The sequence below is a fragment of the Ictalurus furcatus genome, chromosome 21 (genome assembly GCF_023375685.1).
Source record: "Ictalurus furcatus strain D&B chromosome 21, Billie_1.0, whole genome shotgun sequence".
NCBI lineage: Eukaryota > Metazoa > Chordata > Actinopteri > Siluriformes > Ictaluridae > Ictalurus > Ictalurus furcatus.
This window is the reverse complement of record NC_071275.1, coordinates 17,043,349-17,179,014: the sequence shown is the minus strand read 5'-3', so window position 1 is coordinate 17,179,014 and position 135,666 is coordinate 17,043,349. Positions and strand designations below refer to the sequence as shown.

Genomic DNA, 135,666 nt, shown 5'->3' with positions numbered 1-135,666 from the left:
CATCTTTGTTCCCCGCGCCGATAATAAATGGCCTAATCGTTATCGGCTCGGCGCTGGAGGTGTCGGAGCGCACAGAGCTGCATGCGGGACTCCGCAGAGGCGCTGGATAAATTGGTGTTTCTTATCTCACCCGCGCAGATTATCGGTGCCTTTTGAAACCCGGCACAACAAATACATTCAGCGCATCTAATGCATCATTCGAAAAAGGGGGAGGGTGCAGAGGGGTCTCGAGATCGCGCAGGCTGATAGAGACACATGGGCAGAAATATTTACACATTTAAACGGGCCAATATGAGCTTGTTTTGAGCGGATTTATTGGCCATTGCGCGCGCGCACGCACCCGCACCGCTTACCATATGAATGCGCTCCAGCATCGTTCATATCGCAGAGATGATAGCTATCTGAGAGCTGATTCCCGCCTCTCATTAGATTTTGTAGCGTGTTGCATTAGGGGTGAAATTAGCCCGTTTGGTCCGAGCGCTTGTTTTCCCTCGTTTATCCGCTCCATCCATATCAGCCAAATCATCGCCGCGTTTGCTGTTTTGTTCCTTTTGTGCCTCTTCTTGTTCCTTGCATGGCTTCATGTGACTGCTTTATTGCTCACAATGTTTTATTAGGCTGGCTCAAGAATGAAAAGAAAAAAATCTGAATACTTATTATGAATTGGGGGGGGAGCACTCATTTAACTCTCATTTGACAATCATAAAGAAAGCTGACTACTGGCTTCCCATTAAAAGTTTCCTCATGTGTACAAGGATTAATCAGTATGGGTTTTTTTTTCTTCCTATGGGGTCTTTGCATTGCCTTTTTTATGATACTGATAGAAAGTGTTGCAAAATTATATAAGAGCATCATGAGCATCAGTATGTAATAGGCATGCAGCTGGTTGAAATGAAAAAAACATTTACTTCAAGGTTAATAATTATTAGAATTATTATGACCACATGAAGCCATTGGCACAAAGATGTACACTTCAGATTTCAGTACACACTCTAAAGCAGCAGTAGCAGTCTGTTCTATAAAGCTCTGGGTTGTTTTATTTTGGCCACGGATAAGCACACAGTGGGCCAAAAGCAGTTAGACGTTCAGCCTTCACTGCTCATTAGTCACACAGGCCTGAGTGAATTCCTCTACTTTACAGAGCAGGTAAATTGTGGAGAAACATTACACGATAGATCAGCTATAGCCCAGGATAGTTGGATCCAATAATGAGAACGTTTTTTGTTGTTGTTGTTGTTGTTGTTGTTGTTGTTGTTGTTGTTTTTTGAGAAATTCCAATTATTTATATAGGCTAAGTTCTACCGGAGCAGACGATGTACACACTGTGTAGGAAACAAATGATTCCCTCTGGTCCACCTGATTCCTTTGGTTGGTTAACGGCCGCTAAACGATTCTGTTTTTTGAGGGTTCTGGGCTACATGGAACCTTTTCAGTAAGGAAAGAACTAATAGGTCCTCTAATGGAGGGTGCTAGATGGAACATTGAACAGACTAATTAACAGCAACAAAAACAACAACAAATGATCATCAATAGGCCTATTTAATAAACACACACTAGGCTATATATTAAATAATAATAATAATAATAATAATAATTATTATTATTATTATTATTATTATTATTACTATTATTATTATTTCTACTACAACTATTGCTGTTGTTGTTGTTGTTGTTGTTGTTGTCTTTGTAGCCTGTATGATTATTAACTCTTAACAAATTTCTACACAGTGTAACATGTCTGAATCCCTGGTTCTGGCCTGTTTGCTACATCCTATTTGGTGGATCTAATTAAAGTCTGTCGAGTTAATTGATGTCTTAAATAATTAGCTTCATCTTGCCCACGATGTTTTAGTAGCTTGTTTGTGTCAACAGATCTCTGACTGTTCATTTTGTTCAGACAAAATTCGTTCTTTCAGTCTGTTTTTAAAAAAAAAAAAAAGAAAGAAAAAAAAAAGAAAAGAAAAAAAAAAGAACACTTCTTTGCCTAACTGTGCTCTCCAACCCTTTTTTTCATGCTGGAAAGAAAACAGGTTCCCATTCATAATGGAGCAGGTACCAGAGCGCAGCCCTGAGTGACACTTATGACAAAAAAGCACACGGTCCAATATACACAAACTCCCCCGTTTAATAACGCGCCATCTTCCCGGCGTGCGAGCTCCGATCGTCTCCATGGCAACCGCGATAACGGCGCCGCACTTTTCCATATCGGCGCCCGAGTCCATTATACAGGGGGATTAGCTCGTTTTTCCCCGAAAAGGTCAACCACAAAGTCATGAAGCGCGCTGTTTTCACCCTTCTGCGCGCGTTCCCGCGCTGGCGCGCACCGCCTGCGTCTCTGCACCGTTTAATTTCAGCTGATTTCATCAGAATAATTGCTTTCAGTACTGCGAGTTTCGGGCCCGAGTTACGAAGCCTGTGCGTGATCAGAGAGTTGAAAAAAAACATCAGTAATGATGTTAAAGAGCCGAGGAATTGATGGAAACCGTTCAACCTCTCGTGCTTTGTAGTGTAGCGACCTCTAGTGGTCGAGGAGAAATTTATATATCAACCCTAGAAGTCCTTCAACACTTCGAGATGCAGTCTACTAGCAGTGCATGTTCATACGAGATGTATTGCTGAATCATACAGGCCTGAAGTAAGTGTGTGTGACACACTGAGAGAAAGATAGAGACTACATTTCATGGTTGGAATGTCCCAGCTGGGATTCCCAATGGCTGAAAAGGAAGTGTGTGGAGTTCTGGCAGGAAGTGGACGCTGGGTGGGGGAGAGGGAGAAAACGGCTCGTGGATCGTTTCCTGCTGCCTGCTGACATTCCTCTCAACCAGCTTCAGCTCTGCGGTTCTGTTTTCCAAAAAGGCTCTTCCGATTAGGCAGGTGACACATTGCTCTCCCTCCTTTGCTCTCTCTCTCTCTCTCTCTCTCTCTCTCTCTCTCTCTCTTTTTAAAATCCAAAATCCCACCTCCAGCATCAACCTCCAAAAAACCACCATCTCCTTGCCAAAAAGCTCTGCCAAAAACATCTCACAGTGGTGTACTCCAAAAACACAAGGTTCCCCAAAATCATTCTCCAAAGAATCCATCTCAATCACTTCAATACTTGAACTGGCTGCATCACTATATGTACAGAGCCAAATGGTCACACAGGTTTTCAGTCCAGTGCCTCTTGGAGATCTCTCAAAATGTGTTAAGTATAAGTATTTGACAAATTCTCGAACTACTGCTATGTATTCTTACCAGTATGAACAATTTCTGGCAATACTGGAATAACACATTAGGATAATACTCATATTTGAAAATACAGGTGCTTTAAGAAGTGTGAAATGGAAAAAAATAATAAAACCCTGCAACATATTTCACACAACTGTGGCTGATAAAAGAGCCAAACTATTTTGTCTGTTTCAGGTGGCAAATATATAACAATATACAGTATACTAAACATCTGAGACTATTAAAACCTACTTTAGAAACAATGCCAGAGTTTAGCAATGATCTCATTTAATATTTGAAACCAATTTATCTGTTAATCTTTTGAGAATGTTTAATGACAGAACATTTATGGATATGCAAGATAAGGAACCAGACTGGCCCTAATGCTTACTCACATTTATCACCCATAAAATATTTTCACAGATAAGTCTGGATCTTTAGCAAGAAGGCACAATCGGCACTTGACTGCAGGCCAAGAGACCATTACACTTCCCTTGGACCAGCGCATATGGCTCTTAAAGTCGGCTCAGGCATTTGGCTGGCTGCACAGAGGTCAGATATTAAAGGATCATGGCAGGCCAACCAGCAGGCAGGTCAGTAGAGGGGTAAACAGGAGAGGGCACGAGACAGGAAGCAGCAATAACAGGAGGCTACTTCCTACCCATCAGCCAAGTTCAGGCGTCAACGCTGCCTTGGTCATTGGCGTCATCAGTTCTCTTGCCAGCACACCTGGCATCAAATGTCTCTCACGCAGGTGGTGGCCAGTGAGTTAACGGCTTGAGGAAGGATGGACAGCTGGAGCAAAAGGAAGGGAAAGAAGGAGTGAAAGTACATAAAGTGATAGAGAAGTGTGTTAAATAGTGGAGGAAGAAGGAAGAATCTCTTTGCGTTAAGCTCACTGGACTATCTTTCATATCAGTTGTGAAGTAAACGGAAATAGTCTGTTCTGGAAAGTAGAAGGTTAGATTTGTGGCCAATGGGAAGTGCCCTCATTCCTCTAATCAGTACTAGGAAGTGTGTGTCTCTGTGTGTGTGTGTCTCTGTGTGTGTGTGAGAGAGAGAGAGGGAGAGAGAGAGAGCGAGAGGGACAGAGAGAGAGAGAGACAGAGAGAGAGAGAGAGAGAGAGAGAGAGAGAGAGACCACTGTGTCCTGGTGCAATTGAACAGAAATTCTGAAAGGGGTGTGGGAACAGAGGCAAAACTAGAAAGCATGCAAACCATGCAAGTTCTTGAGGCCCCTAGTAATTGAAGTCAATGTCACTATAGGCAACGGACATCGAGAAGGATGTCTGTTAAGGAAAGTTAAGCCATATTGGCATTTTAGTAAAGTTGTAATGCAATGCACCTACTTAATTAACCCCTTAGTGGAAACATCAAGCATGTTGAAGCATTATCAGGGAACAGGCCACCAAAGGACTCCTTCAAGCCCAACAGCCCTCTCTGACAAGTAAAATGGTAGCAAAGGTAGTCCTAAAAATGTAAGGAAGATCCAAGGATGTCACAGTCTATACTATGGAGTTACTGTATATCTTACAATCTGAGGTAAGGATGCTGTAAAATTATGTACTATAATGAACATGTACTCTTAGGAATGGTCTAAATTAGGTAGGAATATTGCGGTAATGGAATGGTTTGTGTCCTCAGATGGCTAAGTCACAGGATACTCTGACAGGAAGCTGGATATTTGAACTTGATTCCCGCTGAGTCAAAGAATAACTTACACACATTAAAAAACATTAGAACGGGATCTGACACAAACACTTTCAGTCGAGCTGGACCAGCGGAGGCAGGAGCCTCCCTGTGGAGGCCCCAGCGCAGAGAACCTTTGATGGGATGCCATGTGGTGAAAACCACAGGTTGTTAGCTGGAGATTTGGACCGTACCACGAAGATGTAAAAATGCACAATGTGCACAAGAACACACAAACAAATAAATGTTCCAATATGAAGGCCTCAGTAGCCACATCCTTCAAAAGTTTCATTGGACAGCATTTTAGCTGGAAAGGAAATTAGGATGTCTTCGTTTGTTCACTATCATTTATCAATGAACCTGAGAAGGATCTCAGACTAACACTTGGTAGTGAACATAACAAGACCGGTTTACTAAATAGAACCTGATCTAATGAAAATTTGTGCTAATTCAAAGGCAGTTGGATTCTGTTCTATTGGATACAAATGAACATCAAACTGTACGAACACTAGCCTCGCCCCTAACCCTGACCTTCTCCTTTATCACATTTCACATTATGCAAATCTGCCAATGTAATACCAAGTTCACTGAATAACATTTAGCTAGCTAGTTAATTAGGCCACAACTAGCATCATAACATTAGAGGCTACGTTTGCAGCTAGCAAGTTAGCTGCATAACCTAGCAACATAAGATGTAAAGGTTTGTTATATTAACTACTTCATTTAAACCAAGGAACAACATGTGGGAATCTGTGAATAAAAATGCAAAGAACAATTGACAGTGGGCTAGCAACCTTCATAGCTGCCTACACTGTTTTGTTTGTCCATCTGAGAGAATCTTTGGGTTCCATTTAGAACAGGAACCCTTGAGGAGCCCCTTTTCTGAATGTAACACCCTTAAGGGGTTAGGGTTAGTGTTAGGATTTACGGTTAGGGTGAAAATTTCAAGTAGACCTCATTTGGTTAAAGGCTCTAGGAAGCTAGGAGTGTAGGTGTGTAGGTCCACTTAAAAAAGTGTTATTTATAACCCTTAAGGAGTTTGTTTGCCACTTAAAGTTCAACTTAGAACCATTATAATAGCAGATTTCCCTTTCTGTGAGAAATCAAGTACTTCTATGCCTAGTAGAGTCCCTTCTTCTGAGTGTAGGTACACTTTTGGGTTTAAAAAAATGTGATGCTGTTCAGCACCTTTTAGTGGTGTTCTGGTGTGTACGTTTTAAATTCTATGTCGAACCCGTACATAAGAAGGTTTCCATTTTGCTGAGAGCTCCAAGTAGAACACCTTTATTCTGTATTCTGTAGATATACATCGAGGGTTAAAGAATGTTTAAGACCTTTAAGGAGTCTTATTATTTACCCCTTAAAGGTTCTGTGTAGAAACCTTTCAACAGGTTTCCCATTCAATGAGGATTCCACGTTCCCAGAACACTTAAGCAAAGAACCCTTTCTCTGATTGTATCTACTCTCTTGTTTAAAAAAAATGCTGCTGTCTTTAGCACTCTAAAGGAGTCCCCGGTATGCTTCTGTGGAACCCTTACAATAGAAGGTTTCACTGAAGTTTCCAAGAAAAACCTCTTTACGAAGCTAGAACTCTTAACCAGTCAAAGAACCATTGAGGATCCTTATTTAAAAGAGTAGGTGTCTTGGTGGAACCCAGTGATGATCACATATGTAATGGAAGCAAGCTCATTCACACTTCACATCATGCATACACACAGATAGTGCTGCTGAGCATCAATGGAAACACACACACACACACACACACACACACACACACACACACACACACACTTAAACACAAAATTTCATTGACGTTCCACCTCTCTCTCTATATCAGTATGTCTCCTTTTGCCTGCCTTCCCCCTCCCTCGTCCTCTCTCGGAAAGAATGCATCTCTCGGCACCCAGGACCCAATCCTGCGTTTGAAGTCTCTCCACCGGAGTCTTCCTTCCATCTTTCTGCCTCCCTCCACCCTGTCTTCTGCGGCGGCTGTCTGTCTGTCAGCCGTGCTCATCTCCGCCCCCTGCAGCTGTGAGGGTGGAACAGACCATGCCTTTGTGTCCCTCGGACGCTGCCGTCCGCTTGTCACTTACCGCCCTGATCACACCTGCCCACCTGCACAGCACACACACACACCTGACCTTTCATCCCTTTCTCTGTCTCTCTCTCTCCCTCTCTCTCTCCCTCTCTCTCACAGGTTGGAAGGAGAGAGTGGCCAGCTTTCATCTTTCTCTTTCTCTGATTCATTCTCTGTTTCTGTCTCTCACTTCTTCTGTCCCTCTCTCTTCCAGGACTGAAAGTGCCTCCCGCTCCCTCTGTCACTCCCGCTCTCATTTTTTTCATGTCCTACCATCCCAACCAACCCCCCCCCCCCCCCCCCCGAGTGCTTGTCAGGGTGGAATGGCTGAGACCGGCTTCGCTCACAGAGCCCATTGTCGTGCCTTCGGCCTCCACTTCCAAACCATCGTGCTCGCTTTTCATAAGCGCAAGGCCAAATTACACATTCTCAAAAAAAGTGCCAGAATGCACTGAAAGCTGTGTGGCTTAGTGTGTGTGTGTGTGTGTGTGTGTGTGTGTGTGTGTGTGTGTGGAGGGGGAAAGATGAGAGCAGAGGAGAAAAGAGAGGAAGGGAAGCCAGGATAAGACAGACGAGAGCTCAGAGTGTGGACATTTAGGGGTCACACAGTATGTCCACCTGCACATAGATGAGTGATGTGTGTAGGATTGTACCTGCTTGATCCAGCTGGAAGTCTGGATTCTTAGGTTCCCAAACTTTTTGCAGCCCAGACCCCCCTTTCAATGTAAAATAAATCCTACAGATGCCCTCAGCACAGATTTATGGGCTGTTTACACGACAACATTTTCAACTAAAAACGGAAAACTTTTTATGCGGTTTGGCTGTTTGTTTACACGACAACGGCGTTTCAGGGCCTGAAAACGCAAACTTTTGAAAATGGGGTTCAAAGTGCAAGTTTTTGAAAACGATGCCGTTATCGTCTCGGTGTAAACATACAAAAACGAGAATCTGTGAAAACGATGAGGTCATGCGCAGGCGTATTACGTGACCGGTCGATAGGCATGCACGCGAGTACTTCAAAACAACACGTGAGACATTTAAAACTGCAGGACTGTGTTTGTGCTGCTGAAGATTTTGAGTTTAGTGACGCTTCTCCAACAAAATGTACATTTACTGCATCACTGCTACGACCAGCAGAGACGCATTAGTAACATACGTCAAATTATTAGCCCACATCCACGCTGATGAAGGGTATTCAAAATCTTACAATTATCTTTGTAACTGTTGTGGAGTAAATCTGTATCCTGTATCCTGTAATTGAAATACTCACTGCCAGTGTCTCACTATTTGATTTGTATTTGACAATTTTGTTCTATTTTGATTCAATGATGGTCAATTATTAGTACTTAAAGATGCACTATTTCAACTTTGTTAACAGAACTCAGACCTGGAGCACAAGAAAAGCTAAAAGATGGGGTTGAAGACAGAAAAATCCATTTCAACAATGAAAAAAACCTTTATGCGCATTTCATGTACATTACATGATATTACATTAGGGACGTCTCAGCATTTATTAACCAAGACAAATAAGCCGAATCTATGCTTGACAAGCGGGACTTTTCACAATTCCTTAAGACAATGAATAATTTCCCAAGTCTAACTATCGAGATTCTAAGTAACTGGAGACAGAACATTTTTTTGCACTCCACATAGATCATAAACCATTTAAATCGCTTGAGAAATGTAAACGTGCTTGTGATTTTTATCCAGAAAAAACACAGCTCCTCTGTTTACCTGTATTTGTTTATAGGGCAGTCTTGTCCGGATCAATATGGCGGACACGTTGACATGAATGCTTATGTGCGCATGCGCGTAGAGTTTCTTTACAAAGTGACATCGCCAACTACTGGCCTGGCATGCACAGTACATCGTTTTGTAGTTGTTTTCGCGGATCCGTGTGAACGGGGATAGTTTTGACGTTGTGGTCTGTACACGAAACTCTTCAAAAACGCAAAGGAAAAACTTTTCAGCTTTTGGTGCATCGTTGTCATGTAAACATACCCTTATTTAATGAATTTAAGCCTTGTCCACCTACTCAATTAATAAGTTAAACTGTGTATAATATCATTGGAATTGACATATTGGAATAAAGTGGAATTTGTGCCTGTTTTGGGGGTGCCCATGTACAGCATTTAATTTATTTGTAATGCCACACTCCAAAGTAGTGGTTAATATGAATGTAGACACTCAGGGCTTTAAGAATGTGCTGTTTGTGTAGCTACTTTTTTTTTTTTTTTTTTTACCTAGCCTACTGGGTTTAAATGTTATAATTGTATTGTGTCAGTTTTACTATAAAAAAACAAAAAACACTTTAGTCTGTTTTATATCTGTACTAATATTATTGTGGAGAGGTGTGAATTGTTTGCCCAACAGGGGGCTCACACCCCACCCCTTTCCCATCACCCTAAGCAGCTAAAAACGATACTCCACACACCGAAACCCAACAGTGTCCTGACTAATCTTATAGCAGACATCAATTTATCCATCCATTTTCTGTACTGCTTGTCCTTCACAGTGTCCCTGGAGCCTATCCCAGGGGACTTGGGACACACTGCAGGGGACACCTGGACGGGTTGCCAGTCCATCGGAGGGCACAATCACACACTACCGACCATTTAGAGATGCCAAGCAACCTATACAATGCATGTCTTGGAGTACCCGGAGGAAACCCCCAAAGCGGGAGGTGGGAATCGAACCCCCAACCCCAGAGGTAACGCTAAGCCCCCGTACCCCCTTTACGACAGACTTTAAAATAATGCCTTTGTTTAAAATGATTGAAAATGTCTGATAAGTCAATTTCTGTTCCGCCAGCAGGTTGGAACGCCAGTGTACAGTGAGAAAGACATTTTATTCACAGATTCCCTGGCTACGCTTCACAGACCCCTGAGGGCCTTAACCCCACTTTGAGAACCACTGGAGTGTTTCTGCCCAAATATTGTGTTGTTATTAGGTATAAGGTACTGCCAGTGTTTTAAAAGTGTTTTAAATTAGTTTAAATCAGTGTTTTAAATTACATTTGGATAGCTGCCTGTAATCAACAGGTGTCAAACCCAAGGCCAGACAAACTTGCAAAAAATGTATACTGAAACAGCCCATAGTACCATAGGTCCATTACTCAACATTTTAGCACTATCTAGAATTCACACCTGACCCATAACATCTGCGTTAGACCTAATACTGTATACAGTTAAATAGTTTTTGCAAGCTTTTCCTTTTGCTAGAAACACTCTGTCCTACTTTCAATTACTGGTGTTAATAAATTGAATAGATAATATAATATGTGAAACATTTAATATCCTTAGATGATGGCTCTTTCAACAGCTCACAAAAATGCTGATGTAGCCTGGGCAGAATATGACTTTGACCCCCCCTTGCTGTAATAAAAACAACTGAAATCCATTTCGACCCAACATATTCGAGAAACCTTTATTTAAACATTTAAAACTGGACACTGGGAGTCTTTTTTTCTACTGTGGTAGCTTGAAACAGGAGATTTCAACAACAGCAAAAAAAGTCACCAAAATAAAAGATGGTTTCAAGACAGTCATTAATCAAAGCAGAATTTTGTTTTAGGGATGCAGGAGCATCAGGCTGAGGTCTTAAACATGTTGGGAAACTTTATTTGAATTTGTAAATTGCTGTTAATATTGGTATTAACATAATATGGCTATGGGAGCTCCAGAAATGTCTATGATGGAAAATTCCTTTCATTCACAGTTCATCGAAGCAATAAATGTGTATTACAGTATTGCGCACTGTATTGTGGTGATTGACATTCACTAAGTTCTGTACACAACCTGCTCCTTGTCCACCACCTGGCTGGTGTTTACTTACGACGCCAGTTTTCTCCTGACTCGCTGTTGCACCAGCGCTGACGCACAGGATTATGAGATGCTTTGAAAATTGACCAGCTGGAAGCATCAGAACAAGCAGGATTAAATGAAACGTTCAATTAGGACATTGCTGGATGCCTTCCTGACACATTGACGGTCTGGTCTGTTTAGCAGGAGTGTATAAAAATACTACAAGAAGTGGATATAGTCATATGGGGGGAAAAAAAATTAACTTAAGAAGCTGAAGATTTTCTCAAAGACATTTCCTTCATCTAGAATTACTGTTTGAGGTTCTTCGACAGCCTGCATAGGGGTACACGTTCATCCACATATGTGTGTGTGTGTGTGTGAGATGGAGTGCGGACAGTAAGGGCGGTAGCTCTGTCACTGTGGTGATTTATGAGCGCGCTCAGTTGCGAGGTGCACAGTGCAGGATATTGTTCCCTGACACTGACTGTTCTCTACAGGCTGTCAGGGAGCGTGCCCATGTGTGCGTGTGGTGTGTGGTGTGTGTGTGTGTGTATGTAGAAGGCCTGCAGGTGAGCCTTGGCCAGCCCAATCAATCAGCAGCGTGTTCAGCTCAGCCCTGCTCTGCGCTTTCTGCTATTGTAACTTCTCTATCACTAATTAACACCAGCCAGCCCGAACCTCTGCTTTGTATTTTAGTTGTCTTTTAACCTGCTGGAGCTTTGAGCTCATGTTTTCAGAGGCTGTCAATCAAACCTATGCACAAGAGAATGTGTGTGTGAGCACGACCACATGGTTTCATCTAACCTGTAACCCCCCCACCACCACCCCATCTCTTCACACACACACACACACACACACACACACACACCTCTGTGAGTGCATGGCAGCTTTCACAGTACACCACGTCAGGATACAGTGCTGCTTGTGGATTCCGGTTTAAACAGAATTTCAGCTCCGGTTTGGTCAACAGCTCAACCGCAACTCTGGCACAACAAGGCATGTAGAACCCAGCAGGGGAGATACGTAGATAGAGCAAAAACAGAGAAAAAGAAAAACAGAAAGAGCCAAAGGAGAAAGTCAGTGGTAAGATAGAGAGAGAAACATCCACACTAACAAACTTCTATCTAATCTACTAATCAGCACATATATGAATAAATAGAGTACAGTCTCAGATATAAAAGGTATTAAAGTGCACTTTTCCTTGTCGCTTGGGGTACCATCAAGTACCTGTATCGTTTACCTGGGAAGGTGCATGTGGTGTACCTTAAATTAACTTTTAGAATACAGCTTTAAAGATACATCAGTGGCCTTTAATGTCTATCTATCTATCTATCTATCTATCTATCTATCTATCTATCTATCTGTCTATCTATCTGTCTGTCTATCTATCTATCTATCTGTCTGTCTGTCTATCTATCTCTCTCTCTCTCTATCTATCTATCTATCTGTCTGTCTGTCTGTCTATCTATCTGTCTATCTATCTATCTATCTATCTGTCTGTCTGTCTGTCTGTCTATCTATCTATCTATCTATCTATCTGTTTATGGATCTATGGATCTATCTATCTTTCTTTCTTTCTTTCTTTTCCTAGATAACCTTTTTTTGGTTAAAGGTTCTTAAAGGAACCATATGTTTCTTCTATAGTTTGGCTCTGAAGAACATTTCCTGGAACCTTTATTTTAAAAACATTTTTAAGACAGTTTCCATTCCCAAGATCCCAAGTTGAACCCCTTTAGGAAACTAAAACCTTAAACATCCAAAGAACCTGTGAGGAACCTTTTTTGTAAGAGTGTCTCTATATCTATTTATGTGATTTAACTACATTATCATAGTATAAGTATATAACTACAGTATAACTACACTCAGGGTGTTAGATTTCCATTTACATCTAACACCGTGAGAGGTTTTTTTTTTTGGTTTCTACCTTTAAGGGACCCTTTGAAGGAAGTAGAACCTTTAGGGATCCGAGCAGAATCTTTTTAAGAAGCTAAAACGCCCAGTTATCTTTGTACCCTTTCTTCAATGCTACAAAACAGAGGGTTATGACTTCAAATCCCAAATCCAGTTGAACCTGAACGCAAGGCCCTTAACCATCTCAGATCTCACAGCTATATCATTGGACTGTATGTTCAATGATACTGACAGTTTTCTATGTAAACTCGCATAGAAAACTGCTTTGGATTGATGATTTTTTTTTTCTGCTCCATTTTGTATTTTCCCCATTCTAACATGTCCACAACAAATTACATCCTAAACATGTCAGCACATGGGGAAAAAAACTGAAAAATAAAGCAAAGGGGTCTCGAGAACTGTGTGTGGTTTCGAGAATTTTGAATACATGTGGCACTTCAAACTCGGCATCTGTTGCAATCTTTCGCTCAAGTTTCCAGTGTTTGTACATTTCAAGAGTCCAAAGCATTTACATATGCACGTTAACAACAAGCTACTCTGACATAATCATAACATGTCTGCTGATGTGTGAAAAGAAAGGTTTTAGACTGGTTCCCAACCTTCAGGGTGAAAACACACACACACACACACACACACACACACACACACACACACACTTTCCACACTATTGTGTGCTTTCACCATCCCACTGCATCAGTGCTTGGTTTCCCTCCAGTGTGTATTTTGCAGAATGATTATTGTACTGCACGTATTATTGTTAATAACAGAGCCGAGAGGGGAGCTTGTTATTTCGGCCCAGGAAATGACTTCACAGTGACCTCTTGGGGGACGCGATGACCTCAGACTGGCCCCTGCCTTCATTAGACCTGCTTTTTGGACTTAGCTGGAAGTGTAACTGTAGACACATTGACAAACACAGCAAGGAATTACCATCACACCATGCAGGTGGACGGCAAAGTGGCAGAAATCAGGAAAATCAGGCTCTTTATTACCTAAAGGTGAATTGGCTGCACTGGGATTAAACACAGCTCTCGACTAAATCACAGCGCTGATGGTTATCACTATAATACAAATATTAGGGATTGTTTCCAGACAGAACTCTAGATTTCTTTTCTCACATGAATTATGTAACATTTAATATATATTTCAACTTAAACAACTTAATCTTCCTACCGCATGAAAGACAATATAGACAGTAGAAATAATTTAAGTGGACTAGGATAAAGTTGCAGTAACTTTATCTAGCAACTTTTCCTATAATTTTATGAGACATTTCTGTCAGTGTCTCACAGGCTTTAATTTAGGGACATTTATGTGGCTGACTGGCGCCACCCTGTGGTGATGATCTGCAACATCAAGAAAATTATTCCGATTCTAGTACTTTTTTTGTTTGTTTTGTCAGCAAATCTTGCTAAGTTCTTTCCATTTGCTATGGCAGTATCATTTACAAAGGTTTGCAGGCTGAAAAATTGGTCTCAAAACCTGGGAATTTTGTGATCTTGGACCTGAGCATTCACCTCAAAACTGCCACTTTGAGCAAAACGTGTCAAATAATATTACAGAAAAGTGATGCATGGAATCCGACAAATGACAAAACCACTTATACATATATAAACACAAAAACCGTTTACAGAGAAGGAAAAAATTCTCAGTAAATAAGGAAGTAACCATGACGATACTGTTATAGGAAACTAACAAAGGTGTGGCATGATTTGGTGTGAGTTTGTGTGTATATGTCAATGCCCCAAAGGTGATTATATTATATATATATATATATATATATATATATATATATATATATATATATATATATATATATATATATATATTTCAGTGAACATCCGGTAGTGGTGTATTCCTCTTATACCACACGACTTTGCCAGTTATTACCATTTTTCATTTATTAAAGAACAAATAAGGAGACTTTTTTTTTTTTTTTTTAAATAGTTACATTTATTGTTGTGGACCATATATGAGACAAGTTAGGCATTGTTAATAAAACCAAAGAAAAAAGAAACAAACAAACAAACAAAAAATGCAACTTATTTTACTGAAGAAACCACAATACACAAATTCCTATGTCCTGGCTTTCCATTGTCAGAAAACTTACTCTTGACACTGGAGACTCCTTCCAAAATCTTCTAACAAAAAAGCTTTACCTTGTCAATGAACAGAATAGTGCTAGTATAGATATGATAATATGTTGACAACATTTTTGGAAGGAGTCTCCAGGGGCAGCCACAGCTAAAGCTCGAACGGTTTTCCAACAATATAAGGGAAATATTCAAGGTGCATTTATTTTTTGGTTTATATCTGTTATAATACGAGCCATAACAGGAACTAACTTGTTTTGTAAATGTTCCACTATCATTAAATGCAACTACCTACAACTTAAAAAGTATGACTTTGGCGATGAGCCACATCAATGATTATTTTCTTATAATAGCATGCCACCCAAGTTAAACTCAATTAATGTCTATTTTATTCGTATAGCGCTTTTAACAATGGACATTGTCCCAAAGCAGCTTTATAGAAATGTAGCAATTCTGGATATAAATTTTACATTTATATCATCATTCCTATTGAGCAAGCCAGAGTTGACGATGCTGAGGAAGAAACCTTGAGAGGAACAGACTCAAAAGGGAACCTGTCCTCATCTAGGTGACACCGGATAGTGCGATTATAAATGATTCCCTTCTATAATGGTGTACTACATAATCAAAACGTGCAGTTGTGTAACCAGGAAATTCATAACCGGGTGACTTGAGTGCAAAACTGTCCATATCGGTTGCAGTTCTAAGCCACGTTTATACGTTTTATTACTTACATAATGTCTGTTACTATAAAAAATTTCTCAACTTTAGATAACAAAGAGCAAACGAGCATAAACAGTAAAGAGTAATGGCAAAAAGAAACCAGACTGTAATTTATAACAACATGTTTATTTTCATTTTTCAAATCGTGACACTTAAGGAACTTAACATTCAGCATTTCCTTCATCCCCCCTGACACACAACTCGTGTTCATCCACTAAATTCTTGGTATGAAAGCACATCATTTACAAAATGGAAAATTATACAAAAAAAAAAAAAATCTGAGAGAGACAAGCTAACAAAATAAGGGGGAGAAGATTTCAATAACATGCCATCCGTTGTGTTCAGAGCTTCTGTATTTTTGCATTTTTTTTCCCAGGGCAGAGCAAAGAACACAGATTAGAGATTAAGTGCCAAGAACACAGAAAGAAAGAAACGTTTCAGCAGGTGCTGACGTAGCTGAAACACATCAACCTGCCCTCTCCTAAAATTATCCCCTCAGACAAAAAAAAAAAAAAAAAAAAAAAGGCATGAAATGGACAAAAATGCATATAAAACCCACTGCATTTCCCTGGTGATCAGAAACAAACAAAGGAAACGTATATGTGCACACCCCTCTCACACAGCCTACAGGATGAAAAAGGCACAACACACACTTTAAGGTGGCTGATAGTGCTCAAGCCGATAAACTTGAGAATAAGTGTGTGGATGAGAGGGTTTGGGGTGTTTTTCAGCACGTAACGGCACTGCGTGCGCTTTAGAGAGCGTCGAGGAGGGCGTCGATGCGCGAAATCAGCTCCTGTCTCTTGCTGGTCACCGATTTCTCCGATGCGATGTACGCCTCCTTCTTCAGCTTCCCGGTTACGAGGCGCTCGGACTCCTGACAGGACTGTAACACCAAGTCCTTCACCTGGCCGTCCAGCTTCTGGATCTCTCCCACCTGAGGGAAAACGTTCAGCCAAGTTACTTCCTGTACGGCAAAACAATGTATGCCGAATGACCTGCAAATTAATCTTTAAAATGATCACGAGATCTTGAGTGGAGCCTAACAGTTAGTGGTAACACAAATCGGAGTTGATTATTCGGTTTAAAAACATCACTGTCGTGTGTACCTTCTCGGCGAGGTCAGATCCTTCAGCTTTAAGGCGAGCCTGCAGGCCCGCAACGTCGTTAGTGAGGGTGCGGTGCTCGGCCTCCAAATTCTTACGGCCCCCGTTGAGGGCACCGGTGTCACGTGACTGCTTGTAGCGGTTCACCACCTCATCCATGTGTCTGTACAGACCAAGCCTCTTATTAACCAGAGTCAGGACCTGCTCCGTGATGGAGGCCACCTTCATCCGCACCTCTGCTGCAGGGTCCTAGAGGAAAGAGGAGGGGGGGGGTGCAGTTAAAGGGAAATACTGCTATCAAAGAAGACAGGTTCTCACTAATGTGATATCTAAATGAGCTTTTTTTTTTTTTTTTTTTTAAATCACAAGAGATTTTAATGGTGAGCTGTGTAATACGATAAGCGTTTGTGTTTTCTCTGTTATGGCTTGAGTGCTGGAAACTGCTAATGTGTCAATAACAAATATTGTCCCATCACGTGTGTTCCCACATGGTAGGATCAATAGCACCTGATGACACAGTATTTGTTGTATGCCTGTAATAACTCTGCAGCAGAAGGGCTCATCCAAACCTTGGTGATGGAGAAGTCCAAACGAACGTAAACGATGACTGTGAAGAATAAGATGTAGAACGCGCCGACCACCAGCAGCGGCTCCTGCAGCATCAGGATCTTATTGAAGGTGTAGTGAACCTGGAGACACGCAGAAACACACAAACGTAAATAACAAAAAAAACAAAAACAAAAAAAAAAAAAAAACACGCACAGCCACACAAATCGAGAGATATAGCAAGTGGCTCGGACTACAAAATTAAACGCCCATAAAGGATGGGAGGTAAGAATTTTTAAAAAATTTAATAAAATACACTACCAGTCAAAGGTTGAGATACACTCATCATTATTCCCCCCACACACACATTTTAGACTACTACTACTACTAATAATAATAATCATCAAAATGCTGGAGTAACAATCCCCCCCCAACATTTTAGATTATTATTATTATTATTATTATTATCATAATCATCATCATCATCATCATCATTCTAAAATGTGTGGGGGGGGAATTGTTACTCCAGAGTTTTGATGACTTTATTATTATTAAAGTCATCAAAACTCTGGAGTAAAACAAATGGAGCTAGGGGAATTATGTTGTGAAAAAAAAATCCAAAATAAATCAAAATAATTTAATATTTTAGCATCTTCAAAGTAGATGCTCTTTTTTGCCTAAAATTTCTAGAAATGTGTTCTTGGTGTTTTCTCACTCGATTTCTTGAGGAATTCCCCTGCGATGCTTTTTAAACAGTATTAAAGGAGTTCCCACCTACGCTGGACACTCATCGGCTGCTTTTCGGAATATTTCGCTCCGAGGCATCCGTTTAAAAAAATACATTTTTTGTAAATAAAATGTTCGTTTTCTAATGAAAAACGAATATGTCTGCATGATTATATTTGTGTCTACAACACCGATTTCAAACATTTAATCACACACCTTCAGATCAAAAGATTTTTAAGATCACGAGAAACATTTCAGTCGAGTGTCTCCAAACTTTTCCCCTGTAGTGTGTTATGATTTTATTGCATTAAAACGTAAAACGGGTGTTATAGTCAATTTATTCTAAAGCAGCACCTCTCGAAGTGTTTTATTCTTTGTAAACCTCAGCAATTGGCCAATTTCTGCAATTTTTATCCATTTATTAGTTACATCTAATGTCGTGAAAATTCCACGAGACAAGTTAGTTCCTGTCATTGTTCCGATAAACGTCAGAAGTGCTGACGCTGGAGACTCCTTCCATGAACGTTAAATAATCCTTCAGCATATCGACTGCTGTTACAGAAAATTAATCGACACTCTAACTAATAAGATTTGAGAATTCAACAGTGCGCTGGTATGATCATATATTAAAAATAAAAATAAAAATCCCCATTTACTCACAGCCCTGCTGTGCTGAACACAGGACTTTCACCAGTTTGGTGATGCATCTGTTTGAACGTATGCAGCGAGTCTTACCACCATGTCCTGAATGTGCTGCTCCACCAGATTCTTTTTAGTGGCCACCAGAACAGGCCTGCCAAAAGTGTCCAGGTAGGTGTAGTGCAGCTGGTCAGGGCTTCGTTCGATTGGGTATGGAGTTTCCAAATGCACATTCCTGATGAAAGTAGCAAATTACATGGTTGACTTACTACACACTAGGGTTAAAATACACTCTAAAAGCAAAACTACAGAGATAAGAACGTAGGCTTCAAACTCCTGATCTGAAATACAAACGAGCGATACCTTGCTCCTTCTGGGAGAATCAGTTTGACGGTAAGTTGGTCGATAACCTGATCGTCATACACGTGATCGACCAGGCGCATTTTCAAAGCGTACTGATCGCCTGTGGAGCAAAAATAAACAAATAAATGCATTAAATATCCAAAAGCTACATCTTAATGAGCTCTCAAACATTAAAAAAAAAAGATATAGCTGATAAATACTACAAGGAATAAATGCGACTGTAATAGAGTTCAGTTAAAATAATTTATTTGCACTGTTATTTTTAATACGCGTGATGTGATGTCAGCTCAACGTTTGAAGCTTTCATAAGGAAAGACGCACCCAAGGTGTAGAGATACTCGTAGCTGGGCAGATTGTACCCGATGATGTAGTGCGTCTTCCACCCTCCAAACAGGGGGAAGCGGGGACGGACTTCAACCTCGACGGAATCTTCCAGGACCTGCAGGTGAGAGGTGGAGATGTTCCCGATCTCGTCCCGGTAGTACACGTCTTGAGCGGAAGCGGGGAGGATCGTCTGTAAGAAGACGGATTTGAGTATGTGAGTGAGAACGAGCCCAGTCCTATCTGAGAACATAATGTAATGAGGTGTAAATTAAAATGCTAAGAAAAGCATTCTGGCAGCGTGTGAAATCAGATCGCACCTTGAACGATTTGATGGAGGAGATGCCACTGTCAGACTGCCTCTGATAGTCGTAGCGGGAGAATGGCCCCTTCAGGTCAGCCCCAGTGTGTCTCAGGTCGATGGTTTCCTCCACAGCGATGTTGCCCCAGTGGGAAACCTCGATGATGCGTGTGATGCTACTGATAGTGAGGAATGGTGCGTTATTCTCATAGTGGATCTTCATGGTGTCCTACAGGAAACAAAAACGTGCACATTCTGAGTCACAAATTATGGTCTACAAAAAATTAAGCATCTAAAATTTTAAAATAATATACAAACTTGGGTAGGATACCCAGGCAGCACACGGATTGTTGCTGGACTGTTTATTCAATGCACACTTATAATACACGGTGTTGTGTCTCAATACCAGAAAACCAAAATATATTGAAATTAAAACTAGTTTCATATGCTAAATTAGACCGTTTCATAATAGGTGCTAACTGATGCAGTCTTGATTCCTTGAACCTACATCCTTCAGCCTGCGACCTGGAAATCAATCTGCCAAAGTCTGCCATCTTTAGGAAATACCAATTCTTAAAAACGTGTCCAGGGGAATCAATGAATGATGAGACGTTAGGTTCAAGGAAACAGAAAACGCACGGAAGTCTGTTTTGTTTTTTAGCAGGTGAGTCACGTAAGTCTAAGATAAATCCTTCACCTCTCCCAAAAAACAAATAAGAAGGACGAAAAACAGAACAAAATGTGTACTTATAATTAAATAAAAGAATGGGTATGAATGAAATCCTTGCACAAATATATATTAATCTGCCTAGATTTAACAACAGCAAGGTCAGGTGATGAGCAGAGTCTTGTTTGGGCTAAAAAGTTAAATTTTACACATGTGATGCAGACATTGAGGTAATTATGTTTCATCCCTCCTGTCCTCATTGTAGTTTTTGCATCCTTTCTCGTCCTCCTAAGACGCAAACGGAAGCTAGGAAAGGAGGAAACGACAAGGTGAAATACAATAAATAAGAAGCTCCGAGGCTCCATCACGTCCTGCTTACCTGACTGAACGCAGGGACGTCCTTGAACGGGCCGTACTCGATCACCTCATCGTTTTTGCTCGGGTTGCCCAGCTTGGTGTAGCTCTCGACGGTTTTGGAGGCGAGGCGCACGCGGGCGGTCTGGCTACGGGTAGGGTAGGGCGAATACAGGTAGTGATTGCCCTGGAACACCACTAGCTGCCTCTCAGCCTGCATGATGTGAGTGGGGAAAGGTGTGAGGACATGGCTGAACACCGTCTCCACCTTCACGCGCAGCTTGGCGCCGGCTGCCAGGGCCGAGGGCAGCTGCGCCTGGAAAAACGTCCCACTGCAAGAGAACCAAACACAGCGAGCGAGAAGGTTAAATGTGGATTTTATTTTGCAGCAGGACCAAGAGTCAGTTATGCACATGGAGTTCAAGTGCTCTTCACATCAGCACTCACCTCTGTCCTTTAATGGACGTCTCCTTCAATTCTAAAGCTTCATCTTCGTCCTCTTCACCTTTTACCTGGTTAGAACAAGAAACCGGAGTGTAAAGTATACTTGGTAGTGCACTCAGACAGGAAGTCATTTGGGATTCAGCCCAAGACGTTAACAAACAAAGACCTGCAAGTGCAGCACGTGCATTTGAAGAACCAAAACAAAAAAAAACACCACCACATATAGACATTTGGTTTTTAATAACGTGGTAGTTTAATCTGAATTGTGGTTATTATTTGTCTTGTATAGTTTGCCAAAGTGCACAGCGCGAGCAACCCGGAAGTGTCTGCTACACACAGCGCTTACGTGTCACGCAGACAGTGGCGCGCTGCAAACGCACGCGCTCATGCTAACATCTTCCTGCACACGAATTAAAACAATGCTTACGTATTACAGCTAGTAAATTGTTTTCTATCAACATCGTTATCATTTTGCACTTCCGTCCAGTCAGGCTTATTATTTAAGCTTTGGAAAGGACTTAACGAGGCTTTAAAATGACATGCTAATTCATGCTAAAGTCGCTAGCGCTAATAAATAGTCGAAGCTGGCTAGCTAATAGTGAATTCGGCGCTGTTTGATTATTACACACTATTTTAAATTAGTAAATTAACGCGTGGTAAGAAGCAGTGATATATACATACAAACAAACAACATTCGAGCTAAGGTTTAGCAGAGTTAGCGCCGGTGGCTAGTAAGCTAACGAAATGACTTCGGCCGAGTTCCAAATATATTCGTGTTCCCTACATACGTAAGGGAGGTAGAATACGATCCGCGCCCTATGTAGTGGACCTAATGTGTAATAAAAAGACATTTGGGATACAGCCGTCGTTTCAGACTGGACAGGTTGTAATGTTCCAGCTTTTCCGCGATATATTTCGCTACTTACGGACGCTCCGATGTAGGCGAGGTGTGGGGCGAGCTCAGGCTCTAGTGCGAGGATAAAGCTGTGCGCCGCGGAGTCTCCGTGGTTCGCCAGCAGGATTTCGGCGGATATTTTCGCGAGGTGCGTGCTGAGGTCCAGCGTCCGCTTCACCTCCTCATTCACCAAGCCGTCAGCCCAAACCCCACACAACAACCCGCTAAAAAACAAGAACCAGCGGCACGAACGCAGCGCCATCCCTCTTCTCTGCATGTTTGGATACTTATGTTACAATTTTGTTAGGGGGTAAAAAGAATATGAATGAGACGGTGCAGTGCAGAAAGGCCCCGTCCGTCCTCCACTCCCGCAGCCAGCTGTTGTTTTTCCCACCCGTATTCCGACAAATCGTGCCAGGATTGGCTAGTAGTAAGCGCCTACACGCACGCCACTGATTGGACAATTTTACATAGAGTATGAAATGCTAACCAATCACGGCGCGGGAGGCGGGACTTATTGGAATACGGGTAGGACTGCTGGAAGGATGACGCCTCATTCATTCCTGCATTCAGTGACGCAACAACGAACAAGCAAAAAAATACATAAAAAAATAATTATTAACATAATGGTTTAATTGATTTATTCTATTCCAGGTTGTAGTGTACATGGCTCTTGCATTTCTCATGTTATTTATTTATTTATTTTAATAAATTAAGTATACTTTGTAAGGCCGAGGTTAAATTATCACAATTGAACTATTTTCTATTTTTGTTTTGTAGTTATTTATTTTTGTCCTTTACTTTATATATATATATATATATATATATATATATATATATATATATATATATATATATATATATATAAAAAAGAGGAATAATATGTCTTTAAATACATTAAAGCATAGATTTCATCATAACTATTAAAATTTTTGGGTCCAACTTATACATGTGCATTCTTCTAACAATAAACAGTAAAGATGTACTGATTATGACCCCTCTTAAGAAGTTTAAAGTAGAACTATTTAGTTTTTATTTAAAATGCAAACTTTAAAAAAAAAAAGAGACAAAAAGCACTGTGAATGGCAGTTTTATTGAAGCACTGGTTCAGCAGCAGATATTCGCTGTATGAAATTCTTTAAAGCTCATCTAAATGAAAATATAAGAAGGTCACCCCTTCTTGTGAAAACAGCAACACCAAAAAACAAAAAAAAAAAACAACCCACCTACTTCTGGTAGGGAACCACTTTACTGAACTAAAGCTGCATTCAAAATGCTCACAGGCAACATTAAGACGATTTTACTTTCCTAACCAAGGATACAAAACAAATAAAGTAATCGACAACTGTTTCGTAACACTGTATGAAAGTCTCTATCTTATAAATGGTGCATGGAAAATGAAGGCATCAACAGTCGTAGAAGATTCAATGAAAATCTCTATCTTAGAGCAACAGTTAATATCAAACTAAAACACAAATTCATTCAAAGTGCTAGGAGTCAAATTACACACACACACACACACACACACACACACACACACACACACACACACAGGAAAACAAAGGACTACGGTGGACCTTTTACAAAACAACACATTCGAACTCTAAAGGTGACGCTTGTGTTAGTGAATGAACAGGAATGGTTTTGATTAATCGGGTCGGGTCTCAGAGTACCACAGTTTACTGTTTCCTTCACGTGAAGCCTCGCGATTCAGCTTATCCAGATTGATGTTAAAGCCGATGAGTCTAGTCAGGTGGATTAGGAGACTGATATGTGCAATGCCGCTGTGGCACTTCTGTACTGGTTTAGATGTTTTGGATGTTGTATGTTTGTCTGATGTTTAGTGTGTCTCTTAACATGAGGTCTCTCAGTCGCCACAGGGCGTCGGCCATGGTGCTGTGCGCCCCTTTGCTCTTCAGCCAGTGAGACGGAAGTCTGCTCTCCTGTTCTTTCGTGAGGCGTACGTCTTTCCTTCGAGCTGAGGTAATACATGCACGCACACACACACACACACACACACACACACAACCCAGAAGACATTTCGCTCACACTGTATGCATAATGTTTGTGATTAAAGTGCCAAATTAACGAACAAAATCTGCAGGAAACTTTATTTGTTTCAATTAAACAATGATGTTGCAAGATGTTCCCCCAAATGTCACCCTGGTTTTGGTGGATAATTTCACTTCGGTACTGTAGATTTGAACATTTTGAACTGCTGCTGGAATCGTAAAGATTCTCCTGTGCTCATCACAGGACCGTTACTCACCATCTGTTCATACTGAACATCTTTTCATCAAACTTTCTACACCTGCATATTATAATGATTTACCATCCCAATATCTGGTGTCTGATGGGTTCCCTTATGATTTGATTCCTCATGTCGTCTCAGGGAGTTTTCCTCACCACTGTCTCCTCTGACCTGCTCATTAGGGATCGGAGTCTACATCCGGATTCGAATCGAGACGGAAAAGTTGTAGACTGATGTCAGAAAATATTGTGTGCCCTCACCTGACAATGTCTGGTCCCATTTGCTGACAGTAGACGACTCTGCGTTGAGCCCCTCCATGTACCTCAGGTAGGCCTCAGAGTGGAGGAGCCGTTGTGGTTTCGGTGGAGGAGCCACGAATATCGGGGTGGAGGGCTGTTGGAGGGAGGGCTGGCCTACCTGGCCTTGTCCTGGGTAAGGGGGCGGGGCCTGTTGATTGGCCCCGATCATGCCTGTCTATGGAAACACACACAGCCTCTGAAATGTGTACTGGACAGAGGTGCATGATAAAGTGGGAGATACTTCACTGTAATTCACTGCTAATGCTTATAATCAAAATATGGAGTGAAAGTCCTCATTCCTGAAACAATTTTGGGGGCCATTCTTGGAAAAGTATATATATCTCAATTTTTAGACTGGACTATGTATACTAATGTTATTTATTTAGCTTATTTGTTTTGGGCAGGAATAAGTAGTGCTAAAAAAAAAAAGAGAAGAAACCACTGAACTGACTAGCTTACTGCTCTTCTATTGGTTTTGTGGGGCTCTGACCTTTTACATGACCCTGCGTGTGGACCTGTGAGTGCTTTGTTGCACCATGTGAAGAGTCGTGTCTGTACCATGCATCGAACCGTGAATTTTCTATGGAAATTAATAGCTTAATATGAAGCCCCACCCCCTTAATATACAATGATCTAAAATAAGACCTTCATAAGAGTGATCCATGAAGTGCAAATAAAGAGGAGTTGAAGAAAAAGCTATAAAAGGATATCAACTCTACAAACATATCAAATAAATAAAACTGTGGAAGTTCTCTCTTTGTATTGATCTCATCTTTTACCCCCCCCCCCCCCCATGTATATCCGTTCCTATTTTACCATCAAACTGTTCATTGTTTTTGATCTGTTGTTCTGTTTCATTTTTTTCTTCCGTTTCCTTTTTTCGTTTTCTTCCTTTCTGTCCTTTTCTTAGGAGTGGCTTTAACAGACCATAAAATGTAACTTTACATATTGCTAACAAAGTCCTTATTGTCTCTAAATCTAAAAAAAATATATATAACTATTCTCTCTCTCTCTCTACCTATCTATCTATAGATAGATAGATAGATAGACAGATATAGCTATAGATACATATATAGATAGACAGATAGTATAATGATGTTAATTATATATTAATGGTCTGTCATATCATTTAATTCATATTTACCTGGGCTCCATAGGGGTTTCCTGCAGATCCAGGGCCCATTCCATTCATACCTGGGAAAGCAGTTGCAGCAAACACACACACTGAATAACAGCACTGACTCAGTGTATATTTGCGATTAACTTCACCTACAAAAGTGAACTCAACCAGAGCTCTTAAAGAAATCAGGTTTAAAACCTGGTGGCAGTTGCAGCACTGATTTACAAAATGTTTGGTGCTTACAGTGTGCTACTGGAAAATATCTGACTATCACGCTAGATTATGATATATATTGATGCTTGAATTCAAGCCCCTGAGCCTATGGTACAGGTAGCCCCTCCAGTTTGAGTTCGAGAGGCAGACAGGAAGCAACTGCACAGGTGGAGTGGGCATGTGGCTGTCCTTACCCAGGTACGGCATGCCAGGGAAGCTGTACATGCCCGACGGGAGATGGCGGTGTAAGACAGGCAGCAAATGCGGCGGTATGCCAGCCATGCTAACAAAGCCATCAATTGGACCTGGCAGCGGCAGCATGGGTGGCCGAAGAAGGCTACCCATCATGCCTTTGGGGCGTGAAAGGAAGGAAGATGGCAACACACACAAAAAAAATAAATCCATGCATCAGTAAGACATGCAGCTAACTTATGGAGAAAGAAATCATGTGCTGAGTCTAACAAAAGAAAACAAATTGTCTCAGGGATGATAAAATAAAACAGCTAAGGGTTATGTCTGTTGATACAACTCATGCACATGCAACAGATTAACTAAAAGATTAACTAAGAGTAGGAGATTTTTAATACAGTGGAAGCATGGTGCTGCATTCAATATTACAGTCAATCAGAGGCAAATTATTCAGGATGAATTAGAGAAAACAGGGACTGGAATGACTGGAGAAAAGAAAGTGTGTTAGCAGTTAGGCTTCTCATTGCGGCTCTGTGTGGCACCAGTGTGGTGTTTCCACCACCGCAGCTGAGAGGGGTTACCTGCCATAGGCGTCATGCTGTGGTTAAGTATCCCCATAGGGCTCGGAGGGGGCACCACCCCCATAAGCGCCCCTATTGGGGTACCTGCTCTCGGGGAGTTCTGCTGCTGAGCCGCTCTCTCGCGCTCCTGCTGCTCCGCCACTTTGGCTGCCCTTTCTGAAACACACACGAAATTGACCCTGAATGATTAATCTTCCGGTTCTGATCTGGAATTTTTTTAATGCTTGGGATTCCTAAGGTCAGGTGTGTATGAAAATAAGAGAGGAAGGGAATGGGATAATAAAATAAAATGACCTTTTGATTTCAATTTTTTACGTTTGATAAAAAAAAATAAAAACGGACAAAAAACTATACACAATAATTCAAACTTCAATTTAACCTCGCGCTACAAAACAATTCTCATAAATTGCTATGTCAATATAACTTTAATACTAATATTAAAATTATATGTAGTATACATACAGTATCTCACAAAAGTGAGTACACCCCTCACATTTTTGTAAATATTTGATTATATCATTTCATGTGACAACACTGAAGAAATGACACTTTGCTACAATGTAAAGTAGCGAGTGTACAGCTTGTATAACAGTGTAAATTTGCTGTCCCCTCAAAATTACTCAACACACAGCTATTAATGTCTAAACCGCTGGCAACGAAAGTGAGTACACCCCTACGTGAAAATGTCCAAATTGGGCCCAAAGTGTCAATATTTTGTGTGGCCACCATTATTTTCCAGCACTGTCTTAACCCTCTTGGGCATGGAGTTCACCAGAGCTTCACAGGTTGCCAGTGGAGTCCTTTTCCACTCCTCCATGATCATCATCACGGAGCTGGTGGATGTTAGAGACCTCACACTTTTGTGAGATACTGTATATTTGTTTGCTTCAGAATTACAATGGCCTAATCAGTAACATAAATAAGATTTTAATAAAAGATATAGCTGTTTAGTATCGTCTCATTTTTAGTAAATATAAATGGTCCATTTCGATGTGAACAGAACATAGTATTATACAACCTATTTAGTATAATAGTACAATAGCTGCAGTGCTGGAGACTAGTTTTAGCTCCTTGTTCACATACACTACCTTTTTCACTACCTCATTTCAATGGCGTCTCACCTTCATACTCAGCTTTCTTGGCCGACTCCAGATTTCTCCACTCGGTGCCCACGAGACGGCTGAGCTCACCGAAAGAGAAGTCCGGGTGCTGGGCCTTGATCACCGCCCGCATCTCGCTGCTGAACAGGATATACCCGCTCATGTTGATCTTCCTCTTCGCGCCCTCCTTCTTTGACAGGCCCTTAAAGGATTTTGGTGTGGACTGTACGACAAAAAACAAGTTACGATGGACATCCTTACATATATAATTTATTCATTCACTGATTCACTGATGCACTCCGTGTAATCTTTCTTGATTTGGTTAGAACTAGAGATCGACCGATAATCGGTTTTATCGTTATTTTTCCTGATATTTAAGCATTTTTCCATAATCGGTTATAGTTTTTTAAATATCGGATCCACTGATAATTAGCGCCATCTTGTGTGCGTTTTGAGAATTGCGCACAGGACTGCTATAGCAGGCCTTAATGTACAAATTAGATGTGTTACAAAACATTAGTAACAGCGCACTTTTTATAGCGTTTTTAATTTTTTGCACTCTTTCAGACCCCTCTATTTATTGGTGTATAAATAAGAGTTTTGTTTTGTATGCAAGGAGGAAGTGAAATTGGCAAATAAAATGCTTTGTTCAGTTCAATGGTGTTATCACTGTGTCAAAAACAGAAGCAAAACAATAAATAAATATCGGTTATCGAGCACATAAACATGCAAATATCGGTATCTGTTATAAAAAATCTATATCTGTCGATCTCTAGTTAGAACATGTGCCAGTGACCTGTATCGGTGTGTATGACAACATGTCCAGATCGCTGTGTAGCGGCGTCTGGAGCTGAGACATTCCCTGGCCGTCCAAGCCATCCCCATCGTCATCACCCAGGTCTTCCAGCTCTTCGTCTGTCATGTCGGCAAACTTGGCCTCCAGCTCCTCGATCTTCTTGTCCAGCAGTGGAGACGGTTCCTTCTGAGGCACGATCAGCTTCCTGTCGCAGAAACAGATGTGAAGTGACTGATTTTTTTTTCATTTAACAATTATAGCATTATTTACACCATTAAGATTATTTACATTACATTATTTACACCATTCTCAAATATGATCAGGTATTGATTCATTTTCTACAACAGCAGTCATTGCATTAATGCACTTGTTATAATAAGTTGGCATTTCTATAGCAACAGCTCATTTACTAAAACCATGTGTAATTGTTTTCTATGAGATGTTTATTCAGCATTTTTTGGGGGGAAGGAGTCTCCAGTGTCAGTGCGTTGTAACGGTCAGAAGTAAAGCTGTGATTTTAGGTTTTCTGATACAGGAGTGAGAGAAAGACAGACTTGTGAAGCAAAGACTGTTTTAAATGATAACAGGAAGTAATCTGTTTTGTGGACGTTCCGCAACATTAAACTTAATTATAAACAGATAAAAAAGTATGCTGTTCTTTTATTATTGAAAATTGCAATCACTGGCAAATTGCTGTAGAGGAAGAGGAATAAAACACTACGGGATATGCTGTTGTAAGGAGAGAGACGAAAAAAAAAAATCGACCTTGGCCTTCATGTTTTATTCCTTACATAATAAAGGGAACTCACCTAAAATAATAGATTTCATCCTCCACTACTTTGGCGGAGAGAGAGAATCGCTTCAGCCCTTTAAACTTCTTCATCTGCTTCTCGCTCTCAATGTAGCGACTCTCACACAGCAACACGTCATCTTCAGGCACTTCGGTCGGACGGCACGACAGGTAGTCTTTAAATGAAGACACTGCGCACTTCCCTGAGGAGCAGACAAGCCAGGTATGGGACAGCGTTTTCTACTAGAATGAAAGTATTTTTGGGCAAACTACGGATCGTTTCATTGAACAGCTGTAATTTAGTGAAACAATCGGAGACAGAGCAGTAAAGGATACCAGTAATGCAGGTCATGGGGCAGGACTCCTCGAGATTGCTTAGAAACACCTCTTTTTTATAGAACATCTTGGTGGGCTCGTGTTCGGTCTCCTCGGGATAGATGAAGATGGGCCCGAAAAAGTAGGCGGCCCCGTCCCGTACCCACATTTTCTCGATCCTGTCGCATCACACACAAGCACAAAGGCACTTTCAAAATCGAAATTTCTGCCTGTAATCGCATGAGGCTTATGAGAAGCCATAAAGACAGCCATGAAAGACTTCAAATGTCCTAAACAGCAAGTCTGTGCGTTTGAGTTAACGCTCTACCTGCCCACACGGTGGCGCACTAGGCCGTGAGAGCGGATGTAGACGCAGTCTCCCACTTTGAGCCACATGTCGTTATAGCAGAGCTGATCGTAATACTGACAGCCCGGCTCACCGTTGCTCATCTCCACAGGGACGTCCTCCTTCTCCTGCACACAAATCAATATTTTTATTATTCACGCTGCAATCACATGGATAGCTACTTATGAGCCTAGTTGGATGAGTTGTAATTGTTGTATTTCATGATAATGATAACGAGTCTTTATTGATCACATATACATTACAACACAGTGAAATTCTTTTCTTCCCATACCCCAGCATGTCAGGAAGCTGGGGTTTATTTCATGGTTTATATGTTTGTTCATTTGTTAAATGAACAAATGATCTGGAATGATCTAGATTTTCTGTAGGTCCCTAACGAGCAATCCAGAGGCGACCGTAGCAAGAAAGAAAAAAAACAAAAAAAAGACAAATCATATTCTGATCATCGCACAGTCATGAATATTAATTTCTGTTGCATCTCATTTCCGATTCTCACCTTATCAATAACCGAGGCTACAATTTTGTTGTCCTCTGTCGGCTCGGCAGCTTTCTCGCTTTCTGGTTTCGGTGCAAACATGGACGCCACCCGGACCACCGGCAACGGCACGTCCCGAGGGATGAACTTGACCGAGCTCAGAGGCATGGTCCACATCTTGATCTTTTTGAACGACTTGGTTTTGGCTGAGTAACGGGACTCGCAGACAAACACGTCCTCGGGTCTAAAGCCCTCGGGGCTGAGCTTGAAGTATTCCTGAATAATCATAAAACAGAACAGCAGGGACAATAAACAGATAGAGAAAAATGTTCAAGCATTCTGCTTTTTCATTATCAGCAAGGATATACAACCCAGTCAAAAGAGCCTACCTTAACAAACATGACAACACATTTGCCCAGAATTTTGTTAACGGGAATTTTATTGTAGTAGTCGCTTTTAAAGACTTCCTTCTCCAGAAATTTGCGTGTGGCGAGATGGAAAGTCTCATTGGGTCTGTAAAACCAGCAGCCATAAAGCCATTTCTCTCCTACAGGGGGGAAAAAAAAGACTGAGTAAAGAGATCTCACTTCAATCCTATTGATATCTTACTTCATATTAATAACAAGTATCTTTAATCTAGCTTTAATCTATACCAGCCTACTCATAGGATTTCACACAAATGTTCTATTGTTTTCCTGACGTAATCCACATCCTGTGAGTGTAGTACCTGTGTCGTCCTGCCACAGGCGCTCTATGCAGACGATGTGGGGCTGGAGGTTCGCCTCAGCAGGCTCTACATAGACGTAGTCCCCTACGTGATACATTCTGTCACGAAAACTGCAGTCCTGGCTGTAGGTGCGCTGGAGGCCTCCCTGCCAAGTCCCGGCAGATGATTCCTCACTTTTCTCTGCTTCTGGTGTGGAAAATTTAAGAGAAATAGTGATGATATATGATTGTTCCCATACTGAATGATAGTTTTCTTGCAATAATCCATTTCATGATGCTAAAACACCCACAACGAGTGAAAAGGACAAAGCCACAAGAAAATTGCAGATACTAATTCAAATAGTAAATACACAGATTATAGTTCCTCAGTAAGGCAAAGGCTTGTCATACCTTTTTTCTCCTCCTCCCTTTTGAGCTTGTCTTCCTCAAACTCTCTGGGCAGCTTCTCTTTCTTCTCCTTCTCCACATCACTGTGCAAGTGTTTGGAGGTGTAGCTGAGTGCCGGGCTGAGCAGGATCTCTCCGTTCTTACACAGTTCATCTCTGATCCGGATTAAGAAGTGCTGTAGCTCTACCGCATCCTCAAAGATCTCAGAGTCCGTCCTGTGAAGGAATCCATTTCTTTATCAGCGTTTCAAACAAACCTAAGGGAATAAATAAAAGGCGCTAGTGATTATGGAACCTTACCTATGCATTCTCCTGGCCTTCTCTAGCACTTCAAACATGTGGTCCTGGAAGACATCCAACCTCTTGTAGCACCCTTTCTCCACATTAGCCCGTACGATCTCGAAGTTCAGCCGAGGCCTGTCGGGATTGGCTGGGTCCTCGGCTGCGACCTCGGCCAACGAGTCACTATAGCAACGACCTTCGTCATCCTGGTGACCCAGAACTGAAACGAAGAGGCTGCGAATCAGGTCCTGGATGAGGCGAGGCACGTCTGGAACGTTGGAGTCGTCACCTCCTTCCAAGTCCCTCCTGGTCTCCAGAAGGACCTTGTGAAGCACCAGAGCATCTTTGTAGATGAGCGACTCAGGCTCATTATAGGTACACGCGTTGTTAAACATCAGCACAAGGTCCTCAACTAGAGCGTCCACGTCCTGGTACTTGTTGGCCAGCATGTGGCTTTTGACCCGCTCCATGTCTATAGGCCTCTTGATGGCCAGGTAGTAGTCCGGCAGTTCGGATCGGGACGGCAGACGCAGGAAGATGGTGCTGAGGCGACGGCCTCGCTTGTCTGTGTAGTTCTTCACCGCCTCATAGAGCTCGTTCAGTTTCTGCTGCAGAGGCGTCAGGTATTTGGACTTCTTTGGGGAGATGCCACTCTTTCCTGGAATTACATAAAAGATGACTACGTTTTTAAACATTTACTATCGTGGCTGTTAATGTATTCTTTCTTGTGATGACTAGATAGTATAATCTCGACTATAAATGATGTATACTAAATTTCGCAAGTTATTTTGTTAAATCATTCTGTCGGGTATGAGATTAAATAGATATCAGATGTTGTTGAAGTCTATTTCTGGGCTAGAAAAATTCAAACAGAGGCCTGAAATGAAGAAACTAGCCAGATCCACTACACAGATTACAAATCACAACAATTCTAAAGCGTTGCTGCAAATTATTACAGGTCTATAAAACACTTTTTAAAATCACAAACTGTATCTTTAAGGTATATTCCTGGTGTCATGCTCAGCTCCTCAAGCCGATAAACACAAACACTTCCTCGCTTTTTTTTTTTTGTATGTGTAGTTGATCTACTTCTATTACAAACTGTAGACCTTTAACAAATACACAGATAAACAAATAAGGCGCGGTAAACAATCTGTCTTTTTTCTTTTTTTGTTTTGTGCGTGCCAGAGTAACATACTTATTTTGAGTTTTGGTGAGATGATGTCTTCGTCTTCTGGTGCAGGCCCGAGTTCTCGCTTTTTCTCCCGCATAATCTTTTCCAGAGTGTTAGTATCATTATACACCTACCGATAAACCAGCATGTGAGATTAGCACAACCAAGAGTTCACATGATAAATTAATAACACAGTAATACATTTCATACAACGTGCATCGCTGTTGAATCCTCGATTCTGATTGGTCAGAAGGTATTGTCTCATTTTCTGTAACAGCAGCTATGACAGTAGTTCCGGATATTCTAATACATAAAAGTATAACCGGCGTTACAATATTTTTTATTTTTTTTTGTTTTTTTGTAAGCGGCATTCATTTAACATTTAGGGAGGGAATCTCCGGTGACACAGCTTTGTAACTAAGTTTTACAACATGAAAAAGTCTTCAGGAGAGAGGATTTTGCGCTTTCTGGTTTCTGACAAGCTGTGTTTTTTTCTCTTGAGATAAAAAGAGAGGCTGGTGAATAAATAATGCAATTATAAATGGATAAAAACTACGACGTGTTGTTCTTTAATCAATAAAAATGGTAATCATTGGCGAATTGTTGTGGTGTTAAAGGAATAAAACACTTATAGAAAATGGATCGACTTCAGAGTGGTAAAAGTAACACTGCGCCGTGTAACGCTGCATCACACAACCTGGTCAACGATTATTTTCCTCGAACAACATGTTTTATTCCTTACTTTTTCCCAATCCTATTCCTAGCATAGCTGATTACATCGAGACTAGTGTCTAGAGTCTAGACTTTATGGCCACCGCTGCTTTGTCATTGCAATCTGTTTCATTTATAGTCCACCTGTGAGCCTTCTTCATTGTAGTGTCTGGCATTGCGGAACATCAGCTTCATGTCCTCCACCATGGCATCCTCGTTGGCGTATCTGTCTGCGCGGATGTTGTGTTCTATAGTGCGCAGGTCCATGGGCTCGAGTATGATCTTGTAGTAGTCTGGATAGTCTTTCTTAGAAGGTTTGACCATGAATAAGTCACAGAGTCTACGACCGGTACCCAGTTCTCGAGCCTCAGTCACGGCCTGGTACAGAGACTTCAAACGGTTCTTCTTTGTGTTCTTTTTATAACTGCAGGACATTTATTGTAGGACAACAACGTGAAGAAAAAAACTAAACAAAAAAACAGAATTCCAATAGTTTGAACCTCAATTTTTTTTAAACAAAGAACGTTTGAACTGCATTATGGAACTGTATTATTTAATTACTATGCTAGGACTTATAAGGACACTACAAGTCTTTACTGAAATTTGTATATATTCTGAACGATTGTACCTCTTGCGTTTGGTGGTGCTGCCATCTGACAGGGTGGAGGACAGCATACTGTCGCCATCCTCATCTTCTCGCCTTCCTAGCTCTTTCCTTTTCAGCTAAAAACACACAGACATGCCTTTAGATTGAAATTAATAGTAAAAACTAACTCCGAGTGAGTCAATCAGCTTGACGTTGAGCTTGACCGACAGCAAACGTTCTACAGACAAAAGAAAATGGGAAACAATTTAGGGAGAGAACCTGAAGAATGTGCTGCAGTTTCAGAGCCCGTTTGTAGATGTGGGAGTTGGAGACGTTGTAGCGCTTTGCGTTTTCAAACATCAAATTCAGATCAGCGTCCATCTGCTCCACGCTCTCGTATTCATTGTTCTTCATCTTATCGCTGTACACAAGAAGGACAGCTGTCCAGATCTGATTCCCATTGAGAATCTATGGCACTGCTTAAAAAAATTCATGATGAATATGACTGGACTAGTAACTGTCAGAAAGCTTTTGACGGTGTGAATGCTCTGTGTTGTGCTCCTGTTCTTGCTGCTCCTGACTTTATGAGTCCTTTTAAACTAGAGGTTGACACAAGCATGTGACACTGGGGCTGATGTTGTACAAGTCTAGGATGCATTACAGTACTATTCAGAAAGAAACTTCGGCATTAGCAACATTTGGAAGCCTTTCTCGATTCCCATTCCTGTCCTACAGTGGTTTACTGATCCTATTGATCACAACCCCCTTGTTTTGCTTTCTCGAATGTGAACTAAAATTCAACATTTAATGTTGAATTAAAATTAAAAGCATTTCTGCACAGTTATGGAACATAAGAAAGGCTCTGAAAAGGTTGTTGCTGATACCTTATCTCATTCCCTGGATGAGTGAGTTTTTTTTGGTGTGTGCGTGTGTGAGTGAGTGTGAGTGTGTTTTGGGGGGTGGGGGGTGGGGAGTTGTTATGGGTTTACTCATCCCACTCATTTCATGTAGATAATATTACTAAGACAGCATTTTCTCATCTCAAAAATAATGCTACGGTAAGAAATATATCACTTTGTAATGTTAAAAAAATTAGTTTGTTATTCTGTTACTTCTTGGTTAGACTATTGTAATGCATTGCTGTCTGGATGTTCCAGTAAGTGCATAAACAAGCTCCAGTTTCCAAATTGCAGTTCCTTACTAAAACCAGAAAGTTTGATCACATCACCCCTAGCTAGTAAAACTTCTCATTGCTTTAAAAAAACAAAACAAAAAAAAAAACTAATGACCTATAAAACACTGAATGTTCTTGTGCCTAAGTGTCTGAGCAATCTATTGATTTTTTTAATGATCCACGACAACTGCTTTGATCAAAAGGTCCTTGTTGTTACCCAGAATAATGAAGACTACAGCAGGGGGAAGAGCCTTTTGTGTCTCAATCTTTAAGTATAGGCTGAAAACCAATTTGTTTAGTCATGCCTTTTGTTAATGGATTTTCTCTTAAGTAAAGGCACAGATCTGGTGTTTCACGGGTACAGAGAGTTCTGGTAAACTTGGAAGTTTGGATGCTGTTGCCCCACACAGATACCATAAAGATTTCCATGGGTTATCTCTTGCCTCAAACAGTTTAAGTCTTATTCATTACTCAGTAAATAACTTGGATACTATAGATTTAAAATTGAAAACTCTAACGAAATGACTCTGATGCTTACTGAAGAGCCTTTCAACATACTTGGCACTGTTTGAGTTTATATAATTGATGATGGGTGAGTAATGACTCCCAGAATTGGGAGAGGATGGGTTCCTCCCAAAATTTCTTCCTCATGTCATCTGAGGGAGTTATTCTCTGGCTTGGTCATCTAAATCTGGATTTCTATAAAGCAGCTTTGGGATATCTTACATTGTTAAAAGCGCTATATAAATAACTGAACTGAAGTGGAATATGTTTTATATATGTACATAAACTGAGAGCTAAGGGCACTTGAGAGTTGGCTAGTGAAGCCAAAGAAATTACCATGATGTACCCAAGAAACTATTACCAGCGGTTGCCAACTAAGAATTGCGCACCAGCCTGTAGCAAGATTGACTGAGCACTGAACAAGTGGGGAGCTCTCCTTAAACAGACAAAGGCACAGGTGGAGGCAATTACTACGGATTATACTAATTAAGACGGTGCCCTCTGGCTCCCTCAGGTGGCAGAACCTGGTCTAGCAATGTTTCTGCTTGCTCTCTACCTCCCTCTAGTGATGGCACAAGGCCTAGCCAGATTACAACAGCATTATCATAAACAATGGTATACGAAAAATCAACAGCTATGCATGATAATACGTCCCTGAATAACAGACATCAACTATAATAAGTAATATACATGAGTTCCTATTGGGTGGTGCAATTACGATTCCTATTTTATGCTATATTATTTACATTCTCCATCTTCAGCCCGACCATACCGAATCTGCTGGAGGGAGATGGGCTGGTTAATCTGCTGGTAGTAGTCTGGGTAGTCCTTCCTGGAGGGCAGCTGAAGAAAAGGCTCAGCTATGAGCTGCCCTTGACTGTTCCTGCCGCCTCGTATAGCCTCGTACATCTGGAAGATGGGATTGGACATGTCCATGTTGGAGTGGATGCTCTCAGCCTCTGATTCGCCCTCGTCATAATGCACAGAGCCTAGGATGACAGCGGTACAGGCACAGTATTTATCACATGGAGAGCTTTTAAAACCTTACAAAACTCTTTTACAACCATAATTACAACCTTGTGGGTGGGACATTTGAACTCATGTTGACTTGCAAAGAGTTGTAATTTAACAGAGAAATGTCTAATTGTTGATAAGGTGAAGTTTTCTGTTATATACGGTTATATGTCTCATCTCTCCATAGGATGTTGTTCCAAAACTATATAGACTGTTTAAAACGTTATGGCAAACTCTAATCTGGTCTTTTGAGGCTTACCAATGGTTGTCGTCTTTACTGTAGTAAACCCCCTGTATTTACTCTGGTAATCAAGTCTTCTCTTGATTGTTGACTTTAACACAGATACAGTATGCCTACCTCCTAGAGGGTGTTCTGCAGGGCCAACTGTTGTGAAGGATTTCTTCACCAGGGGAAAAATTCCTCTGTCATCCACCACAGTCTGGGCCGTTTGGTGTTCCTGAGCTCATCAGTGCATTCTTTCGTTTTAAGAATGTACCAAATAGTCGATTTGGCCACACCTAATGTTTTGGCTCATCTCTCTGAATGGGTTTGTTTCAATTTTACAGCCTAATAATGGTTTGGTTCACCAGCAATGACAGCTCTTTGGACTTCATATTGAGAGTTAACAGCAACAGATTCCAAACGCAAATGCCGCTAGACCTTTAATCTGCTTATATGTAAGTGAAATAATGATGGAATGACACACATCTGGCCTTGGAACAGCTGTGCACCCAACTGTGCAATTACTCATGGAGGGGGATCACATGAAAAGTGCTGTAATTCATACCCCATCTGGCAAATTTGGAAGTACATACCCTCAGATTAAAGCTGAATTTAGTCTGCACTTGAAGCTTGTATGTATTGTGTAATTTCCAGTTTTCTCCCCAATTTCTAATACACTGTATTAGACAGCTAAAATGTGAACTGTAAAAGAGGTCCTTCACAAGCTGTAGAAATCGTACAGCTGTATGTGCTATGTATAAAACTAAATTAAAAGTAATTACATTTATAATTATGGCATTCGGCAGACACCCTTATCCAGAGCGAATTAAAAGTCTATGTGTTAAAATGCCCTGCTGTAATTGTAAACCAATAATAGCCAGTAATCAGGAGGAAGATACCTGTAAGGATGCCATCTTCATCACTCTCTGAACCGTACTGTAAAGCCATGGTAATTGAGGAGAGTCTGTCTCCGTGCACAGATTTTCTGTTCCTAATTAAGCCAAAACAAAACCAAACACTATTGCATACAAAGTTTTCTGCACCGCTCAGTCTCTGTCGGCTTCCTGCATTACAGGTAGAGAAGAAACACGTGTTTGGAGGAACTAACCTGATGCGGATGCTGCTTTTTATAGGCTCCATGTGCTCGAGCTCCATCTTCCTCTGAGAAAATACCTTTTTGATCGTGTTTGCATCCTGTAGGTTCATTATGACACATTATTCTGCTTTGCCCAAAGATTCACTTAACAATCTCAGTATCGGATTTGTAATTATACAGTGGTGCTTGAAAGTTTGTGAACCTTTTAGAATGTTCTATATTTCTGCATAAATACGACCTAAAACATCATCTGATTTTCACATAAGTCCTAAAAGTAGATAAAGAGATCCCAGTTAAACAAATGAGACAATAATATTATACTTGGTCATTTATTTATTGAGGAAAATGACCCGATATTACATATAAGCTCTAGGATTAGAAGTTAATTTGAAGGTGACATTAGAGTCGGGTGTTTTCAATCAGTGGAATGACAATCAGGTGTAAGTGAATGACATGTTTTATTTAAAGAACAGGGATCTATCAAAGTCTGATCTTCACAACACATTTGTGGAAGTGTATCATGGCACGAACAAAGGAGATTTCTGAGGTCCTCAGAAAAAGAGTTGTTGATGCTCATCAGGCTGGAAAAGGTTACAAAGCCGTCTCTAAAGAGTGTGTTCTCCATCAATCCACAGTCAGACAGATGGAGGAAATTGAAGACCACTGTTACCCTCCCAAGGAGTGATCGACCAACAAAGATCACTCCAAGAGCAAGACGTGTAATAGTCCACGGGGTCACAAAGGAACCCAGAGTAACTTCTAAGCAACTAAAGGCCTCTCTCACATTGGCTAATATTCATGAGTCTACCATCAGGAGAGCACTGAACAACAATGGTCTGGATGGCAGGGTTGCAAGGAGAAAGCTACCACTCTCCAAAAAGAACGTTACTGCCTGTCTGCCGTTTGCTAAAGATCCTGTGGACGAGCCAGAAGGCTACTGGAAAAATGTTTTGTGGACGGATGAGACCAAAATAGAATTTTTGGTTTAAATGAGAAGTTCCTTATCCCACCTGTGAAACATGGTGGTGGTAGTATCATGGTTTGGGCCTGTTTTGCTGCATCTGGGCCAGGACGACTTGACATCATTGATGGAACATTGAGTTCTGATTTATACCAGCGAATTCTAAAGGAAAATATCAGGACATCTGTCCATGATCTGAATCTCAAGAGAAATCTACCGAATAATGGTAAAAGAAGAATAAAGTTGATGTTTTGGAATGGTCAAGTCAAAGTCCTGACCTTAATCCAATAGAAATGTTGTGGAAGGACCTGAAGCAAGCAGGTCATGTGAGGAAACCCACCAACATCCCAGAGTTGAAGCTGTTTTGTACTGAGGAACGGGACAAAATTCCTCCAAGCCGATGTGCAGGACTGATCAACAGTTACCGGAAATGTTTAGTTGCATTTATTGCAGCACAAGCGGGTCACACCAGATACTGAAAGCAAATGTTCACATACTTTTGCCACTCACAGTTATGTAATATTGGATAATTTCCCTGAATAAATAAATGACCAAGTATAATATTTTGTCTCATTTGTTTAAGTGGGATCTCTTTATCGACTTTTAGGATGAAAATCTGATGTTGTTTTAGGTCGTATTTATGCAGAAATGTAAAACACTCGAGGGTTCACCAAACTTTCAAGCACCACTGTACATTGTCCCACAGCGCTGTTGACTACTTTTCTAGAACAGAAATAAGAAAAAAAAACTTTTGCAAGTTTTAAATCAGAGGTTCACATTAATGCACTTCTTCTGATACGGTATTGTTTCTATAGTAACGACTAGTTTACAGTGTCTTGTATGGCAAACAGTCACAATCTAAACCTGTTAATAAACAGAATAAAAACAAATGTTTTTTAACAAAGAAAACCAAATAATCATTGAATCAAGGAGACATTTATTTAACATGTCTGGAAGGAGTCTCCAGTGCCTGCGCTTTGCAACATTAAGTTTTCCCACCAAGGAAATAATCTTCAGGACAGAGGTCTTTGCATTTTTCTTGTTTCTCATTAACATAACAAGCTCCATTTTTTTTGTCCTATTAAACTCAAAAGATAAAAGAGGTTGGTGAAGGAACATCTGTTTATAGATGCTGTAACATAAGCAATAACAGGAACGAACTTGTTTTGCAGATCTTCCTCAACATTAAATGTAACTATAAATGGATATAAAGTACAGTTCCATTCTTTTAATAAATATAAAACTATAACTTAAATGATGTGGTAAATTGCTGTGGTATAAGAGGAATAAAATACTGCTGAATAAAAAAAAAAAAGTACTGTTATAAGAAAATAATGAGCTTCAGGGGAGTGATGTATTGCTTTTTATAATGATAAAAGTGCTTATAATGTATTCATACATTATACATTACCTTGAACACCTGGGAACCAGGTTCATTGTATGTTTTAGCATTTTTGACTAGCAGGTCAATGTCCTTGGACATATGATTCACGCTTTTGTAGTAGCCAATCTAGAAAAGAAATAGATCTTATTTCAGAGGAAATTAAATGTTGATAAATATGTTACATGAAATTTGTATTACAGATACCTGTATCCTTTGTGCAATGGCCTTGAGATCTATTGGCTCTTTGATAATAGCGTAATAATCAGGATATTGCTGCAAATGAATCAAGCAAAACGGTGAAAATACATTATATAGTATAATATTATATCATTATTAGATTAGATTCCTACTATTTTAGAAGGAAGTCTCTGGAAGAGTTCGCTGACTAGTCGTCCGTGTTCACCGTGTTTCAACACCGTGTCGAGCAGCTGCTCCAGAACCTCCTTAAGACTGGCTGCAGCCTGAGGAAGAACCGGACACAACTCGTTACTCAAGCTCACACGGCACTGTTTTATTCGCATCATCTTAAGCACAATTTGAAAATGTTCTCTGTCCACTCTCGCCTCGTCTTCCATGGCACCTCCTGGAGTTTCTCGCGCATCGTCACCGTCGTCATCATCTTCGTCATAGTCTCCTCGCTGCACAAACTCATTCTTGGTGCGAATGTAAAGGTCCCATAACTTACAAGCAGCTCTGTATTCTGGGGTTTCAGGCTGGACAGAACAGGAGAGGGTTGGCTTTTTAAATTTTTTTTTTTTATTTAGTCATATCCTATCACATCATTTTATGTCCCATATTCAAAATAATGAGAAAATATGTCTAGCGCTCACTCTTCCAACCAGGGGTGCACAATAATGATTGAATAATAGATACGATTATTTCAAATAATAATACAATTATATAATATAAAGCAATGAAATAATAATAAATTATATTCACAATTATTTTTGTTCGAAATTGTAATTATTCAACTAAAATAATTTGTATTACACCTTAACTACAGTATTTAAATATGAATAAAGTTTGAAATTTTGTGCTTTGTGGGAGAAACATAATTACAGAAGATGACTTAACATTGTAGTTTACGGTGCTAAAGTGTTAATCATTTCATAGATTTTTCAGGAAGGGTGCCAATAATTCTGGCATAAGGTATCATCATATATATGTATGTATATATATGGATACACATACACACACACACACATGGATACAAGTATACATACATACGTATACATATACATAGATATAATATTATGGCAGCCTTTTTTTTTTTAGGTAAGCTTACCCATACTGTTATGTTTAAATTATGTTTACTTTATTTATATTGATTAGGATTAAGACATAATTAAATATACGCTATTTAAAATAACTATTTAAACTGCAATAAGCAAAAATGGAAATGACTTGAAATCTAACCACAGTATTAAGCCTTTGTATATGTGATATACTGTATATTTTTTAGGGTAGCTAATAGACCCTCTATAGAATGACGGCTTACTTTGTAGTAGGTCTTAGTGTTGTTAAAGAGAAGCTGGAAATCGAGCGTGAGCTGCTCCACGTCATCGTACTCCTCCATTTTCAGCTTCTGCTGGATCTTCATCATGTCGATAGGCTGTGACACCACATCGTAGTAATCGGGCTGGTTCCTTTGGGGGAGAAATTGCCGAGGATTATTGTTCACTCTTTCCAGCACAGTATCCTGAGCGTACGGTTTCGTTCTCTGTCTAACACGGTGTAACGTTTCAGTTTCAGCTCAGCCAAAATGACTTGATCTAAAATGATCAAGTGACATATTAGATCAGTTTTGTGTGTGTGTGTGTGTGTGTGTGTGTCTTACCTCCTCTTTGGCGCTCTGATGAAGAGTTCGCACAACATCCTGCCCTGGTCATCCTTATAGTCTCTGATAGTGTTGTAAAGTTCATGACACACTGCTATCTGAGGGGTCGAAGACAGACAGCACGTGTAAGACAAATCTACTGTATTTGCCAAAATAAAACTAGTCTAGGACAGAGCTAGAGTGAGGTAGTGTAACATTAGGGAGAAACATATTCATGTATCCATATTTTCCCATACAACACCCTGAAGCCTTAAAGCCCTTCTTTATTATTGCATTATTATATTTCCTTCACTCTTTTACAACTGTAAAAGCACTCAATCTATTATTTTCCTACTAAAGACTAACAATGAGACTTGTATGGCTTTCACAGAAGGAGTCTCCAGTGCCAGCACTTTGTAACAGTATGATTTCCGCCACGTAAAAGTCTTCAGGACAGAGGACTGTGCAGTTTCCGATTTCTCTATAACATAAGTTGTCTTAACAGCTTGCGAGAGAACGTGATAACGGGAACTAACATGATTTAGGGATGTTCCACGACGTGGAATGTAACCAGAAACGGATAAGAAATCCGGCACGTTCTGAACTTTCTGAACGATTCTGAATGAAGGCACTACAAATCAAGATTGGGTTTTTACATACATATTTTCAATGAAAAATTCAACCGTGGTCTATATTGTATCCAATTTGAGATGAAGAACATGTAGATCAAATAAATAAAAATAAAAAAGTAGTTAAAATGTTTTTTTGTTTGAATCATTAAACGGCGCAACGTAAATACGCCGAGACTCGTAACAAGCTCGTAAAATAAACGAAACGTCCTACAATCTTTCATTTCCTCTTTGCATGAGGAAAACCAGCACAACACCGAGCTGCTCACAGGATCAACCGTAGGAATGTTCGCTGTTCTTCTTCTCTTGCGGCTGGACGAGGAGGTCGGCGCCGGCTGGCTGTCTTCAAAGTCTCCACCGCTCACGCTGCTGGACGGGGAGGTGGCCCTCCTCCGCTTAGAGCCCATGCTGAATGTGAAGGTGAAGGTTCCTAGATAAAAATACAAAACAAAACGCTAAAATTAGAAGCTTGCAAAGAATCGGCTCAGGGTCCTCGTTCGTTTTCCTTCCACTTAGCCTGGCGTGGCTGACAAGATTCCAGCTTCTCCTGGGGGATCCCCAGACGTTCGCAAGTCAACTGCGTGATATAATATCTCCAGTGGGACATGAAAGATATGGCTCTGGCGAGACACGTTCAGGGTGTCCCAACCACATCAACTATCTCCTCTCGAATTTGGAAGAGCAACAGCTCTGCTTCCGACTTTCCCAGATCATTCAGCTTCTTCGAGGAGGAAGCTCATTTCTGTTGCTTGTACCAACAACCTTAATCTTTTGGTCTCTACCCACAATTAAATCAGTACAGACAACCTATTAGTACTCTAAAACCTGGTGTGACTATAGCAGGCTTTAATAGTAAAGTAAGGTGTCTTCACACATGATGTTGTGTTTAATATTATTTCTTCCCTTTTATTCGAATGGTTCTTTTAGATCATTTCCTGGATAATGTCTCATTATGCACTGATTTTATTTGTGATACATGCCATAACGGCTCATGTGCAAGGCTGCACACATGCATGCATGCATGTATGCATGCATATTTACTTTGCAAAGATAAATGCATGCACAGAAAACCTTCATAAACCTTTTAATAGCTGTGGATTTTGCAGAGCTGATATAATTAGTGCTGCAGAAGGGTTTTGTGCGGCTGAAGTGAAGTGTTTGGGTGACAGGTCCTTAACAGCGTCGCTACGGTACACAAACACAAAGGCAACGTCCAGAACAGCACACTAACGTCCTACATAGCATGTCAAAGCACCGCGCCGTTTCCCCCAGTACTATTTATTACTCGCACACTACCCAGTACGCTAGTATGCATCTTCCTTCAGACGTAGCCCGAGCTAGCAGCTAGCCGATGATTGTTCTTCACCGGCGCTTTTCTATTCAACACTGGCGATGCTAGCTAACCGTGACCAGCTGAAGTAGCGGGGTGGGGAAACCCTCTCCGCGCTACACGAGCCTTACCTGCAGTTTCTTTTCAGCCGTCTTTGAGAACGTGAGCAAAACATTCGCAAAAGCCTGATTGATTTATTACGAGGGAGAGAAAAAAATTAACCATTTGGAGTACGTTATTTTTTTGCACCCGTATACCAGGACATCCCGCCTCCTGCGCTCGGATTGGCTCTCGGACTGTCAAGCCGGCATATGATTGGGCAGTTGTGAAGTCGTTCACTGTTTGTCACCATAGTAACCACAGAACGTAAACAACGGTTATAAATAAAATGGGAACGCGTGTTGTTAGATTGACATTTTTTGTATTATTTTATTTTTCATTTGTATTATTTTTTATGTTTTATTAAATATAAAGAACAACAAGTAATGAATGTGTAGGTCCTAATGTGACATTATATAGATGATAATAACTGACCACTGAAGAATAATAATAATAAGTAGAAGATAGAAGACATCCTAGTACCATCATAACAAACAGCAAGAAGTTATACATATTACACTAAATTACAAAACACTCAGAGAATCAATCATTAATTCAAAAAATATTAAATTAAAACGAGTTTAATTTACTTTAAATAATCTATTTTTTTCTCTACATGTTTCACAATGACTACAATTGTCAAAAAAAGAGATATGAAATCATATGTATATATATATATATATAAAAAATTCTGAGTAATGCAAAGTAAATAAATAATTTTAAAAAATATATATTTATGTTTTAATAAATAATACACAGGCTGCTGTAACGTTCCGTGCAGCTTGTAGACCAATCCTGATAGTATAGAGGCGGGGTTCGGCGCAATACAGGTGCGAAAAACACACGCCATTTGCAGTATTCTATAGCGCGAGCACAAGCGCAAGCGGAACCGGAAACTGACAGAGAGACAAGCTTCGCACGGAGAATCGAATCCGCGTGCGAGGAAAGCGCGTGGCAGCGACAAGCATGAAGCGACCAAGTAAGCGGGGTTATATATATGTTATTTAATCACAGAATTGAGTCTTTAAGAATCATTAAAGAATTTATTGTATTTTAAAATGTCTTTGTTTATCTGGTTAAGCGTTATATATTGAATTAATTCTTGCCATGTTTTAGTTTGAGAGTGAATGATACAGTATGAGCTAACTAAGCTAAGAAGCTAATGATGAAGTACATAATCTTTCTTTTTTTTTTTTTTTAGAGTTAAAAAAGGCGAGTAAGCGCATGTCCTGCGCTAAACGTTTTAAAATCCAGAAAAAGGTAAGATCTCTGCATATATAATGTGGTTATGTAGTTAGTTTCACTAATAATTACCGGTTCAGCATGTTTTGCTTTATATCACACCACAAATGCCCCCTTTTCCCCCCCTCCCTAAGTGCACTTGTTAGGGTTAGGGTATGAAGTAACGCTTTCTACTCTTACATTGCGGTCTGTATGACCATCAGACATCCATTTGAGTTCAGTTTTGACAGCTCTGATCTTTTTCTCGCCACCTTCAACTAGATTCGAGAACATCACAGAAAAGTCAGGAAAGAGGCAAAGAAGAGCGGAATCAGACGGAAGATCAAGAAGGACATCGGCGTCCCGAACAGCGCACCATTTAAGGAGGAAGTCCTCAGAGAAGCGGAGCAGAGAAAGCAAGAGGTGGAACCTGAATGACATGTGGGACTCCGTGGTTGTTGTGTTTTTTTTTTGTTGGTGTGCATTATGTATCGTTCTATTTCCCTGACTGACTCATCGGTTTCTCTGCATGGTGTAGCTTGAAGAGCTGAAAGAGAAGAACAGACTGACGAAGCAGAAGGAGCGAGCTGGGAAGAGAAAGAAGAGTAAAGAAGAAAGCGGTGAGGACACGCGGGCGAAGAAAAAGAAAGTGAAAAAGGTGATTTGGTGATGTTCATGGTAATAGTTACGATCACTGAAATGGAAATAAGTCCTTTTAATGGTTATGTGAAGGGGCGTGGCTACACAGGGTGGTACAGGGTGGCGGATACCATCCAGATAATCCTTTATCCTTGCCAGCCCAATTTGCATGTTTCAGAGAGGTCTTTTACTTCTTACAATCAATTCCTACGAGTATTAGAAACTATGGAGTATTTATGACGTCAGTATTGTCAAAACTACGTCATTACGTTGCCATTTGTTTTGCACCAATCAGATGTTCCGCGCATGCAGCTTTGTCGTAATCGTAATCCGGCGATGACGTGAACGTAGGGTTTCTCCGTGTGTGAAACGTGCCTGACTTGTCAGTCGCTTTAGATAAAAAATTAAAATAAAACATTGGCCAAGTGGAGAAATGCAAATATAAGATGTTACTCATGTGATTATGCTGGAGTTTTTATGCTGTCGTTGTCACTTTTTTTATTTTCCAGGAGGAGAAAGTGAAGGCGCAGAGGGTAGCGAGGGCGGCTGTCGCAAAATCGAAAAGCTCAAAGAAGTTCAGATGCAGCGAATTGAATAAGGTGAAACTCGCTCGCTTTTGATCTTTCAGAAGGTGTTATAACGTCGTCGTTATGTAAGGGAACAAATCCCATTTCAGGACAATCGTCCACGTGCTGTTTGTGCTCGTTACGTTATGTCATGTCCTCCGTAGGTTATTGAGGCCTCTGATGTGATCTTGGAAGTCCTGGATTCCAGGGACCCTATGGGCTGCCGCTGTCCTCAGCTGGAGGAAGCCGTGTTAAAACACGAGGGGAAGAAACGGCTGCTGTTTGTACTAAACAAAATCGGTGTGTGACCGGTGCACCGTCACAATTCCTGCTGTTGAGACTAACCAGGAAAGAAAGCAAGCTGAGCTATTTTCATTCTTTCTGCCATTTAGATCTTGTGCCCAAAGACAATCTGCAGAACTGGGTGCAATTTCTTCAAACGCAGTGTCCTACGTTTGCCTTCAAATCGTCCGCACACCTCCAGGACAGGACTGTGGTATGTATAAACCAGCAAAACTTGGTGTCTTTTTTCGGAGCATTCTTCTGATGAGCGTAATCCCGTTATCTGTTGGATCGTTCTAGCTTGAGAAGAAACAGAGGGCCGCCAACTGTATCATCGAGCAGACCCAAGCAGGAGCGTCCTTCGGCTGCGATTCTCTCATGCAAACACTCAACCAGTTGGCCGACAATCAAAGCAGTGAGACTATGCTGAAAGTCGGCGTCGTCGGTAAGGCGTCGATTTGAACTCGTGTTTACGATTCTAGATTCATAAAGCGATGAGTTTCCTGATTGCGTTATTTAGATTTTTGACATTTATTTTAGGATTCGTTTCTGTGGAATAAGCACTTGTTTTTAAATAGCGATTTATCTGCATTTGTTCAGGTTTCCCGAATGTTGGAAAGAGCAGCATCATTAACACTTTAAAAGGCATCCGAGCGTGTAATGCTGGAGTACAGCCAGGACTGACCAAGTGAGTTTATTTACTGTAATCTGGGCTAGACATCAGAGGTTCCCAATTCAGTCTAGGACGTTTCAATTTACAAATAAAAACCATATCACTGAACAGTACTTTATCGTTATAAAGAAGCATAAAAAATAACCAATTAAGGCTTTATTTATATCTGTAGAGAGAGAGAGATATCGCAGCTTTACTGCTGAAATATTCCTAATCATCTTCAATGATAATTTTAATTCATTATTGTTTAATTTTCGATTCAAATACATGATTCAGGGAGTTGGTTGTCTATACCCCTTAATTTCCCAGCATGGTTTTATACGGAAATTAGCGTCTGTGGCTGGACTGGGAACTTTTTGCTGTGGGGAATCTTTACGAAGCATGATGAACCGAATTGATCTGACCATCACCAATGGAGTCTGAATTCAATCCAACACTGAGCTTCAAAGCGTACTTTTTTTTTTTTTTTTAACTGCCCAGATTAAATAAAAGCTGGGATTGAGCATTGTGTTTGTCGTTTTCTTATCCAGATGTATGCAGGAAGTGCACCTCTCTAAAAATGTGAAGATGATCGACAGCCCAGCCATAGTGGCAGCTCCTTCGAACTCCGGGGAGAAGCTGGTGCTGAGGAGTCTGCAGTTGGACAGTAAAGAGCAGAGTCCTCTCGACGCTGTCAAGACTGTATTGAAACAGTGCAACCAGCAGCAAGTGAGTCGTGTAGAAATGAAGGAGTGACGTGCCCTGTTCTTGTCTTCCTTTTGTTTGATCTACCCAGGAATAAGTTTTGGTTATTTATGAGCTGTGTAGAAAGCTGCTTCTGTCCGTCACTGCACTTGTATAGTGTTATCTCAGTTTTGACTTACCACATTAAGTGTGGATGTCAGGCAGCATGTCTCAGCCGTAGTAAACAGGAATCCTTTGCAGAAATCCAGTTCCCAGACATCCAAGTATCTGAGAGAAACTGAATCGTCTCCTGGTCTTTTCTACTTTAACTATTTGGACAATGTTGTGACATTTAGTAGAAGGATAATATCAGTGCATCCAGATTCCAAAAATAGTCTGAATGTTTCATCTTCAGATCATGTTGTATTACAACGTCCCCGACTACAGAAATTCTCTGGAGTTTTTGACCTTCTTCGCCCAGAAGCGTGGCTTGCTGCAGAAAGGTGCGCTGCCCAACACGGAGCAGGCTGCAACGGTGTTTCTCAACGACTGGACCGGGTGAGCTGGTTATTTATTTATTTATTTATTTATTTATAACAATGATGTACCCTATGAAGTGCACACATTGCTTTATTATTACATATTTAACTACTGATTTTGCCTTTTACTAGTATTACATGTTTAAAGTTTAGGGCTCAGTTTTAATTCAATATTGTGAGGGAAATTCTCAGACGTAAAATCAGTCAAGTGTATTCACTCGTTATAAAGAACGACAGAGAATCGACAAATCTGTTGACGTTGGTCCAGTGTTTTAAGTAACATTATTATTATAATAATTATACCGATAATTGCTTAATTTGAAGTACGTGTTTGTGGCAGAGCTAAACTGAGCTTCTATAGCAAAGTGCCAGAGAGAGAGGGCCTCCCTCCACACCTCACTGAAGCCATGGTTACAGAAATGCAGACGGGTGTCGAATTGGACCGATTGAAAATGGCCAACGAGCAGATTATTAAACGTACGTTCCATCTCCTGTTTTCTGTCTGCCTTTTCAGATCGTGTTTCATTTAGAAAGATTATTGCTTCATGACAGTTTTTTTTTTTTTGTCAATCTGCTTGTTGTAGAGGTTAATTCAGGTTGTTTTTCCTGTCCCCCCACCTTAGGTGTGCGAAATCCAAAACTTTCTGCCACTCTAGTGTTCAACTCAAAGGGCATGACTGCTGGAATTCTGAATGTCAGTGAAATCCCGGAAGAAAAACACACACCAGCGGAGGAAGAAGAGGAGATGGAGGAGGATGAGATGGAGGAGGATGACGATGGTGAAGATGATGATGATGACATACTTGAGGAAACAGAAGAAGTGGAGGACATCGAGGAGGTACTTGGACAGATTTATAAACAGTAGGGCTGGGTACTGGCAGCTTGTTCACAATAACAACGTACACTATATCCTAATTTATTTCTTTTTAACAGAAATCAAACACATTCATTGTAAACTGCTCTGAGGTAGCATTATATCAAATGCCTGACATGAAAGAACCTTTAGACCCCAGTGTTTTTTTAAGATTCAGGTCAGTCATGCTGTGTTCCTCTTGCCAATGTCTTAACTAGCCTGCTTTCTGGATTAAAAAAAAAGTTAGCCCATAATAACTTTCCAAATGGTACGTTGGTGTGCTTTCAAAGACTAAGCCTGAATGCATTTAAAGTGAACGAGTTTGATTAAAATGTTGACGTTATATGGGCATCAAACAAAAATACAAAATGTATAGTTGGAGCAAAGCCCTAATAAACAACATTGAGTTTTGGGAATTCACGATTTTCAGGTTAAAAAGACTAGAAGTCATCTAAAGTTTGTTAAAGAGCACCTATTATGGTTTTTCAGATATAACCCTTCATGTAGTGTGTTGTATAGCTGTTTGTGAATGAAAAAACATCTGCAAAGTTTCAAAAAATCAAAGCGCATGACAGAGTTATTGACTCCCAAAAGCAGGAAGTGATTCCGAACAGCTGAAACGAGCCGTTAGTGATTCCAGACTTTACTTCCTGTACTAACCTGGTTTTGGTTTGTAACAAAAAACCCCGTCTCTGGTCTTCATCGGCTGCTCGCGAACAGCTGGAGCTGAAACTGGATATGGTAGTGGGCGTTTCCTATTCGACATCTGCTAAAAGTGGTAGCACGCTGTGGGAGAATCACAATAGACTGGGACATCTGACCAATCAGAGTAGAGTATGCTGTCTGAAAGGAGGAGTTTAGAACGAATCCTTTAGAACGGATCATTTAACGAGTCGTTTGTGACACTGGAGGCAAAAAAGGTAATGCTGCAGTTTAAATTATGAGCACGTTAAAGTGTTGTTTTTTGTTTGTTTGTTTGTTTTTTACCTTGGATGCGCGTAAATCTATTGTATGAGACCTTTAAAACAAAATTAGACACGTTTCAAAACCATAACAGGTGTGCTTTAACAGTACTTATATTTTTTTAATTCCCCCAATTTTAATTTATAGATTCGTTAGAGTAAAAATTCATGATTAGACTGCCAGCTAAATGCACTTTTAGTCCCAAGACGTGAGTGCAAGTGATGAGTCATGATGAGTCCATTGTGTCATATATACTTGATGACTTTCTAATCCAACTCTGAACTCATCAATATTACTGATCTTTTGTCCATCGCTGGCCACTTTAACTTGCCGAACTTAACACGACCCGGTTGTCTTGTATCAAGATTCTTCATTCTTTTCCAGTGTTAATTTCTTTCTTTCTCATGCTCGAAACGCATTTTAGATCGAGACCCCCGACCCAAAGGAGACCCAAACTCAGAAAACATGTAAGTAGTAAAGAAAAAACATGTCCTATTCTTAACACACCTGATTAAACTCAAATGGCTCGCTTATTAACGAGTCATTCTGCAGCTGGTAAACATTTTATTACCCGTCTCCTCACTCGTAGGTAACCAGAAGAAAGGAAACACAAACCGTGCTTCCTTCAACATCGATCTGTTGGCCGCGCAGAAGAACGACGACTACGCCTACGATTTCAGCACAGACTTTGTATAAGATGTCGCATCTGCAAAGAATAGATTTCACCTGGAAGAGTCATTGTGTGTCGATTGTGATATACATGGCATATCTGTATAATCCATTAACTAATATCTGGCTGAAAACACATTTCTGTTGATCTGACAGAACCAGTTGTGTATATATGACGGGTAATTAAACTAACTTTTAATTTTCTGTGCTTTTAAGTGTCTCTTCTCATTTTTGAAAGTTTAAGGGACCTTCTGATATGTCCAGTGCCGGTGTCATGTCTATAACCATGCAAGGAAACATCATGATCACAACTGCACTGAATGTTAATTCTTAAAAATAAATCTTCTCCCACAGTGCTGTTGAATTCTCAGTTTTGATTGGTCAGAATTGTGACATTTCGATTGGTTTTTGTATAACAGCAAGATTTCTGTTAGAAGATTGATTTCACATGAAAAGAGTCTCCAGTGTCAGTGTAAAGTCTTTAGGACAGAGAAATTCATCTATTGTGGTTTCTCAGTATAACTGCTATAAGCTATTTATTTATTTATTTATTTAAAAAAGTCAAAACAAAGCAGTGGAACTGTTGATGTTTACATGGACATTCCACAACAATAAACAGATGCAATAAGTGTCTTTCTTAAATAGTGTTGTAATATGTTGGCAAATCGCTGTGGTATAAGAGGAATAACACTTCAGGACATGCTGTTATTGGAAAATCATCCTAGGTCTCCTCCTCAACCAAAATAAAACCAGTGTAGGACATTTGTTTGGACTCCTTGGAAGAATAATTGTCCAAATTTTTTTTTTTTTAACTTCCAGTTCATAGCCATGACTACAGGCAAAAACATTTGCAGAGGGTGTGGCTACTTTTACTGAAAAAGCTATAGCCTTTGAATGGAATGAAATATTTTCACCAAACTTGGCACACTTGAGTATGTTCTCAATGGTAGTCGTACTACCACGTGGTAGTGCTCATAGTACTACCACGCACTGGTAGTCTACTGGTAGTACCACGCACTGGTAGTCCACGTGGTAGTGCTCATAATAGGATAAAACCTAAAATTGGTCCTAAATATGGACCCGTCTGTCCAATCGACGTGAATTCTTGCCACAAGTGTCTTTGTCCAAGGTCCAATCAGTGTCTATGATGACAGTTTTCTAAAAACAAATCTTCTGGATGTCCCATTTTCTTATTACTTACATAGTCAACCTTGCTACATTAAAATGTTAACTGTATGAAGATTCTTTACAACTAAAGAACAGGAGTAACGTGTTAAATAATAACCACACAACAAATCAACAGATGTTACTTAATGTTATTTAATAAGTAAATATAGAATTATTTGCTTTCGTATGTACAAATTTGTTGGCACACGCTTCCAAACAAGTAACACTGAAGCTGAAATGGAAATGTGCTCGATGTACTTGTGAGACAAAAAAAAATACAAAAACATGCTTTAAAATAATACATGTGGAAATCAATACAACTGCATACTTAGCAAAATGGATTAAAGAAAAAAAAATCCATCTGAAAAATGCTGGAGTTTTTGAATGTAAGCAATAAGGATTGAGGTAGCGTTTTTAGTGTTTTTGGCCTATGTATGATCTTGTGTATGAAGTTAGTTTTGACTAGCTTTGAGCTGGCCTTGGTGGAATGAAATGTTAAACATTAAACATAAGCCTTTAATACTGATTTGAGATGCTGTCGTTGATATTGCTATCTCGAGGGCTCTTTAAATAGTTGGTTAGCCCAGATGAATTGTTACGTCACTATAACTGCACCCCGAAGCCAAAAAGGAAGCGGGAGAAATGAAATACTTAATATATTTAAAAGACACACTGAGCTATTTTGAACTTCTATCTATACATCACCCCGAACGCCACTTTAATTCCTAATTCTTAGTGTGAACTAGTTTTCAAGCCGAATTGCCAATGAAATCGCTTCAACTATATTGTGCATGCTGCCAATTGAAAGAAACGGCGTTGTTCATACACCCTTTTGAGCTTTAAAACCACCAGATAGAGAATTTGTGCAAAGTGTTAGGATAATTTAACTTCAAGTCTTTACTTGTCCCCCGAGTGTCTTCTGATTGGATGGAATTTACCGGTGGGATCTGGAATGTACCACTTGTCCCAAACATCGACGTACGACGAGGATCTGCCCCACGGCTTATAATGTCCGTTCCAGTGGAGGAGTTTAGCTGCACTGATGAACTGCGACGAGTAACGATTTGCAGCTCCCGAGGCTCCTGAAAACATCAGATCACGGTCAATAAACCACTTGCTAATGAAATAAGAAATAACACTTAAGGGTGTGCCCTTATAACGAAATTATGTTATGGTATTCCTCTTCTCCCACAGCATTTGCCAACACTAACAATTTTTTAAATATATATTAAACAAAACGACACATCTTTTGTTCAACTATCTGTCGATAGTTATGTTTCTGCCAAACTACTGCCATTACAGAAAATTAATCAACATCTGCCGACCAACTCAACAACCCCGGGGTCAAAAAAAAAAAAAAAAAAAAGTCTAAACATGGAATATTCCTCAGTTTCAGGCTCCTCAATTTCAAGTATTTAAGATCAAGCATTAGAAAGACTTACCGAGATGTCTGACATGCCACATGGGCTCAATGCTGGAGTGACGCTTGTAGAACACTAGAAGTAGCGGTGGTGTAGTGAAGCTGTCTGCCAGCATGTTGCTGTAAAGACCTTCCCTGACGGATTTGGATGAAAAGAAGAAATGTACAAAATGGCGACTATTTTCTGCCACACAATGGAATTCACAAATTCACGTTTAGAAGATATACGCGTTCAAAACGTACAGGCTCTCTCTCTACCGCCGATACGGATCAGCAATTTTGATGACATCACGCTGCACTTCAGCTTCTCATCAGATTTTCTTTCCAATTGAATCCTCTCTAGAATCTGAAATGTCCCGCCTCAGACATTATAAATATCACCTTGCAGAAGCTGCCGTTGTTGAACGATTGGCTATTTAAAAAAGGGGGCGGTGCTACTCAACATGTCTCGGCCCTGACTTCCTGTTTCAGTGGAAATTACGTCAACACGTCGAATATCGCTACTTGTTTCGAGGCACTTTAAGCATTACTAGTCCATAATCATAACCGGGCCTTTTCTTCACAATGCTCAAACTGCACATTTGAATGATCATGTTAGGTAATTACACACGACACCTGCACTAATGCACTCATTCCTGAATTTAGAGACAAAGTATCATTTTCAACCAGTTACAAGCCACTCACTTGGCATTGCGCTCCATCCACATTTCCAGCTGCTGGGTGATGTTTTGGTGTTTCCATTCGGTCAAGTTCGCCACAATGACTCCAGGATTGAAAGAACACGTGTTTGCTCGCATTCCCAGTTTCCTAACGGCTTCCTTTTTGAAGTCCAGAAAGCCAATATAACTCTTCTGTTTAAAAAATAAATATATAGAATAATAATTGAGAGTTTCAATCCTAGGAATTGTCAGAGCTGTTACGGCTGAGCGTCCTGCAAAGTGTTACTATTAAGATGGACCAATCAGTAGCCCAGTACAAACAGCTGGGTTTTTATTATTTAGCAACCAGGAAAAGAAATAAACCCTACTACTTATTTTCTTACGCAAAACAACTGTTTACATTTAAAACAACGCAACTCATGGTGGTGCAACATACCTCCATGCTGCAATTACAGCACACGCTACTTCTTCCAAATCCGATTACCTCATTGACTGATGAGTTTTCACTCATTAGATTAATTAACATGACACATTATTATTATTATTATTATTATTATTATTATTATTATTTGGGAAATTGGAAGCACACAGGTATGCAGAAACATCCAAATTCCAGTGCAAAGCAGTCATATAACTCTTCTGTTAGGACAACACATTTCCTTGTGGGTTAAACAAGAGAAAATAAAGACGTCAATTAGGTCTCCATCCATCCATCTTCCACACTGCTTATCATACACAGGGTTGCGGGGAGCCTGGAGCTTATCCCACGGGACTCGGTGCACAAGTCGGAGGGACATCCTGGATGGCGTGCCAACCCATCTCAGGGCACAATCATACACGCGTTCACACACTACGGACAATTTAGACATGCCAATCAGCCTACAACACATGACTCTGGACTGGGGGAGGACACCGAAGTACCTGGAGGAAACCCCCAAAGTATGCAGAGAATGTGTAAACTCCGTGCACACAACGCAGAGGCGGGTAATCGAACCCCCAACCCCAGAGGTGCGAGGCAAACATGCTTACTACTAAGCCCAATTAGGTTTCCTGGCAACCAAAACATGGGACTTGGTTTTTACTTGGTGCCCAAGCTAATGAATTTATGATTTGTCCACTTATGTCAGTTTTCTTGAGAATATTAATCAACTTTATGCTTTCATTTTTTTCTGTTTGTTTTTTTTTTTTTTAAATTATGAGCTCACTGATATTTACCTGGTTTCCTGCTCCTCTAATGATGCCTTTAGAAGACGCAGAGTCGCAGTCTTCTGCAAAAGCAGCAGCATGGCCAGGCTTCAGACTCGTGTCAAAAAGTTCCTGGATGTCTCCTGTGATCAAACATGTTTCATTTGACCCTTTTCGCCCTAGCAATATGACGTATATGAAGTGGTCGTGAATAGGTACCTTGCACAATAACATCATCATCCAGGTAAATTGCTTTCTCCGTGTCAGGTAAGAAGTTCGGCATGTAGAACCTGGCGAAATTGAGCTGGGGTGGGGAGGGGGAGGGGGGGAGGGGGGACGTTCCATGTTTAAGATGAAGAATTTCCACGATGTGTATAGAACATGTTAGAAGAGATATGTGTAATTACCGGTTTTTCCAAATCCGACTGCTGAGGATTGGAGGAAATCTTTCCCTCCAGGATTTTCGGGTCAAACGTGATGATTTGGTGCTTGATGTCCGTTTCGCTCAACCAAGTCCTGACGCAAGACGGCTACACGTTAGACACACACTCACAAACCTTCAAAACACGGTTACGGGCAAATGGATAAAAGTTGGCTCTCACCGGAGATGTTCTACAGACTCGTTGAGCGTCACGACGCTGAAAACCACGTTGGCTTTGCTGTTTCGGTTGATGCTGTTCATGGCAGCCACAGCGGCGCCCAGTCTCTCCTCAGACGCTGTGATCATCACCGGGATCTCCTCCCCGGTCCTGACTTTACGCTCCGCAAAGAATCCATTTTCAAAGGGCAGGATCGCACCCGGGGATGTGTCTAACAGAGGGAAATGACTTTTCACAGCACGGTGCAGAAAAGCGTATAGCACGTGAACAGAACAAGACGACTTACGGCTGTTCAGATTTAATACCTGAACCATCTTGCTTTAGGAAGTCACTGAGATTCAGCAGATTTCGATGCACAATGATTAAAAAGGCGATCGAGAGCAGGACGAGGATCACCACGTTCACTGAAAGGAAACAAATACACACACACGAAAAAAAAAACTTTATACTTAATTACCTTTCGTATGACTTTAGACTGGGGGAGGAAACCCCCGAGGCGCAGGGAGAACGGGATTCGAACCCCCACACACCTACTTTGGGAGGTTGCGCTTCAAAAGATTTCTCTCTACTGCCTTTTTTTTTTCTTTTTTTTTTCTCCTGAGGGTGAAAATAGGCCGATTCTGACATGAACTCCAAACCAGAAGGAAATAAACAAAACCTGAGGGTTCACCGAATAGAAAAGAAAGCGTAAAAATGAATTCTTGATTACCTCTCCTGAGCGTCATGCTGCTTTATTTTTACCCTGTAGATTAAGCAGGTCACTGCATCACATCTACAGCTGTACTTCTGCTCTGAAAATGAAACGAACAACATATTAACTAGAATAAAGGAAATCAGATCCATACCCTCAGTGACCCATACAGACAAGATTGAAGAACACGGCATTAAGATAAGACTTATATTCACAACTTTTATTCATTTCGCCACGAAAGTGAGAACACAAGCGTTATATACTGTACAGCCAAAAGTTTGTGCACACTTGACATTATGTGCTTTTTAAACATCCCATTCCACATTTAATCCCCCTTTTGTTGTCGCAATAACCTCCACTCTTCTGGGAAGGCTTTCCACTAGATTTTGGAGTGTGGTTGTGGGGATGTAGTGTATGTAGTGCAGTAAATAGGAGGATCAGTGCAAACATTTGCTAAATTAAAATATAGAGGCACTGGTGCTGTGCATCAGAGCATTTCCCAAGTGCAGAAAATACAAATGAGTGACAGCTGCATGAAATAATCTACTGAAGAGCAATGATATAAACAAGAATACAAAGAAAAGCACTAGTGCAAAACATTATTGTGCAAAGAAATATGTCTGGTTCCTCTCTTATGAAAACTTTTGAACCTTTTATTGATCAGCTTGTTAATCAGGGACAGCAAATGAGCCGGATTTAGCCAAAAGGGCGAGATTTTGTGTACATTTCGGCGCGTGCACCATGCAAAATGCACGCTTACTATAGAAAACACCGCCTTTAAACATTCTCTAAATAAACCTGCAAGCATCGAGAAAGCCTACACCCTCCAATTAACCCACTGTTCGCTTGATTTACCTGTGTTTGGGGTCCTACTCAGGTTTTCACCCAAAATGCCAACTCAACACCAGCAAATCTGAGCCGATGCAACACGCAACGCTTTTCTTCTGGAAAACACGCAAATCCCGCACACAATTTCCCCAGATCATTACATCATCTCACGACACGCGAGCAGTGAACGAAATGCCTTCCTTAGCATCCATATCATCTACAAATCCTCTCGCCAAGTCCTCACCCATTCCCTAGCACATGTGAGGTGTCCATTTTACTGCCGGATTATAATTTTTTCTAAACTTGATTTGTTCACTTAGAAAAAAAATAGTATGGTAAACAGAGAGTGCTATTTTCTGTTTTAACGTGTAGAAAATATTTACATCGCAAACAAATAGAATTTTCAACAACAACAACAACAAATGGCTGTATTAAAGCTTATGTGTAAAACGGCGCGGTGCTGCGCAAGTGATGCGCAAGTCTAGCGCAGTTTGAACCCCCTTCAACACTATTACTCGGGTCCTTCTCAAATCTACGTATGCATTTTTTTTGTAACCGGAAATTCTGCCTTCATAGGTCAATCTGTTTATTATAGACGTCTTCTTCTTTTATTTGTTTCGAAATGCTTTCCAGGTTTAATTCTTTTCCAACTCACATGGTAAGTGTTGCTCTGTTTATAAATATCTTAACTAGTTACTTAACTAGCTTATCGTGCCTATTTCGTTTCATCGCTATTTAGCAGCTGTTAGTTAGCACCCGTTAGCAGCTTTGTGAAGAGACGCAGAATGTACTGTATCGTTTTATTACCGTAAAATTATATCTTTAGTTTTCTACACAGTGATAACACTTACAGACTTGTACCGCATGCTATCAATGCGATATAAAGACATTTATTTTACGACTCTTACATACATTCATTGCTAATATACATGTTGCCAAATCTGTCTTTATAAAGCAGCACACTGCAGGTGAATTCGGTATAGATAATATTTTTATTTGTTTATTCACATATTTGATGTGATTTCACATATTTCCACTTTAGTTAGTGATTTAAAGTGCGATTTATGGTTTATAAAGGAATCTGATGTATATCATGACACAGTTATTGATACATGTATGAGGGGAAAAAAAAGCTTTTCAGGGGTATATGACATGATTTGATTGTGCCAAGTGAGTGCAGCTTAAAGCCTTATTCAACATTGCTAATTTACAGACAATATGGTGGGTGAGAATGAACAAAAAAAACAACAATGAAACAAAACAAAAAAAAAAGTAAAATTCAGATGTTTGGATTTCATACTATTACTTAAAAATGTTTGTCCTGAACCAAAAACAGTCACTTCTACCTGTAATGTCTTGCTTTAATTGGTTTCTAAATGAATCCAGATGTCAGATGTGTAAATTGTTCTGTCGTTTTTTGGATTATTCAGGACTATAAAGGTCAGAAACTTGCCGAACAGATTTTCCAAGGAGTCATCCTGGTCTCAGCTGTAAGTAACATTCACACCACGATCCTTTCCTCTATTTATTATACATGCATATATAATATAGAAATGCCTATAATTTATCTATAAATGACTTCGGTGTTTTAGCATCAGTATATCTCTTAGACGTTTTGTCCACGTTCCAGGTCATTGGGTTCATTTACGGTCTGATCATTGAGCAGTTTGGATGGACCGTGTACATAATGTTAGCCGGATTTACCATCTCCTGTTTGGTAAGCAGCTTCAATTCTTTCTTTTTTGCTTGATTTAGTACATGGATCAAATATAACGGTAAATATTTGTGGATTAGAGATATGACCAAAATTTAACGGCATGATACTGTGAAGTGCAAATGTTTCCATCTCCTTTGCACAAAATGAAGACGAAGACAAAAGTCTCAACAAAAATTTGGTGTGTTTGGATTCTTTAGATCAGGTTCTGAGATGAGAGGCTCATGGTAAAACTTTTTTTTTTTAAACTTGGAATTTGGAAGGGGAAAAAAAAAGCTAATTTTCCTTTTCATTCAAAAACTTTAGGGGGATGCAAACTTTTGCAATGCACTGTAAAATGACAGGTGTAATGTGTTTTAACAAATTTAAGAAGTTAGCAGTATTTCTTTGTCTGTTTTGTTGAATCATGATGACATTCCCATTAAAAAACAACAACAAAAGGTTCACTTATTTAATGTGTTTTTTTTCTATTTGTCATATAGAAATATAACCGGGTCACCATAATGATCTAATATTTATATTATATTTGATATTATTATATTCTCTCTCACCCCCCTTATTCCTTGTTTACGTTGCAGCTCACACTGCCTCCGTGGCCCATGTACAGACGAAACCCTCTCACGTGGCAGCCTATCGTACCGGAGATGCCAGAGACCCGTGAAAAGCCTCAGGAGAACTTGAAGAAGAAAAAACACAAGTAGAACCGTGCTCTGCTATATCGGATGCCGGGCGACACGCCTGTGCAGTGGACTCGATGGACGTCGCGTCATTGTTTTCATGTACAATTCCACATGTGCTTAATAAAGAGGATTATTTGTATTATACAGAAACCAAAAGTGTTTATTATAAATCATCCTACATTTCGAAACATATATACTGTGTAGACAATAGAAAAATGTTGACTTTCAATATAGAACCGGATCAGAAGTTTACAATCATACAGGAGAAACGAAACGCTGGTCATTGAGATCAGTTGCATAAATACACGCGATTCATTCAGTGCATTGTATCAGTTCATAATTACAAAGGAAATCAAAGTATAACCGACAAAGTCCACTAATCATCAGTGGAGACAAGATCAGGGTTTGCGTGTCAGCGGATTTGCTCAGCATTTGAACGCGACGTCCTCGAAGAATTTTAGTTGCCGCACCATAACAGCGTACGTTCTGTACTTCTCTTCCCCCATCTGCTGCCGTAGCAAGACCTGAGAGAGAAATCACAATCAAGAAAAACACACTACCTTCCCTCGTGTTTTATACTTTACATGCAGAAATAAGACGTATAAATTAAGCGCCAATATAGAAGTATACTGTAGCTGCATTAAGGAAATCTGTTTATTAATAATGTTAGCAGATGGAAAACATTTGTTTTGATAAAGCATTTAAATCCAAGTGAACCTCTAATTCAAAGTTAGTTGTTTTTTTTTTTTTAGGTTATGACATAAGTCAACTCGGATACATCGAACGTCATCATGTTTAGGCATGAAAGAAGTGCGACTACACAGTGACTGGCAGGAGTCACAGTCCGAGGGAAAAGGATTTAGGACTCAAAGATTTAGCTTCTTTTTTTTCTTCTTCTTGTTGAACGAATAATTTATGCTGTTCATGGAATTTGTATAGTTACACGGTTATGAAGTTAGGTGTGATCTAGGGAACTTACATTATTGACTACTGGAAGTGTTGGTGACTTAATCCATATTTTTGCATTTCAAACTTGGATATATCAGGTGTGTGTGTGTGTGAGTAATTTGAGCCCTATTTCTCACTTAATCTGTATCTTTTTTTTTTTAAAACACAAAAAAACCCCAAATGTGTTTTTCTAAAGTGTTTTTCTCTACACTAAGTATCCTTATCGTTGAGTGTTATGCTGTTTGGGACACAGCCTTGAAATGTGTCAGAATTCCCAAAATCTTCCATCCTGTAGCTTTAACTTTGAAACAAACGGTCTTGTCTAATAGCAGTGGCTGACTTGCCTCTCGCTTGTCCTCGTCCTCCTCCTGCAGGATGTCCAGGACTTTGTCCAGCAGTTTCACTCCGAGTCCTTTAACCACGTCTGTGCGCAAGTGCTCCACGGCTCTCCTGATCTTAGCCGGTCCTGAAGAGTCATCTAAGGACAGAGGGGTGAGATCCGTAAGCTAAACGCTGCACACAGAGTCGAGAACGGAACGTCCTAAGAATTGTAAATGAATCGCCGAACTGAATGATCCAGAAGTAAAAGTGGATTTGAGGTTCTGTTTCCTTCCTGCTAAACAAATGTTTTTAGGGCTCGGGCCAGATTTTGCCAAGCCAATTAACTTGATTACAAAGCAGTGCTCTGATTCGCTGATCAGAAAATATTTGTTTCTAGGATAAATTCTATCTTCATTGTAGATCAACGTATGAATTTCCACTTTACACTTAACCTGATCGGAAGTCACTGAGATGGAAGTCGCGCTCTCCCTCTCTGCTCTTCCCATGAATCATCAGCGTGTCTCGGTACGTCCTGTTCAGTTTGAACTCGGGCAGCATGGCCGAGTTGGACCGCGAGCTTTCCTGCTCACACAGGACGTCTCTGGCGTCCATTCGTAATGTCTGCGTCATCATCTGGACCAGGTCTTGCATCTCGGTGGTCTCGCTTTTGCTGTGGAACGACGGTAGATTTAGCGCCGGATTGATTTGCTAGATCTGTATAAATAATGTTCATAGTAGAGACCCCCCTCACCTCTCTCTGTAGTCTCCCTCAGAGCGCTCTGTGGTGCTGGTGGATGAGCTGCACTCCTCCTCATCCGAGTGACGCCTTGATGATTTCCTCTCAGGCTGGTCCGTGTGCTTGCCATTTAACGAGGCAACATCGCACGACGCCCTTCTGACAGCAGGAGCTGCTTTAAATGAGACAAGAAGCTTTAACGAGAGACCGTTCAGTGCGAAATATACCCAAACCATTATTCGCTTTTGTCCGCACTCCTACATGGAACACCTGCACGACACGTCTTTCATCCTTAAAAAGACTCAGCGCTTGCGTTAGCTGCGACGGCACGGTCGGAGCGTTGTGTGTGCGTTTGTTTGTTGTTGCTTGTCTGTCTACAGCTGAAACATCATGGGGAATTGGACAAGTTGGATTTGGATTAGTTTTATAACTACATGGATTGGTAGTGCCTGCACCGTTTGGAGTATTCAATTAAATGATGTCAGAGCGGGGAATGGATTCGCCTATTCACGGGAGGAACTTCTACTCCTTCGTAACTCTATCCACTGTCAACTGAACCCATTCCGCCATCGCCATTCCGCTGGATATAGCACGAACAACTGGCTTAAAGAGGAAAACAGGAAGGCGAGGAGGGGTGCGTGGTAGACTTAGAAGGCATCCTTTTAAACCTCCACTACCCTCAATTGTCCTTTCAAACGTTCGTTCATTGAAAACAAAATGGACTTATCGCATGCGAAATGTCTCACGGATGTATCGTTCAGGGAGGCATGTGTTCTCGCTTTGACAGAGTCCTGGCTGGATAAGTCTGTCCCAGATACCGAGGTGTCTTTCGGACAGACAGAACCAGTAATTTGGGGAAAGAGTGCGGAGGTGGGGGTGTGTATGTACATCAACTCGTGGTGGTGTACTAACATCAAAGTACACGGGAAATCTTGTAATCCGGACCTGGAGCTGCTCACCCTGTCCGCCCGTGTCTTTTACCTCCCCAGGGAGTTCTTGACTGTTGTGCTTAGCTGTGTTTATGTTCAACCAAGCGCTAATGTCAAGGCAGCGGCTGAGCAGATAGCGCATAATACACAGACTATGCTCAGCAAATACCCGGATGCTCCACTACTACTTCCTGGAGACTTCAACAGCTGTCGGCTTGATTACGCATTGCCAGCCTTCAATCAATATATAGATGTACCAACAAGATTTAACAAAACTATAGATTTATGTTACAGTAAAATCCCGGAAGCCTATACAGTGTCCCAACACGTAAATGCATACCTGACTCGCCCTGGTTTTCTCGTGACAGCCTCAGCCGCCTCCTCTCTCGGGCTGATAGAAGCCGATTCTGCAAGTGAAACACAACAGATTGAGCAAAAAATGTCCCATCCCATTTCCCATGAACAGCAGTTCATCTCCATAAGGAATTTAATATTTCAATACATAAAAAAAATTATATTACGTTTAATTTTATTTACTCAGAAAAGAGATTTGTTTTTCTTGATATTTTGCCAGCTTTGACATTTCTTAGCATGGGATTAACATTTCTTAGATAATCCATGAAAAAAATCTGTTAAACGGCACCTGTTCCAGGACAGAGATCAGAGAAAGAATTCTGGTAACGACTCTGAAGCCAATTTCACTATTAATCCAATAGCTTGTGAAACCCAAGCCTTCTTAAAGATTTCTAGAAACTTCCAATATCTAACCACAGAAAGCAGCCATATGTAATTACAATGGCTGGAGCAAATGATATCTTAGCAGGGGAAAAGGGCAATAGTTTTTATTATGAGAATGCAATATAGCTCATCACCCCAATTTCTATACATTGCTTGAAATGGTTATACTGGTAGATAGCTTTGCTTACAGTAGGAATTTATTCCTAGAAAGAAGCAAAATGATCGAAGAGTACATTCGGAAAAAAAAACTATGCTAGAAATGGTGTTTCCAACACATAAAAAAACAATAATGACAATATAACAAATATGGCTTTTTATGTATATTTGGTTACTATCCTTTTATTTGTGATCATGAAACCTGGAAGCCCATAAGAAACAAACTGAAGATTAAGTAAAATACTGAAATTTGCAGGATGTACTGGAAGTCAGCATTGTTTAGACATACTGGTAACCCACTTCTAACGGTTAGTCATCCCACCTTGTGCGTTACAGCTGGTACACTGGCAGGTCTCGGGCAATCAGGCTGGTCTGTGTGCTTGGCATTTAACGAGGCAACATCGCACGACGCCCTTCTGACAGCAGGAGCTCCTTTAAATGAGACAAGAAGCTTTAACGAGAGACTATTCAGTGCGAAATATAGCCAAACCATTATTCGCTTTCGTCCGCACTCCTACACGGAACACCTGCACGACACGTCTTTCATCCTAAAGCACCTTCGAAAACCCGTCTCTAAATTCATGAATTCAAATAGTCAGTTTCTAAAGAAAACCTTTCATCTCCATTTCAACAGGATGAGCAGAGAAAAGGAAAACAGAACTCTTTTATTTAGGTTTTGGATACTACAGTGATTAAAACTGAGGAAAAAGACACTACATGCTGCACTACTACACTGCATGCTGTTATAGGAAAATAATCCACGATGGGGTGGTGTGATGTGGCCCAATGTGAAGTGAAGCGATTTATTTTCCAGTAATACTGTGTCCCGGATTCCTCTTATACCACAGCGGTTTGCCAACACGAACAATTTTCATTTATTAACGAACAGCACGTCAAGCTTTTTTCTGTTTACAGTTACGTTAATGCTGTGGAACGTCTCACAGAAAGCCCCACCATACTTTAGAAGCGATAATATATTAGAACGAGTACATAAATATAAACCTGTGATTTGCCTTAAAACTTCTGTCCGAGCTGCTGTTATAGCAAATTAATCGACACCCTCTGACCAATCAGAATCGAGAATCCGGCAGTTCCGTGGTATAACTTTTAGCTAAAGCCATGAGACTGATCAGTTTAAATACAGTGTCACTTCTCTTGGCAAAGACAGTGTACAGTGTCCCAACATGTAAATGCATACCTGAGTCGCTCTGGTTTTCTCGTGACTTCTTCAGCCGCCTCCTCTCTCGGGCTGAGAGAAGCCGATTCTGCAAGTGAAACAGAACAGATTGAGAAAAAATGTCCCATCCCAATTCCCCTTTATTTGCAGTTCATTTCCATAAGGAATTTAATATTTCAATACATAAAAAATTTATATTTCGTTTAATTTTATTTACTCAGAAAAGAGATTTGTTTTTCTTGATATTTTGCCAGCTTTGACATTTCTTAGCATGGGATTAACATTTCTTAGATAATCCATGAAAAAAATCGGTTAAACGGCACCGCATTGAATGTAAGAACAAAACAAAACAGCACCCCAAAAAAAAAAAAAAAGTGTGAATGAAATTAGAAAAGGGTTGACACGCTTTACGGTTAATCCAATCATTTTCTGGCAAATGTAGCATCAGCCATGATGGAAACATTCATTAATGAGAGACCCCATTTTCAGATTTGATCAAAAAGTTTAGGAAGCATGCACTTTCACAGCCTCGGGAATAAAAGTATGGAAATTCAGATCGTATTGAAATCATTCAAATTTGACCAGACAATAATTTGGAGTTATATCCTGTCATTTTAAATGATGGACAAATGCTAATGTTTCCTGCTCTGCTGTTTACCTATAAAGAAATATTTAAAGATATTATAATATTATATATTTTAGATAAGATATAGAAAGGTAGTGATTACATTCAAATAATTATATGACTTCTGAAGGATGTTCTATAACCATAGGAGAGCAATGGGGGTGAATACTTATGCAATCACTATTGAAAAACTTTTTAAAAATTTTTTTGTAAATAATTTTGCAAAACTATATTGTTTCTTTTCACCCACTTCACTGTTATGGGCTATTTTAGTCACGATTCATGACAAATAATCCCAATTGAGTCCATTTCAGTTCTAGGTTCTAAGAGTAGAAAAGTTCAAGGGGGTGAATACTTATGCAAGGCACCATATACACCATTGTAAAAAAAAAAAAAAAAAAAAAAAAAAAAAAAAAAAACACGATTAAATTAGTGCTGCCTTAAATATTATTTTAAGTATGTGTCTTATCGTAGCCTTCCAGATCTTCTTTTTCATCTTGAAGCGAGTCACACCTGGGGTGTAGGGTCATGTTGGTGATCAGGTTGAGAGTGTGTAGAGTGTTTAGCCATCTCAACTTCACTTCCTTCTCTCCTTTTTATGCCTACGGTTGGGGAATTTTCAAGAAGTGGAGGCAGAGGCCTGGAGTTGGCTGCTTTAATCTAAAGAATTGGGAGAAAAATAGGTAAAAAATAAAAATAAAAAAAAATTCATGAGCCAAGAATGAAGGGAAACAATTTTGCCATCTACATCACTTACTTTGCTCTCATCGTGGGCCACATCTCCCTTATTCTGTCTGCGCTGACGGGACACGGATGGCTCCGCGGAAGAGAAAGGAGGACGAATATGATGCTTGCTGGTTTCTGAAGGAGCTGCAGTTTGCTCTGGCTTGTGAGACTCCTGTTACAGAATCAGAATTTCCTTATTTGCCAGATGAATTAAACTATAAATAGACAATACTAGAAAATAATCAACATGCAGGCATAAATACACAGGTATAACTTAAAGCCTGAATCAGCAAGCATTAACTCTAACGTCATAGTGCTATAAATAATGCAGTGGAATACATGTAAAAATACAGGAAGTGATGAGAAGCAAGGAACTGGCCTACATATACATAAATCAGCATATTGTACATTACATAGTAATAGCCTTTTCTTTCACGTATGTGTAACTTTAAATAAACAAAATTAGATTTGTATTAATATAAAAATAAACAAACGAGCGACGACAAGTACAGACCAGTGAGAAATTAAAGGGAAAAAACATCTGGAATGGCATGGGGGGCCATTTATTTTGGTGTCAAATGAAAAAATTTCGAAAAGGCAGCGTAAAATATACGTACTTTCCGCCGCTACTGAAATTTATGTCGGATGAAAATTCAGTCCTTCATATTCAGTACAAACAAATCAATAACAAAACGATCACGCTTATACCACAGTGCTGCTTAATTCTGGATTCTGATTGGTCAGAAGGTGTTGATTAATGTGCTCATTCTGATATCGTTTCAGTACAGGGACTCGCTTGACGGATGCTCCGCATCAACTAATGTAACGATAAATGGATAAAAAAAAACATGCTGATCTTAAAGAATAATGTATAATCGTTGACAAGTTGCTATGTTCATACAAAATATATTTAAAACAAACAAAAAAGAGAGATGTAACATAAGTGACTGCTGGGACAGTCAACATCCACAACAGCTATAAATGAATAAAAACGTAAAAGAAAAAAAACTCGTTAGCTGATTGCTGTGATGTAAGCAGAATAAGACTTTGAGTTTTCAGAAAATACTACAAAATGTCCTCTTACCATGAGCGCCACTGGAATAAATGGCTCAAGCAGCTTATCGGTGGATTCCAGACTGGTCTGAAACATAGTGAAGAAAAGTGTATTTTTCTTTCATTGCAAATGTGAAACCTTCATTTCATTACAGAGTATAACATACCCCTCTTTCTCTTAAAGGATGCTCTGCCTCGGTTTTTTGGTCCTCCTTGGCCTCTGTAGTGTCCCGCTTGCCGGTTTTTATGTCCTCCATCGCTGCCTGCTGCAGCAGTTTCATGGTGTCCTCCTCCCCAAACGGAGCTCTGCTGTCTTTTACAGGTTCGATTCTTTCCGTGGGTTTTGGCGGTTCTGTCCCACTCGAACTCTGTGAAACGAGCGAGCGTTCTTCCTTTCCGATAAGGTTTCCTTTTCGATGGGGTTTCACTTTCCGGAGCTTGTCTCTGTGTTCCTGAGGTTGGATGTCGATGTCAATGTTGCTGATGGTTGCTACGTTCTGATCTGTCGAATTCAGGACTTCCTGAATGTCCTGACTTGGGGAGTTTATTAACAGGGGTGGGTTTGGGAGAATATTGTCCTTTATGCCGTTGTGATGTTTGGATTGATTTTCCTCTGACTGAAAAATAAAATTTCACATCAATACATTTGTGTTTGCTGGTGGTTTGAAAAATGTGGTTTTAATGCGACGTTATTAGTGCTTTATCAGCGTGATTTCCACTAATGTCTTGTTAAACATGATCAGATAACGATATATCAATACATACTGCACATCATATGTATTGCCCCTTATACCCTAGCGCTGTTGAATTCTCAATACTGATTGGTCAGAAGGTGTCGATTATTATACAATAGTAATTACAGTAGCAGCTAATTCACAGTATCGTCATTTAACAAAGAAAACGTAGAATCGTTCTTAAGGAAGGAGTCTCCAGTGTCAGTGCTTTTGTAACAGTCAGAGTTAAAAATGTTCCTTTAGTTTTTCCATCATGGGAATGTCTTTAGGACACAGGACATTATGGTTTCTTGGTAGCAATTTGTATATTTTTGTCTTACTAACTTCAAGAAACAGTGATAGAATGAACATTTAAAGCTGCTTTTATGTAATGGTCCACAACTTTAACAATAACTATAAATATGGTATAATATGTACATTCTTTAATAAATCAATCAATCAATCAATCAATCAATAATCATTATTGGCAAATTTCTGTCATATAAGAAGACTAAAACAGTTTTTGGAAAATAAGCAACTCAGGGTGTTAACAATAACTCCTCTTCACATCAGGCCACATCACACCAGCACGTCATTGATTATTTTCCTATAACAACACCCCTCTGAGAGTATTATTCCTTACTTAACTTTGAAACAGTAGACTAATACCCAAGTCTGCCTTGTATGGCTAGCTGTAATTCGTATCAGCTAGCTGTAATTTGTAGCAAAATCAATAACTGAACCCCAAATACGAATCTCTGGAGTGTGTTTTACCCTTTTTCCTCTGCTTTTCTGCTCAGAGTTGACACAGTGCGGCTCCTGATTTTGCAGAACAGGCACTTCTCTTGGCGTGTCTCTGTTAGGCCTGCTGTTCACCCTCTTTCGGGATCTGGCAGTTTTCCTGTTAAACGGCGATTTATAAGAAATTGACACACTCTATAAAGGTTTCTGAGTAAAGCTTGTTAACCGTAATTAACATATTTACTCTTTAGTGGCTTCCAAAAAGGCGGCGATCTGCTGTTTGATGTAGGGCTGCCGCAGAATGTGTTTGACATCAGGTCTGTCGTCTGGCCTCTTACACAGCATTCGCTTGATCAGCTCTCCTAACAGAGGATCGTACTTAGATGGCATCTGAGGCAACTGGGGAATAGGAAGCAGAGATTCTGGTACTGAAGGTACAAAAAAAACCTTGAAAACATACGTATTAGTATCAGGATTAATTAAGCTGAAACTCCCATGGACAATAAAGGTACATTACTAGCACTGGGTTATACATCGCCTACATAGTTTGCTGCTGATTCAGCGCTGCTGAATTCTCAATACTGATTTGTCAAAAGACGTTGAGTAATTTTCTATATCAGCAGCTTTAACAAAAGTGGAGGCGGCAAGGCAAATCACTGGTTCATATTAAAGTCCCCTGGAAGTGCTTTGAAACATGTAGCGTTATTCGTGTTGACATAATTTCCACTGAAACAGGAAGTCAGGGCGGGACATATGGCGTGACTCCTCCTCCTTCTTAAATAGCCAGTAGCGTTTAGCTTACCTCACAGCCCGGGCTAAGCCGTACTTGAGAGTTAGTACTATGGATGTTTATAATGTCGGGCCGGGACACTTCAGATTCTAGAGAGCATTTGATTGGATAGAAAATCTGATGAGAAGCTGAAGTGCAGAGTGATCTCATCAAAACTGCTGATCCGTATCGGTGGTAGAGAGAGACTGTACGTTTTGAACGCATATATCTTCTCAACGTGAATTTTGTCATTGTTTTGTTTTGAGTACAGTAAAATAGAAATGGTGCAGCCATGGAAACACGTCTCGTCGGCAGAAATACAAAATGTTATCGAACGTTACAGAAGTTACCTTTCCCTCTACGATACGGTACACGAGCGAGTTCATGTCTTTTGCATTGAAGGCGTGTTTCAGAGTCGCCATCTCGTACACGCAGCAGCCCAGAGCCCAAATGTCCGACTGCAGAAAGAGAACCGACTTTAGATTTAATAGAAAAGCAAATGGCTTCCTGAATAAATTAGGTTTGGAACAACTTGTATAGTTGAAGAAGAAGAAGAAGAAGAAGAAGAATCCTTTATTTGTGACATATACATTACAGCACAGTAAAAAAATTTTCTTCGCATAGCCATGTTTATTAGGAAGCTCTATGGGACTATTACTGAAGGGTTTGAATGCTCTACCTTGTAGGTTAGAGACTACAGGTTATTTCTTCTTTACACAGTGTGTTTTAATCATCATCTACTCTTCATCAGTGTCAAAGTCTCTCGGTTGGATATTTTTAGTTGATTTATCTGTCTTGAAAATGGACCACTACTCATATAATACCTGTTCATCAGTGGTCCATTTTTGTTGACTGACATTAAAGAGGTAGGCTGATATATCACACAGAGCAATAAATAGGCTACAGTCAGTAATTGCGCACATATATGGGAGGTTTACCTGATAAACAGGTAACTCGGTGTATTGTGCGTGATACCTTGTAGTTGTACGGCTTGTTGGAGAAAAGCTCAGGACTCATGTAGTACGGCGTTCCGATCAGGGTGCTGGCCATGTCGTTCTGATTCTCCAGAACACGTGCGATGCCCAGATCACCCACTTTGATTATGTTGGTTTTGGTCAGGAAGATGTTCTGCGTTTTCAGATCTCGGTGCAAGATGTGTTTCTCATGTAAATACTAAAGAGACCAAGAAAAGAAACATCATCGTCAGGTACTGATAACGAACAGAGAGAGTCGGATTGTGGACGCTCCGTCTCAGCGGATTTAGAACAAACATTCAGCGGTAAAGCTGTAAAATGTCACGTTTTCCAACACGGGAAAGTCTTCAAGACGGAAGAGTTTAGGCGCATTTAAACAGCGTAAAATCATAAAGAACGCTGGCTTACCTGCAGTGCCATGGCGATCTGGACAAACCACTCCACCACCTGTCTCTCAGGCAGCAGCTCACCCTTCTGCTGCTTCAGCCTGTGATACAGGTCTCCTCCCTCACAGAAGCCCATAACTATATAAAGCTGATAGTCTTCTCCTTCCCATGATTCCCGGTAGGTGACGATGTTGGGATGTTTGAGCTGTGACAGGAGCTGCGCTTCCTGTTCAGCCGCCCGGCGCTCTCGCTTCGACGATGTTCTCAGGTTCAGCTTCTTGATGACATACTGGGTGAGGAAAAACGGTATAGATGCACTACTATACGTAATTTAACACAATAATTACTACCGATACTAAGTCAGGAGCTGTAAATATCAATGGAGCACAAGATGGTGGGTCCTGTTCGTATGTAACAGGAATCCCCATTCGCAAAATACTGTAAAAGACAGGGCTATGAAAGAAACAAGCTTTTTGCAATATCAGTAACAGATGTACAAAGGCACCCACACATGCACACACACACGAAGTAGTATTTGAGACAGAAATACATGAACAACAGGCTGAGGACATCTACTGGAATTGTATCTTGTGGTGCATATATAGCCTAGTAATTGCAACAGAAGAGCTCATATATAATGCTTAAAACAAGGCATATATAGTAATAATTTACATTATTAAGTCTAAAACTTAATCCAATCCAATTTAGTCCAATCTTATCCGGAAAGGGCTGGTGTGGGTGCAGGTTTTCATTCCAACCAAGCAGCATCAACTACATTTAACCATGTTTAAATGATTCGGACTGAATCATTAGTGTCTTTTCGAGGGGTAGAAAAACATGCAACGAGCCGACATTTTTTTTTTTTATATACGGAAGCTACAATTTCTCAACTTGAAATGCCCTCCCTCGATACTACAGCACATATTCTACTCATGGGTGTTTGAGGACTCTATACATATTGGTTTATTCCACTATTTCTCTCCCTTGGTTTGTAGTCAGCTAATACATCAGTTAATTACTAAAATGTGAGTGGGTTTAGAGGTTAGAGGTGGGGGAAAGCAGCAAAAGGAGCCTTTTGGATTGGATTAACAGGGATGTACCTGGCCATTAATTTACTGCTATATGATGAATCATTATTGAATCAGATTTGCCATAATGTTTTTTTGTTGTTGTTGTTGTTGTTTTAAATGATCTGATCCAGTGATCAGATGATTTTATGTTGTGAAAGCGCGTAACGTTGAGTCAAAACACAGATCTTGCACATCTACGTTTAAGATGGTAATGTTTCAAAAGAAGCTTTCATTATTTTCATTACATAGTTAAAAAGGGATTGTTCACTCTTCTTGCAATAGTGTTCTTCTGTCATCCTGAAAAGCAAAAGAAAGCATCCAGACTGTTCTGGAGATTAGATATCAACTAAAGCATTTGTCATTTACGTTTTGAATTTAGATTATATAGACATGATCCCTACTCTCTATATAAAATGCATTGATTAAAGAAATGATAAACTAATAGCTTCTACACACTATGAGCTGGACCACTTGTCAACATGTTTACATCTGAACTGCATCAGGAAAGTGAAACAGCCATGACAACAGAAATCATTTCTACCACACACAATAGGGATGATTAGACTTGAGCTATCCGATCTCGTCTTACCTGTTTACGCTCAGATTTGTGTTGCACCAGGTTCACCTCACCGTAACTCCCCTTCCCCACTACTCGGATGAAAACATAGCTCTCCATAATTCTCGGTAAATTCTCTAATCGTAGTTTTACATGGCGGATCAATCGACTAATCTTCACTTGATGCACGAGCAAGTATTTTTGCTGATAGTATCCAAATTCAAACTTTTGATTTGATTTTTTTTTTTTTTTTTTAGTGGCAGCGATGCTACAGGAAATTGTCAAACCAGGCTTTTTCGTCACCAAGCAACGTGGCCACGTGAGCATAAGAGTTTATGTGATCAATCCCGTGGATGGGATTTTTCGCAGCGCCCTCTTGAGGTTAGGAGGATGTTTACAGGACTTCATCCATCCATCCATCGATTTTCTATACCAGTTATCCTACTGGGTCACGGGGAGCTTGGAGCCTGGAGCCTATCCCAGGGAACATTGGAATAAAGTTGGTTTAACGTTGGACGTTCGATATTCGCAGAAATGTTTAAATTAAGGGACCGTCTCTAAAGTTACGTACGACATTGTTAAACACGTTTCTAACTTCAATAGCATTTGAAGGGAATGATGTCCAGTCAAACAAACAACTGTAAAGTGTTCAATTAGGTGTCACCTATAATGCACACCTTTTAGATTTTAAATTTTTTTTTTATTAAAGTAAGCTATTAAATCATATGTAAATATTGCAATGTATTTCACTACAGAATGGGCTCATACACAAAATATACCATAATTTAAAGCTCAATAGCATTTGAAGGGAATGACTTACAGTCACAAAACCAAGTGTAAAGTGGGTCAGGAGCACGGGGAGAACACACAAACTCCGCACACACAGGGCCGTGGCGGGAATCGAACCCTCAACCCTGGAGGTGTGAGACAAACGTGCTAATCATTCTTCACCTGTTCTTATGTGCACCCACATAACTTCATCTTAATCCAAATGCACTTCAAAACACTATGGCCAAAAGTTTGTGCACACCTGAGAATCACACCCATATGTGCTTTTTGAGCATCCCATTCTAGATTTAGTCCCTCTTCGCTGTTATAATAACCACTCATCTGGGAATGGCTTTCCACTAGATTTTGGAGCATCATTGTGGCGATTTCTCCATTCAACCAGAAGAGCATTAGTGAGGCCAGACACTGATGTTGAGCAAGGAGGCCTGGGATGTTCAGTTCATCCCAAAGGTGTTCAGTGAGGGAGGGTTGAGGTAAGGGTTTTGTGCAGGACAATAGAGTTCTTCCACACCAACATTGATAAACCATGTCTTCATGGAGGGAGCTTTGTGCACAGGACTATTGTCATGTTGGAACAGATTTTGGCCTATTAGTTCCAGTGAAGGGAAATTGTAATGCTACAGCAAATAACGACATCCTATACAATTGTGTGCTTCAGACTTTGTGGCAACAGTTTAGGGAAGAACCACATATGGATGTGAAGGTCAGGTGTCCACAAACTTTTGGCCATATAGTGAAGTTATATGTGATTTAATATTTCCCTATACTATAGGCCTACTATAAAGCAAGGTTTGTGGTTTTGGACGGCTTTGTAAATCATAAATTCAACTCGTAAAAATGGTCAATCTACTCACACTGTACTATACTATACTATACTATACAATACTGTAGAGTTCTCCTCAAATCATCCACATACTGTATATACATATTCTTATATCTGAATATGATTTATCCTCATTTATTTTGGGTTGGTTTTTCTATTTTGTAACGTTCTGTTTCATAAACCTGTAAATAGTTCGTTTATCTGTTTATTATCTGTTTGTAAATGTGTACACACCTGGTCAAAAAATAATAATAACTGATTCTGTAGGTCAATTTCTAATCAGGGTCAAATCGACTCGTCAGCAAACGTTAGCACTGTTTTCCCCAGTTAATTTGGTAAAGGCGTTAAAGCTCATTTTCACCACCAGGTGACGCGATTCCTAAATAAATATACGGTTTACACAAGTGTCACAAACAACGTCCATAGAAATGTCAGATAGAACTAAATGGGGATTGATTAATAGACATAGCCCGATTTTGTTTGTTTGAGGTGAGATATGGCAACTATAAAGCCTAGTAAGCTAGCCAAGCTAACCAGATAGGAATAGAATACACAACATGAACATAATAAAGTCAGCTATTTTGTACATTAAATATAAACGGTGTACATTATAATCCGTGTACGTTATTGGTGGATAATTTAATTGCTAGCAGGTCAGTGTGAGAACACCAGGGCAATTTCAAAGCTTGGAATATCCAACCCAACCCCCCCCCCCCCCTTTTTTTTCTTTTTTGTATTTTTATTTTTATTTGTATTTTTTATTTTTTTTTGGAAACTGTTATCTATGAAAGTTGTTGCCAAATATATTGCAATAGTACACATTACTAATGACGAAATATTCAGGTTGTCTAAACATATTTTTCTTCCCAATAGTGTCCTAAAATAGTCTTGTGTTATTAAATGTGTAATAAACTAAGCATATCTATGATAATAACCTGCCTTACTGATGCACCATTTACATGACATTTAATCATAAGCACAGCCCACATACATCATTAAATAAAACTTCAGCATTTATGTGATTAATGTAAAAAAAAAAACAAAAAAAAAACAAACAAACAAAAAAAAAATGGATTTTAAAAATGAGTTATGGCATTCAAAGCAATTAAAACAAGCCCAATTTCAATTTATTATCTGGCTTTATCCTGCAGTCCTTTATTATTATTATTATTATTATTATTATTATTATTATTATTATCACTTTCCCCTGCTTTACTGGCTGTGGGTAGGCTCCACGGGTGGGCAAGGCTCAGTGGGTGGGCAAGGGTATTTTTATTTATGTTTTCAGTTGTATTAGAATTCTTTTATTTCTGTACTTTCTCATTTTTCAATTTCCTGTGAAAAACTGGATAAACAGAATGTTCATTCTGTCAAAAATAAATAAAGAAAAACTCAAGTAACCTGTTAAAAAAAAAAAAAGCTGAGCATGTCAGCCAATCACAATCGCTCCTTGAGTTACCTGAGGGTCTTTTTTGTGATTGGTTAACAGTTAATAAGCCACTCCCCCGTACGCGCCCCCTCTCCCCTTTTATGTTGAGTGCTGTGACGTCAGTGGTGCGCTGCTTTTGGAGGGCTCATGAGAGGAAGCGGAGCTACACTGCACATATTGCGGGCCGGGCGCGCGCACCAAAGAGCAACTCATCTCATCTCCGCTGTTCAGGTAGGACCCAACGCTTCCCCCCCCCCCCCCCCCACACACACACACACTTCCACACGGCTGAAATCTAACGCAAATTTATGAGAGAATCTTAGTCTGGTTACTTGGGATTAATTGCAAGTTATTTACATGCAGAAAGAGAGACGCGCGCGCTGTGTATAAATTAATCTTCAGCGGATCTTTAAGTCATTATTTAAATGATACACTATGCATAAAGTCAGATCATGTTTGCAATGCTTTATAGAAATGATCTTGCTTTCTAACCCCGTTTTATCGCTTTTAGAACCCGTGCACGCTTTTATCCTTCTTATATCTCACATTTGTGCTCTCATATGAAATGCACAGAGATGCAGATGAGTACCAGGGATAAAGGATGCAAGCTGATCCTCTTCTAAACTGCCATTCAAGCCAAGAAATACAGCTAAACGCAATCAAGAAGGAAAACTTATGAGTGAATTAAGGGAAGTACTAGAATTAGAAAACAAAAGGCATGGATGAAAAAAAATACAGTATGATGCCACATGCTACGTTCGACAGTAGGGAAGCTGGTGGAACCTTATGAAATACAACTGGAAGCATCTAGGAGTTTCCTCAAACTTTCCAGCTCCATAAAGTGTCAAACGAATGAAAGCCAATGCTTCTGGAACAAAGAATGGTAAATATTTGGGTTCGCCATTCAAGATTTGTGGAAGGGACACTATCTAAGTTCCTGTCTGTCTGTCTGTCTGTCTGTCTCTGTCTCTCTCTACACACTTTATTTTTTGCTGCATCGATGTGTCCTGTTCTTTTATAGACACCATCTTGCTTTTAAATTCTGCATTTTGTCTTGAGCTGTCACTCAAAAGTCTGTCACAAATGCTTGCGACGAGTGTCTACAGTTTAAACTATTATCATGTGCCGTATAGACTGCTCTGGCATGCATAATGTGCAAGTCATATGACAACGGCTTGTGAAAGGACACATTAAAAACACGTCTCACTCTAGATTTATACACCACATTCAAGGAAGTGCAGCGAACTTTTTTCTTTCCCAGTGACATAATTGACACAACAGAAGCTGGACTTCCTTTTCTGACCAGTTGATATTTGAAACCGTCTCTCATCCCTGCAAACTTTCAATCTTGCTTTATGCTTTAATGCAAAGCGTATTGCAAATGTCGCATGAGCAGGAAGAGATTGTTATCAAATACAAAAATCATAAAAGTTGGACAAGTGTGGAAGCAATTTGACTACTGGGTTATCTCCGTGTCATTTGCGCCACTGAAGTGCCTTGTTTGGTGCCCTTCGGACCTGGAAGGGAAAGTTGGGGACAATGCTGGGGGGGTGGGGGGGAGGGGGGGAATACACACCCACCCACACACATGTGCACCACTTTCCCATGCTGTATATAATATGGAGGAAATGATCCACTGTTAATGAATATGTGGTGTGTTTGGTTGCTGTGTTTATGAGGATGTTAACGAACAATAGTCTGGTTACAGATCAAGGAAATGGTGAAGCGTGGACAAAATAAAGCGTCGACAAAATAACAAACTCGATTTACATAACCCAAGGGAAGTAGGCGAGTATTTCACACAGGTGGTGTCGTAAAAGGTGCACGCGCTTTCTGGATGAATGTGGAGAAGCTTGGCAGTTCTCACTGCTGGGTCGTTTATGGAAATGCCAATCTGTTTTAAAAGAGTATCCTCCATGCTTGAATAGACTTTACCCAACATGCCAAAGTTTTATCCCTTTTTTTATCTGTACAAAAAGTCACAAACAGGCCCTTCACTTATGAAAATGATACAGGGGCTAAAATTGACGTTTCTTTTCACTGTTGCGCTCAGATCACAATGGCAGAGGTGTCAACATCTACGGTTTGACAATCAGAAACAACAGTCTGACCAAATGTGAATAAAATTCGCTCAGCAGAAAAGGAAATTCACTGAAGGAGAACAGGCATGGGACATGAAAGACTCGCATTTGCATCTGGTAGCAGTTACTTTCGCTTCACGCTAACTTTATCTAGGTGAACATTGACCTGGGAAGACCTAAGAAATATGTAGGTGAGACTACAGTCTCTTGGGTTAGTAAAAAACAGAGTAGATTCTTATTCTTAAGTTGTAGTCACGCTAGACTTTTGCCTTGCTGTTTTTTTACTGTTTCTTGGCGCACAGCCAATAAAGACAATTTAACCTTTTGAGGTTTCGTGGTAAATTCCTTTCTGCCTGGTAGTATTTTCTTGTTAGCACCTCTGCATGTTGGAATCTCTGCATAATGATCTAGGCATAATGTCTATAAAATATTTGTGGCTCTATATACATCTTGGCATTTATTTTGTATTTTTTTTTGTTAGAAAAATTGCCCCAACTTGGACAAAATGCGATTTCAATATCGTTCCACTTTTAGTAAAACAAGACCAGGAAAATTATTATTTAAAAAAAAAAAAGAGAGAGATTTAAAGATGTATCCACCCAGGTTTGAGGTGTGATTTTTGTGTCTCTTGTGTCTTCTGAGCAGCCATGGGACACCAGTGAGTATCTTCTCTTTCTAATGAAATAGCTCCAACTCTTCTGAATGCTGCATGCTGGGTACGACTTTCCCCGTTTGTCCGAATTCTAGGGTAGTTAGTTACTGCTCAATAGCGCTCAATCTCTCCTTCTGTATCCTCGGTCCACACTGACCGGTGAACATCTGAACCCCTATGACCTTTCACCCTGCATGCACACCAAGCACTCAAGCTCCTTTCTCTTGAATTGATGTGAGCCATGCCAAAGCATTTTTACCTGTCTACATGTCTTTGAGTGCCTTGAGGAATGTCTACGTGCCTGTTAAAGAATCTGGTTGATGCATTAATCTCAGTTTAGCTTGAAATCATCTGTGGGGCATTTGTAATTTTGGAACAAAATGACTGCAGAGCTACTGCAGAAGACAGTGTATATCTTTGGCATCATTTTGCATGTTTAGATGTGAGCTAAATTTCACCATGTGTTACATTCTCCGATGTCTTTGGCTGTTAAGATGAGCTCTTTGGCTTGCCAAATTTCCAGAAAGAAGAAAGTTTATTTTCTCTAATCAGGTTTGCTGAGTTTGGGGTTTGTGGTGTGGAAAAACAAAAATCATTTCACGATTCAATGGAAATTAACTTTCTGGAATAGAGAGCATGGCATTTTTGCTTTTTCTGTTTTATATCTGTATAACTGTATACAATATCTGTATAATGATAATGATGCTCCAGAGATCCCATTCCATAGATAGCAACTCAGGTTAACTTATTATTGTTATTACTGAAGTAGCACTTTATTAGGTGTTTTATATTGCCCCAATAAAGATTGAAGGATTATAAACTTCCCAGATCAGGCCACAGACATTAATGTTCACTGCATAACCGGTTTAGCAAGATGAGCTACATACTTTCAGTCAAGTTATTGAGCCTGCATGATGGATGTCAACCCTCTTACTAAATATTCTTTATCTACATTCTTTATCATCATTTACTACGTCTAGCCTTTAAAGTCTAGAACGACATTACCCAACATATCATGCCTTTATGTTGCACCACTCTGCTCTATTAGGGAAGTGAAACTTCACATCCTGCGGTCAGCCGAGCTTCAGAAGCAGCGAGGCTTACTTGTTAACTTCAGCCTCTTCAGTTTGTGACTTCCTGGCTTACTGTTTTTATCTGCTGCGAGACCCTAGATGTCTCTTTTGAAGCAGCAAAGTCAACTATTGCCGACATTGCAACTTTCTGGTTCTGAACTGAGACACCACTATCTAAAATGAACGCAATGGCCTTCCAGTTGTGTATTGGTTTTTCTCTTTGCCACTTAAAGATTTTTGTAGTGGCATGTAGAATAACAGTTTTAACAGGATCTTAACCATGTGGTGGTAATCACATGTCATATATTGTGATATTAAATGTGTATAATCGCATTGGATGTAGGAGGAACTGCCCTAGGAAGGAAACATTTGAGACATGGAAGCCTATTGATGTGTGTCTGACATGACATCATCGGCTCGAGTCCATGCCATAAACGTGTGATTTTCTTTTCTTTATTTCTCTTGAATGAACTCTAAGAAGGCCCTTACATTTATTTTAAGCACATCATGAACAGAAAAGGAATAACTTCAATCATTATGTCCTTGCACATCTTTTCAGCAGCTTCTGCAGACATTCAAGAGGAAAACTCTTGAATGTATCTGGTATGAGCCAGCGTTCAGAACTCTGAGTTTTGTGTCATTGAGAACAGAAAGAAAATGGAATTGGTGCATCCCTGAATTGTTTTGGAGCAGTGCTTGGACCCTTTGGACCCTTGAGAGAAATTCGTTCCCAATGGAAAGTCAGCACAGGGACAGATTTCATCTAAGATTTCCTTAATTAGACAAATATAAAGGCCATTACACACACCAAAGAGCTGATGCAAACATTTACTTGTAGCTAAAATGCACAGCAAAACGTAAATATGCAGTCAATGTCTTGAAACAATAAAATGATTGTTTAATATTGTAAGCCACAATTGTTGTTGACATGTTGTGGATATGAAATCTTATCATCTTTAGCATGACCTTTGCTTCCATTTTCAGTTCACTAATGTAACTAGATAAGATTACGTTTTTTAAAAACACCTTGGCATGTTGATAAAAGACGTGATAATGTGCTGTTGTCTCCAAGCTAGGAACATAAAACCATGACAAATTCCTTTGGATCTCCACAATAATGTTGTGGTTTTTTTTTTTAAAGCAATCAAAGCTGAACAAGACGTAGATCATCATTAACTGTATACTGGGCCAACCTGCCAGTGCAGGCCTGAAGAAGCAGAATTTGGCACATCTCCCACAGCATCTATCTCTAGAGTCCTGGAAAGCGAACTGTTATTAAGCGGGTTATTTTTGTCCAAGAAGCCCTCCCATTACTGCCTTTGAAAGGCTATGTGTGCGCATGGTGACTGATGTGCCCACTATTTGTGCCATCGCAATGCCCTAAAAATAGGCACAATGTGCATATTCCACACAACACAACTCCACCCAGTGTATTGGGGGTTAGCTAGAAAATATAATAACTTGTACAAGACTCATATATGGTATTAGTTATTTCAGTGGGTTTAGTATATACTGTATATGAGGTCAGTCAGTGAAGTCCACCAAGCATGGCGTGATAAATTTCACAATTTCATCCTAACACCAATACTATGAAATGTACATTCCTGAAAGGAATGGGCATCTCAGAAAGATGCAGTCAGTATCATGCAATATCATTTTATATCTGTAGAGTCTCTCTGATCCTGGAGTTAATGCATTTTTTAAATGGATGATGAACTCATAGGGAAGCTCTTGCGGGGAAAGTGTGTGGAGGCGAGACTATCGCAACGAAGAGCTCAGTCATTCAGCTCATTGATCGTCTGCTCATTGATCCTAACTGTTCTCAAGAACTGCTGAACAGTTTATGGCTGTCAAACACTCAAAGTAAATGTAGCTTGGCAATTCCAGTGTGACTGCTGAACTGTGTAGCATTCGATTGCCTGAAAATGATTAGCCTCAACGAACCAGGGTGCATGACTTGTAACATTACCTTTTAGGGAAAACACAGACCAATATTCAAAAGCAAGATCTTCTTGTATGCATTAAAGCAATTTATCAGCAGTATGATCGTGACATTGTTTGGGAAGATTTAGATACAACACTTTTTTTTTTTGTCTGAAAATATTGTACATCACAGCACAAGTCTTGAATTAATAAAAGACTAAAGTGCAAATTAAGAGTAAACTAAGAATGAAATAAGCCTTGGGCTTGTGTTTATAGGCCGAGGGGTGTAAAAATTGCTTTTCTCATGTACCATTTAGAATTCGTCCAAATGCAACATCCTGGCTTTTAAAAATGGATTGTAAATGCGAAAAAAATCTAAGTTTATAAACAGAAATATTCAAATTCCTTTTACATGCTTCAGTGAGTATACAGCACAGGAAGCATTCACAAGCAACCACAGATGTAGAGACTGACATTAGCAACCTGAGAAATATTTTAGAAATACATTCAGTGCATTAAAATAGTTCTTAAAGATATCATTGCTTTGCATATTGACTTGACCAAATCAAATATTTAAAAAATAATTTTTATAAAATGAATCATGGAATTGATTAAAAAAAAAAAAGCAGTTTGTGAATGGAATCGATTGACATCCCTAATATTTTGTTTGGAACATTGATAAATATTATGACTTCCTTAAAAATTCAATTCAGGCAAATATAACAATGCAATTAAAGCGATTTATTTTCTCAATGGTCACAATGGTCAATGATCATAAAGGTAACATTTTCATAGGATTTCCCGAACTCTATTTCTAAAAATGAATGCTTATGTTCGGTTTTTGAGAGGAATTATAAAACCTTTTTTTCTCTTATACCAATGTACATTTGGTAAATGTGTTTATCCATGCTTAAGAGCCAAACAGGGCCTCTCTGGCTGTTCTGTGATTTGATTTCACTTTCGCAACCTTAACCATTGGACTAAGTCAAAAAAGAAACATATTCCGAATATCAACTCCTCTCCAGTTTATCCCATGTGCTGGTGCCACAAAAATGGGCATTTCCCAGATTCTGCCCCTCGACTGGCCCAAAGTATCTTTTTACATGATAAGTTGTGTCACTTGAGACTTGTCAAAATGCACTTTAGCTTTAAACTTTGACCTCTGTAATCTTACCCTTGATCTGCAGTCCTTCATGCACATGGTACAATAATGTGACTTAACCTCTCATATTACCCCAAGCCCAACGACCACAACCCCCAATCCCCCAAAAACTTACATTATAATATCTATAAACAATCATTCCCTCAGCAGTGAAGTTAATAAGGCAAAAACAATGCAGCTTATCATATTATCAAGAAACCTAGCATGTATGACTGAACTGTGCTTTCTATCTCGCAGATACACGATATTTGATCGTAACAAGATGCCCCTGGGTGAAGATGGACACTCATGGAAGAAGAAGATGTCTGACATCAAGGAGAACTACGACTTCAAGGAGGTGTTGGGGACGTAAGTGTTGTCACTGTTATAGCGCTCTTATTAAGTTATGGACATTGCAATGTAAATGGACTTTACTGGGGCTTTCCGTTTGATTTCTACCATGCTTAATTTCACACTCAGAGTGTGAACTTGCAGTTTGTGGCAGGGGTGGTGATGAGAGTGACATGTTATAAGCACTTTAAAATCACTACTGTAGGACATCATTCATTTCATTTCCTTAATTTGTGTACATAAATTCATATTTGTGATATAACTGACTTTTAGGATTTGCTGGAGTACACTACTATGCTTAGAGCATGGTGAACACACCTGTTATTAAATTAACCATGGACTTTCGGTGCTAAAGATATACATTGTTTTCAATCCACGATTACACCATAGCTATTATGATATTTCTGTCATCGTTTTACTATTTTTGAAATAAAAGTCTACATAAAAATCACAGTACAACTACCAGTAAAAAGTACAACCACCATAGCAAAGTACAGTAGTAAACCTGTGGCGGTGTAATAGTTAAATATGTTATAAACATACAGTACGCTGCATGTTGTTTATGAGGTGATTTTACCTAATTGACTCATCTTTTGTGGTATTCGTAGCTTCGGAGTTTATGAGTTATGACATAACATTGATGTTATCAATACAGCAGCACCCATGCTAAGAATGACGAGTGTAATTTTAGCCATACAGGCTATTTTTTTTTTTGTAATTTACCAACACATCTGAGGAAAATGTTGACATTCCCAATATTTTTGTCCCTTTTCCAGTGTTATTCAGCCTTTCCTTTGTTTGTATAAAGAAGAGCTAGTTAGTAAAATTGAGCCTCAGTCATTAGCTAGCATATGCTTGGCCAGTTGCTTAGCAACCGTGTTCTCACCACTTTAACCACATCAGCTGTGAGCATATTGTGTGTTTCCTTCTCAGGTCAAAAGCACAAAATGTATAGTTAATTTATAGCCCCAAAGTGAAGTCATAGTTATCATAAAGTAGCGTAGTAACACTGTAGTGCTTGTTAGTAACCTGGAGGCACATGGTGCTTCAGATTAACCGTTATAGTATATTAGCATACCCATAATCTTTTGGCTATAATCCTTTTCCTCAGCTCTTTTGAGGCAGCATGGATGAATTATTGAATTCAGTGAGTTTTAGTGACAGGTATTGAGGATTCTATTGATTCTTTTTTCTCTTTTATTATTTAGTCTTCAGTGATTCGTCATCTGTTTTGCTCAACATAGTTGGTGCCCATTGTATTAAAATGTTGCCAAACCTTGCTGGTCTTGGGTAAAGATGTTTGCTTCATTTGTATTGTCCTTGTTGAAGTTAAAGCTGTATTGTAATTTTAATGCTGTTCCCCTGTTTATTTTCCGCAGTAGACACAGAAATGAGGAGAAGAGAAATAGAAACTACATCTTTTTAAAGACAGACCTACAAACTAAGCATTGTTAAAGGAACTACCAGACCCTGTCTCTAAGGATTTTTTAAATAGCTTTCATTTTAATTACAATCATATGTGGCCAATCTATGGTAATTCCTCTGCTGTACAGATCAGTGAGGAATTTCTAGGGCTAGTTTTCTCAAACCAGCATTCCCAGAGCAGAGCAGCCACTCTCGAACAGTTATCAGGCAGTAATGTTGAGGCATGCTCTGCTGGAAGGTCCTGGGAGAGTGCAAGCTAAAGGGTTGTCTAAAATAACAGCTTGCACCATGGCCCTGTCACGATATTTCATTCCAGTGTATCATATTTCATTTTATTCATTTGGCTGACATTTTAACTCAAAATGACTAGAGCAGAATGTGAGACCAATTTAGTCATAAAGCTGAGGAGGTAAGGGAATTGCTAAGAAAAAACAACAACAGCAGTGGTTCTCTTACGGTCCTGGGATTGAACTCGTCACCTTCTGAATCCTATCCACTGTCGTACCATTGGCCCAGAGCTTTCAGTTATGCTCTGTGATACCTTTACACTTTTAATCACCAATAACCTCTCTAACCAAGACTACATGATTGTTGGTGAAAGATTTCCATTGAACTTTGTACCATTTCTCTGAAATGGTCTCATTTTCAGTCCAAGACATCAGTTCCTGGTTACATTGCAAGCCTAGGCATGCGTGCAGCCTTCCAACCTCGCAAGCTCACCTTGCACCGTGTTTAAGGGTTTTCCGGCCCTCCTCCTGTCCAGGCACAGTGAGGAAAGCATCGCCAGCTCTCCCCGCCTCGCTTAGCTCCGAGTTCACCGTGGGCTGGTTGTCTTGGCAACTGGAGCAGACACTTTCCATATGGACTAAAACAGTTGCTATGGAAACAAAGTTTTATTTTCTATTAATAATCTCGTCGATGAATGTGTGAGCATTTGTGAGGCTCCGTTTAATCTCGCCGAAACGATTTTGTTTTTTTATTTTGTAATGATTTTTGTTCTGTACTGTCAGATAGATAGGGGCAGTTTCCAGGAACCCCCTCTGACATTTTACACACACATGTAGCTTCACATTCACAGGAACCTTTATAGTTCCAGGTTCCTCATTTACTCACACTTCTTCATTTTTATGTTCTTGATCATTTATATGTAATGGAGCAAATTATAAGAGTTGGAACTCAGTGGTATGACCTTACAGAAGGTTGAGTTCAAATCACAAGTTGTTTTGTTCGGATAAAACATCGACCAAATAAATAAATGTAAATGAAATGGTGACCTTAGAGAAAATTGACCTCTTTCTTTCGTCCCAAGTTCGCTCTCAAAAAAGCTACCAAACTGGGGTTTCAAGTAACAAATGCATGCCACTGGGGTGGTCCCACAGGGGTGACTTTTGTACATTAAGTTAGACTATAAAAGCAGAGCTTTATTAAGGTACATATTGGGGCCTTCACATGGACATTGAACTTCGGGAACAAAAATCTTCATGGCCAGTACCTTTTTTTCTGACTGTGCATTAAGCAGACTTAAACCGAAGTCTGTTCTCTCATGTCGTCTCATGTCTACTCACCTCCAAAACAATAGATAACTCAATGGTCCTTAATAGTGTTGCGAGGCTCCAGGTTTCCTCCGCTGTATTCTAATTCATATTAATGTGGCGCGTCATCCCTTTACACATTCATTAAATTTCAAATGGAGTCTCTTGTTCATCCCACACTGCTTTCATTACAGAAACAAGGATTGTTTTTTTTTTGTGACATGTTATGACTGGCTGCATATGACTTTCCATTTCTCCAAAAGAACACTTTGCTTGGAGGAAGCCAAAGTGGTATGTCATGCAGATTGCAAATTGCTTAAATGGAAGGATGTGTGTGTGTGTGTGTGGCAAGGATGGCAAGAAAAGTCTTGCTTAAGGTGACATGGCTGTTCTCATGATATGTTTAGTTTGTGGGTGGCTCCTGTGTACCATTCTATTGAAGCACACTTAGATAAACTTCACTCAACCATAAAATGTAAACTCTTGTAAACTTATTTGATAAGTTTCTACAAGATCCTCTTAACTCCAGCTCCTGGATAGAGTTATGACACCACTATTAAACAAACTCAGTTTATCAGGATCATAATGACTCTCTTGAGTAAATGTTTGGGAAAGTAATCTATTGTGGACGATCTTGTGTCAACCAGACTTTCTTGGTTTTTTTTTTCTTTTTTTCTCGCCCCCAGAGTTGTTTAGAGATGACTTAACAAATGTGCTTTTGTCCTTTAGGGACTGCATTGTCCAAAGGCAGTGGGATGTGTGGCTCTGTTTCTGGGTTTCTTGACTCCCAGCTCCTGTAATTAAAACAGAAAATAATTAATGAGTGCCAGCACTGCCTTGGAGAGTAGCAAAATCTCTCTGTTTTCTCTCTCGGTCATTAATGCAGACTGATCTGGTCTTCATCAGCATCATTAGAGAAACAAACCCACTCAATCTAACTCTCACTGATCCTATATTCCACTGCATATGCATTTTTATGTATAAATCGTTAGACAGATGGCATTAGAATCACTAACCCACAGCACTGAGTCTAAAAATGTATTTGCAGATCATTCCTTTTATTTGAAATATTTCTTTAAGAGGCTTAATCGACAATTAATTATTGCTTCTGTTGGCTGTCTGTGGTCAAGGGATGACAAGGTTCTGATAAACTGTAATCATGATGTAAGATTGTGTAAGACCTGCATTGAGATGCTGCTGCAAGACCTCTTATTCAACCTCAGAATATCTGAGATTTCTCTCCTCAAAGACAGTCTCCACAAACCGAAATGCAATGAGACTGTTGTTCAGGAACCAGTTTGATCCGCTACCGATTGTCTATGATCTCTACTGTTTATTTTGCTAGTGTGACCAGCAGATTGCTTTTCTTCGCTGTGCCATGCCGGTCTGGATCGGTTAATGAACCCCCTAGAGTAACACAGTGCCACGGCGTGATCCATGGCAGTTCCCAGCATGCTTTGCAGATGATGGTTGGCAGGGGTCAGGACTGGAATGATTTGAAAATCAATATGGAGTATGGATCTGCTCCTTTCTGCGTGGCTTTTGTTGTATGCTGTGCTGGTGATAATGGCGTGACCTGTTTTCCATTTCACAAAGCTAGGTTTGGTAGATCTTTTCATTTTGAGTAATTGTGGTGGAGGTCCACCCATTTCTGTCTGATCTGTGTTGCCTTGACAGTGCCACTTATATTTTCTAGATACACCATCCAGCCCCCCTTTTTTGTTATCTGTCATGCATATCGACTCCTAAACATTCATACATAAAAGAAAAAAGATTTAACATTTTATCTTTGTATTGTAAGTAATGGAATTTTCTAGGATTTTCCAAAGACCGAATGTAGTGTAATAGTACTGCTAGAATTGTTTGTTGATTTACTGTGAAAGAATTTTGACCCTATAAGTTATTATGCAAATTTATCCCTGGACCATTAAATGTTGTAGATATAACCCTTCTCACCCCCCCCCCCAAATAAATAACAAGTTCTGCTTTCCATTCCCTTTGTGGCTTTGAGTCTCTGGCTGATAATCCTGTTGCTGATTGCAGTAGCTGATAAACTTTATCGGAAATTCACATAAAATGTAGCAAATTATCTAGCTGTAAATATAGGCTAATACAAATTTTCAAGAATCGTATCATGTCCTGAAACCCCAGTTCTCACTTTGGTGGACCTTCTATCTACAGCGTTATCTCCATAGCTATAACACCCATTGAAGTGTCAGAGGCTATAAACTCTTCTGTTTGCTCTGGCTGGGGTTTCCTTACTTCCTGCCAAGTACCCAGCTTTTATTGCCTTAAATATAAATTTATAGCTTGAGATGATAAACCGTGAGTGAAGTATAGGGAAGTGTTTTCCTTATTATAATCATGCTAATCATACTACTTCATTTTAAGAAGTTATGTGAACTTAACTTACCATCATTTGTGAATCAGTGGGTGGGTGGAGGTGTAATGTTGTGGTCAGTTTGGTTTCAAGACTGAAAGGTGTACTGTTTTTTTTTCATGGTCTTATTGACCTCATTTCCTGGACTGGCTTGTTCATCGGAACATAAATACCACAGTCAGGCTAGCAAACACTAAGAATATAAAGAACTGACTGAAGGTGCGATCTCTTAATGATTAGATATCTGAGCTAATCTAGGTCTTTGTTTATTTAAACAGCTATTGAATTAGCTATATGTAATTATACAAGCAACGGGACTGGGTGGTAATCATCTCTGAAGTCAAGCTAGTTTTCCGTAAAACAATATTTATGAATCTTTTGTGCTTTCCTCGAAAATTGTGAATCACGTTTTGCAGTTGAATTAAATATGAAATTGAACTTGAATTCCAAAATTTGAATTCGTATGCTGTTAGAAACGGTTTTAAAATGAACATGTGTACCAAAAAAAAAAAAAAAAAAAGAAATAAAAAAAAATTATTTGTGTCAAATTCAGATTTGAATTTAGTTCTGAGCACTTTGGAAAAGCAAACCATCATATTTGTGCATTTGAAACGGAATTAATTAATGAATTGAATTAAAAATGCATTGTTATTCATTTGAATTTTGTATGTGTGAATATTTGTTGAGTTTTAAAGCATTACGTACAAATTTAAGCTACGGATTACAGACTTAAATCGATTCAACTACAACCTCTTCATGTTACTTCATATACAAATTCTAAATAACCCATTTAAACCTAGAACTACAAAATTTAAGAAAGCTTTTCATAATCTTAACATCCAGAGCAGTTTGTAACAGTAACACTGCACTTAGATGTACACACACACACACACACACAAAAAAACAATTTTTTGTATGTTATACAAAATATGATATATTTTCCTATTGGGATATATGAAAATTATTATCTGAGGGAGTCTTCAGTGTCAGCACTTTTCTGTTTTTTTTTTTTCATCTTGTTTACTTCAGGAGAGAGAGAGAAAAAAGAAGTGCTGGAAGAAATGACTATTTATAGCTGTTAACATATAAGTGATAACAGGAACTAATTTGTTTCAGATGCTCCACAGTATAAAATGTAACAACAAAATGTTCTAGAAAATAATTAACTCCGTTGTGGTAAAAGTATGTCATGTCATGTCATGTCAGCCGCATGACACCACTCCACCACCACTACACGACATTGATTATTTTCCTAGAACATGTCCCATCGTGTTTTATGCCATACTCAAGTGTGTAATATTTTGTTGTCATTCCAGAAATGACACTTCCCTTTTAGAGTCTCATAAAGACTCAGTTCTAAGCGGAAGCTTAACCAGGCAGGCCACAGTGTTGTGGTTAAACAGTAATGGTGTGCTTGGCTGTGAAAGTCTGTCTCTCATGGTTAACGTTTCTGATCCTGTTAGTGTCTGTACTGTGGAAAAGGGGAGCACAGAAGAGTATTATGTTACTTCAGTGGTTCTGAAGGTCTTATTTCACAGAGCTCTGTGGGCTGGACAGGATCACGGATGTGCATAAAGACCCGGCTCATGAATATTAAAAGAACATAATGGTTTATTAAATTATGTTTAGAGGTGGAAATAACGTGCCGTTTAGCTGCAGCCTGTATATAATTTGCTATTAGTTTATCATGCACAAGTGCATGAGATACAGCAGAAGATACAAGGTACTAGAGTGTGTTTGACTGTGTGGTTGTATGGATGGATGGTTAAATTATACATAGAGACACCTCCCTGTGTTTACCAGGCTGCTAGAGACACCTGCTCCCTCCTCACTCACGCCTGCACCTACCATGCATACACCTACCTCCTGCTCACACCTCCACTAGAACGACAAATTAAAACAAATGAAACACTTCTCACACACAAAAACACCTCAGTGCCTATATACGCTCTTAGTTACATTTGTTACTTGCTTTTTTATCCTGGGATTTAAACCTACAACCTTATGCATGGTGCATATGCAAGCCAGTCGAACCATGCCGGCGTGCTTCTTCAGTCTAGAACCTTAGGATGAATACGATTTTTCTGTATAACATTTAAAGCAACGTTACGTGTGCTTTATAGGCATGATTTCCACCAATGTTGAGAAGATTGTGGAACCTTAATATTGGCTGGTTTTAGATCAAACGTTGATTTGAGTTCACAGGAATTATATCATCTATATTAACTTCAGAATTAGACTCTTAATTGTGACTTAAAGTCTGAAACTTTTTTTGCCTGAGTTTCTGTAGAAACGCCTACAATCCTTTTGGGGATCAGATTTTGTGGGTGGAAACACAGTGGAAAAAGTAGTTTAGAAAGTGAAAATGTTACACACACACACACACACACACACACACACACACATACATTCTGTATAGTGTGATTGGTACCACATGAGATTACTTGACCCCAGCTAGACAAGAGAAGGGGTGAATTTAAAATGGCCCTTGACTGAAGATGTAGTGCACTATTACAGTGTAATGTATTTGTTGTTACACTTATAGCTTATCGTTTTGGATAGCTCTGATACGTTATAATGCAGTTGGGCATGCTCTGTGCCAAATCTTGACGAGTGTTTGATCAGCTGTGTTTGTTTACAGGATCACTTCATGTTTTGCTACAGGATGTTTCTTGGGGATCAGTCGGTTTTGGCCCGTGTGTGATCAGCCATAGACACAACAACTAGTGACCAGAAGCAGATTTACATTTACATTACAAGTACATTTTCAAATATTTGAAATTTGCCTTCTCACAAAGAGTTCCGTTCAGAGTTTACTCCATTTTGAAAGATGATGTTACTGTATACTCCGGTTTCCTCCACCCAGTCCAAAGACATGCATGCTAGGCTGATTGGCATGTCCAGAGTGTCTGTAGTGTATGAATTGGTGTGGGATTGTGTATGTGATTGTGCCCTCTGATGGATTGGCACCCCGTCCAGGGTGTACCCCGCCTTGTGCCCGACGCTCCATGGGATAGGCTCCAGGTTCCCCACGACCCAGTAGGATAATCGGTATAGAAGATGGATGGATGGATGTTGCTGTGTTGTATAATTAATTGCTTTTAATTGTTTCCAAGAAGCAAGGGCTTGGAGAATTTGATCATCAGATGAAAAGCATGACCTTGTCTTCGATTATCCTCTCTGCTGATTGGATGTTGGGTTGTAGCCAGAGTTTGTACTGTACAATGGATGATCTGGGCCAGACTGTTATGGACGAGGTAAAAATGGACTCATTAATAAAAACGTAACACTGGCGTAATATTAGCTGGGGTAGATTGTGTATTCGTAATTGCTCCAGAAAATAAATTCTCTGCTGAGCATTTTTTGGCATAGAGGTTGATGTTGTACTGCCAGGTGAAGTCCTAGGAGATGAATGGTCCCTGAGGAAAATGAGAAAAATAAATGGGCAGTAACTAACTGTAAACTGAAATCGAAAGAACACTGGACTAAAATTTTTAAAAATAAGCATTGCAATTCTGTGTACTTTCTTGCTTTTGAAAGAAATCTAATTAAAAAAAATATAAATGCCAATCCACCTATTTTCATGTTTTTGAGAGGTGGGAGGAAACCTTTGAACACAAAGGAAACCCACATAAACACATGCAGAGTACTACACAATAACCTGAGGTTAGGATCACATGATGAAACCTGGAGCTGTGATGCATTGTTGCACCACCGTGCCACCCAACAGCATGGGTTGTAAAACAGAATTCCCACATTAGTATCTGGTGTTACTATCATTTGCCTGTCGCAATGCAACACATCTCCTTGGAGGTATAACATTATTTTAAACCATGCAAATTTTTTGGACAGGTAATTTCAATAAGCTTGTTTACATTTTGTCCTGAACATGTAGCCAATCTTTATTTGATGGTAAATATAGTATCAATAGGCCTTATACATACTGTAGCTGCTGCGTACTGACGGAGGTGACGTAGAGGTTTTTCACTTACCACTGGTGGGGTTTTACTGAAAAAGTCTGCAGTGAATTTCCCACTGCCAAATTTTCCTAAAGACATAGAAATGTCCAAGTCATAAACAAAGTATGATGCGCTGGGGTTTCATAATCAAGCACAGTAATATTGAAATTATGGCTTGGGTGGTAGGTGGAAACACATGGTTCATGTCAGTATTGTGAGTGAAGACCACCAACATTACTCACAGTTTAAAGTAGAAAAAGAATTTAAAGGACAAGAAAGATACAAAGCTGTACAGAAGAGAGATTAGTTTTTTTGTTTTTTTTTATGTTGTTGTGTTGGTTGTTGGTTGGTAGTGTTCGTTGTGCTGTTTGTTGGTTGGTTGTTATTGGTGATAGTGTTTGTTAATTTGGTTGATGTTTGTTGTTTATTGGCTGTTAGTGTTTGGTTTGTTGGTTGGTTGTTATTGGTGATAGTGTTTGTTAATTTGGTTGATGTTTGTTGTTTATTGGTTGTTAGTTTTTGGTTTGTTGGTTGGTTGTTATTCGTGATAGTGTTTGTTAATTTGGTTGATGTTTGTTGTTTATTGGTTGTTAGTTTTTGGTTTGTTGGTTGGTAGTCATGTTTATTGGTTGTTGGAGATTGCTGGTTGGTGTTTGGTGTTAGTAGTAGTAATTGTAGTATTTGGATGCTTATGGTTAATTTTAATCATTAATCACTTTAGTCGTTTTTTTTTTTAACAGTGGTAGCTCAGTGTTTAAGCTTAAGTGTTTGTTAAAGAGTAAAGATCAATGGCTCAGAACCAGCTTGTTTTGTAATCAGCTTTCTTGACTTCTTTTTATTGTCTGCATTTCATTTAATGCCTCCTGTTTTTACCACTTAGTGTTGGAGCAGCCCTTCAAATTGTGACAGGGATTCACTATCACTTGAAGTGAAGTTTGTTAGATTTACTAGCCCTTGGTTAGCGGAGGGATTAGCTGTAGACTTCAGGAGAACTTGTGCAGACGGTGTTGCAAGCTGATGCAATTTCCTTTCCAAAACTGCCAAAAGTGTGGAATTGGGTTTTATGTACCGAATAATCCATATATACACGTTGGCTGACTCAACCTTGTTTACTCCTTGTTTACTTGTTACACCTTCTTTCTCACCGAACAAGGACACTTGTTTCACATGGATGATGCATAACTCCCAGCCATGAGAGGACCTTGACGAATTGGAATGCAAGGCCTGAGATTGTATTGCAGAGATTTCTAATGGATAATTAGTGGTATGCACTTTTTACAAGTGTTTCCTGCATTTGTTTGTTTGTCCATTAGCCAACCATTTACCATAAAGCTCGATTGGTTCTCTCGTTCTTGAAAAGTGGGGCGAGATAGTACTAAGCAGTGAGCAAGAATGCACAAATCTCACAGCACCATCTCTGAATGTTTCCTTTGTTGCATAGTGCAGTATTTTTTGGCTCCAGAACTGCCTCTGTGAATTGTGTTCCTCCGTTGCTTTGCTTTGAAGTTGATGGCTCTTGTCTGGGGGGAAATTGGAAATGCACATTGCTGTGGTGGGATGTGGATAACCATTCCCTTCATTTCTTCATCTGGCTAAAGAAAATGCACCTTTGTGTCTTCGTTTTGGATATGCGGCCATCTATACAACTGCAATTACTACTGCAAAGCCATTAAGAAACAATTTAGATCTCAGATCGGTTTAAGAGCAGACTCAAAGAGTTTTGAGTGGGTGGAATCTGGTATGCCTGTATAACAGTGAGTCCTGTTAAATGAGCCTTTGCACAGTTTCAGAACTGGTCCCAAGTCAGTAGGAATACAGCTGTCCAATTTGAAGAAAGGATGTTATGTTTCTGAAGGCGTGAGGTGAATAACCTGGACTGAAATCTCTGGCACACTTCATTCAGAGAGGTTACTGAGTGTATACACATGTGGGAGGTGCTTTCTGTGTATTGTATTACTGAATAGCTTGCCTTTGCTTGAATAAATGCCTTAGCGACCAGATCACATTAAATTCACAACATCTACTTCAAAAACAGAATGCATTTCTATGTGTCATTTTTTATTTCATTTGAGTTTCATAAATTCCTGTCTGGCACCCAAATGCTGTTTGAGCTTCTACATGCACGCTTCCAGGCCTTGCTGGTGTTCCAGCTGCTAAAAGAATAATGAATAGAAGATGAGAGATTGAATAAGAATGCTAATCCTGTTCAGTTTAGAGGAGAGTAGCCAGAGAGATTGGAAAGGTAGGAGAGGAGGAGAGGTTTGGAGAAGATTTGGATTTGGAGAAGGTATTTACTAATACAGGGATCTTTAAATATATTCCAGTATTTAGACCAGAAGATTTCTGGTGGAAAAACTGACCTGATGTTGACTTTCCCTCTCCTCATGTTTAAAAAAAAAATGCTCAAGCCAGCGAGCTGAGAAACAAATGGCCGGCTCAGCTCTACTATCCTGATGGAAAGAAGCTTATCAGAGTTTGTGCTAACTGACTAAATTTATCCTGCTTATGCATCAGTCGTTTTTGGCTGGCTGCACTATAATCTCCACTTCTGCACATCATTCCTGGCTGTGGACATAATGTGCAGAATTTATGCCATTCACTTCTTTTAGTTTAGTCTACAAGTTGATTTGCTGATGAAACCTTCTCCCATTTCTCCCACAAATGGTGATCCGAAGAAGTAGAAACATTCAGTTTTCTTTAACAACAAATACATCCACTATATCTTTTCGTTTCAGTTTATTTATATGACATCTTGGCTTATGCCTAGGCTACAATGCAAGATTCGTACAATTCTAACCAATGTTGAAAATGTGAGAGACTCCATATATGATTTTTCACAATTCTGGATTATCGTTCAGATGTTATAAAGCATTATATAGAGTAAAAATGTTTAGAATCCTTCTACAGAAGGTGTGTCCAAACTTTTAACTGATACTGCATGTAAGGAATATAACAGTGTGCTAATGTGTGGTGTGATGCAGGGTTATATATATGTGTGTATATATATATATATATATATATATATATATATATATATATATATATATATATACACCCTTGTTGCAAAGTCCTGAAACTGGAGACTCCTTCCAAAAATGCTGAATAAACATCTCCTTACAGAAAGTTTTTAATACAAACAACACATATGTGAAAATGTTTATTACTAGACTAAGATTATGTGGTGTCCCTATGTAAGACGTTGCTATAGAAACAATAATAATATATTAGAACAAGAGCATTAATATAAACCTGTCTTGCACTACTGTGAGAGAATTAATCAATTAATCTTCTGACCAATCAAATTCAACAGCACTGTGGTGGGGAAAATAACAGCTTTTGCTGAAGGGAGGTTGCTTCTGTGTGAGCAATGAGAGCTACATCTGGTAAATGTAGGAAATGTCGTCACCTCCGACAGCCCTGTAGGACGGTCTTACTGTATGTCCAGCTGCTCTGCTTCTGCTAAATGAATCTTTCTTTCCGCTTGTAACCTCTGTGGAATTCCTAGCTTGACTCTTTTCAGTCCCAGGAGCTGCATCCATCAGTCTCAACGATGGAACAGAGATTTTTTTCATAGATTAGAAATACCGTTTCAGTACTACGTGTTACTACGTGTTAGTGTGGCTGACGTTTAAGTATAACTTCTGGAATATAATGAATAGTGCTAAGAAGCAGATGATCCCCTTGACACATTCTCAGGAATGTCAGTGTTGGAAAGATCTGACCAATCGCAGATTGGTTGTACGTGTTAAGTGGTATACGAGATGACTAATCCCAGGTGTTCAGACGGCTTGAGAGGCTCCAGGCATTCCTGCTGACGGAGGAGCAGTACAGTATCAACTAATCAAAGAAATGAAAGTAATTATTATCTGCAGGATTTATCGTGTACGAGTGCCATGCAACATCCCTTCAACATGCATGTGTGTGTGTGTATGTGTGTCTATGACATGCTTCGTGATGGAGTGCAGCTCATTTAAGAGGCAATAAGAGTGCATCGTGTTTGCCGGAGGTTGCCGTTAGCAACAGGGTCTGGACACCAACTCTGCACAAAAATAGGCATTAACCTTTTTAAAATGAAAGTGTTTTTTTTTTCTCCAGCTCCTCGATACACATTTTCCTTCCCTGTTTGTGCTTCAGGACGCTCTCCATCCAACACATCTGGCTATGTTTGGCTAAAACGGGCTTTTCTAGAGATTCCACCATGACACTCGAGAGACCACACACTTTCATTATGTTTCTCTGGCACTGAATACATGTATACGGCATGTATTATTCACTCATACATACACAGCGTGCTTTCACACTTACTCTGTAACTGTTTATAACTAGTTGGTGTGTTTATATAGGTAACAAAATAGAAAACTAAAACTGACCCCACTTTCTCCATTTATCAGTAACAGAGAGCTGTGAACTGGCCGATATCCAATAATGAGCCGAAACTGACATTTGAAACAGCTGGTGAAATCTTTTCTGCTGGTAAGTCATGTAAAGTCCCAGTGGCATGTTGTGACACGAACGGACGAACGACTAGGACAAAACGCAAACTAAAAAAATCATCTTGAATAGAATTAAATGTAGATTTATTTTCCCAATGCAAAATTTACGTGAATAAAGTATTTGCTGAAACTAGTGACTGGCAGGAAGAGAGTAAGTGGCCTTTTCAAGGACTGTACACACTAACTGTGTGTTCATGCATTCCTCTCTCCAAAGAGCAGACACCAAAAATAACTCCACAACCTTCAACCTGTTCCCAGAACTCAACTAGTGTATTACCATATTAACCAAATGAACCACTAAACCTAAAAACATATATTACACACAAAAACAAGTATGCTTAACAACAAACTTTATTTAGAAATGAAAAATGGGGGACACCCTGGACAGGGTGCCAACACATTGCAGGGCACAATCGCACACACATTCATACTATGGACAATTTAGAGATGCCAAATCAACCTTTGGACTGGGGGAGGAAACTGGAGTACCCAGAGGAAACCCGAAGCATGTGGAGAACATGCAAGCTCTGTGCACACAATGTTGAAGCGGGAATCCAACCCCCAATCCTGGAGGTGCGAGGCAAACCGCTAAGCCCCTGAATCAGATGTACACTGAATCAAATTCGAATCGAACTGAGGTGCGTAGAGATTCAAACCCCTTTATGGTGCTCTGCTCTTCAAACTAATAGGATTTCACCTGAAATGAACCTTTCACACGGTTGAAGGTCTTCCTCTCCTGTTTTGTTTACCTCACATACACTCCGATCCTCGTGACTGAACCGGTTTGTTTAACTAGCTCACACACACAGCTTAATCTAATGTTTAGTCTGATCAGTATGACACTGCTTTTGTGTGTGTGTGTGTGTGCGTGCAAAGTGCAGTGTGTCCAGCCGGATGTGGGTCTGAGAGCCATAATCACATCCTGTTAAGCAATTAGGATAGTTCTCTCTCTCTTTCTCTCTCTCTCTCTCTCTCTCTCTCACTCTCTCTTACACACACACACAGCCTGATCTTTGTCTGTTCCCTGTTCAAATAGATAGCAGGATGGATCGTTTGCTCATGGTATCAGTGTTCAAATGAAGCATTGCGGAATGTTTGGTGTTCAGATGTGTGATAAGCTGCCTTCCTTGAACTTCAATTAGAAAAAAAAAAAACACTCTTGAGAAACTGACTGTCACATTTTAAGCTACGAATAAATAGTGTGACGTTTCTTGTTTTATATCCTAAGACTTTACCTTAATCTAGAACTAACTTGTATATCAAAAAAACATTTTAAGAAGCTGCACTAACATCGCTTTCTGTAGGGCAGCTGGCAGAAATGGAAATTAGCAGGAATTATAAGGTTTGGGCATAAAATTGAGCTACGACGTTCCTTTATCTTTCAAAACAGAACAAAAACAACAACAAAAAAGAGATTTTCCAGGTCTGAAAAAAAGGGATCACGATCAGGAATGCAGACTGTAGCAAAGACTTAAGCTAAGGGAAATGGGGAAATAAAGATTCCTGGCACATTTCTCTTAGAAAAACTGAATTTAGCAGGAGGGTTATACTCCAGGGAAAAAATCTGGTCATACATAGGAAGTTCTATTCAATGTATTTTGGTAAAAGTACCATGGTTTCATTATGATCATTATGGTGTAATATATTCTGCGTCTCAATTCACCTACATATACTATGCACTAAAAGTCCGTACTCTTTTTGTAGAGAAAAAGTACGTACTTTTGAGGGTTTAAAAATAGAGTATGCAAGTAACGGGACATACTAACACGTCATGTAACGGAAGACAAGGTTGTTGCCTAGTTACACACACTGTCACCGTAAAACAAACACCTCATTGCATTTCACCTTTTCTTCATTCATTATTCCTTATAGAATTTAATTGACCGTTCCCTTGATTTATTTTTCCACATTTCATTTAGACTTCGCTGACTTCTAAAACGCGTCCTTGAAGTCAGCGAAGCAAACCATCACGAAGGTCCTCCTCCCAAGGAGGAGCACAAGGAGTCATGGGGAATATTAACTGAAAAAGTGTCCACAGATCCACACTTCAAAAATCTACCAGAAATATTAGACCATCCAGGTATCTTTGGGATGCTGAGTTCAACATACTACGATTTGGGACACGTTAATAGTAATCTCGGTGTCATGTATCGAGGGTTCAGGACGCATGCAGTCGCAGTTAAGAGCTTTATTGGAGAGCATATACACAGGCTTGAGCAGGGAAGGTAGACATCAAGGTCAAGGCAAAAACAGAATCATAACCAGAATAACAACACGATAAGAAAGCCTTGGTAACCATCAGCGACTATGGCAACTGAGCGTATTACTTCACCAATCAGCAGTCTATTATATACTGTGGTGTGATTGGGAGCAGGTGTGTCTGATTAGTCTTCAGGAGAGGGTGTCGTGTCTGTGTGTTAGTTTGGGAGTTGTATTCGTCTGCCATGTTTGTAGCTTGTGGTGCATTCTGGGAAATTGAGTCGCTAGTTTGCCGTGACACTCAGATACTGTTTAGGATGGATAGAAGGCGTATTCTAGAAGAAGAAGAAGAAGAAACGTGACTAAAAGAAGAAATAATAAAACAGAGGTTAAAAAATATATATTAAACAGAAGAAATCGTGAAAAAAAAAAACAATGTATAAAAACTATGTGCGTAAAAATAGTCTGCCACTTCATCCAGATCTTTTCTTGATGACGTTTTCCTTATTGTATGTAGTTGAATTTAATATCTGTAAATAAAAAATATTTCAATAATCCATCAGTCTTATCTTATTTTCTGTTTTTGCATAGGTGGTATGATACGAAAAGGACTTAAATAAGTCGCTTCGTCTATATTTTATGTTGTGCTGTAATCCACCACTCCATTCAAAAATGCCACTGGAATTCTAATTAAAAGTTGCACTTCCTGTTTTCTTCAGCCTGCTCGTCTGTTCGCACATCTGCATTAGTGTACGAGTCTCACCCCACGCCTGTCTTTAAGTGAGCCATTATGTTGAGACAAACCCTCGGGGGAACACAGAGAGAGAGAGGAAAAACATTATCTAAGAGCCGATATTTCTCTGGAACTCCTCAGACGTGTGTAAACAAAAGCAGCAAATTCTTGGAAGTGGTTTGAGCTTTCAGGTCAGGGGTTGTACCCTCCCGTAGTCGCTGCTGAATCTGCGTTAATTTGGTTGAATTGCTAATAGAACCAGGAGCTACTGCAGTTCAGCCTAATGATGAACAATCAGCATAAAAGAGTTTCAATAAACCTGCAGTATTTCAAATGTGTCTTGTTTATTCTTAGTTTGAGGACATGTTTATTAACTTGGTGTGTGTCTGTGTATGTCTCTCTCTCTCTCTCTCTCTTTGTGTATGTGTGTTGCAGGGGTGCGTTCTCTGAGGTCGTCCTAGCCGAGGAAAAGCGGACGAGGAGGTTGGTGGCGATAAAGTGTATTCCGAAGAAAGCACTGGAAGGGAAAGAGAACAGCATTGAGAATGAAATTGCCGTTCTTCACAAGTGAGTAACTATTTTAAATCATACTGCTCTTACACACACACACACAGATTTATTCCATCCCACACACACATGGACCCCAAACACATTTACGCATACAAACTCACACTCGCACTCACACTTGCATTTGCCTGCAGTCTCACACTCGCACCCTTTCTCATGTCCTCACATGTTATGTCTCTGTGCTTGCTGTGTATTTGATTATTTAAAATTATTATGTAGATTAAACAGGAGGCACGGTGGCTCACACCTCCAGGGTTGAGGGTTCGAGTCCCACCGCGGCCCTGTGTGTACATGTTCTCCCCGTGCTTCGAGTGCTTCCTCCGGGCACTCCGGTTTCCTCCCCCAGTCCAAAGAAGTGTATTGTAGACTGATTTGTCATGTCCAAACGTATCCATAGTGTATGAATGGTAGTGTGAATGTGTGTGTGTGTGTGATTGTGCCCTGCAATGAATTAGCAGCCTGTCCAGGATGTCCGCTGCCTTGTGCCCCATGCCCACTGGGATAGGCTCCAGGTTCCCCGTGACCCAGTAAGGATAAGCGGTATAGAAAATGAATGGATGGATGGATTTAGATTAAACAAAAAAAACCTATTTATGCTGTTACAGATGCCAATATTCAACCACTGAAATGACTGTTCGTTATTTACAGTACACTTACAGTTCAGTTAGTTGCATTGCACCGTGGGAGGTCAGGGAGGAAAGCCGCTGTCAAAAAGAGATCATGTCTGCCAATATTGTGATGCATGACTAAATTTGCTTTCGGTCCAACCAGCTGAACCCTGGAACATCTGGCTCAGTTACCGGATCCTCTGCAGAACACCACCACAAGCCAAAACAAACATTGATAACGACTTTATATGAAATTTGAAAATGCCAAAAAAAAAAAGATACATGACAAAGTTCATTAATAAAAAAAACTAGTTATATTTTTTAATCGTTTAGTAGCTACAATTATGCACCAGTTAACTACTGTCACAAATTGAGTCGTGGGGAGGATGCAAGTGCAGTTTAGTGTTTTATTAAGAGCAGGTAATCCAAAGGGCAAGGCAAAAGGCATAAACAAAGACAGGCAAAGATCAGGCAAAGCACAACAAGAGAAGCTAGAAACAAGGTCAAAACCCGGAACCGAGAACACAGGACAAAGTCATGGTACGGTGAGAACAGCGTCTGAACAATGACACATGAGGGGTTTAAATACCAAACATAATCAACGGGAAAACTCAGAACAGCTGAGGACAATGATAACACATGAACACGTGTATATATATATATATATATATATATATATATATATATATATATATATATATATATATATATATATATATTATGATTCAGCACATATATATATATATATATATATATATATATATATATATATATATATATATATATATATTATGATTCAGCACATATAAAATATATGTTGAGAAAGTACCAGTGGTAGGTAAATTTGAGAAAAGATTTCTCTCATATGCACATGCACACGCCCACACTCACTGATGTCACCGTAGTTAAAGGATTTCCCATTTGCACCATCGGATTCACCAGGCGCTCCGGAAAACTACCGGCTCTGAAGGCGCTAAAGCTATTTTTAGGACGTGTATGCACGCGTTGCCTGGGTTACGGCTGCCACATTGACCTGGAGATCAGAGAGGGATGTGAACGAATGTGTGATAGAGGAACACCCCTGTTCCTTCTGCACAAATATACAAGGACATGCTTAGTGGAGCATTCGCTTAATTCACAGTCTTTATTGCTTTATTTTGATTTTTTATTTCCTTAGTCTCTCGTGTTTATAGCGTCGACTCTCCAGATTGCAGCATCTCTTGAGGTGATGCTTCCGTTGGAACCTCGGAGTGATTCACAGGCACATCTGATATACACACTTATGTGCGTGCGCTTGTGGGGGCGAAATAAAGAGATCCAGTATTCTTTTGGAGAACATAATTCAGAATTTTTTTTTTTTTTTTTTTTATGAATTTAAGAATATTACCATTGAGACACTCAAGGACAGTCAGTTCAGTTTAGAAAACAGGCGTTAGAACTCTCAATCTCTTGCTAGTTTCCAGCACAACGTGCTTAACCATATCGTCGAGAGAGTTCGAATCCCGACAATGCCACAGCCATCCATGACTGCGAGCTAAATTGGCCATGGGAGGGATAGCATACTCTCGCTCCCCTATCAATCATAGCAACGCTATCCAGTGGGCATCTGTGAGCTCTCGTATGTGGAAGAGGGTGGAAAGAGCTTTCCTCTGAGCTGCCATGTGACACAGCATGAGCAGCATTGCGAAAAGATACAGTAGGCTGGCATCATGTGTCTCAGAGGAAGCTGTTGTATGATAGTGAAGAGCTGGGTGTTGGCTGGAAATTGCCAGGTGACCTAATTGCAGAGGAAAATGAGGGGGGAATACATTTTTCGAGCACTTGACTGCACTCATGTATCTTTAAAAAGAAACTCAGCTCTGAAGGATGTAAGGACATCCTTAAGAAGAAATCATTCCACAGCACTGATTGCAGTTTAGAATATAAGTAGGTTTTATTGGTCTAAAATCACAATAATGCTGTTTTACGCTTCTATTTTATTTCCCCAAAACCCAAACAACCCCAACTTGTCATTATGAGTTCTCTGTGACCCCAAGCCTTCACCACCCTACATTTATAATCCAGGACTACTGTAATATTTGAACCCTTTAGTATGTTAGTAACACACGTACTGTAGGTGTGACACGTAGGCGGTGGAATGAACTGCCCCTAGATGTCCGAACAGCTGAGTCACTCGCTGACTTCAAACGACGTCTGAAGGCTTAAATTAGCACTTTCATTTAAAAAAAGTGTTGTCTGTGTACTTTTCTTACTATATTACCTCCCCTTAAAAAGAGGGTTTTTTTTTTAAGATTGATGGTGTACTCAGTCCGTGACCTAGTAATCCAGTTTCAGAAGGTATTTATTAATAGAGACTTCAAAGCACGTCTGTAAGTCTTCCGTAAAACACGCTGACGACCTCTGTCTCTCTTAAAACTTTCCGTCACCGTCTTCATTATTGTCATGGGCTGTGTCTCAAATCGAAAACTCTGACCTCACGTTCAAAAATATCCACTAAGCTAGAAAATCCAGAAGACTGGTACGCAAAACAGACCTTTTTCGGTAGGCTTGAAGCCGACATGAGAGTTTTTATGTTGTTTTTTTTACTTGTAAACTGTACTCAGAAACCCAGTTGTGTTAGTACTTCAAAGTAACAGTTTAGAATAATACATAAGTATGCGATTTGAGACGCAACGCTCCTTTGTTCGGTGTAGGTACGCAGACAGGGAACTACACTAATGCAGAGTGTTAGGATAGCGAAAAGACTAAAACAACACGTATCCTATTCATTCACGTGGCTTGTCTGAATGCGACTCTTTGTAATATTTCTAAATATTAGCGCACTTAGTCCCAAAAAATCTTTGACATTTCTAATAACATTAATCTGTCAAATAAATCAGTGAAGCAAAGACGAGATTAGCGCTACACCATGCATCGCTCCAACTCGTCGTCTTATTCAAGTTTAGCATTTCATTTGAGCTTTTGTGTCATGTATTATATACATTATTTTCTCTTCACTTTCATTTACGTCGCGTGTTCAGATCGTCGGTGTACACCTTGCGCTTTCCGAGGAACCGTGCCCGATGATATGAATCATCATTACCACAGAATTCTGATTCGGCTTGATAATGTGTGGTTTTATTTCCCGGCCAAACAAACTGAATATTAACTGCACATTTGTCGGTTTGGTTCGTGAGAGGAGAACAGGTTTGTGTTGTTCTGGCATGCAGTTTTTCCAGAGAACATTATCTGTAGTCCTAAATGTACTTTAACGCTAACACCGTACATTTTATTTGAAGGTTTGGGAGAGAAAAGTAAATGAACACAGAATTTGAATAAGTGTGATAAGCATTTTATTTAGTTAAGAACTCATTATCCATTATCCAGCTTTCTTTCTTTCTGATATGCCTCCATCTATGTCCGTCCTTTTTTCTTTTTTTCCTCTGCCTTTCTTTTTTCTCTGTCAGTCTTACCATTTATCTTTTTGTCTTGCTTCTGTTTGTCTACTTTTCTTCTTTTTTTTTCTTTGTCTGTCTGCCTTTCTTTCTTTTTTCCCCCCTCAGACAGTCTATCTGCCTTTCAACCTGTCCCTCTTTTTTTTTATCTGTCAAGTCTGTCTTTCTTTCTTTTTTGTCACCTCAGATGAGAAGCCTCTGCATGTGTTATAAGGGAATATTGTTTTAGTTCCTTAGTGCCATGCCTGAAACCACCCACCACCTGTGGAGTTGACCCGGACCCCACGCACAGAGGGGGTGGAGAGTCAACGAGCAAGCGAGAGAGAAAGACAGAGGGAATTGACAGCATGTACAGGACGTGACCGGTGCCTAGGGGGGAGGAAAAGTTAGAGAGTGTATTGTGAGAGAGAGAGAGAGAAAGGAATGAAAGGCTAAGTGGGCTGGTGAGTCACCTGCATGTGTCGGTCATGTTATGTGCCTCAGGCGTGTGTGGGAATCCACAAGGCAACCCAGTGAGAACCCACACATAGCTCTCTGTCTGTCTCACACTTTTAACCCAGCAGATAAAGAGAGAGTAAAAAAGAGAATGATTATGGACTGGAGCTGTAGAGGGGGAGAAAGGAATGAAGAGGTGGACAGTGATGTCACACTAGGTCATTAATAAAAACACTTGTAAATAGCAATGCTTCAAGCAAGATAGCACCTTACAAAGGATGCTAAATAATCCAAATGCCTAGACTGAATAATAGGAGTGAAAATTAAATTATTATGCATTGGATGGGGCGCCAATCCATCACAGTAACCAGATATTAGTTTTTTAGTTATTATTCGTTATTAATTATATTCTTCTCTCGTTGTTTTTCTACTTGCATGATAATCGCATACTGTATCCGGAGCCATATTCACAAAGAGTCTTATCTTACCACTAAGAGTTCTCTGGAAAGTTTTAGAGTCCTTAAGACCTATTCATAAAAGTGTGAGGAACTTTTACTGAGAAGTTCCTAATCAAAGATTAAAGGTCAGGTTGCCTTTATTTATTTATTTATTTATTTATTTATTTATTCATTTCTTTTTACAGATGACTGAATATGAATGTCAACAGGCGAAACCTGTTAAAGAATCATTAAATATTTCAGATATATAACTATTACACCGCTTCCCATGCTTCAGGGGTTTCCTCCGGGTACTCCGGCTTCCTCCCCAGTCCAAAGACATGCATTGTAGGCTGTTAGGCATTTCCAAATTTTCCGTAATGTGTGAATATGTGTGCGATTGTGCCCTGAGATGGGTTGGCACCCTGTTAAGGGTGTCCCCTGCGTTGTTCCTTGGGATAGGCTCCACCGTGAGCCTGTGTTGGATAAGTGGTATGGAAAATGAAGAATGGAAAACTATTGCACTATCCACTGGAGCCTACAATTCTTCATAATTCGCTCTTAGTGACAGCTGATTTGACCTTTAGACATTTTGGTTCAACACACCCATTATTAAGAGTTTTTGCCCTAATTTTTAATGTTTATTTCTTGTGTTGGATTAGATATCCAGTGATAAAATCTCTGGAGCTGTCTTAGCTGTATACAGTCAATCACTCTTTTCAGTCAGAACTAGGACAAGACTCGTGCGAGTTCTCGAACCTCACGGGTATTGTCTCATTTCGACCGTGCTACTGTTTCAGCGTTATGTCATCTTCAGCTTGGGAGTATTTGCATCTACATTGGATGAATCATCTGTTGACTCTAAACAAATGAATCATTGATTCACAGGTGACCAAAAAAAAAAAAACCCAATGGAGCTATGACTAAATACCCTTTGGTCTCTTAAAATGTTGTGGGCTGTGTGTGATTTTCATACGGATCCACCAGTACTAATGTAAATACCCTGTATTTACAAGGTAAAAATGCCAATTTACACTTTAACCTCAGTCCATTGTAGTGAAGCACGTAAATGACAAAAAAAAGTCACATTCGAACTACACTTAGCTAGCTTATGTGCTTGTCCTGGATTAGTTCGTCTTTGAAAACATGAATAAACAGGAACAGGAACTGGTTTATTTGCGGAACATTATTTACATAGTGTCATGAAGAGTTTTTACACTGCGAACAGGCATTACATTACTCACTTGGTGTTTTACCCTGCTTCTGTAACGCTTATGGGTCTCATCAGCTAACAGTCAAGCTAATAATTAAGTGGATCAGGTTTATATTACACTGAACTGTAGTCTGCATCTCTCAAATTTGACACACTATAAGGACGACTACTTATAGTCATAAAAGACAGCCATGCAGGAATACAGTTTCTAGGTCAGCTCCGAGCTTACTACATCAACTAACCGTACAAAACCATTGTTTCTGCATACCGACTTCTTGAATATTTCAACGTATGGTGTGTATATTAAGGTTATTTATCTCTGTCCTTCTTTCTCATTTCTTCCTACAGGATTAAACACGCCAACATTGTTTCTCTGGAGGACATCTATGAGAACAAATCGCACCTCTACCTCATCATGCAGCTGTAAGTGAAATCTCTGTTTAGGCTGAACAGAGAGTGAGCGCATGCCTGACTTATAAAGGAAGACACTCATGATCTAGTTCAGTTTCCTCTTTTAGCCCACTATTTCAGATGACTTTTATGTTTTGAATCTTGACTGCATTTTTCACAGAAGACAGAATGGTGTGTGTGTGTGTGTGTGTGTGTGTGTGTGTGTGTGTATGAGTGTTTGTTGTTGCTGAAAATGTGGTAGAGAGTTTCCACAGTGAAATGGACTAGTGCATGATCAACAATACAATACCCAAGCTTTAGATACATGCTTTTTGGTTATAAAATGTATAATACTCTGCTTAAAGTGCAAATTCTGGTTCTCGGTTTTTTTTTTTTTATGAAAAAAATCAACAGCAAATGTCTGGGGGATTTTTGTTTGGTTTGTTTGGTTTATTTGGTTTGGTTGTTTTGTTTCACTATTTTTTTGAGGGGTTTGTTTTGTGTTTGTTTGGGTGGCTCGTGTTTTCTGGTGGTTTGTGTTTTGGCTTTTTTTTTTGGTTGTTTTTTTTTTTTATCTGCTTGGTAGGTTTGTTGTGTCTATTTGTTCGTTTGTTTGATTTGTTATCGTTGGTTGGTTGGTTTGTTTCAGTTGGGTGCTATTTGTGTTTGTTTTTTGGCCTTTATGAAGCTTTATTTGTCAAGCTTCAATAGACATTATAAACAGTTTAGCTTCAGTTAAGCAAAGTAAATTAGTAACAACAGAAATCTTTCATCCGAACGATCCAATTCATTTTTTTTCTTCTGGAGATAATAAGCAACACTAATCATTAAAATAGTAAAAGCTTATATGTTATTACCATACAGATACTAGCATCAGGTATCCCTCCGATAACTTACTTATTTACTCAGACTCTGTGAGTAAAAATTCTCTGGTACAACATGATACTGTGTGACCTAAGCCTAGTATACGCTGTCACACTAAGGAACATGTCATACATAATACAACTAACCTGATAAAGCATCTTTATGGCATGTAAACAGCATCTTTAATAGAGAGCCTGATGGAAGCTGACTTTTATTTATTTATTTTTAATCTTGGTTGGTTGGGTTTTAATATAGACAAGGCCGATGTTCAATTTATCAAACAATAATTTGTAATAATTACTACATAGCCTAATATATTGCTTAGGCAGCACTAATGAAAGAGGCGTAATGAACACATGAGCATGAATAGCTTTGATATTTAGCCGGCAGCTGACGCTTGCAGAACACCATTACCGGATCAGGAACCCGTGACCTAATACTCTTGATCATGGCTCGATTGTAAGCCACACTCTTCCTGTCTACAATCCAGACTTCCTTGTAATATGCTTCACGTAGCTCAGCACCATTAAGGAAGGCGATGGCTGTCTGATTCTGGATTGTGTCTCTGTCTAAGCAGCTTGCTAGTTCATAGCTATACATTAGCGAGAACGACTCCAAGTCAGCACTTTCATCTCGAAAGAAAACACATCGCAAGACCATGTGTCATCGTTCGCCTCGTTCCAGCTGGGATCTCTCTAGCAAATAGGTTCGCTGGATATGAATCTTCCTTTCGAGCTTGAGCTTTTTCAGTTTTCCAGCCCTCTTTTGATCCAGCACTGTTTTTTATTTCCTGCATCTTTTTCATCCAGATAAAAGTCAAAGCTGCGGCCAAGAGAGAAGTCGACCAAGAGAAACAAAATCCAAACGTGTGCTAAAGATAAAGATAATCTGCTGCAAAGAATAATATCGATTATATATGGATTTTATATGAAGGCATTGCTGCGTCCCAGCTCCAGGGTCTGGGGTTCGATCTGTCCTGTAAATTGTGTGAATGTTCCTGCAAATGTTTATTTTTGATACTAACGATTAATACTACACCCCCCCCCCCTTTTTATTGTTTTATTGATTAACCCATTTAAGTGTAGCAGAATAATTTTATTGAAATTTCAGAAATATTTATGGATTAATAATAAATAAGTGGATCAGTGGTGATTATCCACTAGCTGTCTCACTAACTGAAACATTCGGATGCTAAATACATTTTTTGTTTGCCATGATTGTGCGAGATGAATCATTTTCCGTACGTGTAATCGACTCCAAAGCTTTAGGGTTGACTCAGGGAGTTGACTCTTTTTGGAATAGACCAGAGTATGCTTCATAACACAGACCAACAAATCAATAACAACATTTATTATAAAGTATGTTTATTACAGAATTGTATTGATTTTGTATATTAGTTGCATACCTAGTGTAATATAGTGTAGACGGTGTGTTGTTTATTCAGATTGCCCAGTATTCCCAGGATAGGCTCCGGATCCACTGTGAGCAGGAAAAAGCTGAAAAATATGAATGAATGCCTTGTAGGGAGATTTTTTTTTTTCTAATTTGCTGTACATTGAGTACAAAGACAGCTATTACGTCCTAATTGGTGGTTGCTATGCGCAACATAATATTGTTTAATAGATGATGATGATGGTGTATGCGCATCTATCACTTCTTGCCATGCTCTCTCTCCTACGTGTGATGTCAAGGCCCTTTAATTACAGACGTGCCTTGTGGACTCTCTATTGTCTCGTCTACTGAGAAATCAAGGTAAAGGCTGACAAACACACTGAAGTACACACGCAAGAGAAAACACACACACACACACACACACACACACACACAACCCGCCCACTGAGCAGCCCTGGGAGCATGTGCCCACACCTGTGTCCTCCCACCCGTCAGCTGAAATGTCACGAAAAGGAACGGGGGAGAGAAATGAGTGAAGCGAAAGAGAGAAGTAACCTGCACATGGACAGTGTGTGTAAAGGTTTTGATGACAGTAGAGAGCAGGGATGATGATAATTAGAACAACTGGGAAAAGGAGGTCAGTGAAAAGGGAGGGTGGCTGGAGGAAAGAAGGCAAAGATGGATAGCTAAAAAGAGGGATAGAGAATAGAGGGAGGGTGGCATGGATTAAAGGAGCGAGGAGACTTGGAGGGAGGGGTTGATGCAGCAAAGGAAGGAAAACAGATATGGGGGAGATAGTGATGGATAACGAAAGGGATGATGAAAGTAAGAGATGATAAAGGGAAAGGTGGATAGAAGAACTGATGAAGAAATGACGGAGGATGAGATTGTGAAAAGGAGTTGGTGGGGAAGATGGGTGGAGAAAGCAATGAACAGAGGGTTTGAGAAGATGATTGAGGTAGAATGTGATATATGGAGATGGGTGGAGAAAGAGAGAGATAAAGAGATGGATAGTAAAAAAGATGAATAGGGAAAGGAAGGGGAAAATAAATAGGAGAGGAATGGATGGATGGAGAAAAAAGAGAACGAGTTCGAGAACGGGAGGTGATTAAATGGCGGGATAAAGTTTTGGAGAAAGGAATGGATGGAGAGATAGAGAGAGCGATGCAGGGATGGAGAAAGCGATCAGTAGGAAAATGGAGAGAATGGTCAAGAGATGGAGAAAGTGATCATTGGAAGGGTGGACAGAGCAGTCGAGATTTGGCTAGGGGGCTGGAGAGGCGGATGAAGAGATGGATTAAGAAGGGATAGAGGGAGGGATGGAGAGAGAGAGCAGTTGAGATGGAGACAGGGGTGGAGATAAGATAGAGGGATGGATGGAGAAAGAAAGTGATCAGTGGAAGGATGGCGAAGGTGGTCATGATGGAGAGGAACGGAGAGGGGTGCGGAGAGATGGATGGAGTTCAGTGGCACAGTAGAGGAGGGATTAACATACGAGCTGGAAAGTGCTGAGTCTGCCAGGTCTTTCATCTCAGCTAGAGATCAACCGTGTGTGTGTGTGTGTGTGTCCCCTTACGTCTCTCGCTGTCAGTTGGTTGTGTTTCTATTTCGCAGTAACTTCACTAGAGCAGATTGAAATGGGGGAAACAGATTGCACACATAATGACGCTCGATTTACAGCGAAGTAAAATCTTTCTCTGATTCACACTTGAGTTGACTTTAACCTGCGTGAGTGGAGAGTAGGAGGTGGGAGAAGAAGAAAAAAAAAACGAGCTTAAGAGCGTCTCCTGCTGGTGAAGGAGGGCTGGAACACCACCAGCTGGTCACAAGGGTCCATGCTGTGATGCAGTCTGTCTGAAGTGTAAGTGTGTGTGTGTGCGCAGCTTCCACAGCATATTTCTCTCTTTGCAGGGTGTCTGGCGGCGAGCTCTTTGACAGGATTGTAGAAAAAGGTTTTTACACCGAGAAAGACGCCAGCAAGCTCATCCAGCAGATCCTGGATGCCGTGAAGTATCTGCACGACATGGGCATAGTGCACCGAGACCTGAAGGTGGGACCGGAAGGAAGTGTGTGAGAGAGAGAGAGAGAGAGAGAGAATCAAAATAAGCAAACAGTTCTCAAAGCATAAAATGAAATGAAGTGTTTTTCTCCCTGCTGTTCTAACTTTCCTATTTTATTTTGCCATCCCTTTCCTTTGCTGCTGTAATCTGAGAAGAATCTGTGTCCCGTAACTAATTAACATGGCGTTTATTTTCCTCTCTGGTTTCTGAGGTCACAGTTATTAGTCTTGTTAGTCTATGGGCTTAACAATCTCATTTGTTTACATGCGGTGACGTGAAGGACGTACAGATTAATTCTTGTGCATGGCTGAACTAATTAAGCCTCTCCCTGAACATGATCCAGATCAATGAGAGAGAGAGAGAGAGAGAGAGAGAGAGAGAGAGGGTGACTGTGTATTTGCATGCCTCATTATGGTGTGTGTGTGGGTTTTTTTTTGTTGTTGTTGTTCAGCCAGAGAACCTGCTATATTACAGCATGGACGAGGACTCGAAGATCATGATCAGTGATTTTGGCTTGTCAAAGATCGAGGGCTCGGGTAGCGTGATGAGCACGGCCTGTGGCACTCCTGGATACGTAGGTAAGATGCGCACTAGCATATATGAAAGTTTTTAAAGCCTTTTTTGTAGTCTGTATTATTACTGTTCGATTATGAGGAGTGTCCACCATACAAGTCCCTGTGTGAGTTGTTACTATAGAAACAGAAACGGCAAGATGAGCTCGTACATGTGTGAAGTGTTAATAAGTTGTTCTGTTGTTTGGCAGCTCCGGAGGTTTTGGCCCAGAAGCCGTACAGTAAAGCAGTGGACTGCTGGTCCATCGGTGTCATCGCGTACATACTGTAAGTATTATAGGTATACAACCGATTAGCTGGGTCTGGATAGTACTGTAAAGTAATAATAGCTGTACATTACACCGATCAGAGATAACATTAAAACCTCTGACAGGTGAAGTGAATAACTTTGATTATCTTATTACAATAGCACCTGTCAAGGAGTGGGATTATATATATATTGGGCGGTGTGATACTCTGTGATACTCTGGGCGATGTTCTGCTGGGAAACCTGAGATCCCGGCATTCGTGTGGATGTTACTTTGACATGAACCACCTACATAAACATTGGCGTTGAAACACCCCTTCATGGCAACGGTACTCCCTAATGGCAGTGGCCTCTTGCAGCAGGATAGTGCGCCCTGCTACACTGCAAAAAATGTTCAGGAATGGTGTGAGGAACATGACAAAGAGTATATGGTGTTGACTTGGCCTATAAATTCCCCAGATCTCAATCCGATCAAGCATCTGTGGGATGTACTGGACAAACAAGTCCGATCCGTGGAGGCCCCATGTCACGAATTACAGGACTTACAGGATCTGCCGCTAACGTCTTGGTGCCAGATACCACAGCACACCTTCAGAGGTCTTGTGGAGTCCATGCCTCGATGGCTCAGAGCTGTTTTGGTGTCATAAGGGGGACTTACACAATATTAGGCAGGTGGTTTTAATGTTATGGCTGATCGGTGTATACTATAGTGTACGTGTGGCTCGACGCCAAGCGGAGTTACTGTTACCATCCTGAAGTTGATTATATTTTGAACAATAGTACATCCTGAAGTGTTTTATTTCTCTTATACCACAGCAGTTCGCCAACACTAACGTTGAAAAAAATGACATGTCATACTGTTTATAATTCAATTTAATGTTGTGGAACGTCCAAAATCAGTCATAATGCAAATGATACAGGAACATCAAAATATACATCATGCATTTTCTGCCTTTTCATTTTTGAAAAATGCATTACATGCTGTCTCTCAGTCCCTGGTGCAATTCGGTAAGATCCAGCATCTTAAATCCTCACGTCTTTCTCGCTCTGTCTCGCTCTCAGTTTGTGTGGCTATCCACCATTTTACGACGAGAACGATGCCAAGCTGTTTGAGCAGATCCTGAAGGCTGACTACGAGTTTGACTCGCCGTACTGGGACGACATCTCCGATTCAGGTAGCAGGTTTTCCATCTTCTCACAATTCCTCTGCTTTACATCAGGCCTGTATTACATCTGGCCAGACTTTTCTCTGTCCCTCTGAACACCTGCCAAACTGCTCGTTAATAATAATAATAATAATAATAATAATAATAATAATAACAATAACACACTCTTGAACTTTCAATTTTATTACAACATCAGGCTTTGGGAGAACATCTAATCAAATTTTGTCGGATGTTGAAACCAGGCCAGCTTTTTTTTTGTTGTTTTTTTTTCTTCATCCTGAGCCTGTTCTGTGTTATTAGATGACCTTACGGAAAAGTGTCAGATGCTAACTTCAAGGACTGAGCTGTAATTGTGATTTTTATTCTCAGCTAAGGACTTCATCGTACATCTGATGGAGAGAGACCCCAACCTGCGCTACACGTGTGAACAAGCACTGCAGCATCCGTGGTATGAAATGCATGTATTTAAGTAGAACTGTTGATACTTCATATTGGAGCTTAACCATTATTCATGTATTTATTTCATCAATACTATTTGAACCCAACCGTGTTCATAGTTCGCATTTAAACCCAGCACTAAATGCGACTAAAGAGCAGAAAATGTCACAAATAAAGAGTCGGGATTAAATATTACATTATTAAAGAAGCAGTTTTTCATTTTTAGTGCCTTTTTAGTGCCCACTGCTGCTGATGCAAACCGTAACCGTTGTTTAGATGTACATGTTCAAATAGGCAGAGCTGAGAAGCTCCGTTCTGGCTAGGGGTGGAGCTAATTTCCAGGCCAGAAGAAATTTCAACAGAAGCCTTAAATGGACAAATAATATCTAGATCAATTGCAGGGCAGTATTGAAAAATCTGTGTCTGTGAAATTGAGTGATCTAGATCCTAGATGCACCTTTAAAAATAACAACCTGCCTCTTTAAGCAAAAAGAATAATTTTGGCATTTTGACCCTAACCCTCCTTTGAACAAGAAACGTTCCCTTTTTTTTTTTTAGTTTCATTGACTTTCAGAGCAAAACGCTATACATTACACTTGTATCTCTTGACAAAATAATTCTTCTGCTGAATACGAGTTGAATGTTTTCTCACAACAGAACGCATTGCTAATCCGGCTCGATCCAGTTCTTGTTTTCTCTCCGTCCAAGTGGCTTTAAAGCCTTTGCTTTCCTTGGCAGAAATACAGCCAGATGACTAACTTGGATTCCACTGGAGAGAACTGAAAGGATTATGTCATTTTTGTTTTGTTTTGTTTTTGTTTTTCCAGGATCGCCGGTGATACGGCACTGGACAAGAACATCCACGAGTCTGTGAGCGCTCAGATCAAGAAGAACTTCGCCAAGAGCAAGTGGAAGGTCAGTGCTGCTGATCATCCAGGATACTGCTTTTTTTTTCTTACATACCGTACGTGGGAAAGCTAAATGACACGATCTGTCCAAAACAGAGCTAGATTTTTAACGTAACCAAAGAATCATATGAAGCATGTTTTAATGTAATCCTGTCAGATTAAGAAGACAAGCACGACTGAGTTGAAGATTTCCCCCTATGCGCACAGGCTTATATTTTCAAGCTCTCTCTCTCTCTCACTCTCGTCTGTCTCTCTCAGCAAGCGTTTAATGCCACAGCGGTGGTCCGGCACATGCGTCGCCTCCAGCTGGGCACCAGTCAAGAGGGACAGAGCCAGGTGTCACCCCACAGCCCCTGCAGCGAGCACCTCCTGCTGCCCGAGGGAACTGAAGAGGAAGAGGACGAGCAAAGCGGTCAGACTCCCAAAAAAAATCACATTTACTTACCCAAATATAGTCAGTCTGCCAAGATGATGTCTGTCTGCTTCTTTAGTTTTACACTGGCACGATTAACTAGTTAGTTAGTTGTTAGTTAATGTAGCTCACAAGTAATCATGCTCAAACTCTATTCCCAAATATTTCTATACTTTTGTATAGAAACATGGTACGACACATGGGAATCTCTGAAAAACAGTATGTATGGGTGGCTCATATTTTAAAATTGAATATGAAAATCATTCCACCTTCACACTTTTTTTTTTGCTATGCAGTGTATAACAGCATACTTCTTTCTAAATGATGTTGGCAAGTCTGCATGACACTACTGAAGAACTAGATGAGGTTTGAATGGTCAGGTTTCACTGTTAGTGCTAAACACTAAAGAGCAAGAGCTTCTTTTCTCACTCACCGTTTTCCAGCAGTCATATTACTGAGAAATCCAACATACTTGGTAGTAGTAGTGAAGACATTGGTGCAAACGCTGGACTCAAAGTTCCAGAATGCAATGAAGCTATACGAAGCTGCATATAATTGGGAGCCTTGGAAGCTGATCTGTTTCCTGAGAGCTGGACAGATTAAAGACTAAAAAGAACTAAAGTGCTGCTGCATCGTTGTCTTTAGGTACAGATGAAGCAAGGGTTGCACCACTGTCAGGAGGTAGTCGCACTGCATTGTGGGTAATGTGTGTAAGGCAAACCGTTAACCAAAGTGAAAATGTCAAAGTAGTTATGGGGTGTACTTTCTCTGTCTACGTCCTTGTAGCCTCTCAGACGGGCAATAACGGCTGCTCTGAAGACGCTTGCGAGGGGGCGGGGCATGACGGCATCCCGAACTGCGCCTTCCGCGTCCACCCGACCAGTCGGGTCTGAGCCCGTCAATCATCCTGCTGCAACCAATGACTTGACTGTCCCGTGTTTCTACTGGAGTCCTGGCACACCCCCAGTCTGGCCAGGAATACTGAGTAACTCCAGCGCTTGGCCACTAGGTGGCGCCGCAGTGTAAAGAAATCCAGGTGGGAAAGGGGGTCGCTATGCCAACAAAGGGATTCTGTTTACAGAGAGGTGAGCTCTGCCAAAGGAAGGAGAGAGAGAGAAAGAGAGCCGCATGCCGCAGCTGCATTATGGGTAATGGACTGAGATTGGACAGTGTTTTATCTTCTGTTTTACAAAACTACATTCATCTTTCTGTCTTGGAAAAAATGGCTTTAGGTGTGTTTTTAGTTGTAAAATGGGTCCAAATATATTTTGCCTCAGATCTTTTCAGCCTGCACACTAAACACAGTTTCATGTGCAGTCAGCACATACGTATATACATACACACACACACACACACACACACACACACAAACACTTTCTCCTAATCATTGTGATTAACGTCCATTGACGTAATTATTAATGCAGCTAATTAATGCTGTGCTGCACCGAAATCTAACCTGAACCTCAGCGTCAGTAACTAAAAGGTAACCTTTACATGCTTTTAGTTCTTTTTCTTTAAAAACCAGCCAGATGTCCCCACAAAATCAAAATGGTCCGACATTTCTATCCTTTTGGGGACATTTGGTCTCCACAAATATATATTAAAAAAATTCTTGTGGCTTTATGAACCAAAGGTGAAGCTAAAATTCCCACTAGGTAATTAGGTAATGAACACACATGGAAATGTTATTCTGGTACTGCCACACACACACACACACACACACACACACACACACACACACACACACACTGTCTGATTATTATTCTGTACAAATCATTGTTACTTGTATACATTTTGTCCATATTTGACTGTAATCAATAACGTCGTATATTATTGGGCTGCAACACACCAAGTCTGCGTCATTGTTTCATAGAACATTTCTTTTTCCACACATCAGACACAGTCTTCAGTGCCTTCGTGGTTGCAGTTGTTTGGGTTATTAATGCTTCATTGTCATCTATTCGTTGTTCTGATCTGTCCGGGTGCAGGATGCTTTAATCGTATATACCGTACTATTTAGGGCAAACACTGCAGCTGTTCCCTGTGTATGTGTGTGTTTGTGTGTGTGGGGCACGCTATTATACATCTAATGTCTATTACCATTCATGTAAACGTTTTTATATAAAACTGTTTCTTTTACTGAAGGTTTTACTCAGGGGATGATGGTGTGTTAAGGATTTGGGGTTTTAAGTAAATGGTAGAGGATTCATCATTTAACAGATAAATATAATATATTAGTGTGGTGGCCTGGGAAAACCTGTCGCTATGGCCGAAACTAAAAATGAATTTCACTAAGTTATCATCCTGCAAAGATCGGGTTGGGTAAAAAGTGAGAACAAAAAACAGTGGTGGCTCAGTGGTTAAAGGCTCTGGGTTACTGATGAGAAGGTCAGGCGTTCAAGCCCCAGCACTGAGAAGCTACCACTGTTGGTCCCTTGGGCAAGGTCCTTAACCCTCAACTCCTCAGTTGTATAAATGAGATAAATGTAAGTCGCTCTGGATAAGGGCGTCTGCCAAAAATGCCATAAATATAATATCATATAAAACATTCAGTTTACCTACAGATAAGTGCCATTTCCTCCCACAGTGAAGGTCACGCTTTGATCAAGTTGTTGGATAGTTCACGTCATAATCCTAATCCGTTCGGTTTGTAATCAGCTGTTAAAATGTCTGATGCTCCTGCGCCACAGTCAGCATGCGATCATAAAACGTAATTTTCTCTTTTTACATTTTTTATGGTAACCAGACTCTGCTATATCTTTACTCACTGAACATAACGTCGATAAAAGAAGACAGCATTGTTGTAATTTTGTATCTCCATTGAACAGAGTCTTGTATTTTATCTTCAGTGAACGGAGGCGAGACCAATCAGACAGGGTTTACAGGAAAATACGTGGAAATACTCGTGTCTTATTGGCTGACAACTCTGCCAAATGCTAGTGCTAGCTCACACAGTCAGTTAGTGTGAGGGGGAAAATGGATATATGCCTATATATATATTTACCAGTAGAAGGATTGAAACTGAAACACTAACATCCTCTGAAGCTGAGCAGGAAATCAAGGTGTGTAAATGTCTATACGAGTTCCAGTTTACGTGAACATGATATGAGCAGAGCGTAGGAACAGATAATGTACTTTACATGGCACTGTAGAAGCTAAACCCATACAGTGTTAGCTTAGTTGTCGCTCTCCTTGGCTAGCGACACCAAACTAGCCTAGTCTCGTGTTAGATAGCCAGAAGGTTCTATAATTTACCCGTCTGGAAGTCCGACAAGCAGTGCATACTGTCCACCCGAGGCAAGTTTTATGAGAAATTGATAAACCTTTTGTCCAATTTTCACATTTTTTAAAGCAGTTAGCCTTTACATGCAAGAAAAAAAAGCATGGAAACGGTAAAAATGTTGATGGAGAAGAATCTGGGCTCAGCCCTGGATGATTAACAGTCCAGCTAACGCCCCTAGTTGTTACAATGTCACGCTTTCACATTCACAGTTAGACACATTGTATGATTGCGCCATTTAATTATTTTTTTTTTTTAAACCAAAAATCCCCGATCTAACTTTATATCATACAAGATGCAGTGCTCCATGCTGCATGCTACCTTTCCTCCCAGCCACTCTCTCTTTCAGCTCATAACTACAACATGATAAATACTGACAGTGAGACTTTATGGAAAGTCATTCTTAAAAATATATACATAAATATATATATATATATTCCAATTAATTTGTATCACTTTTTTTGTGTTTATTAATACTGTGAAACCATGATATGGTGATTTGGACTAGATTATAATATCGTAGCATAAGTCCGTAACATCCCTAATGCAAAAGAGAAACATATTTCAATTTCAGAACTATATATAGTAGAAAATATGAGAACGTCATCATGTGAAAGGTTGTCCCAGGCTGCCACGTATATTTAGACAGAGGAAATAATCTTTGCCCATGACATGGGGGTCTGTTGTAATATTTCTAACATTGGTATTGCACCACTGAACCTATATATAGGAAAAAAAGAAAGGCATTAAAGAAATTGTTGTCGTACCTCATGCGTCCCATTTGATTTGTCTCCATACACCATTTTCTGTGATGCACTCATCTCCTTACTGTATACTGGACCACTTTTTTTTCCTTCCAAGCTCACCATGCTCTGTTTCACGTGATTATATCCACTTACTTTCGCTGCCACGTGAGATCATATTCTGTTCGAACATTTTGTGAAATTCTGCTGAGATGCAAAACTAATAAAAACCACAAGGTCTATATCTGGAACAAAGGAACAACAGGGAGTAAATCGATCAATCTTTATTTTTTGAGTAGAATATAACGTCATGCATCGTGCCAACTTTTGAATCGTCTGCCGTTCAGATGTCCAAGCAGTTCGAACCATTTCCATTTTGAATCTGAGCCATGACCTTGGCTCTTTATTCTGGGTCAGACTGGGTCCACTAGAACCTCTCTGCATGTATCCATACGTCAAATATGTAAAATATACACAGATTTCAAAATAAAAATAAATATAATGAATAAGAGACTTATATTGAAATGTAAGGTGTTTAATTTTGTTGATTACAGAGTGACAAAGTTGATTTATTTTTGCTTAGTCGGTATTTTTACTAGGGCCTAAACAAAATCGAATTTTATGTTACGTGAAATCGTTCGCTTGTGTTTTGGTTGTGAGAAATGAAGAGTTTCCTCTGTGCGCTCAGTCACCGGTGTAACCTGCGCTGTTGCTTTTCAAACCATTTTTACGTATCGATCCAAACTTCCACCAGACTTTAAAAGGTCATAAAGAGAACGACGTCTAATTGACTGAGCGCTTTTGTAGTTACTGCGCTGTACACTGGTATTTTCCAGAAATTCTTCGTATACTGTGCTAAATGGTGAGCTCTATAATGTCTGTTTGCACAAAAAGACACGAACAATTTCTGTTTTTTTATTTATATTTTTTTTTTGGGTAATTCGTAAGTTTTATTGTTACTAAGGTAAGGAAGGTAGAAGGAACAAAATTTCAAATCGAGATATTTCTTCTCTGAAACAGCAACGGTGACATGAACACGATGAAAACGATGCCGTGTGGGATCCTCCGTACGCTTTCTAATATTCCTGGATGTAAAACTTATTCAAGGCTTTGCTATGTATGATGCATTGTTGCAAAAGATTTTTTTTTCTTCTCTAAAATCAACATGTTTATTTGCAGGAATATTCTAAGAACATGGGTTCTCAAACGTTTTTTTTTTGCAGCCAGGAATCACTTAAAATAAATCAATAAAATCCAAGCCGTCATTTATTTTATGAATTATTAAAATATTAGGCTCATTATTTAAATGTATACAATAATATTATAGCTATTTATTGTTTATTTGAGCATTTGATTCCTGAACTTTTCACCGTAGGAACAAGTCGACATTATTTATTTCAGTGAATTCAATTGACCAGTCAAATAGGCTGAAAACTCAATATAGGAACTCAATAAATACAATTTCGACAACTTTAATAAAATTATGCTATATTACTCTGACCCCATTTTGAGAACCACTGCTCTAGAATGGAAGCGACAATAAACCTGGACGGTAAAGCGTGGTTGTTTAATATCGCTTAGCATTTTCCATGAGGATATGCCACTTGAGACAAATTGAACTGACATAAGAATTGGACTTTTTATTTTGTTTTCTTTGAATGTTTATTCTGACTTTTTCCCTACCATTTCCCTGTAGACCTGCTGCAATTTCCAAGAGTTTCCTGTTTGTCAAAAGGACTAGACATTAACTAGGACATTCTTTAGCAACTCAGGACTGTCTCAGAATCCATACTGGTGTTGTACAAGAATCAACCTCAATACAAATCAGCAGAGAACGAGTGCACAACTTTAACAAAACCTAGAAAATCTGGTAGCATTTGAACATTTTTATTGGCAGAAGTTCTCTGATTTAAAATGAAGTAGAAGGGCTTGATGATATGACGAGGCCTTGTTAAGATGAGTGCTGCAATGATGAAAAAAAAAACAAAAAATTTGAATATAAAATCAGCCAGTTTGAGAATTGTGTTCAAATTGTGTCTAAATGCCTTCCTGTTTCTAAATTAGTTGTAACTCTTGGCAGAATATATACTGTACTGTATAATAATATCTATTACCATAGCAAAGCTGTATGTTAACATTTTGTAAGACTTGTAAAAAGCTGTTTATTTGTATGGATGCAATGCATCATGGGTAATTGCTGGATATTCTTGTATGTAATGAAGTAACACTTGGTATTTAAGCTAACGATTTGTACTTTTTGGAAAATTTGTAAACGTAAAGTGTATTAAAAAAAAAAAAAACCTCCTTGTCTATGCCTTGTGCGTCTGTCAATATGTGTATATGTGATGTGACCACTACAGTAAAGCAGATGATCACTGACTGGGGAATTTTGGAAGATTTTTGTAATTAGTTGCAAGTAGATAATTGTACGTATTCCTAGGTACAACTTTTGCTAGACTAACATGTGAATGAAGATGGGAGACAAGCTATGTACAGTAACCTTTTTGAGTTTATGTGGTACACCCCAGTACTACCGAGTTTAAGGAAAAATCCTAATCTGGGCCGACTGCCTAGTTTTACCTGCTGGCAACACACCAGTTGCAACTCCTGAGCTAATTATCAAGCACTTAAGTTGGATCAGGTGTGTTTGAGAGCAGGGAACATTTGAAATTCTGCATGGAAATGGGCCGATTGGAACCCGAGCAACAGTATAATTAACACATTGTGCATGAAAAAAAAAGTCTCAAACTGTACACCTACAAATTGACCAGCAACATGGATGTGTTTAATAACATGGGCAGGAAGTATATATTGTTTAGCAGTGCAAATACCTGTTAAAAAAAAAAAAAAAAAAAAAAAATGTTTCCACTGGGCAGTATAATACGTCACAATACAGTCACCCATGATCACACTTTTTGTTAATTATTTTCACTGCCAATTAAACAACTTTCCTACAAACATCCTAAGAGTACCAATCAGGGACCTATGTGGTGCTAGAAGTAGTACAGAGTCGTGACAAGTCGTCATTTAAAATCAGACAACTATCATTTTGTGACCAAAAAACACTCTCTACTACTGAAGATTGCACAGCAGCAATATTCAACAATAGTCTACTAACATCCCAATTAAATCCAATGGAAATTCCAGAAAGTTCTGTTTGTCCAGTAGATGTGGATCTCATCAGTATGTGGCCAGAGGAGCAGATCTTGCAAGATAAACAGTCCAGTAGACAAAGAAAGAAGGTACAGTATACCAAGTATTTTCTCTGCACTTTCTCTGCATTCAGCCAGATGGTGCTGTGAAAGTAAATAAAGTGCAGCATCGTTCCTCTAAGGGATTAAGGGTTAGTGTTCGTGTTTACTGTGAACTCATTGCAAAGGAAATGGTGCCATCAACATGCGACCACTGTGGCTCTGGTTATGTGATGGTAACTGTGCGTTAATGCACTATAAGTGATATTTGGTCAGTGGTGGTCCTGATAATCACTGTCCAATGATCATTATGGTGAGATCGTTAGTGTGTGATATCATCTGCTAATATTATTATTTCTATTATTATTATTATATAAAATGGTTCCTGGGTTCAAACTCAAGGAGGCATTCAGTTTTGAATTCAGTCAGCTGTAAGCCCTGGGCTGTTTACTTTTATGGATGCAATACATCATGAGTAATTGCTAGATATTATTGTATGCAGTGGAGTTTGACTCAGACTAACTTGTCTGTCAGTACCTGCTGCTTGTGGATGAGGAATTTCTTTCTGCACCATTTGCCTTCTCTCTTTCTCTCTCTCTCTCTCCCCATATAACTCGGTCTCTCTCATTTCTATTTCCTCCTGTACAACTCTCCATTTCCAGTGTAATTCGGCGAGACCCTTACAGTCTGGCTCGTGAAGGCCCAGTTCATTTTTCTTTACTAGACCACCAGAGCAAACCTCTCATCCTTTCTCTCTTCTTCAAACCATTTAAAAAAAATTTTTATATTGAATTGGAAAAGATTGCTCTAACCAGCCATTCACTGTTGAGCATTAAGTATCTCCATTGGCATCATGTAATATACAAAAAGGAGGTAAACAGCTGCTGGATTCTTATGGAATGCACAAAAACCTGCCATTTTAAGAGGCGTGGGTTTACTTTTTATATCCAGTGTGTGTGTGTGTGTGTGTATGAGTGTATTACTGCTGTTAGAATACAGCAGTCCCCCACCTGTGTGACATCCCATTTGTCTAGGAATGTTGATGCACATTGACCTTTGACTCTTTTCAGCCTGATCCTTCACTGGTGCCTTTCATGAAGAATGATGACAGATCAGATGCCACTGATGCAGAAAGGATTTTAATTTAAAGTCAAGTAAGTGGCAGTAAAGTAAGGGTCATAGGCCTCTGATTAATGGGCTGCTGTATGCCTGGCACATGTTTACTGTAAGGAATGCTTTCTCTGGATAGCAGCATCAGAAGAGACATTCATTTCTACTTGAGATTACAATGACATGCTTTGACGTGAGTGTGATTTAGTCAGGCACAATGTTAACCTAAAGACTATCAACTTTAATTACGTGTTAGATAATTTAGCCTTGTAGTTCCACTGAAAAAAAAAAAAAAAGCAGGAAAGGGAATCATTTTTGGTAGAACTCTTCCTTTCAGACATTTTGGGATTTAGAGCTATGTGCTATTGATATTGTCCAAACTGTAGCTTTTTTCTTTTTTTCCCATCTTGTTCACCTGTATTTTATGCATGAATTGCCAGAGGTGTCAAATCTGTCTTGGAACATGTCTGAGCTGCCATGTTTGATTAATCAACCTGTTTTCTTTCTCTCACACTCTCTCTCTCAAGCTGATTCCTTTCACTGAGCAACTATCCCTACTAATATTATCAAGATTGGTCGAATTTAAGAACGAAACATGAAGCTTTTAGCCACAGTGCATTATGTCTTTATGTCATCGGGTAGTAAATGGTACATAACTGGGTTGCTCCAGACCAACAGACACAGAATGACTCACTAGTGAGATGAATCACCTCAGAATACTGACTCTACAGACACAGAGAGGTGAGGCAGACAAAAAAAACACATCCTTCCGAGATGGAGAGACAAACAGGGAAGATGAATATGATGTGTGATCCATGGTAATTTAGTAAATCAGTGATCTCGCATTTTGTCATTATTTCCATTGGCAAGTAGAATTTGGTAACCCTTCTCGCCTGACCATGGATTGGACAGACATAGTCATCACAAAATGGTGGTCTAGGGAAATCTTTCATGTGCTGAATGTTTTTGACATTATTATTTATAAAGTTGTGGAAACTACAGACTTTCCTGAATTGAAATACGTTTCTCTTTTACATGTATCTCAACCACAAAGTAAAGAATTTTAAATCTCAGTTTACCCCCAAAAGTGAGAAAAGGAGAAAATTCCATTCCAAGTGTGACACAGGAGCATCACACTTAGTATTTTCACACTGGATACAGTGAATTTGTACCATACAATACAATACAATATACTCATACTGAACATTCAACACACATGCCACTGTTTGTCTTCAACTTGTCATGTTGCTGAGAAACCTCAAAGCACAAAGCTCTCCGTCCTGAAGATTTTCTCACGCCAGGAATCTTAAGTTAGTTTTACCTCTTACTGTTACAAAGCACTGACAGTGGAGACTCCTTCCAATGTCAGAATTGAGAAACTACTAACAAATAACACTTACCGCATAGGTACACACAGTAGATTTAAACCATTTTTGATGGTCTAAGACAGAGGTCACCAACCCTGTTCCTGGAGATCTACCTTCCTGAAGACTGTAGCCCCAACCATAATCATGTCCACCTGACCATCTAATCATTCCCTTAAGAATTTCTTGATCAACTAAAACAGGTGTGTTAGATTTTGTTTGGAGATGAAACCTGTAGGAAGGTACTGTAGCTCTCGAGGAAGAGGGTTGGTGACCACTTGGATAAGACTTATGGTGGATTACTGGTAACGGGCAAACCATCTGTAGCACCTTTTTCCAAGTTATAGACATATCTGCCTATATATGGGAACTCTTGAAGACATGAAATCCCGTCAGTGTTAGCAAACTTTTTCATGCCTATTAAGCAGGATGAGGCCCCAAATTTTTCAATAATTGGCTAACTTTCTCTTCGCCATTCAGGTAGACCTCACTTGGGTCATTGATTTTACAGGTGCTTTAGAATTATAGCCACTGGTACATTGTTGTTCTACCGATCCACACAACTGGTTATAAAATCTATTCATAAATGTCCAAGTCCATTTTACTGTAAAATATAGTTCCATGAAGGATAGAAGAGTATTGTGAGGGTTTCTCTAAATACAGCTTTTCTCAGGTTGTGTAAGGTTTATAATGCTGATCCAGCAGTTTGCTATGGCACTGGCATATTGCGAGAGGAAAACTTTGCTCATTATTATGCTTGTCTTCCTTGGCATGAAGTGTTTCCATCATCCTGCCACTAAATCCAAAGCAAATTCACAGCAGCTAAAAGTTCTTGATCTTGGGGTCCTTGGGAAGAAATTTGAGAAATAATGGGTAAACTTTTCCTCTGTGCACACAGCCCTACTGTAGCTTCTGCATTCTTTTGTATTCTTCTTCTACATCTAGCCATCATTCTGTGCTTCACTTAGTGTACTGTAGAGTTGTGTTTTGGTCTGTTGTCTTTCATCACTTTGTCTCTCATTTCTGAGGACATGTTATCCGTGGGTGAAACAGCTAGGCTGTGGTACTGTGTCCACTTCATAGACGCTTATGTCAGTTATGCTTTATGCTTTGTTTTCCACTAGAAATGCGTGTTATTAGCAGAATTGTTAAAACTTATTAACAGGGTTCCGTCCCTAATTTTAAGAACAATACTGAACAAGGGGTAGTTAGGAAGTGTGCCAAATTGAGCAACTGAAAAAGACAAAGAGGAAGACAGAGATTTTTAGGTTTTATTTTTTAAATGGCTACTATTGTTTCTGGACTTTGTTAATTTGCTCAATGTAACCACTGCTAGAAGTAAAGCAAGCCATATGACCAAAAACAAATAACAGTGTTGAAAACAGTCTGTGTTGCCACAATGTATAAAAATGTACTTAAGTACAAGAGGCAATTAAAGTATTTATTTATTCATTCATTTATTATAAAACGAAACACAAAATAATAGTTGGTTATAGAATAGTCGATAATAGTTGAGTAATTTAGACTGGACATTAAAAAAAACAACAACAAAAAACAACAACAGAATATTGGCCTTGTACATTGCGCAAAGAATTATTTTTCACTCAATTACCTGCTTTTTCATTGCGCTGTGGTTTTATCTCTGCAGTAACCCAATGCGGTTTCCTGGATTTTACACATGAAGATGGGAAACACCAGGATCATCCTGTATTCTCGGCCAATTTGCACATCACAAAGGAGTTATGTGGCATCCTGCCTCTATAAATACACACTGTACAGGAGAAGATGTTTCAGTGTTCAGAGAAGTGTGTACTGTGTGTGTGTGTGTGTGTGTGTGTTTCCCCCATGATAATTGAAAAAAAAAAATATATCATTCAGACTTGTAGATCAGAATCCCACAAGTGTGGAATTGCAGACACAAACCTGCCACTAACGCTTACCTTAACCTTCGTAATGTTTCACATAAACTGAATCAGCCAAATCGTCAGGAATTTCCTCTTTCTCCTCAGAGAACTCTTCTCATTCTCCTTTCATCTCAGCTCTGATTTTCTTGCATTCTCGCATATTTCTCTCCCATGTAACAATAGGATTCGGTAGAGTTTTTCTTCCAAACACTTGTTTCATCTTGTTTAATCTTGTTTTTTTTTTGGCCTGTCCACTTTAGCTCTTCAGAGAGATTTTCCAAATCTCCAAAATGTGTGCAAGAGCTCAGGTTTTTTGTTTCTGTTTAGCAATGATTTCACTCCATAGCTGAACCGCATGACCTTGAGGACAAAAGACCCATTTCTCTGCGGTTCACCACGGCCATGTTACCCCATGTCTCTGTACTCGGTTGCTTGTGGAATAAAATGAATCTATAATTATTGTTCTATAACAGATTGTAAAAATGTGGATGGAATGTGTGGAAGAGAGAGGCAGGATACAAGTGTGGGCTGTATATATGGTAAGATTTTTTTTTTTGAACATATTTATTCAGTATCAACACACTTAATGCACTTTCTTGCGGGAGATAAAAATTCACTTGTGTTACAGAGGATACTCAGAACATCATGTAACATGGATTTTGTTTCAAATGAGCATTTGTCCTCTTTAAAGTGACAGATATGGAACACCTCATTCTGAAAACAAAAGCATATAATAACAATGATACTATTTACCAATATTATTCTCCCCACCCCCTTCCTTTTCGTCTCACTTCACTACATTTTAAATTTAGACTGACACAGTATATATACTGATACATGTCACTTTGAACAATGAAAGCCAAAAGAACAGAGACCATCCTACGGTCGGTTTTATTCATTATAACCGGTGTTATATGTAACCTATATAATATCTTGCACTGCACCTCTTGAAGTCCATCCATCCATCTTCTATACCGCTTATCCTTTTCAGGGTCACGGGGAAACCTGGAGCCTATCCCAGGGAGCATCGGGCACAAGGCGGGGTACACCCTGGACAGGGTGCCAGTCCATCACAGGGCACAATCACATACACATTCACACACCCATTCATACAGTACGGACACGTTTGGACATTCCAATCAGCCTACCATGCATGTCTTTGGACTGGGGAGGAAACCGGAGTACCCGGAGGAAACCCCCGCAGCACGGGGAGAACATGCAAACTCCGCACACACAGGGCCACAGTGGGAATCGAACCCCCGACCCTGGAGATTTGAGGCGAACGTGCTAATCTCTAGACCACCGTGCGCCCCAATCTCAGTGTTGATTAAGAATATATGCTCATTATACATGTCTGAAATTACAAACATACGGAAAAGACAACAACTTGATACATTATCAAAAAATGAACAAATATCCGAAGCGTATAGGAAGCTCATGAAATATTCGTGTCATGAATGTTTGCAGAAGCCGTCAAACTAATGTTCTATTTAACACCGGGGAATGTTTGACGTCATGCCAGAAGTTTATCATTTTCCCAGACTTTTCTCTTTTGCAATGCTAAAAATATAGCAAACTGACTTATATTGCAGAGACACTTGGGAGCCTTGCAATCCAGCTGAGTGGGAGTTGTGGGTTTTACACAGATTGACGATCTGAGTGGGGATTCAGTCACAAATGTTGTGGCTTCAACAAGGCTCAATTTGAACTCAAAAATAAAAAGCTCTTCCAAAACCAACAAAAGAGGTTTTTAGGAAAAATAACCTCCCTTTTAGAATGTGATTTGTAGAGCGTTTTTTCAGGGTGTTTATATAAATGATTTTTTGCACACAGCTTTTGTACACAGCCCCCTGCTGAAAAAAAAAAAAAGAGACCAGCATGAACTCAGTGCTCATCCAAGCTGCTGCTCTGGTTTTGATTTAGTTGATCCTCCACAGTCGAGCAGTAAAACCATGGTGGTAAACCTCTGCTTAAAGATTGCTTGACCACCCCATTTTGCTCCGTTTTTTTTTTTTCTTTCAATTTAAATGTCTACACTTGTATTAAAAGAATCTTAGTGATCTAATTGGTTGATGAGATGAGTACGAGAACACCATTCATTTTTACCACCCATCAGGACTGGCTCTAACATCCAAGCCACATGATAGAGAGCTGAATTGCGGTCTATGGGGTTGCTCAGGACTTCCACAAACAAGTGAAGTGGAAAACATGTGAGGGTAAATAACAGTTGGTCCGAGTCAGCAAATACGTTTCAACAGCAATTCATGCACCACTAACAACAAACACATGGAAGCATGGTGCTGGCGCTGGCGCTGTGGCCACTGCCAATAGCCCACATCTGAAAAACAAACAGTTGTAAAAACGACAGAGAGACTGCAATCGCGACAAGAAATGGCTGCCCCGTTACAGACCAAGTGATAGGAATCTAAGAAGCAAGAAAATTATGGTAAACCCAGGACTAAAGACTTTATCGTTATGTTGTGATATACTATACGTCCAGCATAGGCTAATCAGCACTAACTACAGGGCTCAGTCATACTCTACATACTGATGTCTTAGGAGCGTAGACCATGTATTTAGTTGATGGTTGTTGTATAAGGGGTGATTATGGGATTGTGGGAAAGGAAAGAACTCTGAGAACTTTGGCTGAAGTTCTGGACAACCTCAGTCATGTTAAGTCAAATCTCTGTCCTTCCATACACATAATAAATAGGATGAAATATCAAACCTCCAAGATCTCCAATACAGGACCTGATATATGTGTAATGCACTCATTTATTATTGCACAACATTCATCATCGCAAAGGATCTTCTTGACTAAACCAAAGGCATGAGTAACTACACTGAGGGCAATCCAAATGAAATTCCAATGCAATCAAATGAGGTTGCATTAAATGGAAGAATAATAGCCATGGAAACCTTTGTGTCTGATTACTTTTGCTATCATGATCTACATTATATGGCCAAAGGTTTGTGGACACCTGACCATATCGCTCATATGTGCTTGTTGAATATCCCAGGACAGATTTAGTCCCCCCTTTACTGTTGCAATAACATCCATCCTTTTGGGAAGTTACTAGATTTTGGAGCGTGGCTATAGGGATTTGTGTTTTTGGAGCGTGGCTATAGGGATTTGGCTCGGTGTAGGCCACTCAGGTTCTTACACTTCAACCTTGGCAAACTATGTCTTCATGGAGCTCGCTTTGTGCACAGGGGCATTGCCATGCTGGAACATGTTTGGGCCTCTTGGTTCCAGTGAAGGGAAATTGTTAATGCTACAGCTTAGAAATACATTCTATACACTTGTGTGCTTTGAACTTTCTGCCAACATTTTGGGGAAGAACCACATATTGGTGTGATGTTCAGATACCATATAGTGTATGTGTGCATTTGAGCCAAAAGGATACAAGCGATTGAGGTTTAAGAGTCTCGCACAAGGACCTGGTTCTGGTAGCCTGAGAGTGCTAAGATTTGAGCTCAAAACCTTCAGATCAGCAGCCCAAAGACTTAAATAGTGAAACACCACTTCCCTCTTCCCTCCTCTATTTTGAGGCAGATTCTGGCATTCAACAAGAATGCAAAACATTCAGGGAAAAAACAAAGAAAACCTAAATAGTGGCGCATTAAATGCTGAACAACTTTATTGCAGTCACAAACTCATATTTGGATGACTGGATTCATCTCACCGCTAGGGTATTATTGACACTAAACCGTCGCTCCATGAATGTGCATAGCTTATAACTCATAACATATAAACAAAGATAGTCTACAGAATGTCCAAGACTTTCCTAATGATAGGATACATATAAACAGTTCATTAGGAATCTGCTATCTGAATGAATTCATTCAGACTGTTGAAAATCTTTGCACGTAAACATAGCCAGTGGCAGAGAAACATCCCTTTGGACATCCCTGAGAGAAATCAATGGCACATAATCATTAAGAAGCACTATAAAGCACTTAAATGGTTATTGGAATTGTCATGGTTTTATATATGACTATTGCGTTTAATAAAGAAACACTGAGAGCTTTTCTTTTAATAAGAGTGTAGGAAAAAAGTGACAGGAGTGTTATGGTCTTTCTCCATATATCATAAAGTCCATAGAGACCTTACATACCATAACTCAGAGAGAAGAGTATGCACAGAAGTATTTATGGTGTTCCAGTTTAAGTTAAAGAACCAGGCTTGTCATAAAGGCATGGACCTCCTACTGTTGACCTTTATAAGGCCTGCATTTCTCTGTACATGTGCGTTTTGCTACCAATTGTTACTGTGTTGCTCCGATTCAGTATGTTTTTGAGTATATATTGTTGTAAAGGGAAAAAAAGGTAAGCTTTCATTTAAATAAGCATACCTCATACAAAAGAAAAATTTGTTACAAAGAAAAATGAGCAATTCATGGGAAAGTGCCATTGCTAAGATGTCTTACATTGTTATATTTATTATGCTTCTACATCACACAAAAAAGCCTCTCTCTCTCTCTCTCGCTCTCTCTCTCTCTCTCTCTCTCTGTGTTTAGTTTAATCAGACCATAAAAAGTTTATCCCACAATTTACTTAATGTGCACTGTGGTTAACCAGTTAACATAAGAATTTACATGCTTCACTGAAAATTACAAATGACCTCCATAAAGTGGCTACAACTGCAAAATTGCAACATTGGAGCATTCCTGTGTTAATTGTGCATTAAAACTTTTTGGGAATTTGCTGTTCTAAGTTGTTTTTTTTTTTTTTTTTGCCACCAAGATGGAGCTTATGATGATAGAAATGTTATCAGTGTTTAGAATAATTTGGTCAGACTAATAGATGTAGGGAATGCAAAACTACACAATATATTGCAAAAGACTGGATCCAAGAGTGATAAAATCTGATTCTGGTATCAAAACAGTGAGCCAATAACCATTATTGGCTCACTATGTGGGACGCTGGGTGTTATTTTAAGGCATTAAGGCTCAATAAAAACTACCTGGGTTTGTATTTTTTTAAAAAAAATAAAAAATTATTATTATTTTTTTGTAGATGAAGACCTTGAATTAAATCTGATATCAGCAGCCAAACAGACATGTTGTTGAATGTGCATTAAATACTCTGTAAACAGGAAATTGGGTTGTGTGAAGAAGAAGTGGTTAGTACTCACATCATGGTAGGGTGCCCCCTGCAGGCATGGAGGTGTAATGTCATGGGTAGATGTGACATTTTAGATTTTATCCAGCATCTGCTATACAAGTCCCTCCACTAGATGTTACTGTAGAAATTATAGCGAGCGGATTAATATGAAAAACAGCTGGAACTACTGTCAAACCATGCTATTATAGAAAATCAATCGACACATTCAGATCAATGAGAATCTAGAAATGAACCGAAATGTAGTCAAATTATTCATTGCATTTTTAATTAGTCGATTTGGAAGTAAAAATCTTATAGATGTTAACTGGAAAGTGTTACTTGTTTTCCGTGATGAGTGATGGAGGGAATTCAGTGTATCCTGACGTCCCTTCTTATTAAATCTTACACTAGGAATAAAATCTGCAGCGTACATCAACTATTAGAGGTATGCTACTGCATGCTATTGCTGGGACTCTGGAGATGTCTGAGCTGTTTTGGACCAAAAACTGCTTGCGAATGCCAGGATCTCGATGCACACACAGATTGTAATGTACTTAAACAGAATCGTTTGTGACATATCAGCAGTGCTGTTCATCTCACATCTGCTGCTGTAGTGCACAGCATGCCATTGTTTCACATAATTAAATACCCTTCTGCCATGTTCCTCTTTTGTTTGCTCTGTATTTAAACCCTTTCACTGCTCTTCTTGGCCGTTGGTTCATTTGATTGTCTCTTGGATGGAGAATCGGGGGCTTGTGCTGTCACCACACGCTGGGTACTCAAAGCCATCACCAAAATCCCCCAAATAGCTTTTAATTACCCTGTAATGTATTCAGACACTTTATTCAAGCGATACCAAATGGACTGGATGGCATAGTTATGGGCTTGACTTGCCACAAAAGCTTTTATAACCTGCTTTCACACGGCTTTTTCATGGGAAAACATCAGAGCCCCGAGTTACACCGAATAAAATCACTACAGGAGGGCCAGAGAAACTCAGGGCTTGTTTGTTAGGATACTGTTGCCAGTGTAAGGTGTGTGCTCTTACACACCCTCCTCCTTCCTATTAATTCCATTAACCTGTTAGAGATTTAGGGATTTTTTTCACACTGCGTAACCTGATGCTTATAACACCTTTTACACTTCATGACTTATGTATATCAGTGTTTTTCCCCCCTATATTCTGCTTACACACGATGCCTTGAATAGACATACATAGAACGCATGACATACAGTCGTGTGCAAAAATATTGCTACCCTTCATGAAAGTAATGAACAGCACCATCCTTGAACATGTATTGATGTTATTTTTCAAACGTTTTTCTGCAAACGGCAACGTTACCGTTAATGTTTGGTGACATCTCTTTCAGAATAGCTAACAAGATTGATGAGCACTTGGAGGCTTGTAGAGGGTGTTCCAAATGTTCTATTATTAATTTAATAAGGGCCTAATTGTGCTTAATGGTATTTTTAACTGTATACATATTTTTCACATCCATCACTTGACCATCCGTCTCTTTTGTGTCAAAAGTTTGTCATTATTTTTGATGCATATGTTTTAGAAAATGCTATTTTTCAAAAAAGTCATCTTCAGTAACCTCTTAGTCAGGGTTGGAGTCTATTCCAGGAACAATGAGTCTGGAATACACCCTGGTTGGAATGCCAATTTAGACCCCAGAGGAAATTCTACACTGACACTAACTCAAGCTCAGGATCAAAGTGGGAACCCTGGAGCTGTGACGTTTTCTCCAATCTTTCAAGACGTTTTTTTTTTTTCCTCTAGAATTTTGAATCATTGGGTAAAATTTTGTACATATCATTTTTGCTCATTCTCTTGAAGTGTACCCAACATTTTGGAGTTGACAGTAACCTAGTGAGAAAGAGCTGCAATGCACAATCCAGAGTCATACATCCCTTAACTGAATGTTTTGAATATAAAAATAGTGTCTAGATCCAATCTGGCTCATTCTTCATTTTAATTTTTTCCCCATATCCAACACCCCCCCCCCCATTTTTAAAGGAAATTTAGTCCATTCCAAGTAATTTTCCTTTGCCACTTCGCCTCCCGATGAATAATGAACAGACTGCAGCCATCGAAGTTTCTCAATTTCTCTGCACAGACGAAGAGTCAGCAGATTATAATCTTAAATAAGCACCTGCGTGCTGCTTTATAGACACAGATCTCACCTTGGCAGGAATGGACAGGGATTATTTTTCCATCCTTTTTTCAGGTGGACAGATTGACAATGCTAGGAAGAGTCATCAAAGGACCACTGGGAAAAAAAACCTACCTCTAAAAACTCTCAGTAGTGATAGTGGGGCCATTAAAATCAATAAACTAGCCTCCATGGATGCTGCATGACCAAAACACCTACTGGCAAACTGCTAACTTTCTTCCCTTCTTGACAGTTTGAACTTTTATATTTTGACATCAGCCATGTGCATCCATGCAAAAGGACCACATAATGCTTCATAGTCACAACGATACATTTACAGCTCCATAAAATCTCACCATAAAACACAAAAGCCTGGAGCCATCTTGCAGGCTGGAATGTGGGGAAAATTACCCTGGTCACTCTGAGACAGACCAAAGCATATCTCTGCTTTTGCAGGGCTGTTATTAATTTGAAAAACCCCCCACATAGGACCTGGAGTTTCTTTTCAGAAGAAGGATGCTGTTGGTAATCATGGACAGAACCAGACGAGACATGAACCTTTAGATTATTCAAGTGGGCATAAATCTCAATGACTAATCTGGTGTATATCAACAAATTTTGCAGGGTTAGATTTATGCCGTGGTTTAGACAGATTACATGAGCAGTGTTTGCCAGAATGGGCGTTTTAGAGTCTTATTTCAAAACCCTGTCTAAATTTGCAGAATGTAAAAGGGTAAAATATGCCTTCAGGGTGAAATACAGAAGAAAAAATACACAATGTATGTGTTTAAATAGCTTCAACCCTCTCAGCAGGATAGATTTCCATATGTGAAACATCTGTTTTGCAGCATGTCTGTGAAATGATATATCATCGTTGGAGGTGTGTACTGACTTATGATTTACTGACTTAAAGAGAATGTAATGGTGTGTGTTATTCAAAGTACCTCTTTGAAAAGCCACATTCACTCTGTTAGGGTCGCTGGGAAGTAGAGATTCTATAATCGGCCATCACAGTTCTCAATCTGGTGAAAGTGGTATGAGATTGCCTTCCACCGCAGATCAGGGGAACCCATTTTGTAAAGACATTTTGGAGATTTTGGAAAAAGACATTTTTTGATTTGGACATAAGGAAAAGTTTTGGTTCGATATATATCCGAGAGCTTGTGGAACATTGTGTGAATGTTCATGCCTGAGAAAGCAATTCCTACTTATATTCTTGGCAAATGATCACTTTTCCTTATATGCTAAGGGCAATCTATTCATATCACGTTTCTAATCATATAATCTAACAATTTCCATCTACACCCAATCTCCAACCAGCTCCAACCATCTGTGTCACGTAACTACAGAAGAACATCCTAAAATTCACAAGCTGTCAGGATCCTCAATAATAAATTGCCTTGGAATTAATGGACACAAAACTATCATGCACTAGCTACTTTAACCAGTAACCACCCTAGCTCCTTTATCTTGTTTCCTGTCATTACTGCGTAGAATGAGTATTACTAATCAGTGACAGGACTGTCACTTTATTCATAACTCTGGGACTTCTATGCTGCTAGTGGTGATTATGCCCTACTCACCACACACCACCCATTACA

At 39.7% G+C, this 135,666-nt stretch overlaps 7 protein-coding genes across 20 annotated transcripts; 3 read left to right on the top strand and 4 right to left on the bottom strand.

The window, feature by feature from the left end:
• Positions 1-15,608: 15,608 nt before the first annotated feature.
• rpn1 (ribophorin I) lies at positions 15,609-22,278 on the bottom strand. The gene is made up of 10 exons (XM_053653445.1): positions 21,897-22,278; positions 20,974-21,038; positions 20,552-20,858; positions 19,525-19,734; positions 19,205-19,397; positions 18,884-18,983; positions 18,617-18,755; positions 17,179-17,298; positions 16,613-16,858; positions 15,609-16,440 (listed from the first exon to the last, which is right to left on the bottom strand). Exons 1-10 carry the CDS (start codon positions 22,140-22,142, stop codon positions 16,258-16,260), a joined length of 1,809 nt encoding a protein of 602 aa, XP_053509420.1. The 5' UTR covers positions 22,143-22,278; the 3' UTR covers positions 15,609-16,257.
• Positions 22,279-22,939: 661 nt separating this feature from the next.
• pbrm1 (polybromo 1) lies at positions 22,940-44,689 on the bottom strand. Of its 11 annotated transcripts, none has more exons than XM_053652529.1 (30): positions 44,489-44,686; positions 43,297-43,457; positions 42,420-42,517; positions 42,081-42,228; positions 41,146-41,295; positions 40,933-41,043; positions 40,787-40,855; positions 40,610-40,708; positions 38,250-38,335; positions 38,041-38,132; positions 36,677-36,893; positions 34,506-34,647; positions 34,269-34,363; positions 33,785-34,064; positions 32,954-33,059; positions 31,774-32,413; positions 31,478-31,689; positions 31,089-31,274; positions 30,751-30,908; positions 30,383-30,637; positions 29,848-29,993; positions 29,541-29,698; positions 29,224-29,407; positions 28,415-28,619; positions 27,640-27,841; positions 26,519-26,674; positions 25,943-26,098; positions 25,560-25,609; positions 24,377-24,590; positions 22,940-23,843 (listed from the first exon to the last, which is right to left on the bottom strand). In XM_053652529.1, the coding sequence occupies exons 2-30, from the start codon at positions 43,432-43,434 to the stop codon at positions 23,671-23,673; spliced, it is 4,926 nt and encodes a 1,641-aa protein (XP_053508504.1). In that variant the 5' UTR covers positions 43,435-43,457; positions 44,489-44,686; the 3' UTR covers positions 22,940-23,670. The 11 variants fall into 11 exon arrangements, 8 of the variants coding, with proteins under 8 accessions (XP_053508504.1, XP_053508503.1, XP_053508502.1 ...); XR_008388856.1 differs by adding exons at positions 24,906-24,995; positions 25,232-25,331 and having other exon boundaries at positions 23,707-23,843; positions 38,041-38,335; positions 40,933-41,295; positions 44,489-44,689; XR_008388857.1 differs by lacking the exon at positions 22,940-23,843 and adding exons at positions 24,202-24,287; positions 24,906-24,995; positions 25,232-25,331 and having other exon boundaries at positions 38,041-38,335; positions 40,933-41,295; positions 44,489-44,689.
• Positions 44,690-45,272: 583 nt separating this feature from the next.
• Positions 45,273-51,728, top strand: gnl3 (guanine nucleotide binding protein-like 3 (nucleolar)). The gene is made up of 15 exons (XM_053652537.1): positions 45,273-45,435; positions 45,658-45,716; positions 45,960-46,100; positions 46,216-46,335; positions 46,826-46,915; positions 47,047-47,182; positions 47,275-47,378; positions 47,465-47,609; positions 47,765-47,852; positions 48,368-48,545; positions 48,916-49,058; positions 49,380-49,516; positions 49,663-49,877; positions 51,280-51,322; positions 51,445-51,728. Exons 1-15 carry the CDS (start codon positions 45,423-45,425, stop codon positions 51,549-51,551), a joined length of 1,719 nt encoding a protein of 572 aa, XP_053508512.1. The 5' UTR covers positions 45,273-45,422; the 3' UTR covers positions 51,552-51,728.
• A 1,100-nt stretch (positions 51,729-52,828) lies between these two features.
• On the bottom strand, positions 52,829-58,530 carry glt8d1 (glycosyltransferase 8 domain containing 1). Of its 2 annotated transcripts, none has more exons than XM_053652538.1 (10): positions 58,101-58,530; positions 57,264-57,345; positions 56,860-56,958; positions 56,558-56,765; positions 56,363-56,471; positions 56,175-56,259; positions 55,986-56,098; positions 54,796-54,962; positions 54,134-54,246; positions 52,829-53,773 (listed from the first exon to the last, which is right to left on the bottom strand). In XM_053652538.1, the coding sequence occupies exons 2-10, from the start codon at positions 57,277-57,279 to the stop codon at positions 53,589-53,591; spliced, it is 1,095 nt and encodes a 364-aa protein (XP_053508513.1). In that variant the 5' UTR covers positions 57,280-57,345; positions 58,101-58,530; the 3' UTR covers positions 52,829-53,588. The 2 variants fall into 2 exon arrangements, with proteins under 2 accessions (XP_053508513.1, XP_053508514.1); XM_053652539.1 differs by having other exon boundaries at positions 57,264-57,340.
• Positions 58,531-58,599: 69 nt separating this feature from the next.
• spcs1 (signal peptidase complex subunit 1) lies at positions 58,600-60,609 on the top strand. Its single transcript, XM_053652540.1, has 4 exons — positions 58,600-58,731; positions 59,504-59,563; positions 59,704-59,790; positions 60,366-60,609. Exons 1-4 carry the CDS (start codon positions 58,696-58,698, stop codon positions 60,486-60,488), a joined length of 306 nt encoding a protein of 101 aa, XP_053508515.1. The 5' UTR covers positions 58,600-58,695; the 3' UTR covers positions 60,489-60,609.
• Positions 60,610-60,675: 66 nt separating this feature from the next.
• Positions 60,676-73,578, bottom strand: nek4 (NIMA-related kinase 4). 3 transcript variants are annotated; one of them, XM_053652534.1, is made up of 17 exons: positions 73,119-73,578; positions 71,482-71,748; positions 71,075-71,272; positions 70,450-70,557; positions 69,575-69,729; positions 69,364-69,490; positions 68,044-68,493; positions 67,908-67,964; positions 66,855-66,995; positions 66,611-66,757; positions 65,494-65,560; positions 64,618-64,727; positions 63,742-63,808; positions 62,488-62,647; positions 62,189-62,406; positions 61,760-61,893; positions 60,676-60,991 (listed from the first exon to the last, which is right to left on the bottom strand). In XM_053652534.1, the coding sequence occupies exons 1-17, from the start codon at positions 73,410-73,412 to the stop codon at positions 60,893-60,895; spliced, it is 2,799 nt and encodes a 932-aa protein (XP_053508509.1). In that variant the 5' UTR covers positions 73,413-73,578; the 3' UTR covers positions 60,676-60,892. The 3 variants fall into 3 exon arrangements, with proteins under 3 accessions (XP_053508509.1, XP_053508510.1, XP_053508511.1); XM_053652535.1 differs by having other exon boundaries at positions 62,488-62,644; XM_053652536.1 differs by lacking the exon at positions 70,450-70,557.
• Positions 73,579-76,266: 2,688 nt separating this feature from the next.
• camk1b (calcium/calmodulin-dependent protein kinase Ib) lies at positions 76,267-119,257 on the top strand. Its single transcript, XM_053652610.1, has 12 exons — positions 76,267-76,357; positions 83,255-83,365; positions 100,504-100,635; positions 107,111-107,185; positions 111,320-111,458; positions 111,920-112,046; positions 112,232-112,307; positions 113,350-113,462; positions 113,823-113,901; positions 114,719-114,806; positions 115,058-115,211; positions 115,998-119,257. Exons 2-12 carry the CDS (start codon positions 83,280-83,282, stop codon positions 116,102-116,104), a joined length of 1,176 nt encoding a protein of 391 aa, XP_053508585.1. The 5' UTR covers positions 76,267-76,357; positions 83,255-83,279; the 3' UTR covers positions 116,105-119,257.
• Positions 119,258-135,666: the final 16,409 nt, after the last annotated feature.

Coding starts and splice junctions, on each gene's coding strand:
- nek4 (XM_053652534.1), bottom strand. CDS start 73,412: ATGCTCACGTGGCCACGTTGCTTGGTGACGAAAAAGCCTGGTTTGACA. Junction 71,749..73,118: donor ACAAATCTGAGCGTAAACAG/GTAAGACGAGAT, acceptor TTCCTCACCCAG/TATGTCATCAAGAAGCTGAA. Junction 70,558..71,074: donor ACAAGCCGTACAACTACAAG/GTATCACGCACA, acceptor CTCTTTCTGCAG/TCGGACATTTGGGCTCTGGG.
- spcs1 (XM_053652540.1), top strand. CDS start 58,696: ATGCTTTCCAGGTTTAATTCTTTTCCAACTCACATG. Junction 59,564..59,703: donor GAGTCATCCTGGTCTCAGCT/GTAAGTAACATT, acceptor TCCACGTTCCAG/GTCATTGGGTTCATTTACGG. Junction 59,791..60,365: donor GATTTACCATCTCCTGTTTG/GTAAGCAGCTTC, acceptor TTTACGTTGCAG/CTCACACTGCCTCCGTGGCC.
- glt8d1 (XM_053652538.1), bottom strand. Junction 56,472..56,557: donor GAGTCTGTAGAACATCTCCG/GTGAGAGCCAAC, acceptor GTCTTGCGTCAG/GACTTGGTTGAGCGAAACGG. Junction 56,260..56,362: donor AGTCGGATTTGGAAAAACCG/GTAATTACACAT, acceptor TCCCCACCCCAG/CTCAATTTCGCCAGGTTCTA.
- pbrm1 (XM_053652525.1), bottom strand. CDS start 43,434: ATGGGCTCTAAGCGGAGGAGGGCCACCTCCCCGTCCAGCAGCGTGAGC. Junction 29,994..30,382: donor TAGCCTCGGTTATTGATAAG/GTGAGAATCGGA, acceptor ATTTGTGTGCAG/GAGAAGGAGGACGTCCCTGT. Junction 26,099..26,518: donor CAGCATGACGCCTATGGCAG/GTAACCCCTCTC, acceptor CACGCCCCAAAG/GCATGATGGGTAGCCTTCTT.
- camk1b (XM_053652610.1), top strand. CDS start 83,280: ATGCCCCTGGGTGAAGATGGACACTCATGGAAGAAGAAGATGTCTGAC. Junction 100,636..107,110: donor GAAATTGCCGTTCTTCACAA/GTGAGTAACTAT, acceptor TTCTTCCTACAG/GATTAAACACGCCAACATTG. Junction 107,186..111,319: donor CTCTACCTCATCATGCAGCT/GTAAGTGAAATC, acceptor CTCTCTTTGCAG/GGTGTCTGGCGGCGAGCTCT.
- rpn1 (XM_053653445.1), bottom strand. CDS start 22,142: ATGCAGAGAAGAGGGATGGCGCTGCGTTCGTGCCGCTGGTTCTTGTTT. Junction 21,039..21,896: donor TCGCCTACATCGGAGCGTCC/GTAAGTAGCGAA, acceptor TGTTCTAACCAG/GTAAAAGGTGAAGAGGACGA. Junction 17,299..18,616: donor AGCACATTCAGGACATGGTG/GTAAGACTCGCT, acceptor GCGTGTCTCCAG/GTTCACTACACCTTCAATAA.
- gnl3 (XM_053652537.1), top strand. Junction 46,101..46,215: donor CGGAGCAGAGAAAGCAAGAG/GTGGAACCTGAA, acceptor TGCATGGTGTAG/CTTGAAGAGCTGAAAGAGAA. Junction 46,336..46,825: donor AGAAAAAGAAAGTGAAAAAG/GTGATTTGGTGA, acceptor TTTATTTTCCAG/GAGGAGAAAGTGAAGGCGCA.